Source organism: Phalangium opilio, unplaced genomic scaffold (assembly GCF_054372755.1).
Source record: "Phalangium opilio isolate 3A_F unplaced genomic scaffold, DU_Popi_V2 ptg000039l_2, whole genome shotgun sequence".
In the NCBI taxonomy this organism is placed as follows: domain Eukaryota; kingdom Metazoa; phylum Arthropoda; class Arachnida; order Opiliones; family Phalangiidae; genus Phalangium; species Phalangium opilio.
The window spans coordinates 142,935-280,291 of record NW_028324163.1 but is presented as its reverse complement, the minus strand read 5'-3'; the positions used below and the strand labels follow the sequence as shown (position 1 = coordinate 280,291).

At 40.4% G+C, this 137,357-nt stretch overlaps 3 protein-coding genes, 2 long non-coding RNA genes and 82 other non-coding genes across 88 annotated transcripts; 2 read left to right on the top strand and 85 right to left on the bottom strand.

The window, feature by feature from the left end:
- Positions 1–42,603: 42,603 nt before the first annotated feature.
- LOC149680167 (uncharacterized) lies at positions 42,604–43,527 on the bottom strand. The gene is made up of 3 exons (XR_016365606.1): positions 43,419–43,527; positions 43,245–43,358; positions 42,604–42,901 (listed from the first exon to the last, which is right to left on the bottom strand). It is a non-coding gene; the product is annotated as an uncharacterized LOC149680167 (long non-coding RNA).
- A 12,202-nt stretch (positions 43,528–55,729) lies between these two features.
- TRNAV-CAC (transfer RNA valine (anticodon CAC)) lies at positions 55,730–55,802 on the bottom strand. The gene has a single exon. It is a non-coding gene; the product is annotated as a tRNA-Val (tRNA).
- A 203-nt stretch (positions 55,803–56,005) lies between these two features.
- TRNAV-AAC (transfer RNA valine (anticodon AAC)) lies at positions 56,006–56,078 on the bottom strand. Its single transcript has one exon. It is a non-coding gene; the product is annotated as a tRNA-Val (tRNA).
- Positions 56,079–57,107: 1,029 nt separating this feature from the next.
- On the bottom strand, positions 57,108–57,180 carry TRNAV-CAC (transfer RNA valine (anticodon CAC)). Its single transcript has one exon. It is a non-coding gene; the product is annotated as a tRNA-Val (tRNA).
- A 203-nt stretch (positions 57,181–57,383) lies between these two features.
- TRNAV-UAC (transfer RNA valine (anticodon UAC)) lies at positions 57,384–57,456 on the bottom strand. Its single transcript has one exon. It is a non-coding gene; the product is annotated as a tRNA-Val (tRNA).
- A 1,307-nt stretch (positions 57,457–58,763) lies between these two features.
- On the bottom strand, positions 58,764–58,836 carry TRNAV-UAC (transfer RNA valine (anticodon UAC)). Its single transcript has one exon. It is a non-coding gene; the product is annotated as a tRNA-Val (tRNA).
- Positions 58,837–59,177: 341 nt separating this feature from the next.
- On the bottom strand, positions 59,178–59,250 carry TRNAV-UAC (transfer RNA valine (anticodon UAC)). The gene has a single exon. It is a non-coding gene; the product is annotated as a tRNA-Val (tRNA).
- A 65-nt stretch (positions 59,251–59,315) lies between these two features.
- TRNAV-UAC (transfer RNA valine (anticodon UAC)) lies at positions 59,316–59,388 on the bottom strand. The gene has a single exon. It is a non-coding gene; the product is annotated as a tRNA-Val (tRNA).
- A 202-nt stretch (positions 59,389–59,590) lies between these two features.
- Positions 59,591–59,663, bottom strand: TRNAV-UAC (transfer RNA valine (anticodon UAC)). The gene has a single exon. It is a non-coding gene; the product is annotated as a tRNA-Val (tRNA).
- A 1,029-nt stretch (positions 59,664–60,692) lies between these two features.
- TRNAV-UAC (transfer RNA valine (anticodon UAC)) lies at positions 60,693–60,765 on the bottom strand. Its single transcript has one exon. It is a non-coding gene; the product is annotated as a tRNA-Val (tRNA).
- Positions 60,766–61,104: 339 nt separating this feature from the next.
- TRNAV-UAC (transfer RNA valine (anticodon UAC)) lies at positions 61,105–61,177 on the bottom strand. Its single transcript has one exon. It is a non-coding gene; the product is annotated as a tRNA-Val (tRNA).
- A 203-nt stretch (positions 61,178–61,380) lies between these two features.
- TRNAA-UGC (transfer RNA alanine (anticodon UGC)) lies at positions 61,381–61,453 on the bottom strand. The gene has a single exon. It is a non-coding gene; the product is annotated as a tRNA-Ala (tRNA).
- Positions 61,454–61,517: 64 nt separating this feature from the next.
- Positions 61,518–61,590, bottom strand: TRNAV-UAC (transfer RNA valine (anticodon UAC)). Its single transcript has one exon. It is a non-coding gene; the product is annotated as a tRNA-Val (tRNA).
- A 341-nt stretch (positions 61,591–61,931) lies between these two features.
- On the bottom strand, positions 61,932–62,004 carry TRNAV-UAC (transfer RNA valine (anticodon UAC)). Its single transcript has one exon. It is a non-coding gene; the product is annotated as a tRNA-Val (tRNA).
- Positions 62,005–62,895: 891 nt separating this feature from the next.
- TRNAV-AAC (transfer RNA valine (anticodon AAC)) lies at positions 62,896–62,968 on the bottom strand. The gene has a single exon. It is a non-coding gene; the product is annotated as a tRNA-Val (tRNA).
- A 341-nt stretch (positions 62,969–63,309) lies between these two features.
- TRNAV-UAC (transfer RNA valine (anticodon UAC)) lies at positions 63,310–63,382 on the bottom strand. The gene has a single exon. It is a non-coding gene; the product is annotated as a tRNA-Val (tRNA).
- Positions 63,383–65,241: 1,859 nt separating this feature from the next.
- TRNAA-AGC (transfer RNA alanine (anticodon AGC)) lies at positions 65,242–65,314 on the bottom strand. The gene has a single exon. It is a non-coding gene; the product is annotated as a tRNA-Ala (tRNA).
- A 479-nt stretch (positions 65,315–65,793) lies between these two features.
- Positions 65,794–65,866, bottom strand: TRNAV-UAC (transfer RNA valine (anticodon UAC)). The gene has a single exon. It is a non-coding gene; the product is annotated as a tRNA-Val (tRNA).
- Positions 65,867–66,207: 341 nt separating this feature from the next.
- On the bottom strand, positions 66,208–66,280 carry TRNAV-UAC (transfer RNA valine (anticodon UAC)). Its single transcript has one exon. It is a non-coding gene; the product is annotated as a tRNA-Val (tRNA).
- A 65-nt stretch (positions 66,281–66,345) lies between these two features.
- Positions 66,346–66,418, bottom strand: TRNAV-UAC (transfer RNA valine (anticodon UAC)). Its single transcript has one exon. It is a non-coding gene; the product is annotated as a tRNA-Val (tRNA).
- Positions 66,419–66,759: 341 nt separating this feature from the next.
- TRNAV-UAC (transfer RNA valine (anticodon UAC)) lies at positions 66,760–66,832 on the bottom strand. The gene has a single exon. It is a non-coding gene; the product is annotated as a tRNA-Val (tRNA).
- Positions 66,833–67,452: 620 nt separating this feature from the next.
- Positions 67,453–67,525, bottom strand: TRNAV-UAC (transfer RNA valine (anticodon UAC)). Its single transcript has one exon. It is a non-coding gene; the product is annotated as a tRNA-Val (tRNA).
- A 203-nt stretch (positions 67,526–67,728) lies between these two features.
- TRNAV-AAC (transfer RNA valine (anticodon AAC)) lies at positions 67,729–67,801 on the bottom strand. Its single transcript has one exon. It is a non-coding gene; the product is annotated as a tRNA-Val (tRNA).
- Positions 67,802–68,004: 203 nt separating this feature from the next.
- On the bottom strand, positions 68,005–68,077 carry TRNAV-UAC (transfer RNA valine (anticodon UAC)). Its single transcript has one exon. It is a non-coding gene; the product is annotated as a tRNA-Val (tRNA).
- Positions 68,078–68,142: 65 nt separating this feature from the next.
- Positions 68,143–68,215, bottom strand: TRNAD-AUC (transfer RNA aspartic acid (anticodon AUC)). The gene has a single exon. It is a non-coding gene; the product is annotated as a tRNA-Asp (tRNA).
- Positions 68,216–68,554: 339 nt separating this feature from the next.
- TRNAV-UAC (transfer RNA valine (anticodon UAC)) lies at positions 68,555–68,627 on the bottom strand. The gene has a single exon. It is a non-coding gene; the product is annotated as a tRNA-Val (tRNA).
- A 341-nt stretch (positions 68,628–68,968) lies between these two features.
- TRNAV-AAC (transfer RNA valine (anticodon AAC)) lies at positions 68,969–69,041 on the bottom strand. The gene has a single exon. It is a non-coding gene; the product is annotated as a tRNA-Val (tRNA).
- A 341-nt stretch (positions 69,042–69,382) lies between these two features.
- On the bottom strand, positions 69,383–69,455 carry TRNAV-UAC (transfer RNA valine (anticodon UAC)). Its single transcript has one exon. It is a non-coding gene; the product is annotated as a tRNA-Val (tRNA).
- A 755-nt stretch (positions 69,456–70,210) lies between these two features.
- Positions 70,211–70,283, bottom strand: TRNAV-AAC (transfer RNA valine (anticodon AAC)). Its single transcript has one exon. It is a non-coding gene; the product is annotated as a tRNA-Val (tRNA).
- Positions 70,284–70,348: 65 nt separating this feature from the next.
- On the bottom strand, positions 70,349–70,421 carry TRNAV-UAC (transfer RNA valine (anticodon UAC)). Its single transcript has one exon. It is a non-coding gene; the product is annotated as a tRNA-Val (tRNA).
- Positions 70,422–70,486: 65 nt separating this feature from the next.
- Positions 70,487–70,559, bottom strand: TRNAV-AAC (transfer RNA valine (anticodon AAC)). The gene has a single exon. It is a non-coding gene; the product is annotated as a tRNA-Val (tRNA).
- A 1,306-nt stretch (positions 70,560–71,865) lies between these two features.
- TRNAV-AAC (transfer RNA valine (anticodon AAC)) lies at positions 71,866–71,938 on the bottom strand. The gene has a single exon. It is a non-coding gene; the product is annotated as a tRNA-Val (tRNA).
- A 203-nt stretch (positions 71,939–72,141) lies between these two features.
- On the bottom strand, positions 72,142–72,214 carry TRNAV-UAC (transfer RNA valine (anticodon UAC)). The gene has a single exon. It is a non-coding gene; the product is annotated as a tRNA-Val (tRNA).
- Positions 72,215–72,279: 65 nt separating this feature from the next.
- Positions 72,280–72,352, bottom strand: TRNAD-AUC (transfer RNA aspartic acid (anticodon AUC)). The gene has a single exon. It is a non-coding gene; the product is annotated as a tRNA-Asp (tRNA).
- A 615-nt stretch (positions 72,353–72,967) lies between these two features.
- On the bottom strand, positions 72,968–73,040 carry TRNAV-UAC (transfer RNA valine (anticodon UAC)). The gene has a single exon. It is a non-coding gene; the product is annotated as a tRNA-Val (tRNA).
- Positions 73,041–73,243: 203 nt separating this feature from the next.
- Positions 73,244–73,316, bottom strand: TRNAV-UAC (transfer RNA valine (anticodon UAC)). Its single transcript has one exon. It is a non-coding gene; the product is annotated as a tRNA-Val (tRNA).
- Positions 73,317–73,519: 203 nt separating this feature from the next.
- TRNAV-AAC (transfer RNA valine (anticodon AAC)) lies at positions 73,520–73,592 on the bottom strand. Its single transcript has one exon. It is a non-coding gene; the product is annotated as a tRNA-Val (tRNA).
- A 65-nt stretch (positions 73,593–73,657) lies between these two features.
- TRNAV-UAC (transfer RNA valine (anticodon UAC)) lies at positions 73,658–73,730 on the bottom strand. Its single transcript has one exon. It is a non-coding gene; the product is annotated as a tRNA-Val (tRNA).
- A 5,899-nt stretch (positions 73,731–79,629) lies between these two features.
- Positions 79,630–79,702, bottom strand: TRNAV-UAC (transfer RNA valine (anticodon UAC)). The gene has a single exon. It is a non-coding gene; the product is annotated as a tRNA-Val (tRNA).
- Positions 79,703–80,043: 341 nt separating this feature from the next.
- Positions 80,044–80,116, bottom strand: TRNAV-UAC (transfer RNA valine (anticodon UAC)). The gene has a single exon. It is a non-coding gene; the product is annotated as a tRNA-Val (tRNA).
- Positions 80,117–80,872: 756 nt separating this feature from the next.
- Positions 80,873–80,945, bottom strand: TRNAA-AGC (transfer RNA alanine (anticodon AGC)). The gene has a single exon. It is a non-coding gene; the product is annotated as a tRNA-Ala (tRNA).
- Positions 80,946–81,010: 65 nt separating this feature from the next.
- TRNAV-UAC (transfer RNA valine (anticodon UAC)) lies at positions 81,011–81,083 on the bottom strand. The gene has a single exon. It is a non-coding gene; the product is annotated as a tRNA-Val (tRNA).
- Positions 81,084–81,286: 203 nt separating this feature from the next.
- TRNAA-AGC (transfer RNA alanine (anticodon AGC)) lies at positions 81,287–81,359 on the bottom strand. Its single transcript has one exon. It is a non-coding gene; the product is annotated as a tRNA-Ala (tRNA).
- A 618-nt stretch (positions 81,360–81,977) lies between these two features.
- TRNAV-UAC (transfer RNA valine (anticodon UAC)) lies at positions 81,978–82,050 on the bottom strand. Its single transcript has one exon. It is a non-coding gene; the product is annotated as a tRNA-Val (tRNA).
- A 65-nt stretch (positions 82,051–82,115) lies between these two features.
- Positions 82,116–82,188, bottom strand: TRNAA-AGC (transfer RNA alanine (anticodon AGC)). The gene has a single exon. It is a non-coding gene; the product is annotated as a tRNA-Ala (tRNA).
- A 1,307-nt stretch (positions 82,189–83,495) lies between these two features.
- TRNAA-AGC (transfer RNA alanine (anticodon AGC)) lies at positions 83,496–83,568 on the bottom strand. The gene has a single exon. It is a non-coding gene; the product is annotated as a tRNA-Ala (tRNA).
- A 200-nt stretch (positions 83,569–83,768) lies between these two features.
- On the bottom strand, positions 83,769–83,841 carry TRNAV-AAC (transfer RNA valine (anticodon AAC)). Its single transcript has one exon. It is a non-coding gene; the product is annotated as a tRNA-Val (tRNA).
- A 617-nt stretch (positions 83,842–84,458) lies between these two features.
- TRNAA-AGC (transfer RNA alanine (anticodon AGC)) lies at positions 84,459–84,531 on the bottom strand. The gene has a single exon. It is a non-coding gene; the product is annotated as a tRNA-Ala (tRNA).
- Positions 84,532–84,731: 200 nt separating this feature from the next.
- On the bottom strand, positions 84,732–84,804 carry TRNAV-AAC (transfer RNA valine (anticodon AAC)). Its single transcript has one exon. It is a non-coding gene; the product is annotated as a tRNA-Val (tRNA).
- Positions 84,805–85,421: 617 nt separating this feature from the next.
- On the bottom strand, positions 85,422–85,494 carry TRNAA-AGC (transfer RNA alanine (anticodon AGC)). Its single transcript has one exon. It is a non-coding gene; the product is annotated as a tRNA-Ala (tRNA).
- Positions 85,495–86,111: 617 nt separating this feature from the next.
- On the bottom strand, positions 86,112–86,184 carry TRNAA-AGC (transfer RNA alanine (anticodon AGC)). The gene has a single exon. It is a non-coding gene; the product is annotated as a tRNA-Ala (tRNA).
- A 341-nt stretch (positions 86,185–86,525) lies between these two features.
- TRNAA-AGC (transfer RNA alanine (anticodon AGC)) lies at positions 86,526–86,598 on the bottom strand. The gene has a single exon. It is a non-coding gene; the product is annotated as a tRNA-Ala (tRNA).
- A 341-nt stretch (positions 86,599–86,939) lies between these two features.
- On the bottom strand, positions 86,940–87,012 carry TRNAA-AGC (transfer RNA alanine (anticodon AGC)). Its single transcript has one exon. It is a non-coding gene; the product is annotated as a tRNA-Ala (tRNA).
- Positions 87,013–88,183: 1,171 nt separating this feature from the next.
- Positions 88,184–88,256, bottom strand: TRNAA-AGC (transfer RNA alanine (anticodon AGC)). The gene has a single exon. It is a non-coding gene; the product is annotated as a tRNA-Ala (tRNA).
- Positions 88,257–88,459: 203 nt separating this feature from the next.
- Positions 88,460–88,532, bottom strand: TRNAV-AAC (transfer RNA valine (anticodon AAC)). Its single transcript has one exon. It is a non-coding gene; the product is annotated as a tRNA-Val (tRNA).
- Positions 88,533–89,563: 1,031 nt separating this feature from the next.
- On the bottom strand, positions 89,564–89,636 carry TRNAA-AGC (transfer RNA alanine (anticodon AGC)). The gene has a single exon. It is a non-coding gene; the product is annotated as a tRNA-Ala (tRNA).
- Positions 89,637–89,977: 341 nt separating this feature from the next.
- TRNAA-AGC (transfer RNA alanine (anticodon AGC)) lies at positions 89,978–90,050 on the bottom strand. Its single transcript has one exon. It is a non-coding gene; the product is annotated as a tRNA-Ala (tRNA).
- Positions 90,051–91,222: 1,172 nt separating this feature from the next.
- TRNAA-AGC (transfer RNA alanine (anticodon AGC)) lies at positions 91,223–91,295 on the bottom strand. Its single transcript has one exon. It is a non-coding gene; the product is annotated as a tRNA-Ala (tRNA).
- Positions 91,296–91,498: 203 nt separating this feature from the next.
- TRNAA-AGC (transfer RNA alanine (anticodon AGC)) lies at positions 91,499–91,571 on the bottom strand. The gene has a single exon. It is a non-coding gene; the product is annotated as a tRNA-Ala (tRNA).
- Positions 91,572–93,019: 1,448 nt separating this feature from the next.
- Positions 93,020–93,092, bottom strand: TRNAA-AGC (transfer RNA alanine (anticodon AGC)). Its single transcript has one exon. It is a non-coding gene; the product is annotated as a tRNA-Ala (tRNA).
- Positions 93,093–93,709: 617 nt separating this feature from the next.
- Positions 93,710–93,782, bottom strand: TRNAA-AGC (transfer RNA alanine (anticodon AGC)). The gene has a single exon. It is a non-coding gene; the product is annotated as a tRNA-Ala (tRNA).
- A 200-nt stretch (positions 93,783–93,982) lies between these two features.
- Positions 93,983–94,055, bottom strand: TRNAV-AAC (transfer RNA valine (anticodon AAC)). The gene has a single exon. It is a non-coding gene; the product is annotated as a tRNA-Val (tRNA).
- A 1,031-nt stretch (positions 94,056–95,086) lies between these two features.
- On the bottom strand, positions 95,087–95,159 carry TRNAA-AGC (transfer RNA alanine (anticodon AGC)). Its single transcript has one exon. It is a non-coding gene; the product is annotated as a tRNA-Ala (tRNA).
- Positions 95,160–95,362: 203 nt separating this feature from the next.
- Positions 95,363–95,435, bottom strand: TRNAA-AGC (transfer RNA alanine (anticodon AGC)). The gene has a single exon. It is a non-coding gene; the product is annotated as a tRNA-Ala (tRNA).
- A 343-nt stretch (positions 95,436–95,778) lies between these two features.
- On the bottom strand, positions 95,779–95,851 carry TRNAA-AGC (transfer RNA alanine (anticodon AGC)). The gene has a single exon. It is a non-coding gene; the product is annotated as a tRNA-Ala (tRNA).
- A 203-nt stretch (positions 95,852–96,054) lies between these two features.
- TRNAA-AGC (transfer RNA alanine (anticodon AGC)) lies at positions 96,055–96,127 on the bottom strand. Its single transcript has one exon. It is a non-coding gene; the product is annotated as a tRNA-Ala (tRNA).
- Positions 96,128–96,330: 203 nt separating this feature from the next.
- TRNAA-AGC (transfer RNA alanine (anticodon AGC)) lies at positions 96,331–96,403 on the bottom strand. Its single transcript has one exon. It is a non-coding gene; the product is annotated as a tRNA-Ala (tRNA).
- Positions 96,404–97,020: 617 nt separating this feature from the next.
- On the bottom strand, positions 97,021–97,093 carry TRNAA-AGC (transfer RNA alanine (anticodon AGC)). Its single transcript has one exon. It is a non-coding gene; the product is annotated as a tRNA-Ala (tRNA).
- Positions 97,094–97,293: 200 nt separating this feature from the next.
- TRNAV-AAC (transfer RNA valine (anticodon AAC)) lies at positions 97,294–97,366 on the bottom strand. The gene has a single exon. It is a non-coding gene; the product is annotated as a tRNA-Val (tRNA).
- Positions 97,367–98,397: 1,031 nt separating this feature from the next.
- TRNAA-AGC (transfer RNA alanine (anticodon AGC)) lies at positions 98,398–98,470 on the bottom strand. The gene has a single exon. It is a non-coding gene; the product is annotated as a tRNA-Ala (tRNA).
- Positions 98,471–98,673: 203 nt separating this feature from the next.
- TRNAA-AGC (transfer RNA alanine (anticodon AGC)) lies at positions 98,674–98,746 on the bottom strand. The gene has a single exon. It is a non-coding gene; the product is annotated as a tRNA-Ala (tRNA).
- A 758-nt stretch (positions 98,747–99,504) lies between these two features.
- TRNAA-AGC (transfer RNA alanine (anticodon AGC)) lies at positions 99,505–99,577 on the bottom strand. The gene has a single exon. It is a non-coding gene; the product is annotated as a tRNA-Ala (tRNA).
- Positions 99,578–99,780: 203 nt separating this feature from the next.
- Positions 99,781–99,853, bottom strand: TRNAA-AGC (transfer RNA alanine (anticodon AGC)). The gene has a single exon. It is a non-coding gene; the product is annotated as a tRNA-Ala (tRNA).
- Positions 99,854–100,471: 618 nt separating this feature from the next.
- TRNAA-AGC (transfer RNA alanine (anticodon AGC)) lies at positions 100,472–100,544 on the bottom strand. The gene has a single exon. It is a non-coding gene; the product is annotated as a tRNA-Ala (tRNA).
- Positions 100,545–101,023: 479 nt separating this feature from the next.
- TRNAA-AGC (transfer RNA alanine (anticodon AGC)) lies at positions 101,024–101,096 on the bottom strand. The gene has a single exon. It is a non-coding gene; the product is annotated as a tRNA-Ala (tRNA).
- A 200-nt stretch (positions 101,097–101,296) lies between these two features.
- TRNAV-UAC (transfer RNA valine (anticodon UAC)) lies at positions 101,297–101,369 on the bottom strand. The gene has a single exon. It is a non-coding gene; the product is annotated as a tRNA-Val (tRNA).
- Positions 101,370–103,067: 1,698 nt separating this feature from the next.
- Positions 103,068–107,283, bottom strand: LOC149680091 (uncharacterized). The gene is made up of 3 exons (XR_016365605.1): positions 107,147–107,283; positions 107,002–107,078; positions 103,068–103,159 (listed from the first exon to the last, which is right to left on the bottom strand). It is a non-coding gene; the product is annotated as an uncharacterized LOC149680091 (long non-coding RNA).
- A 2,591-nt stretch (positions 107,284–109,874) lies between these two features.
- Positions 109,875–109,947, bottom strand: TRNAA-AGC (transfer RNA alanine (anticodon AGC)). Its single transcript has one exon. It is a non-coding gene; the product is annotated as a tRNA-Ala (tRNA).
- A 341-nt stretch (positions 109,948–110,288) lies between these two features.
- Positions 110,289–110,361, bottom strand: TRNAV-AAC (transfer RNA valine (anticodon AAC)). The gene has a single exon. It is a non-coding gene; the product is annotated as a tRNA-Val (tRNA).
- Positions 110,362–110,426: 65 nt separating this feature from the next.
- On the bottom strand, positions 110,427–110,499 carry TRNAV-UAC (transfer RNA valine (anticodon UAC)). Its single transcript has one exon. It is a non-coding gene; the product is annotated as a tRNA-Val (tRNA).
- Positions 110,500–110,564: 65 nt separating this feature from the next.
- Positions 110,565–110,637, bottom strand: TRNAA-AGC (transfer RNA alanine (anticodon AGC)). Its single transcript has one exon. It is a non-coding gene; the product is annotated as a tRNA-Ala (tRNA).
- Positions 110,638–110,840: 203 nt separating this feature from the next.
- TRNAV-UAC (transfer RNA valine (anticodon UAC)) lies at positions 110,841–110,913 on the bottom strand. The gene has a single exon. It is a non-coding gene; the product is annotated as a tRNA-Val (tRNA).
- A 203-nt stretch (positions 110,914–111,116) lies between these two features.
- On the bottom strand, positions 111,117–111,189 carry TRNAV-UAC (transfer RNA valine (anticodon UAC)). Its single transcript has one exon. It is a non-coding gene; the product is annotated as a tRNA-Val (tRNA).
- Positions 111,190–111,530: 341 nt separating this feature from the next.
- On the bottom strand, positions 111,531–111,603 carry TRNAV-UAC (transfer RNA valine (anticodon UAC)). Its single transcript has one exon. It is a non-coding gene; the product is annotated as a tRNA-Val (tRNA).
- Positions 111,604–118,057: 6,454 nt separating this feature from the next.
- Positions 118,058–118,724, bottom strand: LOC149680083 (uncharacterized). The gene is made up of 3 exons (XM_089834575.1): positions 118,489–118,724; positions 118,289–118,421; positions 118,058–118,218 (listed from the first exon to the last, which is right to left on the bottom strand). Exons 1-3 carry the CDS (start codon positions 118,699–118,701, stop codon positions 118,058–118,060), a joined length of 507 nt encoding a protein of 168 aa, XP_089690701.1. The 5' UTR covers positions 118,702–118,724.
- Positions 118,725–128,704: 9,980 nt separating this feature from the next.
- Positions 128,705–129,915, top strand: LOC149680082 (uncharacterized). Of its 2 annotated transcripts, none has more exons than XM_089834641.1 (5): positions 128,705–128,840; positions 128,943–129,041; positions 129,117–129,168; positions 129,248–129,489; positions 129,571–129,915. In XM_089834641.1, the coding sequence occupies exons 4-5, from the start codon at positions 129,337–129,339 to the stop codon at positions 129,886–129,888; spliced, it is 471 nt and encodes a 156-aa protein (XP_089690767.1). In that variant the 5' UTR covers positions 128,705–128,840; positions 128,943–129,041; positions 129,117–129,168; positions 129,248–129,336; the 3' UTR covers positions 129,889–129,915. The 2 variants fall into 2 exon arrangements, with proteins under 2 accessions (XP_089690767.1, XP_089690768.1); XM_089834642.1 differs by having other exon boundaries at positions 128,729–128,840; positions 128,949–129,041.
- Positions 129,916–130,182: 267 nt separating this feature from the next.
- LOC149680081 (uncharacterized) lies at positions 130,183–130,721 on the top strand (the record flags this gene model as incomplete). The annotated part of the gene is made up of 2 exons (XM_089834574.1): positions 130,183–130,408; positions 130,621–130,721. Coding segments are annotated over 2 exons (327 nt in total), but the record flags the coding sequence as incomplete, so codon positions are not given.
- Between the last annotated feature and the right edge of the window lie 6,636 nt (positions 130,722–137,357).

The window sequence follows — 137,357 nt, the reverse complement described above, 5'->3', positions numbered from 1 at the left end:
ACATTTTTATTAGTTTTCGGGCAGCTATTTTTAAAAATGGCGGAAAATCGCAACCCCAAAAGCCATAAAGCCCATCTGTAGGATATAGGGAACCCGTATACTAAATAGTATTAGTCAGGGCCGTCTTAAGACGTCATGGGGCCCTGGGCTAATTATTTCAGGAACATAAAATTTAAAATATTATTCAGTTGTAAAAGACTCGAGACAGCATAATATATTAATAAGATAATTTTATGTCGTCAAAAATATACAAATTCAAGGAAAATCGTCACCATTAAAACATTTTCTTTCTAGCCTTTTTTTCTGCGAAAGCTTTAATGACATCACTAAAATCAATACGATCTAGGATGTTTGATTCTATACTCATTAGTGATAAACTGTTTAATCTTGATTGCAACATGTTATTCCTGAGCTCGTTCTTTATCAACTTTAATTTAGAAAATGACCTTTCACCTTTACAGTTTGTTACCATCATTGAAAGAAAGATTCTGAGAGAAATTTCTATGTTTGGAAACGTGGATTCTAATTTATCACTCTTGAGTTTCAAATAAATATCAGATAGAGATTGTTCAACGTCAGAAGACATGTAATGCTTGAACTGTTGACATTCCGAAATAAGTTCTTCTTTCATAAGATCATCGCTATAAAATGAACTAAGTTTTTCACAATAATCCAAAATATCTTTATTTTCTAGACGATTTAGTCGTTGTAAGAAAGAAAATTTTTCATTAACATCTGCATAAACTTCACTTCGGGTTTTCAGGCTAGAAATTAATGAATCCACAATTGGCAAATACGTTTCGATTTTGAACTTTTGGCTTCCCTGAAGTTGTGTGTCGGGAGCTGCACCATCGAAGTACGTGATGCGACGACTTTTTTGCTTTATTCTTTTATTGCTATCCGCATAGTCTGTATCGGGTATTTTGTTTCTGGCTTTGCATTCATATTCTTCAAATTGATTTCTTAACTCTTGAATGTACAAAGTAAGTGATTGCAAAATGTTTACAGCCACAGACAAATTTACGTCTTCTTTCTGAAGTACTTTGCTTGTTTTGTCAACATGACTTAGTATGTCATTCCATAGAATGGTTAAAAACACGGTTTCAAGTTTTTTCATTTTATTGCTGAGACCTTGAGCTTCGTGAACAGTGTTCCTGGTTTGATTGATATCTTGAGATAAAGTGTCAAGAGCTGATTGGATTTGAAAATAGCTGTTGTTTAGCGCTTTTGTACAATCAGCATGAGCTGACCAACGGGTGTCTGAAAGTCGCTTTACAATACTCTGATTGGGACCTATAGCACCAACTAGTACATGCCAACGATAAGTGGACGCAGAAAAAAATGAGTATAGTCGTTGCACGAAGTCGAAATATGCTACTACTTGCAAATTGCTCTCTACAGCCTTTACGCCCACTAAGTTTAAAGAATGACCAGCACAAGGAATATATGTTGCAGTTTTGTTGATTTCTCTGATCCGCGTCTGCAAGCCAGAATACTGTCCGGACATGTTTGATGCATTGTCATAAGATTGTCCTCGACAATCTGACAGAGAAATATCTTTTTCCTTTAAAAAATTTATTACTACTGTAGACAAATATTCTGAACCATGACCATGAATTGGAACAAATTGCAAAAAGCGCTCTACCGGAGAATCTTCTTTAACGTATCTTACAGTAAATGTCAATTGGTTAGTATGAGTCACATCTGGAGTAGAATCTACACTCAAAGAGTAATATTTTGCTCGTTTTAATTCAATAATTATCTGAGATTGAACTTCGTCGCCCATAAGAGTAATAAATTCCTCGCATATGTTTGCCGAAAGGTACGAGGGTACGCCCTTTCCAGCGTTTCCGTATTTGGTTAAATGCTCTTTTAGAAAAGGATCAAAGTCACTTAATAATTCTAAAATTCCCAAATAATTTCCATTTTCCATAGATCCTAATGTCTGATTACTCCCACGAAATGACAAGCCTCTTGAAGCAATAAACTTAACCAAGGAAACAACTCGTTTCAGTAATTCTTGCCAGTAACGTTTTTCATCGTTAAATTGTTTGCTCAGTGAAGAATCAATTCTTCCTAAATCTCTCTGTCGATCACAAAATGCTAACATGCATTTTCGATGCTCAAGACCATTTTCATGTTCAGAAATACGAGCGTTTCCGTGTTTCCAGTCTTCAAAACCTGATCCAGAGAATTGTAAATTTGCATTTGAAAATAATTTACAAGCAAAACAGTATAAAGAACCATTGGATGTTGAATACAGTAGCCATTCACCATTGTGCAATTTCCTCTTGAAAAATGACTTTGAAAGGTACCTTGCTTGATTTTTGTAAACGCGCTTAGATTCACTGAAGTCACTGTCATAATTCTGGCATTTTGAAGGACCTTGATTTACCCAATAATTCTGAACTTCTTTCGTTATTGGTCCCCACAGTGCAGGGTCAGTTGATGTTATAACAGACGATTTCGCTAATTCTGCCGTTTTATCATGGAATCCTGGTTGATTAACAATGAATGTCAGCTCACCAGCAGCTTCGTGGATTTCAGATTCTCTTTGACTACCACTTCCTTCTGGCAAATGAGGATCCCATTCCGTTGATGTTGTCTCCGGTTTTGTTGAAAAAAACGCAGTTAATTTCGTTAATTTGGAAGTTTTTTCTACCTCTTCAAGCGCCTTTTTTCTCTTAGCAGCTCCACTTTCATATTTGCGACTCATATTGTTTGCTCGTCTAAAACCCACTAACCCCTGCGATGATTGAGGATATTTTCGAAAGTATAGGCCTAAAACATCCATGCGCGGTCAAACTAAAATGGACTCGTTTAAGAGAGCAAAGTCCAAAAGTTTATAACCCCAGTTTGCCCTATCACGCCCACCTACATCGCTGCATGGCGTTCGAGGAACAATGCGTCGCGTTATCCGTCAGCGTAGGAATGGAGTTGAAACGGTGAACAAGGAAAATCGTTCAGTGTGGTTTATTGAAAATTCAAAATGAGGGTATAAATGATTGAATTTGGTAATAAGATTGTAATTGATGTATGTTGTACATTTTTTATGTAAAAATATTTTTACGAATCAGGGCAAATCGATCGCTCAAATATTCATGTTTTGAAGAAATATATTCATTAATTTCTATAATAAAATATTTTTAACTGCCTGCTAGAGGGGATGTGAGTATTCAGGACTAACAGTCTAACAAAGCAGAATCTTTGACTGAAGGAATCGGTTCCCACGAGAATAAAACTATAAAAACTTGTAAGAACCGATATTGCACAGTTAAACGAGTTAGGGGATTATATTGCATCCACGTACAGTGCTTGAGAGTGAAAAATAAAGCCGGAAAAATAGAGGCAAGATTATTAGCAAAATAAAAATCAAGAAAATTACCAGGATACGAGGTTTAGATACCAAGAAAAGACTGATTGAGAAAAGTAAAGTGAAAACACAGTTTCGATTGAAAGACATTGAGTTGATTGGAATTAGTAAACAGTTTGACTTCGGCTAAAGCAATACTGAGTGACTTGTTACTAATTAGAACGAACGGGGACTATGGTTTTGATTTTTCAGACGGTCGGAACATTTAGCTCTACTTTTTCTCTGTGCGCATGTTGTAGCCAAGGTACCTAGTGAAGGCTAGAAACCACTTTTGAAATGGAGGTTCACGGAGATTCTAGCTAGAAACTTTGTTCACAACTTAATTTTTCCTCGAAGTATGGCGGTGATAGTTCTGTAATGCCTACTTGCCTACTACTTGAACAAGAAATTTGGGGCCCCTACTTCAAGCGGGGCCCTGGGCTATAGCCCAAATAGCCCATGCCTTAAGACGGCCCTGAATGAAGGGTTTCAACCAATTTGTTTGATGCCTAAATTAGCCATGTGCGAAAAATTCAACTTTGAAATGCTGCGATTAAGCGGCGAGAAAGTTGAAAGCATTCCTTGTCAGGATAGACTCGCAGACTGTGACAAAAAAATGAATAAAAACATTCTCGGGAGGCTGCAAAGGCTAGAAAACGAACCGTCCAAAACGGGCGGTTTGGAGAGCAAGTTACTTTGCGTTGGCTGCCGAATAATGGTCAGAAGGAATATCAGTTTTGAAAAAGGCGTTGTAAATGGTACGATGGGTTTCGTAACTGGATTCAAGAAGGATGAACAGGGAAACGTTACTGGTATTTTTCTCAGAGTAGATCGCGAACCGAATAACGACGACGCTAACTCTGACTTTTTAGTTGAGAAAATTTGCGTAAAATTTTTGCTCATGGCAAACATTTACGTTAAGCGCTCGCAGTTTCCCGTCATCCTGGCGTACGCTATTACGATACACAAAAGCCAAGGCATGAGTTTAAAATGCGCCATTATGGATTTTGGTCCGAATTTATTCGGAACCGGCATGGCGTACGTCGCTTTATCAAGAGTGACGTCTTTAGCCGGACTCCATCTATTACAGTTCGATCCGACTAAAATTAAGGCGGATGGACGAGCCATTATGGAGTATAACAGGCTTCGCAAAAAATATAGGCCAGATCTGCCTCTATTGAAAATAACGGAGTCAAAACAAAGCCAAGGTAGAAAAAGAAGTGCACCTACTCTATCTAAAAGCCTTTTAGAAGGCGAGGAAGAGAGATGTGACGATACGTCGCAGGAAATGCCAAAGAAGAAAAGGAAGGACCAGCAGAGTTTGGATAGTTTTCCCGTGAAAGGTTTAAATAACGATGATCAAGTAACATGCTATTCAAATAGCGTTTTGCAACTACTGTTATTAGTGCCCGAATTAAGAGAATTGGTCAAATCTTACAACGGATCATTCGTAGAAAAACCAGTTTTACGCTGCCTTCATAACACAATAAACGACATCGAGAGTTCTCAAGGAAGTTTTGGCCGTAAAGGCTTGGAACTGAGAATAGCTGTTGGTAATCACTTTTCGCTAAATGAGCAACAAGACGCCAGTGAATTTTTGATGGTTCTCTTGACGACACTAAGCCAAGAAATGGAAGCCGATTACTCTAAGGCTCTAAAAGATCTTTTTTGGTCAAAGTCTCGAAACGTTACCAAATGCCCCAAATGTCAAGTTGAACAAAATTCGGAAAACATTGTTCAGAGCAACATTTTCAATCTTCCACTAGAAAACCGAGATAAAATTGATTGGAAATCTTTAGAAAAAAGGATGAGATTAACAGAAATGCGATGCGTATTTTGTGATAATCCTACAATACAAGAGCGTGATGTATTGATATCCAGTGGAAAGTACGTATTTCTGTGTCTTCTACGTGGCGATTACAAAGATGGTCGACCAATTAAGATTTCGACTAAAATATCAAGTTTCGAAAATCAAAAAGTCACAATGAACAAGATGCTTTTTAAAACTAAAGGGGTGATTATTCATAAAGGTGAATCGTTAGCCGAGGGACATTATGTGAACTTTGTGAGAAAAGACAACGGCTGGTACGAGGTCAGCGATACTATGATTAGAAAAAGAGAGAGATTCGTCAGTAACTTGACTGACGTCACTGTTCTGCTTTTGGAAAGAGTATAGACATTTTAAAGGGAATGTTAAGCGCCCGGATTCCTAAAAAAATGAACCCGTAGTAAACCCTAAAATTAATGTTATGTATCAGATGGTTTCACGTCCTGCCAGAGATGTACCAATAGTTTCATATTACCTTAAGTGTAATTCATGACTAGGTAAAATTATTGGCTCTCGAGAAAGTTTAAGGTTTACGTTGGTTCAAGGTTCATTTCGGAGTTGTCTTGGCAATAGCTGTGAAAAGGGAGCGGAGAGAGCGTTGTTGGGCCAGTGTTATACAGAAGAAAAAACTATATAGGATAAAAATGTTACTTTTTTAAAAAAGATTATCGTTCGCCTCGAAATTAAAACGTAATTTTTTTTTTCAAGTTTTGTAGTACATCATCTAAATCTGAGTGTACTTTGGATTCACAGTTCTGTGTGTGAAGCGTGTACCCATTTATTTTCAATCTTTTGCAGGTACAAAGAGTTCTTTGTGAACCACTCTATAAGTAAATTTATTGAAGTAAGGATTAAGGGTTATTATTTATGTTAGGGCATCGAGGGGTTATTCACTCTCATTTTCTGTACTTCTTTTAATGGGCATATACGGGTATTTCTGTTAAAGGATGCTCATAGTGGGGATACTCACGTTTTCCGTTCGTGTCACACTATTATAATTATAACAGAAGTTATATACGTGGGGTGGCGTAGCGGTTAGCGCTTTCGCCTCGCAGCAAGAGGATCCCGGGTTCGATCCCGGACTGTGGCACCGGGTGAAAATCTGGGAACAAATCCTTCTGCGTAGAGTTTGCAAGTTCTCTCCTAGCTTGTTAAAAGGAGTTTTCCTCCGCGGTCTAACCCGGTTTCTCCTTCCATCAAAACTTGCAGAGGTTAACGGTAATAGTTAGTATAGGGCGCTGTAGGTTAGCTGTGGCATAGGGGCTAGCCACCACCCCTCTATGCAATGTAAAGGGACCCACCTGTAAACAAGCCACAGGCCTAGTGTGGAAATCCCTTCATAGACAAAGCTTAGATTATTATTGTTGATTAAAAAATGAAGTAATCATTTTAAAACAGTTAAGGTAACGCATCAAGGGCTATTCAATCAAATTTCCTGTACGCCTGTCAAGTACGGTACGATGCGGCTACTATTACGAGCCCAACCCTTGGGTCGCCTTGTTCTTTCTATATCTATTTTGTAGCTGAGCAATTATTTAAAATATTTCAAATTATGACGAACACCCTGAATAAAGCCTATCAAGGAATCATACAATGCAACTCCAGTGTTTAATGACGGTCAGTAACAAAACGAATTCAAAATGATGTTTACTTCTCCGAGGATTGCGACTTCTGAAAATACATTTCGATTGAATTTTTATGTTTCTTTTAGTCTTTATCTTTCTTTCTTTATAAATTGCCATAGTGTTTTTGGGTAACGGGTTTTTCAACATTAGGCTGCCGTTACATCTCACCTGGCTTTTCCATGGTGTCAGTGACGTTATGTTTTGGTAGAGAAAGAGGGGGAAATATATTTTTGGGTTTTTCATTTTCTCAATTTTTGAAAACTAGCTGATTGCGGGCCCCTCAGATATCCGGGCCCTAGGCAATTGCCTAACTTGCCTAGTGGTTAATCCGGCCCTGCCCCCACCCCAGACAAACCAACAGGACGCGCGACCGTACGAGGCTAAGATAGAAAGTTCTAAAGTGACTGAGAGATTTTAATTTACGGCAAATTTTGAGAGAAACAGCGAGTGTACGGCGGCAAAGACGAAACGTTTTATTTATGTGATTTTGAAAAAGTAAATGAGAGTCAAATAAGGTTCCCAGGTCCCTGGTGCCCGTGGCAGAAACAATGGTCTGCTCCCCAAGAATTGTGCACCGTACGAGTGGTGCGCCTAGTATAGGTCACGTGAACTTATTTGGATGGATTTATTGGAATATTATTTTTATTGCACCAATTGGATACGGAGTCAATGTCGTCTTGCAAAAGGGAACGATCGTCATCTGAAGTGATGATTTTGCCAAGTTTGTTATCATCAGCGAATTGAAGAAGATTAGAATGTTTAATATGAAACTGAAGGTCAAATAAGTAAATATTTAAAAGTAAGGGTCCGAGAGAAGACCCTGGAGGAACCCCGCAGTTTACTAGGTATTCTACAGATGTCACCGTTTCGTTGCATTAGAGAACACTGACCCTATCCTTTAAGTAATCGAAAAACCATTCCAATAGTTGCCATTGATGCCCAATGAACAAAGTTTGTCGCGCTTAAAACCGTGGGGTACGCGATCAAAAGCTTTAGCCAAGTCTAAGTAAATTACATTGACTTGACCGCGATTCTCAACCTCCGGAGCCACATAATTCATGAAGGCAGCATGGTTGGTATCCACACCTTTACCTGGCGAGAACCCATGCTGGCAATCGTTAATGAAGAACCCAAACCATTTCTGCAAGTGCTCGTGCATCGTCATGTAAAAAACCTTAGCAAAGACACACAAGAGAGAGATTGGACGGCAGTTGCCCGGCTCACAGGCCGCTCCAGACTTAAAGATAGGTGCGACCAGGGCCCCCTTCCAATAACTCGGAAAGGTACGGCTGTTTATAGACAAGTTGTAAATGTGCTCCATGATCGGTAGAAAGATATCCCCGCAACCTTTCACAATGAAGGCAGGGACACGATCCACCCCAGTTGAAAACTTATTTGGAAGTTTCATAATGGCGCGATAGATATCACTTAACGATAAAATCTGAGTTGTATAAGGGTTAGCAGCTATCCCGGATTCGCCAATATGGTAAGTTTCCCCTGGGTTAGTGTTGTCTAAGGAAACGCGTGAAAAATGCTCAGCGAAGCTTTCAGCCAGGCGCTGCGGGTCAGATATTAGTTTATTGTTAAGTTTCAACGCAATGGATCGGGAATCCTCGCGAAGGTTCCCTTTAACAAAACTCCAGAACTTCTTAGGATGCGAAGACGCTTCTTGACACACAGCGCCCGCATGGGCAATCTTATCACGCGAGAGTAGCCTGGTGACCACCGCGCGAAAAAAAACTGAAAATATAGTAAAAGTTTAACCCTCATAAAATTCACTTAAAAATTGATATAATATACCATCCATGTATACATAATGATGTTAAAAACTATAATAAACATTGCATACACACAAAAGAGCCCGTTCATAAATTACGTCAAACTTCTCCAGGAATTTTCGACCCCCTTTGCTACACTTACGATTGGTTTTATACCCCACCTTGGAATTTATAGATAATTTATGAATGACCCCTAAATCATATTAAAGGGATTGGAACCCTCTAACAATAAACGGATACTGAAATGTGTTTTCTCACGAATGCAAACCCTTTTAATCACTCTAAAAATTTACTTTTGTTTATTCAAAAATACGCTTTATTTGCCTTTTGTTCTGGTCTAATGTTAGTGCAAATAAATAATAATAGGCCGAAAACTACAGAAGCTAAAAGTTTGAATTTTTTCGGTACAAGTTGGTACAATTGCGAAAATTTCAAGAATATTACGAAATATTTATTGAAACACAAAAAAGATTCATTAAAATTATGAGAAAATGAAATAATTTGGTGGATTTTTTTTTTGGGAAATTTTATAACTAGCCATCCGTTTCCCGAAGTTGATGACGCAATCTCTCCATATTTCTTTCACTGTCCGTTAATTGTTTTTTAAATTTTTCAATCTCTTTTTGGTTTTTACGGGTTTATATTTTAGGCCAACCATCTCAGTTTCAACAATAGATAAGCGACCTTTTGGTTTAAGTACCGTTACTTTAACAGAATCATCCTATAATATATAAGTTTGGGTTTAAAAAACCTTTAAATGATTTAGAAATAAAATAAGTACTTTTTCCGAGGGAATTTCCTCCATTTCATTTAGTCGTTCTTCCAATTGGGCTTTTTCATTGAGTAGAATTGCTCGAACTCTTTGATTCTCTTGAACTAAAGAATTGTTCCATTTCCGTAATTGGTCATTTTCTCTCAAGGCATCGTTTCTTTCGTTTGTAAGCTTTGAAATGACCTCATTTGACGAGGATGAGGCATCATTGCACTGAGAAAAAATAAATTAAAACGTACGTCTTTATCTCCATCAATTACTTTTAAATACTTTTACTTTGCGTAATTGACTTTCGAGTAATGTAACTCTATCTTTAAGAATAGAGTTCTCGTCCTCCAGAATTTGACATTTACGTCCAAGTTGGTCATTTTCCTTCGATAACTGCAATAGAGCCCCTTCATTTCGCAGTTTAACTACTTCCCCGTCAAATTTTTGGAGTAATTCGTTCTCTCGCGAAAATGAATTTAAATATCCATCTTGCGGTTGCGTTTCACTTTCAGCCTCAAGAAAACGGGGACTGATTGGTAAAACATGCAAGGCCGGAGCTGCCGAAATTGCACCTTGAGCGGCTCTAACATCTAACAGACAATTATGAAAATAAACACTCAATAGTTTTCCCAAAATACTTAGCCAAGGTTTGTTGCATCGTTTGCAACAATTGATTACGTAAAAACCGCAAGACTTTTTGATCAACTGGTAAAGTTTGCAAGACATTCACGACGTCTTCGCATAACTGAGCTTGCAAATGCAAAGTGCATTCGTCGAGAAGAGGGTTTTGCAAGCAGGGAGCTAGGTTTAACATGATTTGCTTGACTTGCTGATCTAGCGATTAAGAGGAACTGCTGTCTTCCTGAGATGATTCGAAAGCGGCACCGTCAGTATTAATAGCGTTACTATTAGCCGAGCAAACAAAATGGCGGCTGTATTTCTTTTGTATCGCGCCTGTTGATGACGTGTTTTTTGGCCATGACGTACTGGATGATGAAGAATCATCAACTGGAGGCTAAATGAGCGAAAAAGCGATTAAAAATCGACGTAAAAGCGATTAAAAATCGACGTAAAAGCGATTAAAAATCGACGTAAAAGTGATTAAAAATCGACGTAAAAGCGATTAAAAATCGACGTAAAAGCGGGTGAGAGAATTTGGCAACTTAAATTGCCAAACGAAAAATAAAAATCGGCGCCGCGCACAGGCCTTGATTAACGTAGGCAACGGTTGAACTCATCGTTGGGAGACGAATGAGGCATTGCTTGCATTCTGAACTCTGATAAGAGAGGATACAACGAATAATTGATGGATGTGTTAGCATCCGTAACACTACAGAAATCTTCGAACGTGTTCGTGAATCTTTCAAACGACGCGCGCAAGTTTGCTTAAACGTTGCTGGTGCCCATTTTGATCAATTTTTGTAGAACAATGTAATTGGGTTTCATTCGAATTATTGTAAAAGTAATGGGGTTCGATTCGAATTATTGTAAAAGTAATGGGGCTCATTAAAATTATTGTAAATGTGATGGAACTCATTCGAATTATTGTAAATGTAATGGGGTTCATTCGAATTATTGTAAATGTAATGGGGTTCATTCGAATTATTGTAAATGAAATGGGTTCAATTCGAATTATTGTAAATGTAATGGGTTCGATTCGATTTATTGTAAAATTTAAGGGGTTCATTCGAATTATTGTAAAACTTAAGGGGTTCATTCGAATTATTGTAAAACTTAAGGGGTTCATTCGAATTATTGTAAAGCTTATGGGGTTCATTCGAATTATTGTAAAAGTAATGTGTCTAATTGAAATAATGAATAAAAGATTGGTCAGTTACCAGTACAACTGAACAGACAAGTAACCGATATCTGAGCTACTTTCGGTACCTTTAATTACAATCATTAATAAAAACAAAGGGATTAACGCTTTTGCCCGTTTAACACGTTCACGGTCTTCCACTAGGTTTGAACTTATTTCGATCATTGCCTTATGCTCAATAATCGAAAACAATTGGGTCAAAACCACAATACTAGTGCTATAATTCGGCTAAATCACCTTGTTTTTCGACCTACTTTTGAGAGGCCATAACGTCGCAACGGAGCGCTTTACCCCAAAACATCATAGGACCTTTCGGACTACTTTTGACCCAAGGAACATGCCTGCTAATTTGTGCCAGACTTTCCAGAAACACCCTGCATATTGCCTTGAATTATTAAGTGTGGCATGATATAAGTAATTAACATCAACTATCTGGCCGGTGTATCTACCACAGAAGTGAGAAAAATATCCTAGAATCATGGAGGACAGTTTAATGGAGCAGTAACTTATTCCCACTTCATTTGTGTGAACATTTTCTACTATTTTCAAGAATGTACCGTCTGTAAGCAGTTCCCAGAATAGCAACCGCGATTTCCCAAATACAGCTGCGCTGTTTAAAACTGCTGTTTTAGAAAAAGGGGCTGCTGTTTTGGGAATTACCAGTTTTTAATTTTACACGGAATTTTAATTGCAGTAAAATTTAAGAAAGGGCCCAAGCGCCTGTCCCTGTGCCGGCCGCGTCCACGATACGGAGAAAGCGTAGATGATTTCGAGAGAGAGAAACGAATGATTTTTAGTTGTACGATTTATTTTAATAATACCTTAGGGAGATCAATTATATGGGGGCCACGTGAGCCGTGTAAAATTAGTATCAAGACCCAGCCAATCTTTTTAACTTAAGTTTTGAACAATACCTAACCCGTCATCTTACTTTACCTATTACGTACCTAATATTAGTAGGGTTTGAGTTACAATACCTTAACTGACCCTCTTACTACTGTGGTTTAGATAACCAAACCCAACTTAAGCTATTATAAGCAATTTCGATACAAGTAATAAAGTTTAACCAGACTGAAGTTCAAATAAACAAACCTACTCTATTATAAATGACTATCGTTTTTCACGTCTCCTTTTTAGTGCACTTTTGGGTACTTATGGAATAGGAGATAATGCCGTATATGGTACTGTAAAGGCAACATTTTGGGAATTATATCTTCTCTCCATATAACTCTTTTCTCTAACCAAGAGCCACAAAATATTTATAATATTGAGCTCTCATAAAAGCCGGAATAGCACAATAGTGTTTTGTAGGAGAATAGCATACCGCTTAACGATTGCTTTTCTCCCCACTCTCCTCTCAACTCACCTTCGGTTTTTAGTCCGTTGAAGTGTCTGGGAGTTGTGTATCGGAGTTATACCCGCTTATCTACTAAACGTAAATTTAAACGTAAAAGTATAAGTTCGAAATTTTTAGTTTTGAAGATGAACAAATTCAGGTTCGACCAGTAAAATGTAAGTAATCATTATAAAATTCACTATTGCTAGAAGCTTATTCACTATTAGTAGGAGCTTTGTATCTCAAATCTCTATTGGTAGGCGCTTGGTACTTTAATTCGCTATCGATAGGCACTTGGTAACTTTATTCATTAGTGGTAGAAGCTTGGTAACTTAATTTTCTATTAGCATGCGCTTGGTAACATAATTCATTATTGGTAGTCGGTTGGTAACTTTATTTACTATTGGTAGGCGGTTGGTAACATTATTTACTATTGGTAGGAGCTTAGTACCTAAAGTTACTATTCGTAGCGGCTTGGTAACTAAATTCACTATTGCTAAGTGCTTGGTAACTTAATTCACTATTGCTAAGCGCTTGGTAACTTAATTCACTATTGCTAAGCGCTTGGTAACTTAATTCACTATTGCTAAGCGCTTGGTAACTTAATTCACTATTGCTAAGCGCTTGGTAACTTAATTCACTATTGGTAGAAGCATGGTAACATTCACTATTGGTAGACGCTTAGTAACCTTATTGACTATCGGTAGGCGCTTGGTAACAGTTCAATACTGGTAGAAGTTTGGTAACTTAATTTGCTATTGGTAGGCGCTTGGAAACTCAATTCAGTATTGGTAGGCGCTTGGTAACTTAATTCACTATTGGTGGGCGCTTGGTAACTTAATTCACTATTGGCGGGCGCTTGGTTACTTAATTCACTATTGGTGGGCGCTTGGTAACTTAATTCACTGTTTGAAGGTGCTTGGTAACTTAATTCACTGTTGGTAGGCAGTTGGTAACTTAATTCACTGTTGGTAGGCAGTTGGTAACTTAGTTCACGACCGGTAGGCGGAACTGGGAAATATAGTCTCGCTGATTTGGTCCCGGGACTAATTGGTCTCACCGACTTGTTCTTGTCACCATTTGGTTTCGTGATTTTTTGGTCTCGGTACTATTTGGGGTCGTGATTTTACGGTCTCGGAAATATTAGGTCTCCTGATTATTTTGGGTACCTAATTAGTAGCCACCTTTTCCAAAACAATGGTCCCAACAATTCGTTGCCACCTTTTCCAAAACATTGGTCCCAACAATTCGTTGCCACCTTTTCCAAAACATTGGTCCCAATAATACGTTTCCACCTTTTCCAAAACAATAATCCCAAAAATTAGATGCCACTTTTTCCAAAACAATGGTCCCAAAAATTCGATGCCACCTTTTCCAAAACATTGTTCCAAATAATTCGTTGCTACAATTTTCAAAATATGGTCCTATTAATTAGCTGCCTCCTTTTTCAAAATATTTCTATTATTGTTAATAAATTGTTCGTGCTAAGAGATGGGCTTTTGAAACTCATTATATAAATTATTTTCTTACCTATAGTTAAGTTTGGTTTGGTTTGGTAGTGTTAGGTTAGGTTAGTTTTCGTTGTGTTGTGTCAGGTTAGGTTGGGTTTAGTTTGATTCGGTTTGGTTTGGTTTGGTGTGGTTGGTTTAGGTTTGGTTTGGTTGGCTTGGGTAAGGTTTGGTTTGGATGGGTGGGTTAAATTTGGCTGGGTTAAATAAGTGCTGAACGTATGATAATTTTTTAAAACGAGATTTTCGTGTCCAGAGACTAATTTGTCTCAACACCCAATTGTTCCAGGAACAATTTGTCCCAACACCCAATTGTTCCGGGACCAATTTGTCCCAAGACCCAATTTTACCGGGACCAATTTTTCTCGAGACCAAAGTGTCCCGACTCCCGAGTCCCAATTGTATCGAGACCAATTTGTCCCTAGACTAAATCGGCGAGACCAATTTGTCCCTAGACTAAATCAACGAGACCTAATTGTCGCGGACCGATTGGTATGCGGTTAGTAACTTAGTTCACTATTGGTAGGCACTTGGTAAGGATATTCACTATTGTTGGGCGATCGGTAACTCAATTTACTATTGTTGGGCGCTCGGTAACTCAATTCACTATTGGTAGGCGCTTGGTAACTTACGTCTCTGTTGGTAGAAGCTTGGTAGCCTTATTTACTATAGGTAAATTCACTATTGGTAGGCAGTAGGTAACTTAGTTAACTTTCGGTAGAAGCTTGATAACCTTATTCACAATTGGTGGGCGCTTGGTAACTGAATTCACTACTGGCGGGCGCTTGTAAACTTAAACTAATTCTCGCGCTTGGTAACTTAATTCTCTGTTGGTAGGCGTAGGAGGTTGGCAACCTAATATAATATTGGATGGCGGTTGGTAAATAAATCTACTATTTGAAAGCAGTTAATAATATATTAATAGAAATGGTCCTTTGATAACAAAGCCTTGAAAATTTAAAGACAAATGGTCCAAAATGCTAGGTACATATATTAAAATGTCAGCTTTAAAGCCATTATTTTAAAAAAAAGTTTTCTTCTCCTTTTAACCCAAAATTGTTTTATCAAGTATCCTACCCCACAGTTAAAAATTCGGAAGTATCCAACCCTATTGATACAAATAAAGAAGTAGTCGAATCCACAAACAAAGAAGTATCCGACCCCAATGATACAAATAAAGAAGTGGTCAAACCCAGAAATTTAGAAGTAGTCGAATTGAGAAGTATCCGACCCCAAGGATACAGAAGTATTCGACCCCAAAAATATAAATATAGTATCCGAGCCCTGAAATATCCACGAACGGAACCCACAAATGCAGAGGTATAGCACGCACAAATCTAGATCCCCTTGGTTGTCAACCAGCACGAATATTGGAGAAAATAGCTTTGAACGTGCTACCGTTTTAAACTGGTACGGAACAGGATAAACCGGCCGGCTCGCGAGCTTAGTTACAAAAATTGTGCTACCCATTTGGTGTTTCTTATCTCCACCAATAGCGTTCCGTTGTATTTTTACATGAAATAAACAGTGGGGAAATTTGCTTTCTCTCACCTCTAATCGTGAGCATATAACTATTTCTTCACATTTTACCGAGAGGGTTTTACTCAACCCCTACATTACTAAAGATGGGACAGCATTTCTAGTCGTTCTCAAGTATTACGTTGGTTGTAGCAATATTTGTTAAATATATAATAACCGAGCCAGCTTGGCTCGAGTCGAGCCGGACCGCCTATTTTTCCACTCGAGCCGGCTCGTGAAAAGTCCCAAAGAGCCCATATTGGACAAATATCGAGCCCACATTGGTGTAATATCTAACTGATCTTAAACAAATAGCCAACCCATACTTGACTTATATCTAAAAGATATTATACAAATATCAACCAATATTGGACTCATATCAAGCTAATATTGTGAAAAATATTTTTTAGTGTTTCCAAAATACAGTTTAGTTCAAGAACTTAAGCTCCAAGGTATCGCCTTGAAGAGATGACCCAAATTGGGAAAAACTACAATGAAACACTGAACTAAATTAAGACAGTGGGGTTGAGTTCGATTTACACAGTCTAAAGATACAATAGATATCAACTATCGTGCATTAACTATAATATATAAAATTAATAATATATTCGCAATATTAATACTCTACTAGAGTCAATACTAATGTCTAAAATAAGTAGATAAATGTAAAAATTAGTATCACGTAATAAAAAACCTTATTTAGAAAATATACTTCGCCTTAACATAGGAAACCTCACTTCTGCCAACACTAGTGAGAACATATGGCCTACTTCCTAAATGCTAATAACACGGAAAACGCGCGCGCCGGGGGGGGGGAGAGAGAGAGGGAGAGAGAGAGAGAGATTAAAATCGAATTTCAGGAGAGACCGGCGCGGGTTTCTATATGACAGCTTTTCATGTTTTCATTCCTGCTCTTTGGCTTCGAAGGACGTTTCAAACAGAGATAGATCGATCAAATTATACCAATGCTAAAATATTTAACAAATTAGTGAAACCAAAATAAAAAATGACGACAGAAAAATAATTAAAGAATAGTGTCTTAAAAGACACAAGGTTAGTTCCCATAAGTACGCAAGGTTAGATCCCATAAATACACAAGGTTAGTTCCCTGAAATACACAAGTTTAGTGTCTACAGAGACACGCAAGTTTAGTGTCTAAAGAGACACGCAAGTTCAGTGTCTTGAGAGACGCAAGTTTAGTGTCTTGAGAAACGCAAGTTTAGTGTCTTGAGAGACGCAAGTTTAGTGTCTAGAGAGACGCAAGTTTAGAGAGACACGAAAGTAGTTACACAGAGTTAGAGATTTAAGAGACTCAAGGTTAGTGTCTAGACAGTCACAAGTGAAGTGTCTAGAGAGACACAAGGTTTGTGTCCAGAGAGACACAGAATTAGTGTCCAGAAACACACAATGCTAGTGAGTGGAGAGACTCAAGATTTGTGTCTAGAGAGACAAAAGTGAGGTTTCTAGAGAGACACAAGTTTAGTGTCTAGAGAAACACAAGGTTTGTGTCTAGAGAAACACAAGGTTAGTGTCCAAAGAGTCACATTTTTAGCGTTCTGATAGACATAAAAGTGGTGTCCTGAGAGACAGAAGGTTACTGTCCTGAAATACGCAAGATTAGTGTCCAAAGTTAAACAAGGCTTATGATTTCAGAGAATCAAGGTTAGTGTCCAGACTCCACAACTTTAGAGTCTAGAGAAAAACAAGGTTAGTGTCCAGACTCCACAACGTTAGAGTCTAGAGAAAAACAAGGTAAGTGTCTAAAGAGACACAAAATTAGTGTCTAAAGTGACACAAAATTAGTGTCTAGAATAAAACAAGGTTATTGTCTAAAGATACACAAAATTAGTGTCTAGAGAGACACAAGTTTAGTGTATAGAGAGACACAAGTTTAGTTTATAAACTCTAAAGAGACACTAAACACAAGTTCAGTGTCTAAAGAGACAGAAGTTAGGTTGTCTAGAGAGACACAAATTTAGTGTCTAGAGCGACACAAAATTAGTGTACAAAGAGACAGAAGGTTAGTGTCCAGAAATACGCAACGTTAGAGTCCAGAAATACGCAACGTTAGAGTCCAGAAATACGCAACGTTAGAGTCCAGAAATACGCAAGGTTAGTGTCCAAAGTTACACAAGGCTAGTGATTTGAGAGAAACAAGGTTTGAGTCTAGAGAGACACAAGTTTATTGTCTAGAGAGACACAAGTTACGTGTCTAGAGAGACGCAAGTTTAGTGTCTAGAGAAACACAAGAGTGTCCAGAGAGACACAAGGTTAGTGTCTGGAGAGACAAAAGTTTAGTTTCCAGAGACTGAAAATAAGCGTTCTGATAGACACAAAAGTAGTGTCCAGAGAGTAGAAAAAGTAGTGTCCGGAGAGACAGAAGGTTAGTGTCCAGAATTACCCAGTGTAGTGTCCAGAGAGATACAAGGTTAGGGAAATGTGTTAAAAGTAAATTCTCTTTCATTTCCCACTAAAGCCAATGAAATTTACCTTCCTTTATAAACTCTCCTCGCCGAAAAGAGATCTCGTTACCAAAAGAAAGAGATGATGGTTTGGACTCATATTAAAGCCAAGTCTATTAATTACAACTAACAGTCAATAGGTTTGTAAAGCTGTCTTGGACTCTACCGGGAAGAGATCAAAAACTCTGCTCGTTGCTTTCACTATTTGGATCAATATGCCCAATGTCTACAAGAATAAGGACTTTCGGTATACTATTGCATGTATGTATTGACGATGCGATATCGGCATCAGATGACAATTTTTCAGATCACGAGTGAATAATCGTGTTTTGATTGTTTAAAGGATCACCCCTTAAAATAAACACTGTAAGACTATTATGCTAATTTCACTAAAGTGTTGTAAAGCACTCCAGTCATTACTTTAAAACGGTGAACCAGACAGATAAATTTCACAGAACATTTTAGACTCAAAATCATACATTTCTAGTACATCCCCCTTAATTTGTGCCAGATTTTTCAAAAACACCTTGTATGCTTTTTTTCAAACACCTTTTGTTTTGATATCACTTTTCGTTCGACTAAGCAATTTTTGTTCAACTTTGATTTTTTTAGCGTACAAAACTGAACACAAGGATTTTGTTCATTCAAGAACACAAACGTACCATTTTATGCGCGAATTTTGTTCATTCAAGAACACAAACGTACCATTTTATGCACGAATCTAAGGCTCATTAACGAGCATAAGTGAAAAACCAAAATCGCTATATTTTTTAAGTCTGACTAATTGTTAATTCTGGGTCCGTTTCGACCGTTTGCGGGGTATATCGTGAACTCACGATGGCGTCTTCGAGAACCACCTCTTCTTAGATATTTTGTAGAAAATTCATCCACCTGGTGATCGGCTACGTCTTTGTCTAAGAGTTTTTAGTGAGATGGACCAGGTGTGGGGAAACTGGAAAATCCCGATGAATACGGGAATGCTGTAGTAGTCCAGAATTTAAAAGACCAGTATTTGAAGAAATTTAACATTGATGAAATACAATGAAAAAGTTTTTTTCGCATAATAAATCCAGAATTATCGCGAGTGGTCATTTAGCTCGCCTCGTTTGATAGGTTAGATATCATCCTCTCTAGCATCGCAATTCCCCATCCCAGGATGGCCACCTCAACGCTTTTAGAAAAAGAAAAATAGTTTCTGCAAAATTGAGTTTAAAACACGCTTCAAGTCCTTTTGAAAGTCCTTGGACTTCATCGGTTGAAGTTCCTATATCTCGCTTACCTTTCTTACAATTGTGGCCCTCAAATGCATTTTAATTATTTCGCACCGATTGTGATACTAACAGCCCAACTTTTGAAGTTTCAGCGAAATTCTCCTTTGAGCCTTCGATTTGATCATTTCAATATTTTAAGATTGAGTTTCTTAAAAAGAAATGTTTTACATTGTTCACATGATTTTTGGACATTGGCTTGGACACGATGTTTTTTTTTTACGTATTTTTTGGGCATTGGCTTAGACAAAAAATCTTTTAATTTTTTATTTGATATTTGGATATTATCTTCGAGACAATTTTTTTATTTTTTATCGACTGAATAGTTAAATTTAGCTCTTAAATTCAAAACATTATCATTGTAACGAGAAAAAGTCAGAAGCCTACTACGGGCTTAATGGCGCCCCCCCCCCCCAGAATCCCTTAAGCAGCGCTACTTTTCAAAAACACAATATCCATCATGTATTTTTTTTTTGGCTTCTTGAAGTTTTTGAGCGGCAAAATGAATCGGAAAGCTAGGCTACAGTTGCATTTTCTCCTTAAGTATCAAAATCACTTTTCTTTTGTTTACAAAATCTTAGTTAAGTCCCTTATATTACTAAAATCGTAAGGAAATGAGAATATACATTTTCTGTAATGAAGCACATTTCTAATCAAGATACCTTAAAAAGTTATTATTTCTCAATATCTTGGTTAAAAGCAAGCACATTTGTTGAATATATAAGCATAGAAATGGTTTGAAAAATATTTCATAAACATCAAGGATTATTAAAATATGCATTTCTAATCAAGATAGTCAAAAATATACCTAAAAAGATCTTTATTTCTCTCTATTGGTAAAAGGCAAGCTCATTTGTTGAATATATATGCGTAGTAATGGTTTGAATATCATTAGAAAAATATGAAGGAATATTAAAATATGCATTTCTAATCAAGATCGTCAAAAATATACTCAAAAAGATCATTATTTCTCTCTCTTGGTAAAAGGCAAGCTCATTTGTTGAATATATATATGCGTAGTAATGGTTTAATAATATTAATAAAATATGGAGGAATATTAAAATATGCATTTCTAATCAAGATCGTCAAAAATATACTCAAAAAGATCATTATTTCTCTCTCTCGGTAAAAACCAAGCTCATTTGTGGGATATATATGCATAGTAATGGTTTGAGTAGTATTACTAAAATATGAAGGAAGATGAAAAGTTTCATTTCTAAACAACATAGTGAAAATTATTCTCAAAAAGATCAATATTTCTCTCTTCCGGGGTAAGCACCTAGTTTATTTGTTCAATATATATGTTTAAAAGTGGTTCGGAAACGAATCTCTCAGTTATACTGCACATTTTATGTAAACGCGCGGAATCCGTGGGTAACCATTTCGTCATTACACTGTTAGAAAAAAAGGTGTTTCATGGGTGTTCGGAAATACCTCGAGGTGTTTATATACTCTTTTTAGAGTGTTTTTTAACTGAGATGGTGTTTTCGCCTTAAAAAGGAGCTAGTTGACTCTTTTAAGGTATTTTTTAAGGAAATGGTGTTTCACTGGTACGTATAAACACTTTTAGATGTTAATTGACCCTTATCAATTTTTTTAAAAACGGAAATAGTGTTTTTAATATAAATCTGTTTGAATGGTGCGAATAAACACCTTTGGGCTTGACTTAACACTCTTTAGCTGATATGGTGTTTTTTTTTAAGTGAAAGGTTTTTGATATGACCTTAGAGGGAAATCACCTATAAATTCTACCTGCATAGTTAAGCATTCTAAAAATATCCCAAAGATTTTAAAAATTGCTTTGCAATACCTTATACCAAATATTTGAAGGAATTCATACTTATTATGATTTTTCAATCATTGGAAAATAGTTCTCGAAGAGTTCAATATGCTGGAATTTCTTGGAATTAGAGTAATTCATAAAAAATACTTTAATTTCCCCTTGGCACAGGTTTTTATCTCTCCGAGTGACGATGACGTCACGGAGAGGTATTACACTGGACGTATCTGTGTGTCTGAGATGAAACAGAACTTTATAGCTACACAACTACTAAAAGAATCGTAATGCCGAAAAATATTTAAAATATTTCCATTTAATATTCTGCAAAAAGAAAATATTATCGTTTTGTAAGAGATCTTTTCATCCTACTCGCTCTATATTAACTTTGATATGCGTGTAGCGTTTCGATTCAGATGCAATCTTCATTACTCGTTCTATATAAACTCTCACTTTTTTCATTCCAAAGAAAGAAGTTGATCTTAAATAATTAAATAAATATAAGTGATATTAATTATTTTAATAGTCAGTATTTTAAGTTAATTAAAGTGATATTAATTATTTTAATAGTCAGTATTTTACGTTAATTATAGTTAAGTCGGTTTAAGAAACTTAATTCCTAAAATAATTTTAAACATAGCTATCTTTAACGTTATACTTCTAGGGAACACCTATATCAGAACTTTTATAAATTAAGGGTATAAAAGGTGATTGATTCACACTAAGAGGTAAGAAAGTGCGCAATTGCGTGAACCTTTGGTGGAAGCTCTGCCATTGGGAGGCTAGACGTTTCTCGTAACCCTAGTCGCGTGTGGCGTATGTGGTGTACACGAAAGACTATTGCATGGTATTGATGTTAGAAGCCATTAAATACCGTTTGAGATTGGGTGAAACAATTGGTGGTTAGACAGTAGATGAAGGTGTAACGGATAGTTAATTATTGACGTTAAATAATTTGGATATAGCAACGAAGTAACATTTTTCGAATTTCTGTATACTGCGAACGCGGTCCGGAAATTGGGAACACGTTTGCTTCGATTTGCCAACTGCGAACACGGTGCCAGACAGACACACAAACACGTCCAGTGCAATACCTCTCCGTGACGTCATCTTCACTCGGAGAGGTAAAAATTCTACTTCATTACGCAATCTCCACACTTGTTTTTCTAATGGTATATACGAAATACACATTTATCTGTACTTATTGGCTTCTGACAACACCATCTGTGTATACCACATACACGCAAATCTGAAACATTAGCTTCTACTCCATTATCATCGTTGGGATTAAGACGTACGCGCGAACGGCTTAAGTTACGAGAAACGACCAGCCTCCCAATGGCAGGGCTTCGACCAAATTAAGGTTCACGCAATAGCGCTTATTCCTATCATTTGTGAATCAATCGCCTTATATACCCTAAATTTCCAAAAATTGTGGAAACGGTTTACGCTAGAAGTCAAACGTCAACAATAGCTATGTTTAAAATCATTTTATGAATAACGTTCTTAAAACCACTTAACTAGAATTAAGCTGAAATACTGACGATTAAAAAAAATAATATCATTTATATTTATTTAAATATTTAAGATAATTTTCTTTCTTCAGAACAACACAAGTCAAAGTTTATATAGAACGAGTAATGAAGATTGCATCTGAGTCGAAACACTACACGCATCTCATAGTTAATATAAAGCGAGTAGGGTGAGAAGATTTCTTACAAAGCGAGTAGGGTGAAAAGATTTCTTACAAAACTATAACATTTTCTTATTGTAGAATATTTAATGAAAATTTGTTAAGTATGTTTCGGCATTACGATTCTTTATGTTGTTTTGTAGCTATAAAGCTCTGTTTCATTTCAATATTCCAAGAAGATATTTTATATTAATATATCAAATTTGGTGTTTACTTTTTAACTCAGCTTTACTACATTAATATACAGTGTAAACATGAAATTAAACTTTCCTAGTACACTGAATGTTACTTTTAAATATTTTGGTAAGCGTTGTTCGGATTGGTTCCTTGAATTCGTGTGTCTTTGAGGAGGTCTTGACGGTTCACAGTGAGCCGAAAATTAAATACACATTTGAATCAGGTCCTTAAATAGAACTATTGAGGATATACAGTAAAGGTTAAACGTAACCATTTCACACGCATACCAATTCTTACACAGTTGAATAAGGCTTACAGCAGAAAAAACGTTTACCCTTAATCCACTGATCCAGCAGATTTTGAGCGACAAATCTATCTTAACTCATGTGTTTTGAAAAAATAAATTTCAAAAACACCTTTTACAGAGTCTATAGACACCTTTCTGGTATAATTATAAACCTCTTTTAAGGGTTTGTTTTAAACCTAACAGGAATTAAAAAGCACCAACGTCATTGGAATTTAAAAACACCAAATTAGTCTCAAAACGACCTTTTTTAAGGGTTTATAAACAATTTTTCTGGTATTAATATACACCTCTATTCAAAGCGATTAAAACACCTAACAGGATTTAAAAAGCACCTTCTGAGAAGGTATTATTTCGCACCGTTTTGAAAGATGCGTATTGACATCCTCTCGAATGGTGCTTTTAAACACCAATAGAGGTGCTCCTGGGGATGCATTAGGAAACACCTCTAAAGGTTTCAAACAGTTCCATTTTTTTAACAGTGTATGGATCTCCAATACGTCTTAGACCGTACGCCTGTCTCATGTATATCGTTTCGTATATTGGTAAAACCCAAAAGGGTATGTCAATGCTCCTAAGAGAAGCTATCAAAGACGCAAAAAATAAAGGCAGTGGTATAAAAGAGAGATTAAAGGTTATTGCTAATAAATTTATCCACTGTGAAGAAATTAGCGCTCAAGAATGCTGCTACATCTTACTTTTCATATCAATTTGTCGAAGCAGTCGTGCTCATATTTACATCAATACTTCACCCCCGGAAGAAAGGGTGCACATTCTGAAAAGGCCATCGGAATTGGAATTATTGCCTGATGATAGTACTGACGTTTTTTCTGATGGCATCATCGAGCACTACATTGCGAGACCTGATGACTTGGAAAATCTCAGTCTAGCCGCTTTCGCCTCGTGGTATGAGTTTTCCCGAACCAAACGCCATAGAAGAACCCAAAATTTGAACGAAGATGAAGATGAAGGAAATGACATGATTTCAGTTGAAACGTCTCTTGAACTGAAAGATTCTTCAGGATACGTCAGGAAAAGGATACAGGCCAAAGTAATCTGATTCAAAAAGTACAGTATGGTGAAAGATCTCAAAAACTACTGTCGAGTGGAAATTATGTTATTTTTACCTTGGCGTTGTGAGGAAACCGAATTGCTAGAAGCTAACGTAGAAGAAATTTACGAATCCCATAAGCAGGAAATATCTGAAGCTAGAAGGGAATTTATAAGTGAAGTTGATGACTTGGATCTGGACCAAATGATTCAAGAAGTAAGAGAAAACCAACACTCAAATGACGTTCAAAATATTCAACCTATGATTAAACATCAAAACGAGCGTGATAGAAGTTTCACATTGGATGACCCGGAATTTTTTGTCAGCTCTCTTCAAGACGCCGTTTGTGACGTAACTTCTGATATTCAACAGTCAAGCGCTGCCGACTTCACTCCAACAATTACTCTTGTCAACAATGAAGAATATTACAGCATGCTTCGAAATTTTAACTCGAAGCAGCGAGAGATTTTCTACTACGTACTTAATCATTTCAAAACATCTCAAGAACCTCTGAGGATTCTGATAACAGGCGGTGCTGGTGTTGGGAAAAGTCTCTTGATTCAAGCCATTTTTGAAGCCGTATCCAGGCATGAAAAGAATAAACCCGGTGCCGATCCATCACGATTATCAGTTCTAAGAACGGCATTCACCGGGAAAGCGGCTTTTAATATTGATGGTGTCACTCTTCACTCTGCCTTTAACTTGCCAACAAATCAATTTTCTGGCAAGATGAATCCTTTGGACAACGACACTTTGAACAGAAAAAGATGTTCACTTTTAGGCCTGAAACTTCTGATAATAGATGAAATATCTATGTGTGGAGCCGAAATCTTCAATTAAATTAATGTAAGAGCCCAATAAATCTTCGGATCTCCAAAGCATTTTGGTGGTATTTCAGTTGTTCTCGTGGGAGACTTCAACCAGTTACCCCCTGTTTGGGATAATTATACATTTATGCCCTTAAAAGAAAAGAACAACCCCTATGCGGCCCTAATTGGACGTCCACTGTGGGAGGAATCTAAGTTGTATGAGCTTGACGAAATTATGAGACGGAAAGATGACAAAATATTCGCTATGGCTTTAAATCGAATGTCCATGGGAGAGATGACACCCGCCGACGTTGACTTGTTTCGAAGCCTGGAAACATCTATTTCATGGCCTCTACCTCTGGAAGCCCTTCATTTGTTTGCAACAAATGATGAAGTAAATGCGTTCAATGAATCAAAGTTATGTTCACGGAATGCTGAAAAGATATGCTCGGTCACATTTGACTCGGCTACGGGTGACGCTAGCCATGAAATCAAAACAAGAATTCTTGAAGCCGTAAAAACCTTGAGACCCCAAGAAACCAGCGGTTTACCAAGAGAATTAACCCTAATGGTTGGTATCAGGTACATGATCACCAATAATTTGAACACCGCCGATGGTCTAGTAAATGGTGCAACTGGAAGGTTAAGAATAATACAGTATGGTCAAAATCAAAAAGGTGAACAAGTCCCCGTTCGAGTTTGGATTGAATTTAATGATAACAAGACTGGAAAAGAGACTAGAGCCCAGTCTCAAGGATTAATGATAGCCAATAATATTAATGAATTGCGGACGCCTGTTGAGAAGGTTGTCAGAAATTTCACTGGACGTTCAGGACAAAAAACATCTACGTTTCAAGAAAGCAGTATCCTCTAGTAATTGCCGAAGCTATTACTGTACACAAGAGCCAAGGAGACACCTATTCCGAAGTAGTTGTTCATCTTAATCAAAAGCGAAAGATGAAAAGGTCTCAGTTATACGTCGCTTGTAGTAGAGCCAAAACTTCAAACGGTTTGTTCATCGTGGGAAAGTTCACGGCTCCTAGCCCAGTGGTTAATAGTAAAGACTCTGTTGCCTTAGAGATGAAGCGACTTCGAAAAGATTGCCCGTTGATGCTACTTATTTTGGATCAAAAAATGTCTATTTATGTGCATAACGTACAGTCTTTATGTTGGAGAAAGCGACTCCTATCTACTCGGAACATATTAACTCTGTAATTTAATTAAGGCGATATGTTTTTTAACCGGTTAATATCTAAATACTGTTTTTTAGTAACTACTATAAATAGCAATGTTATGTTTTAATTTCTATCAGTCTCACTTCACTCACTCACTCGTGTAATAAACAGTTTGTTAAGTTTATTTGGTCTCTCTTCCTTATGGATTATTTCTTTAATATAAGTTAGCTACAAGGCTATGAAAATCTATCAGGTTATGGGCTCAGCCACGGATAAATACTTATGTTAAGGAAAGTCGGGTACCAGTTAGTATAGTAGTATAACTAGACTTAGTGTTCGGTCAACACGTACAAGATGGCTTCAAGCGACTTTAAATCTCTTGTCACGAAGTTGAACAATACTAACTATCAACTATGGAAATTCAAAATGAAGATGGTACTGACCAGAGACAATCTATGGGAAGTCGTAGAGAAACCGAAGCCTACGTCAGAACCTCCTGCTGACTGGGATAAGAAAGACAAGCAAGCCCAAGCTGCTATAGCGCTGTCTGTGGAAGACGATCAACTAATTCATATCGTTCACGAGAAGACTGCCCGTTCCATGTGGAAAACACTTCAGAAGTTACATGAGCAAGCGAACATCACTAGCAAATTATTCCTGCTACGGAAGATGCATCAAATGCGCTTCAAGGACGATGACCAAAGTATGCAAGACCACATAGGGTCCATGTTGGAGATCGTCGAGAAGTTACGGGGAATCGGAGAAAATTTGCCTGATACACACGTCGCTGCCATGCTACTCTGCAGTCTACCGGAATCTTACAATGTCTTGGTCACAGCCCTCGAAGTGAGACCGGAAGCAGATCTGACACTAGACTTTGTGAAAGCGAAAGTACTGGACGAATTCAATCGACGTCAAGAGACTAGAGCAGCTTCATCTAGGAATGACACAGCGTTGCAGACTTCAAGTCAAAGCAAAGGTCGAAGATTCAATCATCAACGGCGTCGTCCAAGCAGAGGAGTCTGTTATCATTGTAACAAACCAGGGCACTATATGAAGGACTGCCGAAGCTACAAAGATAAGCTGGATCGAGAACATGCTGCATCCCGAAGTGAGCGAAGTAAAGCAGCGGTAGAAAGGAGAACGAGCGGGGAGTATACAGCCTTCAAGGCTTCGAATGGCTCACAAGCGAACTCATGGTATGTGGATTCAGGGGCTACCAGTCACATGTCCAGCGATCGGAAGAATTTCAAATTCATAACGCCGAAATCAGAGAAGATTCATCTCGCCGACGACTCAATCATAATGGCGGAAGGGATTGGCAATGGTATGATTGACTGCCTCGCTCCAAACGGAGAAGTACATAGTATAGCCGTGAAGAACATCCTTTATGTTCCAAAACTAGGAGGCAGCTTACTTTCTGTACACCGTTTGACGCAGACAGGACACACTGTCATTTTTGAAGGCGACGAATGCAGAATCATGGAAGGTCAAAACGTTGCAGCTTTCGCCAAGATGGATGGATTCCTTTATCGACTTCAAACCAAGCAAATAGCAAAAGTTGCCAGCAACTCGCATACAGCCGATTGCATTCACCTCTGGCATAGACGGCTAGGGCATCGGGATATAGATGCTGTGAAGTCTCTTTCATCGAAGAATCTTGCCGATGGTATCAAGCTCTCCGAATGTCAACGGAAGCTTATTTGCGAATGTTGCCTAAAGGGAAAGATGACAGCTAAACCATTCCCAACATCTACATCGAAGACCAAGGAGCCTATGGAACTAATCCATACGGACGTATGCGGGCCAATGCCGACAGTGACACCTGGCGGTAATCGATACATACTAACATTCATCGATGACTACTCAAGATTTACACAGCTCTATCTGATGAAGACCAAGAACTCCGTTCTAACTGCATTCAAGGATTTCATTGCATCCGTAAGGACCAAATTCGGAAGATACCCGAAAGCTCTTCGATCAGACAATGGTGGAGAATATATCAGCCATGAAATTGAAGATTATCTCAAGGAACTTGGCATCGAACACCAGTTGACCGTACCGTATAATCCACAACAGAACGGAGTTGCGGAACGCAAGAATCGATCTTTGACGGAAATGGCCAAATGCATGCTGTTAGACGCACAACTCGAGAACCGTTACTGGGGTGAAGCTGTCACGACCGCCGCCTATCTTCAAAATCGTCTGCCAACAAGAGCCATTGACGTAACACCTTATGAGCTTTGGAGTGGTTCAAAGCCACGTATTGGACACATCCGTGTATTCGGAAGTAAAGCCTATTCGTACATTCCCAAGGAGAAACGAGTAAAATTCGGAGACAAAGCTTTTAAAGGAGTCCTGGTCGGATATGGCTTAGCAACGAAAGGCTATCGTATTCTCAATCCTGAGACTGCCAAAGTTCACTTCAGCCGTTCTGTCACTTTCGACGAAGGAACAGGAGACTACACCTTTGAAGAAAGCATCATATCAGAGCCAGAAGGGGAAAAGGAGACTAATTCAGCTGACTCCTTGATCACGTCACATCCGAAAAAGGAACAATCAGAATCATCATCTGATGGAGAACAAGAATCTGAAGAAATACCATCAGTTCCTATTCTTCCAAGACGATCGGAAAGGGATAATAAGGGCATTCCACCAAAGAGATTGACGTACAAGGCAACGGTTCAATATCCTCGCGAACCAAGCTCATGGGAGGAACTCGCCGACTTAAATCCGAGAGAAAGGAAGAACTGGACAGATGCTGCTAAAGAAGAAATATCATCTTTGCATGAAAAAGGCACCTGGGAGTTAACAGACCTACCACCAAATCGAAAGGCCATTGGTTGTCGTTGGGTTTTCAAAGCCAAACATGATCAAAATGGATCACTCAGCAAATATAAAGCCCGATTAGTCGCCAAAGGCTATTCTCAGAAGTTTGGCGAAGATTTTGACGAGACGTTTGCACCTGTCGTGAAGTACGAGACCGTACGACTTCTACTCAGTATCGCCGCAGCCAAGAACTTACCGGTTGTTGATCTTTGACCCGATCGTGAACTATATTACTAGCCTAGGTGGCGTGACGGCATTTTTTATGACTGGTTCAAAGGTTACCTTAACGCTTATCTGTTATAATAATTATCAGTTGTTTTTTTGCTTCGCTTCTTGCTAGTCGGTTTAATTTTCGTGAGCTGTTAACAACCCCAAATTGTATAATATATTTTGATGCCTAATTAAATTAACTTTAAGTTTTCTATAAACGAGTTTCTTTTACACGATGTTCACCCTAACCCTAATTAATCTAACATTGTGGTAGCAGAGCGTGGTTGGCGTGTCAGGGCCAGACAGGTTAAGTGAACTTTGGTGGAACAAAGACTTGTAACAAATATGGCGGACAGTGGCAACGCGTTTTCGGTAGGACAAGTCGCTAAATTAGAAGGAACAAATTATCGGAATTGGCGATTCGAAATCGAAATGATTTTACGGGAACGCAATTTATGGAATATAATAACGGGAGATGAAGTGGAACCGAATTCAGAGGCACCAGATACTGTACAACAGCGCTTCCAGAGTAAGGCTTCAAAAGCATATTCTATCCTAGCTATGACGCTAGGGCAAGACTACCGGAGCCTATTGGATGGCATTAATTCGCCTAAAGAAGCATGGGACAAAATTAAGAATACATTTGAACCGAAGTCACGAGCCAGGATCGGGGTCTTAAGGAAGGAGTTTTATTCACTCGAGTACAAGCCTGAAGAACCCATGTCAGCATTCATTGGCCGTGTAAAGACTGTACGGAGGCAGCTGTTAGAGGCAGGGGAAAACATTCCAGATAAGGATCTCTGTTATTTGTTAATTGGATCGCTCCCGTCGTCTTATGATTCACTGGTGCAAACGTTGTACCATTTGGATGATGCGGATTTTCTGTCCTCAAATGTGATAGCGAAACTAGAGGCGGAGTATGGGCGTCAAACGCTGAAGGAAAAGCAACTAGGATCAGCCGATGCTTTTGCAGCGCAAGTGAAGAAAGGGGAGAAGACAGCACGAAGTAATAAACCTTCCGACCAACAAGGTAAACCGGCATTCCGTGGAAAATGTTACAATTGCGGACTTGCGGGACTCCGAAGCTCCGAATGCAGGACAGACAGAAAAGGGAAAAGCCAGCGACCGAAAGCAAAGAATACGGGAAAGGATGGACGGGAAGGGGCGTTTTACGCATCGGTATGTTGCAACAGTACAACTAGCCACACCTGGCTGCTAGATTCCGCGTCTACGCATCATATGTGCAACGAACGTTCCTGGTTTTCCACATTCACGAAGCAACAAAAACAAATCTCTCTTGGTGAGGGGCAATCAACGGCCGAGGGTGTTGGCGATGTATGGATAAAAACAATGGTCGGCAATAGCGCTAACAAGTTCCAGTTGAAGAATGTTCTTTACACACCTAAGATGCACAAGAACTTGATCGCAGCCCATTTAATCGACGAAGCTGGTTATAAAGTAGAGATCTGTAATCAAAGATGCACGGTATATTTTCCAAACGGACCCATAGCATTGGAAGCGCCACTCCAGAAGGGTCTATATGGGTTGGATGTGGAAATCATTCAGCAGGAAGACAAGGTGGGGGCCCATTACGTTGGTCACACTGCTAATGACGTGTTGACACTCTGGCATCAGCGACTGGGCCATATCAATGAAGCAGATTTGAAGTACATGGGAAAGCATGACATGCTACATGGGTTGAAGCTAAATAACGGACAACTAGACACGTGTTTTGCTTGTAAAACGAGTAAAAGCGTTTTGCGACCTTTTACACGTCAAGGATCGGTGGGCAGCCAAGAAGCGCTAGAATTGATCCATTCGGATGTCTGGGGTCCTGCTCCCGTCACTTCGCTAGGGGGAGCGAAGTATTATGTGTCCTTCGTCGACGATTATACGAGACACACTACAGTCTACATCCTCAAAACGAAGGACGAAGTTCTGCGCTGCTTTGAAGACTATAAAATGACAACAGAAAACGAGACAGGAAAGCGAATTAAAGCCATCCGTACCGACAATGGTATGGAGTTTTGTTCAAGAAGGTTTGAACAAGTATGCCAAGCAGCCGGAATTAAACACCAACGTACGAACGTATATTCACCACAAATGAACGGGGTAGCGGAAAGGCTCAACCGAACTCTAGTGGATATGGCACGTACATTAATGATTGAAGCCAAGCTCCCGCTATTCCTATGGGCCGAGTTGGTACTGACAGCGGCGTATATCAAAAATCGACTAAGACACAGCCATTTGGACAATGCAGTGCCCATGGAACTGTGGAGAAATATCAAGCCAAGCGGAAGACATATGAAACGAATAGGTTGCCTTGCGTTCATGCATATTCATAAACGTCAAAGGAAGCATAAATTCAATCAGCGCTCAAAACCGGGCATTCTCCTGGGATATGCACGTCGCACCAAAGGATACCGCATATGGCTACCTGACGAAAACATAGTTAAGGAAACCAAACACGTCACTTTCGACGAAAAGCGTATGGGAATAGAAGCCATGAAAAGCGCCCAAAAGCCTGAGGAAAAAGTTCATTTTTTATGGCCAGCGGAACACGAAAGCGACAATGAAGACAGGATACAGGACGAAAGTGACAATGAAGACACGATACAGGACGAAAGCGTCAACGAAGACAGGATACAGGACGAAAGAGACAGGGAAAAGGATGTTCAATCAGAGCCTATAGCAAAGCGATTGAGGTCGAAACCAGAAATCCAACGATACCGCGCAGACAAGAATGTACCTCATGATCCATCTCTGTATGTATCTGGAAGCAATACCAAACAGAGAAATGATGCCGAGGACGAGGACGAATATTTTGAGACTCATTACACGGAGGTACAAGTTCCTACATCCTATGAAGAAGCGGTATCGTCACCAGAAAAAGAAACCTGGTTAACAGCTATGGCGGAAGAAGTACACACACTCAACGAAAGAAATGTCATGAAGACCATCCCAACACCTCAAAATGCAAAGCTTATTGGATGCCGATGGGTCTACGCCATCAAGGAGAAGGAAGGCCAAACGCCACGGTATCGAGCACGCTTGGTAGCGCAAGGATACAACCAGGTGCCAGGTGTCGATTATGAAGAATCTTTTTCACCGGTGGTCAATTTCACATGGATCAGACTCTTTTTGGCACTATTCGTCGTTAACATGGGCTGGCTTCATTGTCACCTTGATGTTAAAAATGCATACTTGTATGGACAGCTAAACGAAAACGTCTACATGAAACAAATCCCTGGATTTGCGACCGAGGACGCCAACACACACTGCTTAAAATTATCAAAGGCATTATATGGCCTACCCCAGAGTGGCCGCCAGTGGTATTTAGAGTTGGATCAAATGTTTCAAGAGCATGGATTTTCGAAACTATCAGGAACAAATTGTATTTACCTACTACAGAAGAAAGCCATCGTTCTGGTTTATGTTGACGACTTAGTAGTTTTAGCCCAATCTGAAGAGGCAAAACAAGACGTAATCAACATCTTAGCTGCAGTGTACACTATTAAAGTCCTGGGCCCAATAAACTACTTGCTCGGGGTTGAAGTGCAGGAAATTCCCGGAGGATTAAAACTACATCAGAAACACTACGTCGACTCATTCACGAAACGTTTCAATATTAGTTGTGAAGGACCAGTCAGCCTACCGTTAAACCCCAACGTCACCTTAAGCAGGAATGATTGTCCCATACATGCGGAAGATATCGATCAAATGAAAGACATCCCGTATCAAGCGTTAGTGGGGTCTATTCTCTACTTGGCACATAGAACGCGACCGGACATCCTCTACACCATAATAGCACTATCTCAATTCAACGCTAACCCTGGAATGAATCATTGGAAACAATTATGTCAATTGGCACGCTACATTATTTCGACGTCGGATTTCGGATTACATTACCGAGAGGAGAAAGATGCTAATCTGCGATTTTACTCCGACAGCGACTATGCGTCAAATCGAGACACAAGAAAATCAACGTGCGGCTATATCAGTTTCTTGGGTTCCTCCCCTATTTCTTGGAGATCCTTCCGTCAAAAATCTATTTGTCTGTCCACTATGGAAGCTGAGTATGTAGCGCTAACAGAAACAACTAAAGAACTGCTCTGGATGACGCCGGTACTGACAGAACTGCAGAACATTTTTGGAATCCATCTTCCAACGCCCGTCATCTATTGTGATAACCAAGCAGCCATTTACTTCACCAAAAACCCTGTCGAAAACCATCGGACGAAACACATCGATGTCAGATACCACTTTATCCGTGACATCCTCTCCAAAGAGACATTCATTCTGCGCTATGTTTCATCGAAAGAAAACATAGCAGATATATTCACGAAGGCGTTACCCAAACCTAATTTTGAGAAGTTCGTGCTAATGTTAAAGTTAACTGCTTAAAAATGTCACAATTAATATTTATTAATGTATATTAACAGAAATATGTTGAACGAAATGTAATATAGTTAGGGGGAGTTTTGTTGATCTTTGACCCGATCGTGAACTATATTACTAGCCTAGGTGGCGTGACGGCATTTTTTATGACTGGTTCAAAGGTTACCTTAACGCTTATCTGTTATAATAATTATCAGTTGTTTTTTTGCTTCGCTTCTTGCTAGTCGGTTTAATTTTCGTGAGCTGTTAACAACCCCAAATTGTATAATATATTTTGATGCCTAATTAAATTAACTTTAAGTTTTCTATAAACGAGTTTCTTTTACACGATGTTCACCCTAACCCTAATTAATCTAACACCGGTCAAACACTATGACGTCAAAACCGCATTCCTGCATGGAGACATAGTCCAGGACCTGTATATGGAACAGCCTCCGGGTTTCATCCAACCTGGAAATGAAGAGAAGGTCTGCAGACTCAAGCGCAGCTTATACGGATTGAAGCAATCTGCAAGGGCCTGGAACGCCAAAGCCAATCAAATTCTACTTGATGAAGGATTCAATCGTAGCAAAGCCGATCCAGGACTTTACTCGAAATTGGAACAAGACGGTACCTGGACGTATATACGTAGATGATCTGTTGGTGTTGAACGAGAATGAAGCCACCATCAACAATCTGTACGAGAAACTAAATAAGCACTTCGAGCTAAAGGACCTAGGAAACGCCTCGTATTACCTCGGTATCCAGATTGAGCGAGGAACTGACGGAAGCATTACAATCCATCAAGGAACTAAAATAGCGTTCATGCTCGAAGACTTCGGCATGCAAGATGCGAAGATATCCAAAACACCTATGGATCCCTCTTATCCAAAATTGTCTGGAGACGAAGATATTCTACCTAACAACAACCGATATCGAGAAGCAATTGGAATACTTCTACACATCGCTACCGTTTCACGACCAGACATTGCAGTTAGCATCAGCTACCTATGCCGAAGAGTCTCAAAGCCGAGAGAAAGAGATTGGACGGCCGTCAGACGAGTAATGCGTTATCTCAAAGGAACACAAGAGGTCCGACTTCATTTCCCAGCTTTGAAGGAAACACCAGAACTTGTCGGCTACGTCGATGCAGATTGGGCCGGTGATCATCAAGACCGGAAATCAACGAGCGGATACCTATTCCAATTCGGACACGGAACCATCGCATGGTCAAGTCGGAAACAATCAACTGTCGCGCTCTCATCGACAGAAGCCGAATACGTCGCAGCAGCTCATGCCGCCCAAGACGTCATTTGGCTACGACAGCTTCTCGAAGATGTTGGATTCCCGGCTACCACGCCAACCTACCTATTTGAGGACAATCAAGGATGCATCAAGATGAGTCTTTCCGAACGCATCAGCGCTAGGACGAAACACATTGACGTCCGATATCACTTCCTCAAGGATATGAGAGAAAACAACATCATCGATATCAACTATTGTCCAACCGAGGAAATGACTGCCGACATGTTAACCAAGCCTTTAACAAAAGAAAAACTAAAGCACTTGATGTCCAAAGCCGGATTATCCGATACTCGTCGAGAAGGGGTGTTGGAGAAAGCGACTCCTATCTACTCGGAACATATTAACTCTGTAATTTAATTAAGGCGATATGTTTTTTAACCGGTTAATATCTAAATACTGTTTTTTTAGTAACTACTATAAATAGCAATGTTATGTTTTAATTTCTATCAGTCTCACTTCACTCACTCACTCGTGTAATAAACAGTTTGTTAAGTTTATTTGGTCTCTCTTCCTTATGGATTATTTCTTTAATATAAGTTAGCTACAAGGCTATGAAAATCTATCACTTTAAACTGTCATTTACAAGATGTAACCTCGGTTCTCAAGATGATGGAATCGGATATGATATTTCTTGTGGAAACCTGGGCCAAAGAAACTGACAATTTTAAAATTCCTGGATTTTCGGAGCTAAATGGTAATGCCTTCCTCGTCAGTCTCGACGAAAACCATATGGAGTATCAGCTTATATCAAAGAAACTGCTGTAACTCACACCAGAATTCGTATGTACACTTCCGAACCAACAACAACCTCTCATATTGAATGCTTGTGGCTGGATGGATCGTTAAATGATTTACGCCTTTCTGTACTAGCAGTTTACTCTTCCCCAGCTTGCAGCATTCGCGACATAATATATGGTATTGGGAAATGCGTGGCGGAATATTATGATGAAGATGTTCCCAGCGTCATTGTTGGTGACTTCAACATTAACCTTCTTGAGACATCATCTCTTGAAACCAAGAAGCTAATCGATTTCTTCTCTGATAATGGGTTTCAACTTTTACAAGGTCTTAGCTTGAAGCAATCAACTGATGGTGGTACTCAACTGGATTTAGCATTTGGCGATGAGAAATTTTCCACCATTTTCAGCGCTAGTTATCGAGAATGTTACTATTCTTATCATAAAGGAATATGTTTACATTTTAAATAACCTAGAATCTAAGACATCATCTGACTTCTCAAACCAATTTTTCAAATTTTCCATGATCAGCATTGTTCCGGATGAAACTAGAAGATCAACAGTTGTCTGGATGAAACTACAGGTAAATGGTAGGCTTGGGAACCTAATTAAAGAAACCCATATTAGGCTTGGGATCCTAAGTTAAAGAAACCCATTTTAGGCTTGGGATCCTAGTTAAAGAAACCCAAATTAGGCTTGGCGCCCTAGAGAAAGATGCTCTCACTCGCAATAAAACATGATCTAATGTTAAAATCATATTTTTTTAAGTAATTAACAGAATTCCAGATGAATCTACAAGTGCAACTTGAAACTTCAAGATCTGCAGTAACAAGATGAAACTTCAAGATCTACATTAACAAGATGAAACTTCAACTACAAGGTCAATGGTGGGCTTGGGAACCTAGAGTAAGAAACCCAAATAAGGCTTGGGATCCTCTAGAAAGACACCCATATTAGGTTTAGGATCCTAAAAAATTAAGCCCACATATATGCTACAAGATGAATGGTAGCCCAAATCGAAGTACTTGATCTACAATGTCCAGATTGAGCTACCTACAACTGTCAAGATCAACAGTGGGCTTGGGATCCCAGAAAAAGATACCCCTATTAGGCTTGGGAACCTAGAGTAAGAGACCCATATAAGGCTTGGGAACCTAGAGTAAGAGACCCATATAAGGCTTGGGATCCATGAGAAAGACACCCATATTAGGTTTAGGATCCTACCGGAGCCTCCGAAATGACTTAGGCCCATGTGTGTGGCGAAGCGAGAATATTTTTTTAACTAATTTAGTTCGCCGTGTTTTCCCGCTTGGGGGCGCTGACACGACCGTAAAATAAACAAAGTTCAACCCCGTGACCCTGTCGACTGCTTAAGTATTTGGGCCAAGGTCGCGGATTATAAGTATACGTTTTTATTACTCTTACTGAATTATTTTAATTGAAATAATTTAAAATCTAATTTTATTTAAAGAATCATGGTTTCATACAATCTATTCTAACCAAATGATTCAATAAAAAGTGAAGAGACCCAAAAACATTACGTTAATTTTAGGATGAAACTTTTCTCTATTATAAAATTTTATGAGTGACCCCTAAAATATCAACGATAATTTAAGGAAGACCCCTGTCACAACGGTAATGTGAGCGCCATCTCGTACACATATATGGTGAAAATATTTTCCTTAACAAACTGGATATTTCCCCACATAAATTTTGACATGCATGGGCCTAGTTCATTTCGGAGGCTCCGATCCTACAAAATGAAGTGCACATACATGCTAAAAGTTGAACGGTACTATGGTAGCCCAAATAGAACTACTTGATCTACAATGTCCAGATTGAGCTACCTACAACTGTCAAGATCAACAGTGGGCTTGAGAACCCAGAAAAAGAAACCCCTATTAGGCTTGGGATCCTTGAGAGAGACACCCATATAAGGCTTGGGATCCTTGGCAAAGACACCCATATAAGGTTTGAGATCCTTGAGAAAGACACCCATTTACGTTTCAGATAATAGGAAAAAGAGGCCCCCCATTATAAGCTGCAACAACAACATTAATCCAGATAAAACTAAGAAATCAGCACTGTTCGAGATTGAAGTAAGTAAAACTACCAGGTCAAAAATACATTATAATTGTAATAGAGCCAACAATGCAAATTCATTTTTTTTTCAATAAGGGAATCAAGGCCCCCCCAACGAGGGAACCATTTCCAAACTGTACAACTACTAATTTTTCAATTTAATTTCTATTAGTAAGAAAGTAATCTAACAATTTTGATAAAGAAACTTACTAATGTATGATTCTTACTCATTAGACAGGCTATTTGTTTTCTCTGGTATCAAATTTCAGACAATGGTTGTATATTGGTATTATAGTACAAACATTGGATAATTTTAGCCATCAGTCATATATTATGCTACAAATGTTACTTTTGCATTAAGGAAAAAGTCAAGAATTTGTTCATTGGACAGAAATTTGTTACTAATTTCATTAAACTGTAAACCAAAATCATACTAGATTGATCTTCTCATAATCGGAATATTATTTTATATTTAAATTAACAAAACCGTTAAGTAAAAATAGCCGGCAAGAATAATTTTAGTACCCAAACACTACTATTATCCCACAAATATTAGGTTTGCAACAAAAATATCAACAAAATTGTTCCAATTCATAGGACAGAAGTTTGCTATTTACTTGTTTCATTAATCTATAACCCAAAATTATGCTAGATTATTTTTGTTCATAATTGGAATGATATTTGATATTTAAAAGAAAAAAAAAACCGGTTAAGTATATAGGCCGGGGTCTCCTTACAATAAATTTAGCTAGCCCAGGCAATACGTTAATATGGCCGGGGCCATCTTGTTTCCTCTTGAATTTTATCCTCCTTCTTTCTCTTGTTAGCCTTTAGCTTTGATTTTTCATTTTGATGGTCATTTGCAATTTCGTTTTTTATTTTTCTGGAGGTTTCGGTTGTAGGTGTTGCTTTTCTTTGTTCTATTGTGATCGAGCAACTGGGTTCTCCCAAACCTTCTTCTTTAAAAATATGTACTTGTTAGCGTTTCTCTAAATAATAGTAAGTAAATCACCAACCTTCGAAATTTCTTCCAGGAGTAGCTGGAATCGAAGAATCCTCACTTTCACTTTCTACAAGAATAAATATAATTAAAAGAATATAAAGATTAGAGAGTATAAGTATCCTCTAAACGCGTTCGTGTAGGTACATTCCACAGGGCATTAGACCTATGAACAGTCAAAGTTACACTTGCCATCACCTAAAGGCCTACATGTATCATTAAACATTGCATTGGTCCAATGCATTTTCGAATGTCTAACTAACCCGAATCAATAAAAAGTCCTTCATTTACAGCAATTCTTTTTAAGGTTCGGCAAACATTTTCGTCGCCGAAATAAACTTTCATTCTGCCCAAAATGTCCAATACTTTCGGAAAATCAGAAGGAGTCATGGACTCTTTCACGAGAGCCCCCAACCTCTCGTTCTCTATTTCTTGAGCAACTTTTTGCTTGAAACGTTTGATTTTATTTATATTTGATTCCATTTTTTCCTCAATCATTTTAACTTCCATCAAATATTTCCTTTTATTTGCTTCTAAAAAAGCGTTTTCATTTTCCAATGCGTCTATTATGCTTGGAAGTTGGGAACAAGGGACGTCTAAATTTATCTCTGGCAATTTCGAGATTCCTCTTATTTGCATAAAATTATTATTAACGAGATGAGATTTACCTGCGTTCGCCATGGCGCTGTGGCTGACAATTGAACCTGAAAGATCAGTCTCAAATGATGGTTTCTTCTCAGAGTTTCAACATTCGTAAAAAACCTTATAGAATAAGGTCCATCTTTCAGCTTAAAATTCCACCGCCTTTGCGAACCCTGAAATTCATAAAGCATCTAACCTTGGACGCCAAAACGCGGTTCCAAATGAGTTGAATCTCCGCAATTTGGGAACATTTTTAAATAATTTGAAGGCAGACATAAGGGCTTGGTCCATAATGGCTCTTTTTTGCAAGTGTTTTCGAAACACCGAACCACGCTTTCGGGTAAATGGTCGTGAAGATTAAAACCGACTCCCTTGATCCCTTCTATAATTTTAGTGTAGTTAGCTATATATATCCTTGTTGCATTATTTTTTTAAAAAAAACTTTAAATACTTACAAAGAAGCTTGACAATTAGGGCTACGATAGTGTAGACAAATGATTTCCGTTGTAGTTCTTGTTCTTCGTTTAAGTAAAAGAGGATGGAAAAGTTCTTTGAGAAGTCGGAAATGGTTTTAAACCGCAACTTCCTTTGATAAATCATACATTAAATACTTTAAATTTCATAAAATACGACAATAAATAGCACTCACTGATTTTCACTCAAAAAGTCTTTTTGTGAGGAAATGGTTCTCTGGAAAATGTCTTTCCAAAAAATGCAATTTCTGTCTATTTTGCAATATTCCTTATTAATCTTATCTCTACTTAGGAATAACATTATGGAGCATTCGTTGCTTCCTTTAAACTTCTCCCCAAAAACATATACTAAACCGTCAGTTTATTCTGAAGCGGTAAAATACTTGCTGACGGGTAAAGGCTTCTTGTAGTTATCATCCAAAATGCCCTTTACGGCCTCGATTGTTAAAAATGACATCTTGACCGACGTGTGGAGCCAAATTGTAGAATGAGCTAATAACAGAATTGTCAATCCTTTATAAACAATTCATAGTTTATCCGATACTGGGCGTGTCTACATCTAAGCCAATCGCACAACGTGTTACATAACCCGAGAATTATACATAATATCCTATGTCGACTCTGCTTCCAATAGGATAACTCCTCCCTATCATTTCCCCCTTTTGAAATTACTTTTGCGACCATATTTCTCGCCCCTTTGTTCCCGACCCCTATTTATTTAAATCTTAATTATCAAGTTTTTGGTGAAAAATTAAATTGATAGTAACTGAGTACTTACTCAAGTAACTAGGCTACTTTCTCTGATACTTCAGTAACTAGGTTATTTTCTCGGTTGCTATGTCAAGTGGTTACTTTCTCGATTACTTAGGTAAGTTACTTAAGTAACTAGGTTGCTTTCTCGATTACTTAGGTAAGTTACCTAAGTAACTAGGTTGCTTTCTCGATTACTTAGGTAAGTTACTTAAGTAACTAGGTTGCTTTCTCGGCTACTTAAGTAACTAGGTTACTTTCTCGGTTACTTAAGCAACTAGGTTGCGTTCTGGGTTACTCTCCGCGAACTCCGGGCGAAAGGTAAATTGAAAGTAATTGGGTTACTTAAGTAACCGAGAAAGTAAGCTAGTTTTTCTCGGTTAATCTCCGCGAACTCTTGGCGAAAAGTAACTAATAGTTAGTGAAAAACTTAAGCACTTACTATTTCTGGTAAAGTATGAGCAAAAAAGATTAATATCAGTCCAAACGATTTAGGAATTAACTTTCTTCACGAAACAGTTAAAGACACTTAGTCTCACAGACTAATAAGTTCAAATGGATAAGGCACTGATCGCGTTCTTTTGTGATTATGAACGCACTATCGCGATTCGCGACGAAAGGAGATTGTTTACACGTATATTACTACGCTTTAAAATTGACCTTGTTATCTACCTTGAACAAGCTTTGCCTCTTTGCCGCAACGAGGCAATTCAAAGTGCTTAACTTACGAGTACAATTAAATGCAATGATTGAACATACAATTATTATCCCCATCCTTTTAAAATACACCGAAAGAAAATATCACCCGGATACAATTCTCTCCCGTTCACTGCCCCTTGAATGACCTACGGAATTTTTATACTGACAAGGCGCTACTCCTTCACGTCTACTAGTACGAGTAGGAGTACAACTTGGAAAGTCAAAGCGTAATAGCCTCACCGTATATGTATATCGTACGTTGTAGCTAAACATTTTACAGATTATAATGGTTATTTTAAAACTAAAACTCACCACATTCATTTTAATGAAATCTGTTGAAGTATACGACCCCAAATATACAAGTTCAGAAAAATGGGACCCCAAACATACAAGTTCATAAGTATTCGACCCCAAAATATCAAATGCACAAGTATCCGACCCCAATGACACAAATTAATAAACCTAAATTCAAATGTAGAAGTATCCCACTCCATAGGTATCCAGTATGTATGTTTAAGTGGTAGAGTAGGTTCGAATCCTGGGTGTTTTGTAAAAATTTAAATTAAAATCAAATGTGCTTCAGATATACTTGGATTTTAGGATTCATAGAGTTCGTTTTTATCTTAAATCTAAGGATAACGATAGCGAAAACTCTGCCTTTACTACTACGGCTTGGGTCAAATTAACTAAGAGCCTCATCTTAAGGTATGATGTGGGTAAAAATCGTATCTTTCTCTGTAGCCATTCTAGCGTCGCCGATATATAGTAAAAATAATCCATACAGCTAAAAGGAATCATTATGTAAGTAGTATAGGGCTACACTTCGTACCTCCGTAGGTGTAGAATGTAGGTGTAGAGTGTAGGTGTAGAATGTCAAGGTCACAGTGTCAATGCCCTCTCGCCACGCCCCCTTGGGAAACTCGCGCGCGCCCCCTCGCGGGAAAACTTGCGCGCCTCCTGGCGGGAAAACTTGCGCGCCCCCTCGCGGGAAAACTCGCGGGCCCCCGCGCGCCCCCTGGCGGCTGCGCCCCCTGGCGGGAAAACATTGCGCGGGTATCTGGCAGTCCTGTCTACAACTGTATCTGTGACGTCATTGGCGGGAAAACACCTGTCAGTCTCTTCTACAACTGTATTTGTGACGTCATTGATAAGAGACGAGAATTTATTAAAGGTACATGGCCAAGGCTTAAATCTTCTACAATTGTATCTGTGACGTCATTGATATAGTAGATGAGGATGAATTGATAAAGGTTGAACTTATAGCTTTAAGCGTACATTGACAAGGTTAAATAGAAAATCTTTCATTGAGAAAGTGTAATTATGGAAAATAAGTTAAGCCGAGTGTATTATAACAGTGAAAGTCCTCTCAGTTACGGTAGCGTTAAGAAATTGAAACAAGGAGTGAAAAATGTTTCGAAGAAACAAATTAAGACATGGCTTCAGTCTCAACCAACATATACCATTCACAAAGCAAGGAGGATATACTTTCCAAGAAATCGTACTTACGTTACAACAGCCAATGAAGTATTTCAGTGCGACTTGATCGATCTACGAAATCTTAAGAAATATAATAAAGGGTTTCAATATATTCTAACTATTATTGATATCCTCTCAAAATATGCTTGGAGTCTTCCTTTGAAAAATAAAACTAGTAAAGAGGTTTTGAAAGCTTTGCGGAGAGTTATTAAAGAAAGAAAACCGTTACGAATTAATGTTGATCAAGGTAGCGAATTTTTATCAAAATTGTTTAAAGATTATTTAAGAAAAGAGGGGATAAGTCTTTATACTAGTGTAGGTGCGATTAAATGCGGAGTAATTGAAAGTTTTAATAGAACTTTAAAGGATAAAATCTTCAAGTTATTAACTAGAACGAAGAAACTAAATTACATTGATGCCTTACCCAAAATAATGAAAGCCTACAATTCAACTGTACATTCAAGTACTGGTTTCGCTCCTGTTGATGTCAATATGCAAAATGAGCATTTAGTGTGGAAACGTCTGTATGGTAAACAATCTAGTGCAAAACCACCAATGTTAAAGACCGGTGATCTTGTTAGGCTATCAAAAAGCAAACCTTTGTTCGAAAAGGGTTACAAAGGGTACTGGACCAAGGAAATATTTATCATTTCAAAAATTCTGTACAGAAACCCCGTTTGTTATATTGTGAAGGACTTTGATGATGAAGAAATAAGGGGAGCTTTTTACGAATGTGAACTTCAAAAAGTTATCTTGTAAAATATATAGAATAGTAATTGAAAAATAAAAAACATTTAAAGTTAACGAGTCATGTCGAACGATTCATTTTACGTAACTCTCGTGAGTACGGTTTCTATGAACGTGTTTCCGGGAAACACGCAATCTCATTTTAAAGTTCAATTACCAGCTCCATTGCATTTGAATGGAAACTGGCATGTGGGTTTAGCCGAAGCATTTTTACCTAAAGCTTGGGATAATGTGTCTGCAGACTATCTATATTTTAGGGCTGGAGTCTACGATTATACGGATAAAATTTGGGATCAATCAAAGGTGCAATTTACCGGCGGAACTTTACGCGGAGATGGTTACGACGCGTACAAAAATTTATTAAAAACTATGAACAATGCTATACCACCGGAAATACGATCTTCGGTATACATGTTTGTAACATATAGTGACGATAATGAAAAAGCTTTTTGCGCCCTGAGGGCTAAAAATGGGTATGAAATTCAAATACCTGAGGAGATGGGTAAAATCCTAGGCCTGAGTTCCATGAAATGGATAAAAGAAAGATTTACGTTTCCCGGAGAACTCGTTAAAAGAAAGAAAGAGGACCCTCTCGTCCTAGATAGTTCCAATAATTTTTTCTATATCAGGAAGAGAAAAGGTCATAAAAATGCTCGAGAGCTGATATTACAAATTCAACCGGGGCAATATACAAGCATTGAAAACGTCATCGAAGCTATGACCAATGAAATTCCTACGGAACATAGATCTAAGATTATTATCTACTGTTCACGAAAGAAAAGTCGGGTCTTGGAACATTGTTAAGGTTTCACGAGGATCAAATGGACTCTCCTCTTAGAAATTCAACTAGTAAGAGTATAGCGGATATTGAAAAGGGAACTGCAAGTTTACATATTTATACAAATTTAATACTGCCTCAAGTAATTGGTGATGTCTATGCTCCGTTACTAAGGGTTGTACCTATAGTCAATGATAAATCAACAACGTTAGCCGTCCATCGGTTTCAAAACATTGACTATTACCCCTTAAGATGTCAGTCATTTGAAATGATAGAAATAGACATGAGAACTGATTATGGCGAGAATATTATGTTTAAGTTAAACAAATCAGTCATAAAACTTCATTTCATACTCAAACATGACACGAAGTAACATATACCTAAATTACTACTTGAACCAAACCGGAAGTGGTCTTACGGGAAGTGGTCTTAGTCACTTCCGGGGACCAGTATTTCAGAGAGGAAATGGTCTTGGAAGCATTTTTAAAAGCTTAATAAGATTTATAACACCTGTTTTTAAGCCCGTTGGAAAAGCATTAGGAAGAGAAGCCCTAAGAACTGGGTCCAAAATAGCTGGTGATTACATTGCGGGTAGAAACCTAAAAGAGTCTCTGAAATCTAATTTGAGTGAAGCTGGAGCAAATTTATTACAAAAAGCGAGTCAACACTTGTCACAACCGCAAACTGGTTCGGGTCGCCGTAGAAAGCTGAAGACTAGAAATCGAAGCATAAAGAAAAAACGAACCAAGACTGACTTTTTGGACTAAAAAAACAATAAACATGGTTGAGGGTATGATGTCAGAACTGGATTTATTCGCGGTACCACCGGCGAATTACAATGTAGAAAATAGTGACTACGTAATTTACAAACCTTTGGCATCAATTTCGGATCAAGGCCCTATTGAGTTCTTTGTTCCAGGATCTAATGATCTCTATACGGACTTGGCTAAAACATTGCTACAAGTTAGAGTAAAATTACTCAAAGATGATGGTTCTGCTTTAACTGCTCTAGAAACGGACGTGGGTCCTGTAAATTTGTTACACGCCGCTCTGTTTAATCAAGTAGATGTGTTTTTCGGAGATACTCAAGTTAATACTTCGACAAACGCTTATCCGTATTTGGCATTCTTTGAAACGCATCTAAATTACGGTGACAGTGCAAAAATTTCCTATCTGTCTGCAAAAATGTACTACAAAGATAATCCAGTAGACGCCGCAAAATGTTTTTAGCTGCGAATAAAAATGATAACAATGGTATGTTGAAAAGGAAAAATCGCGTAGCCCTCTCAAACCCCGTTGATATGATCGGTGATTTACATCTTGATGTGTGTCGAATGGACAAGTTTCTTTTAAATAACGTAGATGTTAGGTTTCGATTCATAAAGTCAGTAAACGAATTTACTATTATCTCAACAATAGCAAATCAAAAATTTAAATTTAAAATATTAGACGTAACTTTACTAATTAAAAAGGTTAAGGTAAATGCGGAAATAATGTTAGCTCACGCTATGGTTCATGAAAAACATAACGTTATTTACCCTATTAACCGGACCGTGTTAAAATACTTTTCTATTAGCAGTGGCTTAACGGATATTACACGCGAAAATGTATTTATGAATAAAATGCCAGCAAGGGTAATTATTGGTTTAGTTTGAACGGCAGCCTTTAACGGTGATCTGAGTTTAAATGGTTTCGAATTTGCTCATTTCAATTTAAACTACTTGGCCTTAACAATAGGGAACCAAACATTTCCCAACCCTCCGTTTACGCCAAACTATAACGTTAACGAGTATTCACGAGAGTATCTTTCAAATTATACGGCTTTGGACTTGTTTAAAAGAAATAAAGGAAACTGTGTTTCTTACGAAGAATATAAAGAAGGTAACGTTCTCTACGGATTTGATTTAACCCCGGAAGAACAAGCTAGTGCTGACCATCTATCACGGAATAAACAAGGAAACTTGAGAATATCAATGAAATTTAAGTCTCCGTTGATTCATAATGAAACGGCTGTTGTTTACGCGGAATTTGAATCGGAAATAATAATGTCAAAAGATCGTACCGTGATTTGCAATCCCTCCGGAGAATGAACACCGTAGAAATAAACGAATTTTTAAAGTGTGAATCCGTCACAAAACCATTTTTTATCGGTGTTTTTGCCTTTGACCAAAAACCATTACCACCCAGACAGAAAAAATATGGTTTTTGTTTGATTACGGAACCAAAATCCAGCCGAGGCGTTCACTGGTTAGCAATCTACGTAGATAATGGAATAGGTACCTTTTTTGATTCTTACGGAAATGATCCTTTTTACTACAATCTTGTAGACCTTAACCTTTACGCTAGTAAATGGTATTTTAACCACGTACCTATACAATATCCTTTGTCCGAAACGTGTGGACTACATTGTATTATCTATTTATTTAACATGTGTAAAGGCTATACCCTAGATATGATTATTCACGACTTATATAATCCTCATGATTTAATGTATAACGAAGCAATGGTACTTTTGTTTATGTGTAATAATTTACTTAATCATAAAAACATGTATTGTAATCAATAAACTTTATGCGTATAAATCGATCCATTTATTTTCCGTCTTTCGTTTTTTGTTTTATCGTCTTACAGTTATGTTTGATTCTTCTTCTTTTGGTTTGGATTTTGTCTTAGTTTTCTTTCTTAGTTCAAGTGGAGAGTACAATTTTTTCAGTTCTTGATATTCGTGAATTACTTGGGCCATACTGTTTTTCCTATTCTTTTTAAGCCTTTCAGGATTTGGTAATACAGTAGGTATTGTAGCAGTAAATGTAAATGCCGGAGCTGCTGCTGCTGTTGCTGCTGGAACTGACAATGGTTGTACAATAGAGGGTTGACTTAATTTTACGGTCGGTGGTTCAACGAATTTCTTAACGTTTAGAAACTTTTGTAGTGTTGTCAAATATTCTCTCAATTTTGTTTCGGATGTTCCTGGTTTTTCAAGAATTTCACTCATTTCTTTGTCTAAATCAGATAATTCTCTGTCTACGGCCGACACAACTGTCGAAGCCGGAACTAGTATCATTTTTTTCATTGTGCAGCGTTAATCGCCGAAATTACACTAGGTACCAATATTCCTAGTAGTAAAGGCCAGAATCCTCCTGTTTGATTCGTCATCAAACGACGTTTCTTTTTAATGACAAAGATTTCAGAGCTAATCTTCTTATAACCCTTCTATGACTCCTAAGTTTTGCCTTTTGTGCCTTGGTGATTGGCAAGCCTCCAGTTGTAATATTATGACAAATATTGCAAATAGCTCTTATCTGAGCATTGCTACTATTTTTAAGAATTTTTTTTCTTTGTTTACTATGTTTTAAAACGTGTAAGAAGGGATAGTGTGGACGAAGTGATCGGGGTACCATCGTTATGGTAAATAATTTATTTTGGCAAGTTCGCGTTAATGTAATCCTCGACAAAAACTATCATAGGACCATCAGAAGGAAGGACATTGCTCTTTAAACGTAGTTTATCATCTTGGTCCTGTTAACAATCAATTAATATATAACTATGCGGTTTCTCCGTAGCCATTTCATAGGATTTAGCTAAAAAATGTTTCTTTTTGGGAAACGTTTGCCGTCCTAGGTATTCAACAGCGGACGAATCTCTTGGAGCATTATAGATAATTATATAAGAACAATTAAGACTTATTGTCCTGGCCTCTTTCCCTTAGCGAAGAGGTTCTGAGTAATTAAAATCAACGAGGTATTGAGATGATGAGACCCCTTGACAAACCAATCAGAAATTTGACTACTACTATTACACTCGGATGATAGAACGTCGAAAATCAACAGATTATTTTTAGTCCTATCGAAGAAATCTTCGTCATTAGGCAGTAAACCTTTTAAAAAATCGATATTTCCAATTTTTCTTTTTAATTCGTCAACTTTTGGTTGATACATATAATAACAATAAACTATACGATCTGGAGGTGGCTCAATCATTAATCGACTATTTTCCAACAATCTAAATACAAATGTCGATTTTCCCGACATAGTTGGTCCGGAGCAAACCATTTGATACGGATGAATAAATTTTAATCAGCATGCCATAATTTATAATAAGTGAATAAAACCTTTTTTTAGAAAAACGCTAATATATACATACGAGCAAGTTTGGTGCAAAGAGCGTACAGACGACCGCATGGACCATTATCCCGCGAATTACGTTGAAAAAGTTAAGAAGTAATTGTCAAAAATTGCAATTAATTGAAAAACAGCAGCGCGTGTGTGCATCTCGGGACTAGAGTACGTTACTTGAAATAAACCTCAGAAACAGATGAAATCGTTTCTTCGGTCCCTGCCCCTTCATTTTATTAAAAAATAAAAGGAACGAAAAAAGAAATATCAAAAACAAATAAATAACAACAATAGCTCTTCATTTAAAAAAACAAACTCTTAATGAAACATCTCTTAGGGTTGAGTTCGGGTAAGGTATAGGGTTTGAGGTTGGATACGGTTAGGGTTTGGGTTACGGGTGGGGTTTGAGTTCGAGTTACGGGTTGGGATTTGAGGTTAGATTAGGAGTATAGTTTGTGGTTCAGTGTTTCAAAAGGGTTAATATTTCCCCGCGAATTACGTTGAAGAAGTTAAGAAGTAATGGTCAAAAATTGCGATTAATTGAAAAACAGCAGCGCGTCTGTGCATCTAGGGACTAGAGTAAGTTACTTGAAATAAACCTCAGAAACAGATGAAATCGTTTCTTCAGTCCCTGCCCCCTCATTTTATTAAAAATAAAAGGAACGAAAAAAGAAATATCAAAGACAAATAAATAACAACAATAGCTCTTCATTTTAAAAAACAAACTCTTAATGAAATATCTCTTGTCAATTAATTGTAAAGAAAAACAGAAAATAAATGTTACCATTAAACTTTTTTATTATTAATCTTAATTTTCTTAACCGATCAATTAAGTTATTAGGACATTATTTCTGTAGTTTTCATAATAACGCTGAACTGCCTATCTGAACGAGGTTGAATTCAGGGTTCGTACAAACCTGGGAAACTGGGAAAACTAAGGCAAATAAATAATTGACAAAAAACTTAGGGAAATTTAGAATTTATGGTAAAATTCAGTTGGAGCGGCGCCTGTACGTAATTAACTGTTAGAGCGCGTCTTCTATTGTAGGTCTTGGAACAGTGTTACGGTTAATGTCTTCCCCCATAAAACCGTGTTCGAAGGGATAATTATTTGACGGACTATGCCAATCAGTAGTTTGTTCGCAATCGTCAGCATCTTTTAATGAGAATAATGGTTGTAAAATGCAGTTGGAACAGCAACCTTTGTTATACAGTGTGGAAAAGATCAGAGTGCCCAAATTTTTCGGACATTTTATGAAAAAAAAACGCGAGATCAATGAGGAAATTAATTGTAGTACATTTTCCAGACTCATGGAAATTTAATTAAAGAATTCTCTGGCATCCACTAAACAAATCGTTCATGTAGTTTCAAATTATCACAAAAATGAGAATTTGTAAGAAATCAATACAATAATATTAATGAAAAATTAGATTTTGTAAGATATCATAAATTTTGCAAGATTAATCCTGTGACAAACAGGAAATTAATGCCCTTTAGCGCAAATGTTCGATGTCTCTACCATCTTGATGTAGACATTCTTCAAGCCTACTGGCCCTTGATTCGCGGGCGTGGCGAAGCATTCCTGGGGTGATGTTGGCAATGGCGATTCTTATTCTGGCTTTAAGGTCGTCGGGTGAATCTGTTTCAGTTGCGTATACCTTTCCGTTGAGGAAGAAATCTAACGGAGTTAGGTCAGGAGACCTTGGAGGCCAGGGCGTTGGTCCACCCCTACCAATCCATCGGTTAGGAAACTCCTTATTCAGCCACTCTCTTACGGGTACGGCGAAGTGCGGTGGCTCCATCCTGTTGAAACCACGTATCCCTCACTACTGCCAAGGGTAAATTATTAATGGCATCAGTAAATTCTTGACGCCAAAACTTCAATTAACGTTGCCCGGTGATGTTCTCGTCAAAAAAGAATGGCCCAATGATTCTGTCGCCAATGATGCCAACCCACACATTGGTTTTCAAACGCACCTGATAATAATGCTCCCGAAGCCAGTGAGGATTTTGCTGCGACCAATAGTCAAGGTTATGTCGGTTGACTGTTCCATCTTGATAGAATGTAGCTTCGTCAGAGAACATAACCTTGCTAAGGAAACCTGGCATTTGTTCATCGAGGAACCGCATTTGCATACAAAAGTCCTGACGCCTAAGATAGTCATCTCCTGTTAACGCTTGGTGTAGGTGATTTTGATAAGGATGGAATCGGTTAAAGAATTCTCTGGCATCCACTAAACAAATCGTTCATGTAGATTCAAATAATCACAAAAATGCGAAATTTTAATAAATCAATACAATAATGTTAATGAAAAATTTGCTTTTTATCATAAATGTTGCAAGATTAATCCTGCAACAAACAGGAAATTAATGTCCTTCTAACGACAACAAAAAACACCTACTGCCATGAAAGGCAGAACTATTGCGGCTGTTAACAAGGGTCAATGTGCATTAAGGGTTATTTTTTAGGTTTGTGGCCTCTAGGCCGTAAATACGAGGTTATCTTACGGTAGTTTACTTCGGAAGTGTGCCCCACCTACGAATTAAATTAGCTGGGTTCTTCGTTATGATGGTGCGTTTTACTAATCGCGAAAAGTTCGATATGATTTACGTTATGGGTGAATGCCGAGGAAATTCTCGCCTGACAGTTATTTTGTACAGCGAACGCTTTCCGAACCGAAGGCCACCTGCTCGAAGGACTTTTGGTAAGCTAGAAGCTAACCTACTAGCAGAAGGTAGCTTTACGGTTCAAAAAACGTCAACGTAGGGTTGACCGGATAGTTGGAAACAAAGCCCGAGAGATGGACATTGTGGCAAGGTTCGAAGTCGACCCTCACACCAGCAGTAGAGCGGTACGAGACGAGTGTGGCATTAGCCATCGTACATATCTGTCCATTTTGCATCGGAACCGATTCATCCTTATCGAAATCACCTACACCAAGCGATAACAGGGGATGACTATCTTAGGCGTCAGGACTTTTGTATGCCAATGCGGTTCCTCGATGAAGAAATTCCAGGTTTCCTTAGCAAGGTTATGTTCTCTGACGAAGCTACATTCCATCAAGATGGAACAGTCAACAGACAAAACTTTCACTATTGGTCGCAGCAAAATCCTCACTGGTTTCGGGAGCATTATTATCAGGTGCGTTGGAAAACCAATGTGTGGGTTGGCATCATTGTCGACAGAATCATTGGCCCATTCATTTTTGACGAGAACATCACCGGGCAACGTTAATTGAAGTTTTTGCGTCAAGAATTTACTGATGCCATTAATAATTTACCCTTGGCAGTAGTGAGGGATATGTGGTTTCAACAGGATGGCGCCACCGCACTTCGCCGTACCCGTAAGAGAGTGGCTGAATAACGAGTTCCCTAACCGATGGATTGGTAGGGGTGGACCAACGCCCTGGCCTCCAAGGTCTCCTGACCTAACTCCGTTAGATTTCTTCCTCAAGGGAAAGGTATACGCAACTGAACCAGATTCACCCGACGACCTTCTAGCCAGAATAAAAATCGCCATTGCCAACATCACCCCAGGAATGCTTCGCCACGCCCGCGAATCAATGGCCAGTAGGCTTGAAGAATGTCTACATCAAGATGGTAGAGACATCGAACATTTGCGCTAAAGGGCATTAATTTCCTGTTTGTTACAGGATTAATCTTGCAAAATTTATGATATCTTACAAAAACTAATTTTTCATTAACATTATTGTATTGAGTTCATACAAATTCTCATTTTTGTGATAATTTGAAACTACATGGACGATTTGTTTAGTGGATGCCAGAGAATTCTTTAATTAAATTTCCATGAGTCTGGAAAATGTGCTACAATTAATTTCCTCATTGAACTCGAGTTTTTTTTGTTATAAAATGTCCGAAAAATGTGGGCACTCTGATCTTTTCCACACTGTAGTTCCAGATATAATAGAGTAGCGCGTCTTTACTATTAACCTGATAGTGATCAGTTAACTGTTCATATTTAGCGTTTAAACAATCGTTTAAACTATGATGAAAATAGCAAGCGGGACATATTCGTCTATAATTTTGTGGGCAACCACAATAGCAAATTTTTACGTAATATTGGTAATGTAAATGATTTTGTTCATTTGTTAAGATAAATGGTGGCGTTTCTATCCGATTGCGATGCACTAGTTCAAATTCTTCGAATGTTAAGGGACTGAATTCGTCGAACACTATTTCTCTCTCTATAGACGATTTTGATATACTTATATCCAAATCTTCGAAAGTTCCAGGTGGTCGATGTTCATAGAAGGAGGAAGGCGACCCTCAGAATGACAATGGGAAAGTAGTTCAACAAATTCTTCCTTAATATGTGGCAACACGAATCGCCAGAACTCATTCGTGAAGCCGTCAGTACCCGGGCTTTTGCCGGCGGGAGCGCAATTTAAGACCATTGAAATGTCCGCCCACCGTATCGGGGCATCACAAGCCTGCGCGTCGGCCGCGCAAAGTCTGTTAGTAACGAAAGACGCGTAATAGTCAATTAAAGCCCGGTCAGTAGGACGTCGACGAGACATCGCCGCGATGTGTTCAAAATAGCGCTGCCGAACGGCCCCCGGATCCGTGAGGAGCTGCGCGTCAGGCGCGAAGACACACTTGATCGACTTAGAAGACTGCCGATGACGTTCCAGGCGGAGAAAAAAGGACGTAGGACGCTCACCGGCCGTGCGCCATTGCTGGTTAGCCCGAAATACTGCCCCTTGCAGCACCCCCCTGTCGAAGTCGTTTAAGGCCTCCTTCGCCGCAAGAAAGTCCGCGAGACCAACCGAGGAATCAGAGGCGGCTAGCTGAGTCTTGGACAAGGCTTCGCGTAAGCGAGTTCGGTCGGCGCGATCACGCGAGGCTTGAACCTTCCCGTACAACATGGCATGTTCGCGTAGGGACTGCTTTAAAGCTTCGTACCATGCAAATTTGTCCGGCGATTCGCCAAAGCGTTGCCGACTCCGGCGAAGAATTCGTAAAACTGCCTGGCGGTAGGCGTCGAACTGCAAGAGACGCGCATTAAATGACCACGTACCGGGGCCCATCTTAACGCCGTCCAAGACGAGACGGAGTTCAAGGGCGCGATGATCCGAAAGGGGACACGGTAAGATCTGACAGATCGTAACATTTTGACGGTCCTCCCCGGCAAGGAGAACATAGTCGATGCGCGATTAAATAAAAGAGCCATACACGGGACCGGACCAGGTCCAGTCAAAGTTGTCCGCATGTGTTGCGCGCCAAACGTCAATGAGGTGAGTATCGCGTAGAAAGCGGAATAAGGCAGTCGAGCCCAAACGCGAAGAGGAGCCAGGCAATGGTCGGCGATCGAGACCCGGCTGCGCGACGTCGTTAAAGTCCCCGACGACGAGGGGACGCGAACACCTCGAGACCACCCCACGCAAACGGTCATAAAAGGGCAAGCGATCGGGCGCGACATTCGGAAGATACACGTTCACGATATCCAGAGGTTCGCCGTCAATGGACAAAGACGCCAAAATAAACCGGCCCTCTCCACTACGGAGGACGCGGGATGGCAAAACGTCAAGACCCGCCCGTATGCAAATAGCAACACCGCGAAAACCGGAAACAGGCTCATTATCAAAATAAATGGGACCGCGCTAAAGAGACCGAAAAACCGCGACATGGGAGCCCGACCAGTGAATCTCTTGGAAACACAAAACGTCGAAACCTTTGCTCCATTCAACCAATTCTTTCATCTTCACCAGAGCCCGCAAACCGCGGACGTTAAGAGAAACTATTTTTATCATTGAAGGGCGAGAGCAGCGTAGGGGTCACCTGGTCAGCTATACGTGGAGAAGGAGTCCGACCAAGCAAGGTGAGGTCTGACTTAGGCCTTTTCAGCCCCTTCGTACCACCAACAACACGCCAGTTGCCCTGGCCATCTTCGGGCCAAATGGAAGGTTCACCCTCACTACTAGAAACTGGACGATTCGGGGCCGCAACCAGTACATCAGAGTCTCCAGGCGCTGCAAATGTTGGCCCGCCCTCCGGGATAACTTCGGCAGAAGAAGCACCAACTGGCAAGTCTTCAGAAGGTGCAGCAGGAGGCAGACGTCGAGGTATGTCAACATTGGGGCAAACCCGGGCGCTATGCCCCTGGGCGTCACACCGGCGGCAAACAAAGAGAGGACAGTCCTTGTAGAGGTGAGAGTTAGACAGACACTTATTACAAACTTTGCCCTGTCGATCATGCCGAACGCGGTAGGAGCTTTCGAGCACCATGACGTCGACCAAACGCACACTATAAGGTAAGCTAGATACACCCTCTAGTAGCGAGACCTTCACCGATCGTTGCCCGTAATACTTGCCATTTATACGCTCCCAAACCACCTCAATTTTTAACTCGCAATTATAACTCAACAACTTTGCCTTCAAAACGTCATCCGACACAAACTCCGGGAGATCAAAAAATGTAGCAATGATCTCGCGACTCCCAACCTTACGCACCACGCAATCTTCCGCCTCTAGCCCAAGACCTAATTCCGCGCAATTATCCGCATCTTCCACATAGACAAAAGTTACGAAAAATCCGCCTTTCGTACTCACCACCGACGAATAAAAATCCGAACCAAAAGACAAGGACAAAGCTTCTTCAATCTTCGCAACAACGCGCTCCTGACATTCCACAAAAACCGAACGTTTTAAAACTTCCATCGTGTTAGTAGATTAGTTGAAAAAATAACGGGACTCTGCCCGAGGTAGAGCCCAAAACGCGAGAAACCAGACACAAAATATACAGCAAAAAAGTAACTCACGCAAAGATACAGATAAAGAAGCCCAAAAGGCCGAAAAAAAACTCGCGAGCAAGAGGAGAAGCCGAGGACGGAGCAAGAGAAAATCACGACCGCACTCGACGAAAACCAAAACGAGACTTCGGACGTGATAACCACTACACCATAGATACTTGGTTGTTCTGAGTCTTCGAAGACATCTAGCTTATTATTATGTCCAATCACGATGGTCAAGACATGTATCTTTCAGGGCTCGAACCTGAGACCTTCCGCGTGTAAAGCGGACGTGATAACCACTACACCATAGACACTTGGTTGTTCTGAGTTTTTGAAGAGATGTACCTTATTATTAAGTCTAATCACAATGGTCAAAACATGAATCTACCAGGCCTCGAACCTGGGACCTTCCGCGTGTAAAGCGCACGCGATAACCACTACACCATAGATACGTGTTAATAAATTGTTTCGAAGAGATCTACCTTATTATTATGTCTAATCACGATGGTCAAAACATGTATCTACCAGGGCTCGAACCTGAGACCTTCCGCGTGTGAAACGGACGTGATAACCACTACACCATAGATACGTGTTAATATAAAGTTTTCGAATAGATGTACCTTATTATTATGTCTAATCACGATGGTCAAAACATGTCTCTATCAGGGCTCGAACCTGAGACCTACCGCGTGTAATGCGGATGTGATAACCACTACACCATAGATACGTGTTAACATAAAGTTTTCGAAGAGTTGTTTCTTATTATTATGTCTAATCACGATAGTCAAAACATGTATCTACCAGGGCTCGAACCTGGGACCTTCCGCGTGTTAGGCGGACGTAATAACCACTACACCATAGATACTTTGTCATACAGAGTTTTCGAAGAGATGTACCTTATTATTATGTCTAATCACGATGGTCAAAACATGTATCTACCAGGGCTCGAACCTCGGACCTTCCGCGTGTAAGGCGGACGTGATGACCGATACACCATAGATACTTGGTTGTTCTGAGTTTTCGAATAGATCTACCTTATTATTATGTCTAATCACGATAGTCAAAACATGGATCAACCAGGGCTCGAACCTGGGAACTTCCGCATGTAACGCGCACGCGATAACCACTACACCATAGATACGTGTTAATAAAAAGTTTTCGAATAGATCTACCGTATTATTATGTCTAATCACGATGGTCAAAACATGCATCTATCAGGGCTAGAACCTGAGACCTACCGCGTGTAAAGCGGATGTGATAACCACTACACCATAGATACGTGTTAACGCAAAGTTTTCGAAGAGATCTACCTTATTATTATGTCTAATCACGATAGTCAAAACATGTATCTACCAGGGCTCGAACCTGGGACCTTCCGCGTGTTACGCGGACGTTATAACCACTACACCATAGATACTTTGTCACACAGAGTTTTCGAAGAGATGTACCTTATTATTATGTCTAATCACGATGGTCAAGACATGTATCTTTCAGTGCTCGAACCTGAGACCTTCCGCGTGTAAAGCGGACGTGATAACCACTACACCATAGATACTTGGTTGTTCTGAGTTTTTGAAGAGATCTACCTTATTATTATGTCTAATCACGATAGTCAAAACATATATCTACCAGGGCTCGAACCTGGTACCTTCCGCGTGTAAAGCCGACGTATTAACCACTACACCATAGATACTTGGTTGTTATGAGTTTTCGAAGTGATCTAAATTATTATTGTCTAATCACGATGGTCAAAACATGTATCTATCAGGGCTCAAACCCGAGACCTTCCGCGTGTAAAGCGGACGTGATAACCACTACACCATAGATACGTGTTAATATAAAGTTTTCGAAGAGATGTACCTTATTATTATGTCTAATCACGATGGTCAAAACATGTATCTATCAGGGCTCGAACCTGAGACCTTCCGCGTGTGAAACGGTCGTGATAACCACTACACCATAGATACGTGTTAATATAAAGTTTTCGAATAGATGTACCTTATTATTATGTCTAATCACGATGGTCAAAACATGTATCTATCAGGGCTCGAACCTGAGACCTACCGCGTGTAATGCGGATGTGATAACCACTACACCATAGATACGTGTTAACATAAAGTTTTCGAAGAGTTGTTTCTTATTATTATGTCTAATCACGATAGTCAAAACATGGATCAACCAGGGCTCGAACCTGGGACCTTCCGCGTGTAAGGCGGACGTGATAACCACTACACCATAGATACTTGGTTGTTCTGAGTTTTCGAATAGATCTACCTTATTATTATGTCTAATCACGATAGTCAAAACATGGATCAACCAGGGCTCGAACCTGGGAACTTCCGCATGTAAAGCGCACGCGATAACCACTACACCATAGATACGTGTTAATGAAAAATTTTCGAATAGATCTACCTTATTATTATGTCTAATCACGATGGTCAAAACATGCATCTATCAGGGCTAGAACCTGAGACCTACCGCGTGTAAAGCGGATGTGATAACCACTACACCATAGATACGTGTTAACACAAAGTTTTCGAAGAGATCTACCTTATTATTATGTCTAATCACGATAGTCAAAACATGTATCTACCAGGGCTCGAACCTGGGACCTTCCGCGTGTTACGCGGACGTTATAACCACTACACCATAGATACTTTGTCACACAGAGTTTTCGAAGAGATGTACCTTATTATTATGTCTAATCACGATGGTCAAGACATGTATCTTTCAGTGCTCGAACCTGAGAACTTCCGCGTGTAAAGCGGACGTGATAACCACTACACCATAGATACTTGGTTGTTCTGAGTTTTTGAAGAGATCTACCTTATTATTATGTCTAATCACGATAGTCAAAACATGTATCTACCAGGGCTCGAACCTGGGACCTTCCGCGTGTTACGCGGACGTTATAACCACTACACCATAGATACCTTGTCACACAGAGTTTTCGAAGAGATGTACCTTATTATTATGTCTAATCACGATGGTCAAGACATGTATCTTTCAGGGCTCAAACCCGAGACCTTCCGCGTGTAAAGCGGACGTGATAACCACTACACCATAGATTTTTAGTTATTCTGAGTTTTGGAAGAGATCTACCTTATTGTTATGTCTAATCACGATGGTCAAAACATGTATCTACCAGGGCTCGAACCTGGGACCTTCCGCGTGTAAGGCGGACGTGATAACCACAACACCATACATACGTGTTAACACAAAGTTTTCGAAGAGATCTACCTTATTATTATGTCTAATCACGATAGTCAAAACATGTATCTACCAGGGCTCGAACCTGGGACCTTCCGCGTGTTAGGCGGACGTAATAACCAGTACACCATAGATACTTGGTTGTTACGAGTTTTCGAAGAGATCTACCTTATTATTATGTCTAATCATGATGGTCAAAACATGAATCTACCAGGCCTCGAACCTGGGACCTTCCGCGTGTAAAGCGCACGCGATAACCACTACACTATAGATACGTGTTAATGTAAAGTTTTCGAAGAGATGTACCTTATTATTATGTCTAATCACGATGGTCAAATCATGTATCTATCAGGGCTCGAACCTGAGACCTTCCGCGTGTAAAACGGACGTGATAACCACTACACCATAGATACTTAGTTATTCCGAGTTTTGGAAGAGATCTACCTTATTATTATGTCTAATCACGATGGTCAAAACATGTATCTATCAGGGCTCGAACCTGAGACCTACCGCGTGTAAAGCGGATGTGATAACCACTACACCATAGATACGTTTTAACATAAAGTTTTCGAAGAGTTGTAGCTTATTATTATGTCTAATCACGATAGTCAAAACATGTATCTACACGGGCTCGAACCTGGGACCTTCCGCGTGTTAGGCGGACGTAATAACCACTACACCATAGATACTTTGTCATACAGAGTTTTCGAAGAGATGTACCTTATTATTATGTCTAATCACGATGGTCAAAACATGTATCTACCAGGGCTCGAACCTGGGACCTTCCGCGTGTAAGGCGGACGTGATAACCACTACACCATAGTTACTTGGTTGTTCTGAGTTTTCGAAGAGATCTACCTTATTATTATGTCTAATCACGATGGTCTAAACATGTATCTACCAGGGCTCGAACCTGGGACCTTCCGCGTGTAAGGCGGACGTGATAACCACTACACCATAGATACTTGGTTGTTATGAGTTTTCGAAGAGACCTAAATTATTATTTTGTCTAATCACGATGGTCAAAACATGTATCTATCAGGGCTCAAACCTGAGACCTTCCGCGTGTAAAGCGGACGTGATAACCACTACACCATAGATATGTGTTAATTAAAGTTTTCGAAGAGATGTACCTTATTATTATGTCTAATCACGATAGTCAAAACATGAATCTACCAGGGCTCGAACCTGGGACCTTCCGCGTGTAAGGCGGACGTGATAACCACTACACCATAGATACTTGATTGTTCTGAGTTTTCGAAGAGATCTACCTTATTATTATGTCTAATCACGATGGTCAAAACATGAATCTACCAGGCCTCGAACCTGAGACCTACCGCGTGTAAAGCGGATGTGATAACCACTACACCATAGATACGTGTTAACACAAAGTTTTCGAAGAGATGTACCTTATTATTATGTCTAATCACGATGGTCAAAACATGAATCTACCAGGCGTCGAACCTGGGACCTTCCGCATGCAAAGCGCACGCGATAACCACTACACCATAGATACGTGTTAATAAAAAGTTTTCGAATAGATCTACCTTATTATTATGTCTAATCACGATGGTCAAAACATGCATCTATCAGGGCTAGAACCTGAGACCTACCGCGTGTAAAGCGGATGTGATAACCACTACACCATAGATACGTGTTAACACAAAGTTTTCGAAGAGATCTACCTTATTATTATGTCTAATCACGATAGTCAAAACATGTATCTACCAGGGCTCGAACCTGGGACCTTCCGCGTGTTACGCGGACGTTATAACCACTACACCATAGATACTTTGTCACACAGAGTTTTCGAAGAGATGTACCTTATTATTATGTCTAATCACGATGGTCAAGACATGTATCTTTCAGTGCTCGAACCTGAGACCTTCCGCGTGTAAAGCGGACGTGATAACCACTACACCATAGATACTTGGATGATCTGAGTTTTTGAAGAGATCTACCTTATTATTATGTCTAATCACGAAGGTCAAAACATAAATCTACCAGGGCTCGAACCTGGTACCTTCCGCGTGTAAAGCCGACGTTTTAACCACTACACCATAGATACTTGGTTGTTATGAGTTTTCGAAGAGATCTAAATTATTATTGTCTAATCACGATGGTCAAAACATGTATCTATCAGGGCTCAAACCCGAGACCTTCCGCGTGTAAAGCGGACGTGATAACCACTACACCATAGATTTTTAGTTATTCTGAGTTTTGGAAGAGATCTACCTTATTGTTTTGTCTAATCACGATGGTCAAAACATGTATCTACCAGGGCTCGAACCTGGGACCTTCCGCGTGTAAGGCGGACGTGATAACCACTACACCATAGATACTTGGTTGTTCTGAGTTTTCGAAGAGATCTACCTTATTATTATGTCTAATCACGATGGTCTAAACATGTACCTACCAGGGCTCAAACCTGAGACCTTCCGCGTGTAAAGCGGACGTGATAACCACTACACCATAGATATGTGTTAATTAAAGTTTTCGAAGAGATGTACCTTATTATTATGTCTAATCACGATGGTCAAAACATGTACCTATCAGGGCTCGAACCTGAGACCTTCCGCGTGTAAAGCGGACGTGATAACCACTACACCATAGATATGTGTTAATTAAAGTTTTCGAAGAGATGTACCTTATTATTATGTCTAATCACGATAGTCAAAACATGAATCTACCAGGGCTCGAACCTGGGACCTTCCGCGTGTAAGGCGGACGTGATAACCACTACACCATAGATACTTGATTGTTCTGAGTTTTCGAAGAGATCTACCTTATTATTATGTCTAATCACGATGGTCAAAACATGAATCTACCAGGCCTCGAACCTGAGACCTACCGCGTGTAAAGCGGATGTGAATACCACTACACCATAGATACGTGTTAACACAAAGTTTTCGAAGAGATGTACCTTATTATTATGTCTAATCACGATGGTCAAAACATGAATCTACCAGGCGTCGAACCTGGGACCTTCCGCATGCAAAGCGGACGTGATAACCACTACACCATAGATATGTGTTAATTAAAGTTTTCGAAGAGATGTACCTTATTATTATGTCTAATCACGATGGTCAAAACATGTACCTATCAGGGCTCGAACCTGAGACCTTCCGCGTGTAAAACGGACGTGATTACCACTACACCATAGATACGTGTTAATATAAAGTTTTCGAAGAGATCTACCTTATTATTATGTCTAATCACGATAGTCAAAACATGTATCTACCAGGGCTCGAACCTGGGACCTTCCGCGTGTTAGGCGGACGTAATAACCACTACACTATAGCTACTTGTTAATATAAAGTTTTCGAAGAGATATACCTTATTATTATGTCTAATCACGATGGTCAAAACATGTATCTACCAGGCCTCGAACCTGGGACCTTCCGTGTGTAAGGCGGACGTGATAACCACTACACCATAGATACTTGGTTGTTATGAGTTTTCGAAGAGATCTACCTTATTATTATGTCTAATCACGATGGTCAAAAAATGTATCTATCAGGGCTCGAACCTGAGACCTTCCGCGTGTAAAACGGACGTGATTACCACTACACCATAGATACGTGTTAATATAAAGTTTTCAAGAGGTGTACCTTATTATTATGTCTAATCACGATGATCAAAACATGTATCTACCAGGGCTCGGGCCTGGGACCTTCCGCGTGTAAAACGGACGTGATTACCACTACACCATAGATACGTGTTAATATAAAGTTTTCGAAGAGATGTAGCTTATTATTATGTCTAATCACGATGGTCAAAACATGTATCTATCATGGCTCGAACCTGGGACCTTCCGCGTGTAAAGCGGACGCGATAACCACTACACCATAGATACGTGTTAATAAAAAGTTTTCGAAGAGATCTACCTTATTATAATGTCTAATTACGATGGTCAAAACATGTATCTATCAGGGCTTGAACCTGAGACCTACCGCGTGTAAAGCGGATGTGATAACCACTAAACCATAGATACGTGTTAACATAAAGTTTTCGAAGAGTTGTAGCTTATTATTAAGTCTAATCACGATGATCAAAACATGAATCTACCAGGGCTCGAACCTGGGACCTTCCGCGTGTTAGGCGGACGTAGTAACCACTACACCATAGATACTTGGTTGTTATGAGTTTTCGAAGAGACCTAAATTATTATTTTGTCTAATCACGATGGTCAAAACATGTATCTATCAGGGCTCAAACCTGAGACCTTCCGCGTGTAAAGCGGACGTGATAACCACTACACCATAGATATGTGTTAATTAAAGTTTTCGAAGAGATGTACCTTATTATTATGTCTAATCACGATAGTCAAAACATGAATCTACCAGGGCTCGAACCTGGGACCTTGCGCGTGTTAGGCGGACGTAGTAACCACTACACCATAGATACTTGGTTGTTATGAGTTTTCGAAGAGACCTAAATTATTATTTTGTCTAATCACGATGGACAAAACATGTATCTACCAGGGCTTGAACCTGGGACCTTCCGCGTGTTAGCCGGACGTTATAACCACTAAACCATAGATACTTTGTCATACAGAGTTTTCGAAGAGATGTACCTTATTATTATGTCTAGTCACGATGGTCAAAACATGTATCTACCAGGTCTCGAACCTGAGACCTTCCGCGTGTTAGGCGGACGTTATAACCACTACACCATAGATACTTTGTCATACAGAGTTTTCGAAGAGATGTACCTTATTATCATGTCTAATCACGATGGTCAAAGCATGTATCTACCACTGCTCGAACCTGGGACCTTCCGCGTGTAAGGCGGACGTGATAACCACTACACCGTAGATACTTGGTTGTTCTGAGTTTTCGAAGAGATCTACCTTATTATTATGTCTAATCACGATAATCAAAACATGTATCTACCAGGGCTCGAACCTGGGACCTTCCGCGTGTAAAACGGACGTGATAACCACTACACCATAGATACTTTGTCACACAGAGTTTTCGAAGAGATGTACCTTATTATTATGTCTAATCACGATGGTCAAGACATGTATCTTTCAGTGCTCGAACCTGAGAACTTCCGCGTGTAAAGCGGACGTGATAACCACTACACCATAGATACTTGGTTGTTCTGAGTTTTTGAAGAGATCTACCTTATTATTATGTCTAATCACGATAGTCAAAACATGTATCTACCAGGGCTCGAACCTGGGACCTTCCGCGTGTTACGCGGACGTTATAACCACTACACCATAGATACCTTGTCACACAGAGTTTTCGAAGAGATGTACCTTATTATTATGTCTAATCACGATGGTCAAAACATGTATCTACCAGGCCTCGAACCTGGGACCTTCCGTGTGTAAAGCGCACGCGATAACCACTACACAATAGATACGTGTTAATAAAAAGTTTTCGAAGAGATCTACCTTATTATTATGTCTAGTCACGATGGTCAAAACATGTATCTACCAGGGCTCGGGCCTGGGAACTTCCGCGTGTAAAGCGCACGCGATAACCACTACACCATAGATACGTGTTAATAAAAAGTTTTCGAAGAGATCTACCTTATTATTATGTCTAGTCACGATGGTTAAAACATGTATCTACCAGGTCTCGAACCTGAGACCTTCCGCGTGTTAGGCGGACGTTATAACCACTAAATCATAGATACTTTGTCATACAGAGTTTTCGAAGAGATGTACCTTATTATTATGTCTAATCACGATGGTCAAAACATGTATCTACTACTGCTCGAACCTGGGACCTTCCGCGTGTAAGGCGGACGTGATAACCACTACACCATAGATACGTGTTAATAAAAAGTTTTCGAAGAGATCTACCTTATTATAATGTCTAATTACGATGGTCAAAACATGTACCTACCAAGGCTAGAACCTAAGACCTACCGCGTGTAAATCGGATGTGATAACCACTTCACCATAGATACGTGTTAACATAAAGTTTTCGAAGAGATCTACCTTATTATTATGTCTAATCACGATAGTCAAAACATGTATCTACCAGGGCTCGAACCTGGGACCTTCCGCGTGTTAGGCGGATTTAATAACCACTACACTATAGCTACTTGTTAATATAAAGTTTTCGAAGAGATATACCTTATTATTATGTCTAATCACGATGGTCAAAACATGTATCTACCAGGCCTCGAACCTGGGACCTTCCGTGTGTAAGGCGGACGTGATAACCACTACACCATAGATACTTGGTTGTTATGAGTTTTCAAAGAGATCTAAATTATTATTTTGTCTAATCACGATGGTCAAAACATGTAACTATCAGGGCTCAAACCTGAGACCTTCCGCGTGTAAAGCGGACGCGATAACCACTACACCATAGATACGTGGACATCCTGAGTTTTCCAAGAGATCGAGCTTATTATTATGCCCAATCACGATGGTCAAAACATGTATCTATCAGGGCTCAAACCTGAGACCTTCCGCGTGTAAAGCGGACGTGATAACCACTATACCATAGATACGTGGACATCCTGAGTTTTCCAAGAGATCGAGCTTATTATTATGCCCAATCACGATGGTAAAAACATGTATCTATCAGGGCTCAAACCTGAGACCTTCCGCGTGTAAAGCGGAAAAGATAACCACTACACCATAGATAAGTGTTAATATACAGTTTTCGAAGAGATCTACCTTATTATTATGTCTAATCACGATGGGCAAAACGTAGATTTATCAGGGCTCGAACCAGAGACCTTCCGCGTGTAAAGCGGACGTGATAACCACTACACCATAGATACGTGGACATCCTGAGTTTTCCAAGAGATCGAGCTTATTATTATGCCCATTAACGATGGTCAAAACATGTATCTACCAGGGCTCGAACCTCGGACCATCCGCGTGCTAGTCGGACGTGATAACCACTACACCATAGATACTTCGTTGTTCTGAGTTTTCCAAGAGATCGAGCTTATTATTATGCCCAATCACGATGGTCAAAACATGTATCTATCAGGGCTCAAACCTAGGACCTTCCGCGTGTAAAGCGGACGTGATAACCACTACACCATAGATATGTGTTAACATAAAGTTTTCGAAGAGATATACCTTATTATTATGTCTAATCACGATGGTCAAAACATGTCTCTTCCAGGCCTCAAACCTTGGACCTTCCGCGTGTAAGGCGGACGTGATAACCACTACACCATAGATACTTCGTTGTTCTGAGTTTTCGAAGAGATGTACCTTATTATAATGTCAAATTACGATGGTCAAAACATGTATCCATCAGGGCTCGAACCTGAGACCTACCGCGTGTAAAGCGGATGTGATAACCACTACACCATAGACACGTGTTAACATAAAGTTTTCGAAGCCAGCTACCTTATTATTATGTCTAATCACGATAGTCAAAACATGTATCTACCAGGGCTCGAACCTGGGACCTTCCGCTTGTAAGGCGGACGTGATAACCACTACACCATAGATACGTGGACATCCTGAGTTTTCCAAGAGATCGAGCTTATTATTATGCCCAATCACGATGGTAAAAACATGTATCTATCAGGGCTCAAACCTGAGACCTTCCGCGTGTAAAGCGGAAAAGATAACCACTACACCATAGATAAGTGTTAATATACAGTTTTCGAAGAGATCTACCTTATTATTATGTCTAATCACGATGGGCAAAACGTAGATTTATCAGGGCTCGAACCTAAGACCTTCCGCGTGTAAAGCGGACGTGTTAACCACTACACCATAGATAAGTGTTAATATACAGTTTTCGAAGAGATCTAGCTTATTATTATGTCCAATCACGATGGTCTAAACATGTATCTATCAGGGCTCGAACCTGAGACCTTCCGCGTGTAAAGCGGACGTGATAACCACTACACCATAGATACGTGGACATCCTGAGTTTTTCAAGAGATCGAGCTTATTATTATGCCCATTAACGATGGTCAAAACATGTATCTACCAGGGCTCGAACCTGGGACCTTCCGCTTGTAAGGCGGACGTGATAACCACTACACCATAGATACGTGGACCTCCTGAGTTTTCCAAGAGATCGAGCTTATTATTATGCCCAATCACGATGGTAAAAACATGTATCTATCAGGGCTCAAACCTGAGACCTTCCGCGTGTAAAGCGGAAAAGATAACCACTACACCATAGATAAGTGTTAATATACAGTTTTCGAAGAGATCTACCTTATTATTATGTCTAATCACGATGGGCAAAACGTAGATTTATCAGGGCTCGAACCTAAGACCTTCCGCGTGTAAAGCGGACGTGTTAACCACTACACCATAGATAAGTGTTAATATACAGTTTTCGAAGAGATCTAGCTTATTATTATGTCCAATCACGATGGTCTAAACATGTATCTATCAGGGCTCGAACCTGAGACCTTCCGCGTGTAAAGCGGACGTGATAACCACTACACCATAGATACGTGGACATCCTGAGTTTTTCAAGAGATCGAGCTTATTATTATGCCCAATCACGATGGTCAAAACATGTATCTACCAGGGCTCGAACCTCGGACCATCCGCGTGCTAGTCGGACGTGATAACCAATACACCATAGATACTTGGTTGTTGTTTTAAGTTTTCGAAGAGATCTACCTTATTATTATGTCTAATCACGATGGTCAAAACATGTATCTACCAGAGCTCGAACCTGGGACAATCCGCGTGTTAGTCGGACGTGATAACCACTACACCATAGATACTTGGTTGTTCTGAGTTTTCCAAGAGATCGAGCTTATTATTATGCCCAATCACGATGGTCAAAACATGTATCTATCAGGGCTCAAACCTAGGACCTTCCGCGTGTAAAGCGGACGTGATAACCACTACACCATAGATATGTGTTAACATAAAGTTTTCGAAGAGATGTACCTTATTATTATGTCTAATCACGATGGTCAAAACATGTCTCTTCCAGGCCTCAAACCTTGAACCTTCCGCGTGTAAGGCGGACAAGATAACCACTACACCATAGATACTTCGTTGTTCTGAGTTTTCGAAGAGATCTACCTTATTATTATGTCTAATCACGATAGTCAAAACATGTATCTACCAGGGCTCGAACCTGGGACCTTCCGCGTGTAAGACGGACGTGATAACCACTACACCATAGATACTTGGTTATCCTGAGTTTTCCAAGAGATCGAGCTTATAATTATGTCCAATCACGATGGTCAAAACATGTATCCATCAGGGCTCGAACCTGAGACCTACCGCGTGTAAAGCGGATGTGATAACTACTACACCATAGATACGTGTTAACATAAAGTTTTCGAAGCGATCTACCTTATTATTATGTCTAATCACGATAGTCAAAACATGTATCTACCAGGGCTCGAACCTGGGACCTTCCGCGTGTTACGCGGACGTTATAACCACTAAACCATAGATACTTTGTCATACAGAGTTTTCGAAGAGATGAACCTTATTATCATGTCTAATCACGATGGTCAAAACATATATCTACCACTGCTCGAACCTGGGACCTTCCGCGTGTAAGGCGGACGTGATAACCACTACACCATAGATACTTGGTTGTTCTGAGTTTTCGAAGAGATCTACCTTATTATTATGTCTAATCACGACAGTCAAAACATGTATCTACCAGGGCTCGAACCTGGGACCTTCCGCGTGTAAGGCGGACGTGATAACCACTACACCATAGATACTTGTCTGTTCTGAGTTTTCGAAGAGATCTATCTTATTATTGTGTCTAATCACGATAGTCAAAACATGTATCTACCAGGGCTCGAACCTGGGACCTTCCGCGTGATAGGCGGACGTGATTAGCACTACACCATAGATACGTGTTAATAAAAAGTTTTCGAAGAGATCTACCTTATTATAATGTCTAATTACGATGGTCAAAACATGTATCTATCAAGGCTAGAACCTGAGACCTACCGCGTGTAAATCGGATGTGATAACCACTTCACCATATACGTGTTAACATAAAGTTTTCGAAGAGATCTACCTTATTATTATGTCTAATCACGATGGTCAAAACATTTAATTATCTGGGCTCGAACCTGAGACCTTCCGCGAGTTAAGCGGACGTGATAACCACTACAACATAGATACTTGGTTGTGCTGAGTTTTCAAAGAGATCTACCTTATTATTATGTCTAATCACGATAGTCAAAACATGTATCTACCAGGGCTCGAACCTGGGACCTTCCGCGTGTAAGGCGGACGTGATAACCACTACACCAAAGATACTTGGCTGTTCTGAGTTTTCGAAGAGATCTACCTTATTATTATGTCTAATCACGATAGTCAAAACATGTATCTACCAGGCCTCGAACCTGGGACCTTCCGCGTGTAAGGCGGACGTGATAACCACTAAACCATAGATACTTTGTCACACAGAGTTTTCGAAGAGATGTACCTTATTATAATGTCAAATTACGATGGTCAAAACATGTATCCAACAGGGCTCGAACCTGAGACCTACCGCGTGTAAAGCGGATGTGATAACCACTACACCATAGATACGTGTTAACATAAAGTTTTCGAAGCGATCTACCTTATTATTATGTCTAATCACGATAGTCAAAACATGTATCTACCAGGGCTCGAACCTGGGACCTTCCGCGTGTTACGCGGACGTTATAACCACTAAACCATAGATACTTTGTCATACAGAGTTTTCGAAGAGATGTACCTTATTATCTTGTCTAATCACGATGGTCAAAACATATATCTACCACTGCTCGAACCTGGGACCTTCCGCGTGTAAGGCGGACGTGATAACCACTACACCATAGATACTTCTCTGTTCTGAGTTTTCGAAGAGATCTACCTTATTATTATGTCTAATCACGATAGTCAAAACATGTATCTACCAGGGCTCGAACCTGGGACCTTCCGCGTGTTAGGCGGACGCAATAACCACTACACTATAGCTACGTGTTAATATAAAGTTTTCGGAGGGATATACCTTATTATTATGTCTAATCACGATGGTCAAAACATGTATCTACCAGGCCTCGAACCTGGGACCTTCCGCGTGTAAGGCGGACGTGATAACCACTACACCATAGATACTTGGTTGTTATGAGTTTTCGAAGAGATCTAAATTATTATTTTGTCTAATCACGATGGTCAAAACATGTATCTATCAGGGCTCGAACCTGAGACCTACCGCGTGTAAAACGGACGTGATAACCACTACACCATAGATACGTGTTTTTATAAAGTTTTCGAAGAGATGTAGCTTAATAATATGTCTAATCACGATGATCAAAACATGTACCTCCCAGGGCTCGAACCTGGGACCTTCCGCGTGTAAAGCGGACGTGATAACCACTACACCATAGATAAGTGTTAATATAAAGTTTTCGAAGAGATGCACCTTATTATTATGTCTAATCACGATGGTCAAAACATGTATCTACCAGGGCCCGAACCTGGGACCTTCCGCTTGTAAGGCGGACGTTATAACCACTACACCATAGATACTTGGTTGTTCTGAGTTTTCGAAGAGATCTACCTTATTATTATGTCTAATCACGATAGTCAAAACATGTATCTACCAGGGCTCGAACCTGGGACCTTCCGCGTGTTACGCGGACGTTATAACCACTACACCATAGATAATTTGTCACACAGAGTTTTAGAAGAGATTTACCTTATTATTATGTCTAATCACGATGGTCAAATCAAGAATCTACCAGGCCTCGAACCTGGGACCTTCCGCGTGTAAAGCGCACGCGATAACCACTACACAATAGATACGTGTTAATAAAAAGTTTTCGAAGAGATCTACCTTATTATTATGTCTAGTCACGATGGTCAAAACATGTATCTACCAGGTCTCGAACCTGAGACCTTCCGCGTGTTAGGCGGACGTTATAACCACTAAACCATAGATACTTTGTCATACAGAGTTTTCGAAGAGATCTACCTTATTATTATGTCTAATCACGACAGTCAAAACATGTATCTACCAGGGCTCGAACCTGGGACCTTCCGCGTGTAAGGTGGACGTGATAACCACTATACCATAGATACTTCGTTGTTCTGAGTTTTCGAAGAGATCTACCTTATTATTATGTCTAATCACGATAGTCAAAACATGTATCTACCAGGGCTCGAACCTGGGACCTTCCGCGTGTTAGTCGGACGTGATAACCACTACACCATAGATACTTGGTTATCCTGAGTTTTCCAAGAGATCGAGCTTATAATTATGTCCAATCACGATGGTCAAAACATGTATCTACCAGGGCTCGAACCTGCGACCTTCCGCGTGTTAGTCGGACGTGATAACCACTAAACCATAGATACTTTGTCACACAGAGTTTTCGAAGAGATGTACCTTATTATAATGTCAAATTACGATGGTCAAAACATTTATCCATCAGGGCTCGAACCTGAGACCTACCGCGTGTAAAGCGGATGTGATAACCACTACACCATAGATACGTGTTAACATAAAGTTTTCGAAGAGATCTACCTTATTATTATGTCTAATCACGATAGTCAAAACATGTATCTACCAGGGCTTGAACCTGGGACCTTCCGCGTGTAAGGCGGACTGATAACCACTAAACCATAGATACTTTGTCATACAGAGTTTTCGAAGAGATCTACCTTATTATTATGTCTAATCACGATGCTCAAAACATGTATCTACCAGAGCTCGAACCTGGGACAATCCGCGTGTTAGTCGGACGTGATAACCACTACACCATAGATACTTGGTTGTTCTGAGTTTTCCAAGAGATCGAGCTTATTATTATGCCCAATCACGATGGTCAAAACATGTATCTACCAGGGCTCGAACCTGCGACCTTCCGCGTGTAAGGCGGACGTGATAACCACTAAACCATAGATACTTTGTCACACAGAGTTTTCGAAGAGATGTACCTTATTATAATGTCAAATTACGATGGTCAAAACATTTATCCATCAGGGCTCGAACCTGAGACCTACCGCGTGTAAAGCGGATGTGATAACCACTACACCATAGATACGTGTTAACATAAAGTTTTCGAAGCGATCTACCTTATTATTATGTCTAATCACGATAGTCAAAACATGTATCTACCAGGGCTCGAACCTGGGACCTTCCGCGTGTTAGGCGGACGCAATAACCACTACACTATAGCTACGTGTTAATATAAAGTTTTCGAAGAGATATACCTTATTATTATGTCTAATCACGATGGTCAAAACATGTATCTACCAGGCCTCGAACCTGCGACCTTCCGCGTGTAAGGCGGACGTGATAACCACTAAACCATAGATACTTTGTCACACAGAGTTTTCGTAGAGATGTACTTTATTATAATGTCAAATTACGATGGTCAAAACATGTATCCATCAGGGCTCGAACCTGAGACCTACCGCGTGTAAAGCGGATGTGATAACCACTACACCATAGATACGTGTTAACATAAAGTTTTCGAAGCGATCTACCTTATTATTATGTCTAATCACGATAGTCAAAACATGTATCTACCAGGGCTCGAACCTGGGACCTTCCGCGTGTTACGCGGACGTTATAACCACTAAACCATAGATACTTTGTCATACAGAGTTTTCGAAGAGATGTACCTTATTATCATGTCTAATCACGATGGTCAAAACATATATCTACCACTGCTCGAACCTGGGACCTTCCGCGTGTAAGGCGGACGTGATAACCACTACACCATAGATACTTGGTTGTTCTGAGTTTTCGAAGAGATCTACCTTATTATTATGTCTAATCACGACAGTCAAAACATGTATCTACCAGGGCTCGAACCTGGGACCTTCCGCGTGTAAGGCGGACGTGATAAACACTACACCATAGATACTTGTCTGTTCTGAGTTTTCGAGGAGATCTATCTTATTATTTTGTCTAATCACGATAGTCAAAACATGTATCTACCAGGGCTCGAACCTGGGACCTTCCGCGTGATAGGCGGACGTGATTACCACTACACCATAGATACGTGTTAATAAAAAGTTTTCGAAGAGATCTACCTTATTATAATGTCTAATTACGATGGTCAAAACATGTATCTATCAAGGCTAGAACCTGAGACCTACCGCGTGTAAATCGGATGTGATAACCACTTCACCATATACGTGTTAACATAAAGTTTTCGAAGAGATCTACCTTATTATTATGTCTAATCACGATGGTCAAAACATTTATTTATCTGGGCTCGAACCTGAGACCTTCCGCGAGTTAAGCGGACGTGATAACCACTACACCATAGATACTTGGTTGTGCTGAGTTTTCGAAGAGATCTACCTTATTATTATGTCTAATCACGATGGTCAAAACATGTATCTATCAAGGCTCGGACCTGAGACCTTCCGCGTGTAAAGCGGACGTGATAACCACTACACCAAAGATACTTGGCTGTTCTGAGTTTTCGAAGAGATCTACCTTATTATTATGTCTAATCACGATAGTCAAAATATGTATCTACCAGGGCTCGAACCTGGGACCTTCCGCGTGTTAGGCGGACGCAATAACCACTACACTATAGCTACGTGTTAATATAAAGTTTTCGAAGGGATATACCTTATTATTATGTCTAATCACGATGGTCAAAACATGTATCTACCAGGCCTCGAACCTGGGACCTTCCGCGTGTAAGGCGGACGTGATAACCACTACACCATAGATACTTGGTTGTTATGAGTTTTCGAAGAGATCTAAATTATTATTTTGTCTAATCACGATGGTCAAAACATGTATCTATCAGGGCTCGAACCTGAGACCTACCGCGTGTAAAACGGACGTGATAACCACTACACCATAGATACGTGTTTATATAAAGTTTTCGAAGAGATGTAGCTTAATATTATGTCTAATCACGATGATCAAAAAATGTACCTACCAGGGCTCGAACCTGGGACCTTCCGCGTGTAAAGCGGACGTGATAACCACTACACCATAGATAAGTGTTAATATAAAGTTTTCGAAGAGATGCACCTTATTATTATGTCTAATCACGATAGTCAAAACATGTATCTACCAGGGCCCGAACCTGGGACCTTCCGCTTGTAAGGCGGACGTTATAACCACTACACCATAGATACTTGGTTGTGCTGAGTTTTCGAAGAGATCTACCTTATTATTATGTCTAATCACGATAGTCAAAACATGTATCTACCAGGGCTCGAACCTGGGACCTTCCGCGTGTTAGGCGGACGTGATAACCACTACACCATAGATACTTGGTTGTTCTGAGTTTTCGAAGAGATCTACCTTATTATTATGTCTAATCACGACAGTCAAAACATGTATCTACCAGGGCTCGAACCTGGGACCTTCCGCGTGTAAGGCGGACGTGATAACCACTACACCATAGATACTTGTCTGTTCTGAGTTTTCGAAGAGATCTATCTTATTATTGTGTCTAATCACGATAGTCAAAACATGTATCTACCAGGGCTCGAACCTGGGACCTTCCGCGTGATAGGCGGACGTTTTTTTTTTTTTTTTTTTTTATTAAAAGCATCGAAAACATTACAATGGAATATGTAAGTGGTTATAACGGTTAAATTGAATTAAAAGAATGATTAAGTTACAGCATTAATTCCTGGAGTTAACTATGCAATATTAAAACAACATCTGCAACCTTGTTACGGTAATAGCTAAGTTAGAAAACTTGTTACGATGCAATAATAATGCAATATATTTGTGGGCAAAGGAACGTGCCCTGGCAAGCAAAACTGGAACACTGAAAGGCAGGACGATACCAAGGCCCGCTTTTACAACCAATTGACAACGATATTTTCATAGTACATACTTAACAATACTAATTAACAACAAGGCAGCCTGCCAAAATAAGAGAGGTTTATCGTTCGAAGACGCGTAACAATGAAAAATTACTAAGTTATATCTGGTACAATCAAATTTAAACTCAGGATCAAAAGTATACACACAAAATGCATTAAAAATTGACTCCCAAAGGGATCGGGACTTTGGACAGGTAAGGAACAAATGGTCAACAGTCTCATCCGCGCCGTGGCAAAAGACGCACGTAGCGTCTGGAACGAGCCCCGCGTGAACAATCCGCGATTTCACCGGTAAGCCTTGCTGGAGGATCTTCAAGTTACAAGTCGATAGCACCGGACCCAGATGGCTGTTCGTGAGGTCCTTGAATTTTACCCGTGGCCGCGGATCGTGTAAAAAAAGATTCCACCTTTGCTCGCCAGAAGATTCGAAGGTTGGGGGCAGGAGTGCGCGGTACAATGAACCAACGGATTCAACCGAGAGCGGACGCGTCGTGCCATCACCCGAGATGAACCGTACCTTAACGCATTGCGGGTCCAGAGGTGTCGCCGGACGCAGGAAGAGGCGTACCCACTCGGGAGGCAAACTGGTCTTTATCGCGTCATATAAGCGGTGCAACCGAGGTGGCGGAACCTCCGTGTAGGGATCAGTCAGATAACATTGCTCCGAAAGAGCAGCAGGTGGTAAGAAGCCCGGTATGACACCATAGTGGATATCGCGAAGGGTGCGGAACCCAGCGCGAGCCAGTACTACACGCTCGAGGCCAAAAGTAGGAGGCAGCGGTATGCGAGAATTAAAGAAGAGGGGTTCTTCAAGAGGGTTGGTGACCGGTGCGACGTTCAAGGTCCGGTTTTGCAAAAACGACCACCAACTGCGCAATATTTCGCCATAACGAGGCGGCGTGGCAGCGAGGCACCTTTGTCGAAATGGTAAGCGAAAGGCGTGGTACCAAGGAATAAGCCCACCTCCATATTCCTTGAGCAGTAAGATATGAATGGCCCGATCGTAATGGGGCAACTCGTCCAATAGAAGACCATATGCCTCATGCAGGCGGAAGGCTTGACATTTGAGAGCAACATCCACCAGGCCAAAGCCCCCCTCTGACCTGGGACGGGTAAGAGTAACGTAGTCAATAGCGTGGTAAGTTGAGCCCCAAATAAACTCCACAAATAGTTTCTTCAATTCGGATAGGAAGGACGCAGGGCAAGGAAGAACCCTCGCCAAATGCCAAAGTTTTGAAGCGACAAGACAGTTGAGGATAAGTATCTTGCCTATAACGGTCAACTGGCGGCGTTTCCAGGCACGAAGGATCGATATAAACCCGGGGAGTTTATCATTCCAATTCAGGGAATTCGACAAGGTCACATCGTGGGTTAAATGAACTCCTAGAAACTTACGGGGGTAAGATGACACAGTCACTCCGGAAATGGTGGTCGCAGCGTTAGTAGCCCAGGAGCCAATCCATTGGCCTGAACTCTTGTCAAGGTTTATTTTTGCACCGGAAGCCAGGCCATACTCCTCATAACGCCGAACGACGTGCGATATGGCGGTCGTAGATGACAATAGCAAAGTGTTATCGTCAACGTGTTGAAACAACACTGGGCTAGCAGTATTTTTAATCCGGATGCGGTCAATACTGGGGCACTGATCGAGAGCTAAGCAAAGGGGTTCCGTGGAAAAAGCGTACAGCAACGGGCTCAGCGGGCAGCCTTGACGAACGGATCGACCCAGTCTGAAGAAGTCGGTGAGAAAGCCATTAACTTTGATAGTGGTACTGCTACTGGTGAGAAAAATCTCCATCCATTTCAGAAACACGGGGCCAAAACCAGTCCACACAATCGAACGCTTTTGTCAGGTCCATCTTCAATAGTATACCGGGCTGGTCTTTCAGATGTAAGTAAGACATCACATCGCTCACGTACCGAGTCGTCGTGGACACGTCACGCCCACGAATAGCGCCCGTTTGACAAGGGGAAATGACGGACGGCGCGATCAACGAGAGTCGAGAGGCAAACACCTTTGCAATGAGCTTGCGATCCGTATTTAATAGCGTAATCGGCCTCCAATTACGAAGAAGCGACGGGTCCCCCTCCTTCGGCAATAAAACCACCATACCCTGCGTCATGGACCGGGGTAGCCGACCCGTGGTATGGATTTCCATCAAAAGGCGCAAGAATTCGTCCTTAATCAGTGGTAAGACGAACCGCCAAAAACGGACGGTAAGCCCATCCGTGCCAGGGCTACGACCAACGGCCATCGCGCGTAAGGCGGCGGTAAGGTCGGTCCACGTAACAGGACCGTCACACAGATCCCTGTCGTCAGGTGTCAACCGGTCCTTGACGAAGGACGTAAAGTGATCCGTAACGGAATCATCGCTCGGAGTTCGTCGGTAGAGATCACTAAAATAGCGGAAGACTTCGCCCCGCACTCGGAGGCTATCGTCGAGGGTGGTACCGTCATCCAACTGAAGACGTTTCAGGCTCCGCCTGGATTGGCGGTGCCGTTCCAGACTAAGAAAGTACCCGGAAGGTTGTTCCCCCAAATCCTGCCACGCCAAATTTGAACGGATGACCGCACCCTGCAACTCACGTAAGTCATAGTCCCGTAAAGCCGTCTGAACGTCAAACAATTCCTTCTCGAGATGATCCGCGGGAGTCTGTATTAACTGGTCCGAGAGAGACGCGAACCGAGAGGCCAACGTCGCGCGTGTCTGCCGCTGATCTCTGGCACGCGATTTACCATAAAAAATCGCATAGTCACGTAGTCGAGTCTTTAAATTTTCATACCAAAGGAAAATGTCATCGCGACATTCCGGCGTAGACCGACTACGAGCGATGACGTGCTGTACGGCCGTTGCGAAAACGGCTTCGTCAAGTAAGGAGTCATTAAAAGACCAAGTCCCCGGACCGCGAATGACGCCCTCGAAATCCATGTGAGTGATGACCATGGCATGATCGGAAATAGGACAAGGTCGGATAAGGGAATGACGGACATTATGGGAGTCAAAATTACGAACAAAAATGTAGTCAATGCGAGAACGAATAAATTTACCAAATACAAAACCCGAGCGCGTAAATTCACAATTATTAGTATGTTTAAGTCGGTAAGTGTCAATCAAATTTAGGCTATCCTTAAAAACTTGAACGTTAGTAGGCCGAAAACCAGAGGACCCCACCCCCGAGGGCGAACGATCCAGGTGGCGACTACAAATATCATTTAGATCCCCCGCAAACACGACTCTACCGTCCGGGAAAGAATTTCTGATATCGCCAAAAAACTGAACCCGATCACCCTCGGCGTTGGGGGCGTAAACATTAAAAAAATACGTTCTTACATCAAAAAACTCGGTAGTAACCAATAAAGCCCGACCGGAAATTATTTGAGTAACATTCAAGACCCGTATAGACAATTTTTTAGTAAACAAGATAGCAACTCCCCGAAAGCCACTCACTAGATCATGAGAAAAAAACAATTGACCAAAAAATAACAATTTAAAGGCAGCGACATGCGACGCATCCCAATGCGTTTCTTGTAAAAAAACAATGTCCATGTCCTTAATGAATTCGACTAATAAAGCCATCTTACCCACGTCTCGTAAACCATGAACATTTAAAGTAGCTATTTTGACAACCATGCAACCTACTTTGTCTGTGAAGGGTCCGGCGGTTTATTTGGAGTAAACCCACGAGCGTTGGCCAGATTCGGATTCGGTTTCCTCAGGAACTGGGGACGTTTCTGCGACAAGTCAGAGGTGGAACCAAGAGAATGTTTAGTTCCCCGATTGCCGCCCCCCTCTGACTCAAATGGGTTAACTTCCGCATCGGGGTCACCGTCGACGAGCATAGCCTCACTAGAACTGAGATTCTGGCCATGATGGCCAGAAATGGTAACGGTGACATTAGGAATCTCCGCATCAGCAACTCCATCGGACATTGGAGCAGGGGGAAAGCCTGCCCCATCACGGACAGGAGAGACTTCGGACGGGAGCACGACATCACGTTCAGAACCGATAGCTACCTGACCCAACTTCTCTGGGCAGTCACGGGCAAGATGACCGTGTGTCTCACACCGACGACAAACATTACGCGGACAACTTTTGTAAATGTGACCTTCAGCGAGACACCCGTTACAAACCCGATTTTGCGCCTCATGGCGAACGCGATAAAAGGTTTCGCGCCCGAGAACATCCGCGATTTTCAAACCGTACGGAAGTGATGAAACCCCCTTGGGCAAAACCACGCGTACGCAACGCTCACCAAGATACAATCCATCAAATTTACGCCAAACGACCTCCCCTTTGATTTCGCAACCAAGGGAGACCAATTTCGCAACCACGGCATCATCGGACACGAATTCAGGCAAACCATGTATTTTAATAATTACCGATTTCGAGACGACTGATTCAGCAGGACACAGGACGTCCATGATTTCCACCCCAGCTTTGACACACTCTTCAGCATCTTCCTCCGACAAAAACGTAATAAAGTAACCTCCAGTACCAGGTACCACAGACGAAATGGCATCAAGACCAAATGATTTTTTAACGGCAGCAACAACAACAGCAGTGGTTTGCACCATACAAACAACGAAGACGCTTCGTCGAAGCGCCTCCATGATGGAGGACTCCCCGAAGGAAACCCTCTAGACCAAGGCTTCGCGGGCGAAAGCCGAAGTCCGTACAATCAAAAACAGTCAACAAAGTACGCCGCAAAAAAACCGACTAACAAGGCGGAGAAAGGACCGCCGAAAAAGGAAACCGTAAAACGCAAGAAAGACGGAAAGCGAAAAGAAACAACCGCACTCCGCGAAAGCAAGCAACGATCCTATAGGCGGACGTGATTACCACTACACCATAGATACGTGTTAATAAAAAGTTTTCGAAGAGATCTACCTTATTATAATGTCTAATTACGATGGTCAAAACATGTATCTATCAAGGCTAGAACCTGAGACCTACCGCGTGTAAATCGGATGTGATAACCACTTCACCATATATGTGTTAACATAAAGTTTTCGAAGAGATCTACCTTATTATTATGTCTAACCACGATAGTCCAAATATGTATCTACCAGGGCTCGAACCTGGGACCTTCCGCGTGTTAGGCGGACGTTATGACCGCTACACCATAGACACTTGGTTGTTAAGGGTTTTCGAAGAGATCTACCTTATTATTATGTCTAATCACGATGGTCAAAACATGTATCTATCAGGGCTCGAACCTGAGACCTACCGCGTGTAAAGCGGATGTGATAACCACTAAACCATAGATACGTGTTAACATAAAGTTTTCGAAGAGTTGTAGCTTATTATTAAGTCTAATCACGATGAACAAAACATGTATCTATCAGGGCTCGAACCTGAGACCTACCGCGTGTAAAGCGGATGTGATAACCACTACACCATAGATACGTGTTAACATAAAGTTTTCGAAGAGATGTAGCTTAATATTATGTCTAATCACGATGATCAAAACATGTACCTACCAGGGCTCGAACCTGGGACCTTCCGCGTGTAAAGCGGACGTGATAACCACTACACCATAGATAAGTGTTAATATAAAGTTTTCGAAGAGATGCACCTTATTATTATGTCTAATCACGATGGTCAAAACATGTATCTACCAGGGCCCGAACCTGGGACCTTCCGCTTGTAAGGCGGACGTTATAACCACTACACCATAGATACTTGGTTGTTCTGAGTTTTCGAAGAGATCTACCTTATTATTATGTCTAATCACGATAGTCAAAACATGTATCTACCAGGGCTCGAACCTGGGACCTTCCGCGTGTTACGCGGACGTGATAACCACTATACCATAGATACGTGGACATCCTGAGTTTTCCAAGAGATCGAGCTTATTATTATGACTAATCACGATAGGCAAAACATGTATCTACCAGGGCTCGAACCTGGGACCTTCCGCGTGTAAGGCGGACGTGATAACCACTACACCATAGATACTTGTCTGTGCTGAGTTTTCGAAGAGATCTATCTTATTATTGTGTCTAATCACGATAGCACAAAACATGTCTCTACCAGTTCTCGAACCTGGGACCTTCCGCGTGTTAGGCGGACGTGATTACCACAACACCATAGATACGTGTTAATAAAAAGTTTTCGAAGAGATCTACCTTATTATAATGTCTAATTACGATGGTCAAAACATGTATCTACCAAGGCTAGAACCTGAGACCTACCGCGTTTAAATCGGATGTGATAACCACTTCACCATAGATACGTGTTAACATAAAGTTTTCGAAGAGATCTACCTTATTATTATGTCTAATCACTATAGTCAAAACATGTATCTACCAGGGCTCGAACCTGGGACCTTCCGCGTGTTAGGCGGATTTAATAACCACTACACTATAGCTACTTGTTAATATAAAGTTTTCGAAGAGATATACCTTATTATTATGTCTAATCACGATGGTCAAAACATGTATCTACCAGGCCTCAAACCTGGGACCTTCCGTGTGTAAGGCGGACGTGATAACCACTACACCATAGATACCTGGTTATCCTAAGTTTTCCAAGAGATCGAGCTTATTATTATGTCCAATCACGATGGTCAAAACAAGTATCTACCAGCGCTCGAACCTGGCACCTTCCGCGTGTTAGGCGGACTTTATAACCACTAAACCATAGATACTTTGTCATACAGAGTTTTCGAAGAGTGGTACCTTATTATTATGTCTAATCACGATGATCACAACATGTATCTACCAGGGCTCGAACCTGGGACCTTCCACGTGCTAGGCGGACGTGATAACCACTACACCATAGACACTTGGTTGTTCTGAGCTTTCGAAGAGATCTACCTTATTATTATGTCTAATCACTATGGTCAAAACATGTATCTATCAGGGTTCGAACCTGAGACCTTCCGCGTGTAAAGCGGACGTGATAACCACTACACCATAGATACTTGGTTGTTCTGAGTTTTCGAAGAGATCTATCTTATTATTATGTCTAATCACGATGGTCAAAACATGTGTCTATCAGGGCTCGAACCTGGATACTTCCGCGTGTGAAGCGGACGTGATAACCGCTACACCACAGATACGTGTTAATATATAGTTTTCGAAGAGATGTACCTTATTATTATGTCTAATCACGATGGTCAAAACATGTATCTACCAGGGCTCGAACTTAGGACCTTCCGCGTGCTAGGCGGACGTGATAACCACTACGCCATAGATACTTGGTTGTGCTGAGTTTTCGAAGAGATCTACCTTATTATTATGTCTAATCACGGTGGTCAAAACATGTATTTATCTGGGCTCGAACCTGAGACCTTCCGCGAGTAAACCGGACGTGACAACCAACTACACCATAGATACTTGGCTATTCTGAGTTTTCGAAGAGATCTACCTTATTATTATGTCTAATCACGATGGTCAAAACATGTATCTATCAAGGCTCGAACCTGAGACCTTCCTCGTGTAAAGCGGATGTGATAGCCACTACACCATAGATACGTGTTAACATAAAGTTTTCGAAGAGATGTAGCTTATTATTATGTCTAATCACGATGATCAAAACATGTTTCTACCAGCGCTCGAACCTGTGACCTTCCGCGCGTTAGGCGGACGTTATAACCACTTAACCATAGTTACTTTGTCATACAGAGTTTTCGAAGAGATGTACCTTATTATTATGTCTAATCACGATGGTCAAAACATGTATCTACCAGGGCTCGAAGCTGGGACCTTCCCCGTGCTAGGCGGACGTGATAACCACCACACCATAGATCCTTGGCTGTTCTGAGTTTTCGAAGAGATCTATCTTATTAATATGTCTTATCACGATGGTCGGAACATGTATCTATCAGGGCTCGAACCTGAGACCTTCCGCGTGTAAAGCGGACGTGATTACCACTACACCATAGATACTTGATTATCCGAAGTTTTCCAAGAGATCGAGCTTATTATTATGTCCAATCACGATGGTCAAAACATGTATCTACCAGGGCTCGAACCTGGGACCTTCCCCGTGCTAGGCGGACGTGATAACCACCACACCATAGATCCTTGGTTGTGCTGAGTTTTCGAAGAGATCTACCTTATTATTATGTCTAATCACGATGGTCAAAACATTTATCTATCAAGGCTCGAACCTGAGACCTTCCGCGTGTAAAGCGGACGTGATAACCACTACACCATAGATACCTGGTTATCCTAGGTTTTCCAAGAGATCGAGCTTATTATTATGTCCAATCACGATGGTCAAAACATGTATCTACCAGTGTTCAAACCTGGGACCTTCCGCGTTTAAAGCGGACGTGATGACCACTACACCATAGATACTTGCTTTTTCTGATCTTTCGAAGAGATCTACCTTATTATTATGTCTAATCACGGTGGTCAAAACATGTATTTATCTGGACTAGAACCTGAGACCTTCCGCCAGTAAAGCGCACGTGATAACCACTACACCATAGATACTTGGCTATTCTGAGTTTTCGAAGAGATGTACCTTATTATTATGTCTAATCACCATGGTCAAAACATGTATCTATCAGGGCTCGAACCTGACACCTTCCGCGTGTAAAGCGGACGTGATAATCACTACAACATAGATACTTTGTTATACAGAGTTTTCGAAAAGAAGTACCTTATTATTATGTCCAATCACGATGGTCAAAACATGTATCTACCAGGGCTCGAACCTGAGACCTACCGCGTGTAATGCGGACGTGATAACCACTACACCATAGATACTTAGTTGTGCTGAGTTTTCGAAGAGATCTACCTTATTATTATGTCTAATCACGATGGTCAAAACATTTATTTATCTGGGCTCGAACCTGAGACCTTCCGCGAGTTAAGCGGACGTGATAAGCACTACACCATAGATACTTGGTTGTGCTGAGTTTTCGAAGAGATCTACTTTATTATTATGTCTAATCACGATGGTCAAAACATGTATCTATCAGGGCTCGAACCTGAGACCTTCCGCGTGTTAGTCGGACGTGATAACCACTACACCATAGATACTTGGTTGTTCTAAGTTTTCGAAGAGATCTACCTTATTATTATGTCTAATCAAGATGGTCAAAACATGTATCTATCAAGGCTCGAACCTGAGACCTTCCGCGTGTAAAGCGGACGTGATAACCACTACACCATAGATACCTGGTTATCCTGAGTTTTCCAAGAGATCGAGCTTATTATTATGTCCAATCACGATGGTCAAAACATGTTTCTATCAGGGTTCGAACCTGGGACCTTCCGCGTTTAAAGCGGACATGATAACCACTACACCATAGATAATTTGTCATACAGAGTTTTTGAAAAGGTGTACCTTATTATTATGTCCAATCACGATGGTCAAAACATGTATCTACCAGGGCTCGAAGCTGGGACCTTCCGCGTGCTAGGCGGACGTGATAACCACTACACCATAGATACTTTTTGTGCTGAGTTTTCGAAGAGATCTACCTTATTATTATGTCTAATCACGATGGTCAAAACATGTATCTATCAGGGCTCGAACCTGAGACCTTCCGCGTGTAAAGCGGATGTGATAGCCACTACACCATAGATACGTGTTAACATAATTTTCGAACAGATGTAGCTTATTTTTATGTCTAATCACGATGATCAAAACATGTATCTACCAGGGCTCGAACCTGGGACCTTCCGCGTGTTAGGCGGACGTGATAACCACTACACCATAGATACTTGACTATTCTGAGTTTTCGAAGAGATCGACTTTATTAATATGTCTAATCACGATGGTCAAAACATGTATCTATCAGAGCTCGAACCTGAGACCTTCCGCGAGTAAAGAGGACGTGATAACCACTACACCATAGAAACTTGGCTGGTGTGAGTTTTCGAAGAGATCTACCTTATTGTTAAGTCTAATCACGATGATCAAAACATGTATCTATCAGGGCACGAACCTGAGACCTTCCGCGTGTTAGTCGGACGTGATAACCACTACACCATAGATACTTGGTTGTTCTAAGTTTTCGAAGAGATCTACCTTATTATTATGTCTAATCAAGATGGTCAAAACATGTATCTATCAGGGCTCGAACCTGAGACCTTCCGCGTGTAAAGCGGACGTGATAACCACTACACCATAGATTCCTGGTTATCCTGAGTTTTCCAAGAGATCGAGCTTATTATTATGTCCAATCACGATGGTCAAAACACGTTTCTACCAGGGTTCGAACCTGGGACCTTCCGCGTTTAAAGCGGACATGATAACCACTACACCATAGATACTTTGTCATACAGAGTTTTTGAAAAGGTGTACCTTATTATTATGTCCAATCACGATGGTCAAAACTTGTATCTACCAGGGCTCGAAGCTGGGACCTTCCGCGTGCTAGGCGGACGTGATAACCACTACACCATAGATACTTCTTGTGCTGAGTTTTCGAAGAGATCTACCTTATTATTATGTCTAATCACGATGGTCAAAACATGTATCTATCAGGGCTCGAACCTGAGACCTTCCGCGTGTAAAGCGGATGTGATAGCCACTACACCATAGATACGTGTTAACATAGTTTTCGAACAGATGTAGCTTATTTTTATGTATAATCACGATGATCAAAACATGTATCTACCAGGGCTCGAACCTGGGACCTTCCGCGTGTTAGGCGGACGTGATAACCACTACACCATAGATACTTGACTATTCTGAGTTTTCGAAGAGATCTATCTTATTAATATGTCTAATCACGATGGTCAAAACATGTATCTATCAGAGCTCGAACCTGAGACCTTCCGCGAGTAAAGCGGACGTGATAACCACTACACCATAGATACTTGGCTGGTGTGAGTTTTCGAAGAGATCTACCTTATTATTATGTCTAATCACGATGATCAAAACATGTATCTATCAGGGCACGAACCTGAGACCTTCCGCGTGTAAAGCGGACCTGATAACCACTACACCATAAATACTTGGCTGTTATGAGTTTTCGAAGAGATCTACCTTATCATTATGTCTAATCACGATGATCAAAACATGTACCTATCAGGGCTTTAACCTGATACCTTCCGCGTGTAAAGCGGACGTTATAACCATTACACCATAGATACTTTGTCATACAGAGTTTTCGAAAAGATGTACCTTATTATTATGTCTAATCACGATGGTCAAAACATGTATCTACCAGGGCTCGAACCTGGGACCACCCGCGAGTTAGTCGGACGTGATAACCTCTACACCATAGATACTTGGTTGTACTAAGTTTTCGAAGAGATGTACCTTATTATTATGTCTAATCACGATGATCATAACATGTATCTACCAGGGCTCGAACCTGGGGCCTTCCACGTGCTAGGCGGACGTGATAACCACCACACCATAGACACTTGGTTGTTCTGAGCTTTCGAAGAGATCTACCTTATTATTATGTCTAATCACTATGGTCAAAACATGTATCTATCAGGGCTCGAACCTGAGACCTTCCGCGAGTAAAGCGGACGTGATAACCACTACACCATAGATACTTGGCTGGTGTGAGTTTTCGAAGAGATCTACCTTATTATTATGTCTAATCACGATGATCAAAACATGTATCTATCAGGGCACGAACCTGAGACCTTCCGCGTGTAAAGCGGACCTGATAACCACTACACCATAAATACTTGGCTGTTATGAGTTTTCGAAGAGATCTACCTTATCATTATGTCTAATCACGATGATCAAAACATGTACCTATCAGGGCTTTAACCTGATACCTTCCGCGTGTAAAGCGGACGTTATAACCATTACACCATAGATACTTTGTCATACAGAGTTTTCGAAGAGATCTACCTTGTTATTATGTCTAATCACGATGATCAAAACATGTATCTACCAGCGCTTGAACCTGGGACCTTCCGCGTGTTAGGCGGACTTTATAACCACTAAACCATAGATACTTTGTCATACAGAGTTTTCGAAGAGATGTACCTTATTATTATGTCTAATCACGATGATCATAACATGTATCTACCAGGGCTCGAACCTGGGGCCTTCCACGTGCTAGGCGGACGTGATAACCACCACACCATAGACACTTGGTTGTTCTGAGCTTTCGAAGAGATCTACCTTATTATTATGTCTAATCACTATGGTCAAAACATGTATCTATCAGGGCTCGAACCTGAGACCTTCCGCGAGTAAAGCGGACGTGATAACCACTACACCATAGATACTTGGTTGTTCTGAGTTTTCGAAGAGATCTATCTTATTATTATGTCTAATCACGATGGTCAAAACATGTGTCTATCAGGGCTCGAACCTGGATACTTCCGCGTGTGAAGCGGACGTGATAACCGCTACACCACAGATACGTGTTAATACATAGTTTTCGAAGAGATGTACCTTATTATTATGTCTAATCACGATGGTCAAAACATGTATCTACCAGGGCTCGAACTTAGGACCATCCGCGTGCTAGGCGGACGTGATAACCACTACGCCATAGATACTTGGTTGTTCTGAGTTTTCGAAGAGATCTACCTTATTATTATGTCTAATCACGGTGGTCGGACCATGTATCTATCAGGGCTCGAACCTGAGACCTTCCGCGAGTAAAGCGGACGTGATAACCACTACACCATAGATACTTGGTTGTTCTGAGTTTTCGAAGAGATCTATCTTATTATTATGTCTAATCACGATGGTCAAAACATGTGTCTATCAGGGCTCGAACCTGGATACTTCCGCGTGTGAAGCGGACGTGATAACCGCTACACCACAGATACGTGTTAATACATAGTTTTCGAAGAGATGTACCTTATTATTATGTCTAATCACGATGGTCAAAACATGTATCTACCAGGGCTCGAACTTAGGACCATCCGCGTGCTAGGCGGACGTGATAACCACTACGCCATAGATACTTGGTTGTTCTGAGTTTTCGAAGAGATCTACCTTATTATTATGTCTAATCACGGTGGTCAAAACATGTATTTATCTGGGCTCGAACCTGAGACCTTCCGCGAGTAAAACGGACGTGACAACCAACTACACCATAGATACTTGGCTATTCTGAGTTTTCGAAGAGATCTACCTTATTATTATGTCTAATCACGATGGTCAAAACATGTATCTATCAAGGCTCGAACCTGAGACCTTCCTCGTGTAAAGCGGACGTGATAACCACTACACCATAGATACTTGGCTGTTCTGAGTTTTCGAAGAGATCTATCTTATTATTATGTCTAATCACGATGGTCGGACCATGTATCTATCAGGGCTCGAACCTGAGACCTTCAGCGTGTAAAGCGGACGTGATAACCACTACACCATAGATACTTGATTATCCGAAGTTTTCCAAGAGATCGAGCTTATTATTATGTCCAATCACGATGGTCAAAACATGTATCTACCAGGGCTCGAACCTGGGACCTTCCCCGTGCTAGGCGGACGTGATAACCACCACACACTATATATCCTTGGTTGTGCTGAGTTTTCGAAGAGATCTACCTTATTATTATGTCTAATCACGATGGTCAAAACATGTATCTATCAAGGCTCAACCTGAGACCTTCCGCGTGTAAAGCGGTAGTGATAACCACTACACCATAGATACCTGGTTATCCTAAGTTTTCCAAGAGATCGAGCTTATTATTATGTCCAATCACGATGGTCAAAACATGTATCTACCAGTGTTCAAACCTGGGACCTTCCGCGTTTGAAGCGGACGTGATGACCACTACACTATAGATACTTGCTTTTTCTGATCTTTCGAAGAGATCTACCTTATTATTATGTCTAATCACGGTGGTCAAAACATGTATTTATCTGGACTAGAACCTGAGACCTTCCGCCAGTTAAGCGCACGTGATAACCACTACACCATAGATACTTGGCTATTCTGAGTTTTCGAAGAGATGTACCTTATTATTATGTCTAATCACCATGGTCAAAACATGTATCTATCAGGGCTGGAACCTGACACCTTCCGCGTGTAAAGCGGACGTGATAACCACTACAACATAGATACTTTGTTATACAGAGTTTTCGAAAAGAAGTACCTTATTATTATGTCCAATCACGATGGTCAAAACATGTATCTACCAGGGCTCGAAGCTGGGACCTTCCGCGTGCTAGGCGGACGTGATAACCACTACACCATAGATACTTAGTAGTGCTGAGTTTTCGAAGAGATCTACCTTATTATTATGTCTAATCACGATGGTCAAAACATTTATTTATCTGGGCTCGAACCTGAGACCTTCCGCGAGTAAAGCGGACGTGATAAGCACTACACCATAGATACTTGGTTGTGCTGAGTTTTCGAAGAGATCTACCTTATTATTATGTCTAATCACGATGATCAAAACATGTATCTACCAGGGCTCGAACCTGGGACCTTCCGCGTGTTAGGCGGACGTGATAACCACTACACCATAGATACTTGACTATTCTGAGTTTTCGAAGAGATCTATCTTATTAATATGTCTAATCACGATGGTCAAAACATGTATCTATCAGAGCTCGAACCTGAGACCTTCCGCGAGTAAAGCGGACGTGATAACCACTACACCATAGATACTTGGCTGGTGTGAGTTTTCGAAGAGATCTACCTTATTATTATGTCTAATCACGATGATCAAAACATGTATCTATCAGGGCACGAACCTGAGACCTTCCGCGTGTAAAGCGGACCTGATAACCACTACACCATAGATACTTGGCTGTAATGAGTTTTCGAAGAGATCTACCTTATCATTATGTCTAATCACGATGATCAAAACATGTACCTATCAGGGCTTTAACCTGATACCTTCCGCGTGTAAAGCGGACGTTATAACCATTACACCATAGATACTTTGTCATACAGAGTTTTCGAAAAGATGTACCTTATTATTATGTCTAATCACGATGGTCAAAACATGTATCTACCAGGGCTCGAACCTGGGACCACCCGCGAGTTAGTCGGACGTGATAACCTCTACACCATAGATACTTGGTTGTACTAAGTTTTCGAAGAGATCTACCTTATTATTATGTCTAATCAAGATGGTCAAAACATGTATCTATCAGGGCTCGAACCTGAGACCTTCCGCGTGTAAAGCGGACGTGATAACCACTACACCATAGATAAGTGTTGGTTTACAGTTTTCGAAGAGATCTACTTAATTATTATGTCTAATCACGATGGTGAAAACATAGATTTATCAGGGCTCGAACCTGAGACCTTCCGCGTGTAAAGCGGACGTGATGACCACTACACCATAGATACTTGCTTTTTCTGATCTTTCGAAGAGATCTACCTTGTTATTATGTCTAATCACGATGATCAAAACATGTATCTACCAGCGCTTGAACCTGGGACCTTCCGCGTGTTAGGCGGACTTTATAACCACTAAACCATAGATACTTTGTCATACAGAGTTTTCGAAGAGATGTACCTTATTATTATGTCTAATCACGATGATCACAACATGTATCTACCAGGGCTCGAACCTGGGGCCTTCCACGTGCTAGGCGGACGTGATAACCACCACACCATAGACACTTGGTTGTTCTGAGCTTTCGAAGAGATCTACCTTATTATTATGTCTAATCACTATGGTCAAAACATGTATCTATCAGGGCTCGAACCTGAGACCTTCCGCGAGTAAAGCGGACGTGATAACCACTACACCATAGATACTTGGTTGTTCTGAGTTTTCGAAGAGATCTATCTTATTATTATGTCTAATCACGATGGTCAAAACATGTGTCTATCAGGGCTCGAACCTGGATACTTCCGCGTGTGAAGCGGACGTGATAATCGCTACACCACAGATACGTGTTAATACATAGTTTTCGAAGAGATGTACCTTATTATTATGTCTAATCACGATGGTCAAAACATGTATCTACCAGGGCTCGAACTTAGGACCATCCGCGTGCTAGGCGGACGTGATAACCACTACGCCATAGATACTTGGTTGTTCTGAGTTTTCGAAGAGATCTACCTTATTATTATGTCTAATCACGGTGGTCAAAACATGTATTTATCTGGGCTCGAACCTGAGACCTTCCGCGAGTAAAACGGACGTGACAACCAACTACACCATAGATACTTGGCTATTCTGAGTTTTCGAAGAGATCTACCTTATTATTATGTCTAATCACGATGGTCAAAACATGTATCTATCAAGGCTCGAACCTGAGACCTTCCTCGTGTAAAGCGGACGTGATAACCACTACACCATAGATACTTGGCTGTTCTGAGTTTTCGAAGAGATCTATCTTATTATTATGTCTAATCACGATGGTCGGACCATGTATCTATCAGGGCTCGAACCTGAGACCTTCAGCGTGTAAAGCGGACGTGATAACCACTACACCATAGATACTTGATTATCCGAAGTTTTCCAAGAGATCGAGCTTATTATTATGTCCAATCACGATGGTCAAAACATGTATCTACCAGGGCTCGAACCTGGGACCTTCCCCGTGCTAGGCGGACGTGATAACCACCACACACTATATATCCTTGGTTGTGCTGAGTTTTCGAAGAGATCTACCTTATTATTATGTCTAATCACGATGGTCAAAACATGTATCTATCAAGGCTCGAACCTGAGACCTTCCGCGTGTAAAGCGGTAGTGATAACCACTACACCATAGATACCTGGTTATCCTAAGTTTTCCAAGAGATCGAGCTTATTATTATGTCCAATCACGATGGTCAAAACATGTATCTACCAGTGTTCAAACCTGGGACCTTCCGCGTTTGAAGCGGACGTGATGACCACTACACTATAGATACTTGCTTTTTCTGATCTTTCGAAGAGATCTACCTTATTATTATGTCTAATCACGGTGGTCAAAACATGTATTTATCTGGACTAGAACCTGAGACCTTCCGCCAGTTAAGCGCACGTGATAACCACTACACCATAGATACTTGGCTATTCTGAGTTTTCGAAGAGATGTACCTTATTATTATGTCTAATCACCATGGTCAAAACATGTATCTATCAGGGCTGGAACCTGACACCTTCCGCGTGTAAAGCGGACGTGATAACCACTACAACATAGATACTTTGTTATACAGAGTTTTCGAAAAGAAGTACCTTATTATTATGTCCAATCACGATGGTCAAAACATGTATCTACCAGGGCTCGAAGCTGGGACCTTCCGCGTGCTAGGCGGACGTGATAACCACTACACCATAGATACTTAGTAGTGCTGAGTTTTCGAAGAGATCTACCTTATTATTATGTCTAATCACGATGGTCAAAACATTTATTTATCTGGGCTCGAACCTGAGACCTTCCGCGAGTAAAGCGGACGTGATAAGCACTACACCATAGATACTTGGTTGTGCTGAGTTTTCGAAGAGATCTACCTTATTATTATGTCTAATCACGATGATCACAACATGTATCTACCAGGGCTCGAACCTGGGGCCTTCCACGTGCTAGGCGGATGTGATAACCACTACACCATAGACACTTGGTTGTTCTGAGCTTTCGAAGAGATCTACCTTATTATTATGTCTAATCACTATGGTCAAAACATGTATCTATCAGGGCTCGAACCTGAGACCTTCCGCGAGTAAAGCGGACGTGATAACCACTACACCATAGATACTTGGTTGTTCTGAGTTTTCGAAGAGATCTATCTTATTATTATGTCTAATCACGATGGTCAAAACATGTGTCTATCAGGGCTCGAATCTGGATACTTCCGCGTGTGAAGCGGACGTGATAACCGCTACACCACAGATACGTGTTAATACATAGTTTTCGAAGAGATGTACCTTATTATTATGTCTAATCACGATGGTCAAAACATGTGTTTATCTGGGCTCGAACCTGAGACCTTCCGCGAGTAAAACGGACGTGACAACCAACTACACCATAGATACTTGGCTATTCTGAGTTTTCGAAGAGATCTACCTTATTATTATGTCTAATCACGATGGTCAAAACATGTATCTATCAAGGCTCGAACCTGAGACCTTCCTCGTGTAAAGCGGACGTGATAACCACTACACCATAGATACTTGGCTGTTCTGAGTTTTCGAAGAGATCTATCTTATTATTATGTCTAATCACGATGGTCGGAACATGTATCTATCAGGGCTCGAACCTGAGACCTTCAGCGTGTAAAGCGGACGTGATAACCACTACACCATAGATACTTGATTATCCGAAGTTTTCCAAGAGATCGAGCTTATTATTATGTCCAATCACGATGGTCAAAACATGTATCTACCAGGGCTCGAACCTGGGACCTTCCCCGTGCTAGGCGGACGTGATAACCACCACACACTATATATCCTTGGTTGTGCTGAGTTTTCGAAGAGATCTACCTTATTATTATGTCTAATCACGATGGTCAAAACATGTATCTATCAAGGCTCGAACCTGAGACCTTCCGCGTGTAAAGCGGACGTGATAACCACTACACCATAGATACCTGGTTATCCTAAGTTTTCCAAGAGATCGAGCTTATTATTATGTAAAATCACGATGGTCAAAACATGTATCTACCAGTGTTCAAACCTGGGACCTTCCGCGTTTGAAGCGGACGTGATGACCACTACACTATAGATACTTGCTTTTTCTGATCTTTCGAAGAGATCTACCTTATTATTATGTCTAATCACGGTGGTCAAAAAATGTATTTATCTGGACTAGAACCTGAGACCTTCCGCCAGTTAAGCGCACGTGATAACCACTACACCATAGATACTTGGCTATTCTGAGTTTTCGAAGAGATGTACCTTATTATTATGTCTAATCACCATGGTCAAAACATGTATCTATCAGGGCTGGAACCTGACACCTTCCGCGTGTAAAGCGGACGTGATAACCACTACAACATAGATACTTTGTTATACAGAGTTTTCGAAAATAAGTACCTTATTATTATGTCCAATCACGATGGTCAAAACATGTATCTACCAGGGCTCGAAGCTGGGACCTTCCGCGTGCTAGGCGGACGTGATAACCACTACACCATAGATACTTAGTAGTGCTGAGTTTTCGAAGAGATCTACCTTATTATTATGTCTAATCACGATGGTCAAAACATTTATTTATCTGGGCTCGAACCTGAGACCTTCCGCGAGTAAAGCGGACGTGATAAGCACTACACCATAGATACTTGGTTGTGCTGAGTTTTCGAAGAGATCTACTTTATTATTATGTCTAATCACGATGGTCAAAACATGTATCTATCAGGGCTCGAACCTGAGACCTTCCGCGTGTTAGTCGGACGTGATAACCACTACACCATAGAGACTTGGTTGTTCTAAGTTTTCGAAGAGATCTACCTTATTATTATGTCTAATCAAGATGGTCAAAACATGTATCTATCAGGGCTCGACCCTGAGACCTTCCGCGTGTAAAGCGGACGTGATAACCACTACACCATAGATTCCTGGTTATCCTGAGTTTTCCAAGAGATCGAGCTTATTATTATGTCCAATCACGATGGTCAAAACACGTTTCTACCAGGGTTCGAACCTGGGACCTTCCGCGTTTAAAGCGGACATGATAACCACTACACCATAGATACTTTGTCATACAGAGTTTTTGAAAAGGTGTACCTTATTATTATGTCCAATCACGATGGTCAAAACTTGTATCTACCAGGGCTCGAAGCTGGGACCTTCCGCGTGCTAGGCGGACGTGATAACCACTACACCATAGATACTTCTTGTGCTGAGTTTTCGAAGAGATCTACCTTATTATTATGTCTAATCACGATGGTCAAAACATGTATCTATCAGGGCTCGAACCTGAGACCTTCCGCGTGTAAAGCGGATGTGATAGCCACTACACCATAGATACGTGTTAACATAGTTTTCGAACAGATGTAGCTTATTTTTATGTATAATCACGATGATCAAAACATGTATCTACCAGGGCTCGAACCTGGGACCTTCCGCGTGTTAGGCGGACGTGATAACCACTACACCATAGATACTTGACTATTCTGAGTTTTCGAAGAGATCTATCTTATTAATATGTCTAATCACGATGGTCAAAACATGTATCTATCAGAGCTCGAACCTGAGACCTTCCGCGAGTAAAGCGGACGTGATAACCACTACACCATAGATACTTGGCTGGTGTGAGTTTTCGAAGAGATCTACCTTATTATTATGTCTAATCACGATGATCAAAACATGTATCTATCAGGGCACGAATCTGAGACCTTCCGCGTGTAAAGCGGACCTGATAACCACTACACCATAGATACTTGGCTGTTATGAGTTTTCGAAGAGATCTACCTTATCATTATGTCTAATCACGATGATCAAAACATGTACCTATCAGGGCTTTAACCTGATACCTTCCGCGTGTAAAGCGGACGTTATAACCATTACACCATAGATACTTTGTCATACAGAGTTTTCGAAAAGATGTACCTTATTATTATGTCTAATCACGATGGTCAAAACATGTATCTACCAGGGCTCGAACCTGGGACCACCCGCGAGTTAGTCGGACGTGATAACCTCTACACCATAGATACTTGGTTGTACTAAGTTTTCGAAGAGATCTACCTTATTATTATGTCTAATCAAGATGGTCAAAACATGTATCTATCAGGGCTCGAACCTGAGACCTTCCGCGTGTAAAGCTGACGTGATAACCACTACACCATAGATAAGTGTTGGTTTACAGTTTTCGAAGAGATCTACTTAATTATTATGTCTAATCACGATGGTGAAAACATAGATTTATCAGGGCTCGAACCTGAGACCTTCCGCGTGTAAAGCGGACGTGATGACCACTACACCATAGATACTTGCTTTTTCTGATCTTTCGAAGAGATCTACCTTGTTATTATGTCTAATCACGATGATCAAAACATGTATCTACCAGCGCTTGAACCTGGGACCTTCCGCGTGTTAGGCGGACTTTATAACCACTAAACCATAGATACTTTGTCATACAGAGTTTTCGAAGAGATGTACCTTATTATTATGTCTAATCACGATGATCACAACATGTATCTACCAGGGCTCGAACCTGGGGCCTTCCACGTGCTAGGCGGACGTGATAACCACCACACCATAGACACTTGGTTGTTCTGAGCTTTCGAAGAGATCTACCTTATTATTATGTCTAATCACTATGGTCAAAACATGTATCTATCAGGGCTCGAACCTGAGACCTTCCGCGAGTAAAGCGGACGTGATAACCACTACACCATAGATACTTGGTTGTTCTGAGTTTTCGAAGAGATCTATCTTATTATTATGTCTAATCACGATGGTCAAAACATGTATCTACCAGGGCTCGAACTTAGGACCATCCGCGTGCTAGGCGGACGTGATAACCACTACGCCATAGATACTTGGTTGTTCTGAGTTTTCGAAGAGATCTACCTTATTATTATGTCTAATCACGGTGGTCAAAACATGTATTTATCTGGGCTCGAACCTGAGACCTTCCGCGAGTAAAACGGACGTGATAACCACCACACACTATATATCCTTGGTTGTGCTGAGTTTTCGAAGAGATCTACCTTATTATTATGTCTAATCACGATGGTCAAAACATGTATCTATCAAGGCTCGAACCAGAGACCTTCCGCGTGTAAAGCGGACGTGATAACCACTACACCATAGATACCTGGTTATCCTAAGTTTTCCAAGAGATCGAGCTTATTATTATGTCCAATCACGATGGTCAAAACATGTATCTACCAGGGCTCGAAGCTGGGACCTTCCGCGTGCTAGGCGGACGTGATAACCACTACACCATAGATACTTAGTAGTGCTGAGTTTTCGAAGAGATCTACCTTATTATTATGTCTAATCACGATGGTCAAAACATTTATTTATCTGGGCTCGAACCTGAGACCTTCCGCGAGTAAAGCGGACGTGATAAGCACTACACCATACATACTTGGTTGTGCTGAGTTTTCGAAGAGATCTACCTTATTATTATGTCTAATCACGATGATCACAACATGTATCTACCAGGGCTCGAACCTGGGGCCTTCCACGTGCTAGGCGGACGTGATAACCACTACACCATAGACACTTGGTTGTTCTGAGTTTTCGAAGAGATGTACCTTATTATTATGTCTAATCACCATGGTCAAAACATGTATCTATCAGGGCTGGAACCTGACACCTTCCGCGTGTAAAGCGGACGTGATAACCACTACAACATAGATACTTTGTTATACAGAGTTTTCGAAAATAAGTACCTTATTATTATGTCCAATCACGATGGTCAAAACATGTATCTACCAGGGCTCGAAGCTGGGACCTTCCGCGTGCTAGGCGGACGTGATAACCACTACACCATAGATACTTAGTAGTGCTGAGTTTTCGAAGAGATCTACCTTATTATTATGTCTAATCACGATGGTCAAAACATTTATTTATCTGGGCTCGAACCTGAGACCTTCCGCGAGTAAAGCGGACGTGATAAGCACTACACCATAGATACTTGGTTGTGCTGAGTTTTCGAAGAGATCTACTTTATTATTATGTCTAATCACGATGGTCAAAACATGTATCTATCAGGGCTCGAACCTGAGACCTTCCGCGTGTTAGTCGGACGTGATAACCACTACACCATAGAGACTTGGTTGTTCTAAGTTTTCGAAGAGATCTACCTTATTATTATGTCTAATCAAGATGGTCAAAACATGTATCTATCAGGGCTCGACCCTGAGACCTTCCGCGTGTAAAGCGGACGTGATAACCACTACACCATAGATTCCTGGTTATCCTGAGTTTTCCAAGAGATCGAGCTTATTATTATGTCCAATCACGATGGTCAAAACACGTTTCTACCAGGGTTCGAACCTGGGACCTTCCGCGTTTAAAGCGGACATGATAACCACTACACCATAGATACTTTGTCATACAGAGTTTTTGAAAAGGTGTACCTTATTATTATGTCCAATCACGATGGTCAAAACTTGTATCTACCAGGGCTCGAAGCTGGGACCTTCCGCGTGCTAGGCGGACGTGATAACCACTACACCATAGATACTTCTTGTGCTGAGTTTTCGAAGAGATCTACCTTATTATTATGTCTAATCACGATGGTCAAAACATGTATCTATCAGGGCTCGAACCTGAGACCTTCCGCGTGTAAAGCGGATGTGATAGCCACTACACCATAGATACGTGTTAACATAGTTTTCGAACAGATGTAGCTTATTTTTATGTATAATCACGATGATCAAAACATGTATCTACCAGGGCTCGAACCTGGGACCTTCCGCGTGTTAGGCGGACGTGATAACCACTACACCATAGATACTTGACTATTCTGAGTTTTCGAAGAGATCTATCTTATTAATATGTCTAATCACGATGGTCAAAACATGTATCTATCAGAGCTCGAACCTGAGACCTTCCGCGAGTAAAGCGGACGTGATAACCACTACACCATAGATACTTGGCTGGTGTGAGTTTTCGAAGAGATCTACCTTATTATTATGTCTAATCACGATGATCAAAACATGTATCTATCAGGGCACGAATCTGAGACCTTCCGCGTGTAAAGCGGACCTGATAACCACTACACCATAGATACTTGGCTGTTATGAGTTTTCGAAGAGATCTACCTTATCATTATGTCTAATCACGATGATCAAAACATGTACCTATCAGGGCTTTAACCTGATACCTTCCGCGTGTAAAGCGGACGTTATAACCATTACACCATAGATACTTTGTCATACAGAGTTTTCGAAAAGATGTACCTTATTATTATGTCTAATCACGATGGTCAAAACATGTATCTACCAGGGCTCGAACCTGGGACCACCCGCGAGTTAGTCGGACGTGATAACCTCTACACCATAGATACTTGGTTGTACTAAGTTTTCGAAGAGATCTACCTTATTATTATGTCTAATCAAGATGGTCAAAACATGTATCTATCAGGGCTCGAACCTGAGACCTTCCGCGTGTAAAGCTGACGTGATAACCACTACACCATAGATAAGTGTTGGTTTACAGTTTTCGAAGAGATCTACTTAATTATTATGTCTAATCACGATGGTGAAAACATAGATTTATCAGGGCTCGAACCTGAGACCTTCCGCGTGTAAAGCGGACGTGATGACCACTACACCATAGATACTTGCTTTTTCTGATCTTTCGAAGAGATCTACCTTGTTATTATGTCTAATCACGATGATCAAAACATGTATCTACCAGCGCTTGAACCTGGGACCTTCCGCGTGTTAGGCGGACTTTATAACCACTAAACCATAGATACTTTGTCATACAGAGTTTTCGAAGAGATGTACCTTATTATTATGTCTAATCACGATGATCACAACATGTATCTACCAGGGCTCGAACCTGGGGCCTTCCACGTGCTAGGCGGACGTGATAACCACCACACCATAGACACTTGGTTGTTCTGAGCTTTCGAAGAGATCTACCTTATTATTATGTCTAATCACTATGGTCAAAACATGTATCTATCAGGGCTCGAACCTGAGACCTTCCGCGAGTAAAGCGGACGTGATAACCACTACACCATAGATACTTGGTTGTTCTGAGTTTTCGAAGAGATCTATCTTATTATTATGTCTAATCACGATGGTCAAAACATGTATCTACCAGGGCTCGAACTTAGGACCATCCGCGTGCTAGGCGGACGTGATAACCACTACGCCATAGATACTTGGTTGTTCTGAGTTTTCGAAGAGATCTACCTTATTATTATGTCTAATCACGGTGGTCAAAACATGTATTTATCTGGGCTCGAACCTGAGACCTTCCGCGAGTAAAACGGACGTGACAACCAACTACACCATAGATACTTGGCTATTCTGAGTTTTCGAAGAGATCTACCTTATTATTATGTCTAATCACGATGGTCAAAACATGTATCTATCAAGGCTCGAACCTGAGACCTTCCTCGTGTAAAGCGGACGTGATAACCACTACACCATAGATACTTGGCTGTTCTGAGTTTTCGAAGAGATCTATCTTATTATTATGTCTAATCACGATGGTCGGACCATGTATCTATCAGGGCTCGAACCTGAGACCTTCAGCGTGTAAAGCGGACGTGATAACCACTACACCATAGATACTTGATTATCCGAAGTTTTCCAAGAGATCGAGCTTATTATTATGTCCAATCACGATGGTCAAAACATGTATCTACCAGGGCTCGAACCTGGGACCTTCCCCGTGCTAGGCGGACGTGATAACCACCACACACTATATATCCTTGGTTGTGCTGAGTTTTCGAAGAGATCTACCTTATTATTATGTCTAATCACGATGGTCAAAACATGTATCTATCAAGGCTCGAACCAGAGACCTTCCGCGTGTAAAGCGGACGTGATAACCACTACACCATAGATACCTGGTTATCCTAAGTTTTCCAAGAGATCGAGCTTATTATTATGTCCAATCACGATGGTCAAAACATGTATCTACCAGGGCTCGAAGCTGGGACCTTCCGCGTGCTAGGCGGACGTGATAACCACTACACCATAGATACTTAGTAGTGCTGAGTTTTCGAAGAGATCTACCTTATTATTATGTCTAATCACGATGGTCAAAACATTTATTTATCTGGGCTCGAACCTGAGACCTTCCGCGAGTAAAGCGGACGTGATAAGCACTACACCATACATACTTGGTTGTGCTGAGTTTTCGAAGAGATCTACCTTATTATTATGTCTAATCACGATGATCACAACATGTATCTACCAGGGCTCGAACCTGGGGCCTTCCACGTGCTAGGCGGACGTGATAACCACTACACCATAGACACTTGGTTGTTCTGAGCTTTCGAAGAGATCTACCTTATTATTATGTCTAATCACTATGGTCAAAACATGTATCTATCAGGGCTCGAACCTGAGACCTTCCGCGAGTAAAGCGGACGTGATAACCACTACACCATAGATACTTGGTTGTTCTGAGTTTTCGAAGAGATCTATCTTATTATTATGTCTAATCACGATGGTCAAAACATGTGTCTATCAGGGCTCGAACCTGGATACTTCCGCGTGTGAAGCGGACGTGATAACCGCTACACCACAGATACGTGTTAATACATAGTTTTCGAAGAGATGTACCTTATTATTATGTCTAATCACGATGGTCAAAACATGTATTTATCTGGGCTCGAACCTGAGACCTTCCGCGAGTAAAACGGACGTGACAACCAACTACACCATAGATACTTGGCTATTCTGAGTTTTCGAAGAGATCTACCTTATTATTATGTCTAATCACGATGGTCAAAACATGTATCTATCAACGCTCGAACCTGAGACCTTCCTCGTGTAAAGCGGACGTGATAACCACTACACCATAGATACTTGGCTGTTCTGAGTTTTCGAAGAGATCTATCTTATTATTATGTCTAATCACGATGGTCGGAACATGTATCTATCAGGGCTCGAACCTGAGACCTTCAGCGTGCTAGGCGGACGTGATAACCACTACACCATAGATACTTAGTAGTGCTGAGTTTTCGAAGAGATCTACCTTATTATTATGTCTAATCACGATGGTCAAAACATTTATTTATCTGGGCTCGAACCTGAGACCTTCCGCGAGTAAAGCGGACGTGATAAGCACTACACCATAGATACTTGGTTGTGCTGAGTTTTCGAAGAGATCTACTTTATTATTATGTCTAATCACGATGGTCAAAACATGTATCTATCAGGGCTCGAACCTGAGACCTTCCGCGTGTAAAGCGGACGTGATAACCACTACACCATAGAGACTTGGTTGTTCTAAGTTTTCGAAGAGATCTACCTTATTATTATGTCTAATCAAGATGGTCAAAACATGTATCTATCAGGGCTCGAACCTGAGACCTTCCGCGTGTAAAGCGGAGGTGATAACCACTACACCATAGATACTTTGTCATACAGAGTTTTTGAAAAGATGTACCTTATTATTATGTCCAATCACGATGGTCAAAACATGTATCTACCAGGGCTCGAAGCTGGGACCTTCCGCGTGCTAGGCGGACGTGATAACCACTACACCATAGATACTTTTTGTGCTGAGTTTTCGAAGAGATCTACCTTATTATTATGTCTAATCACGATGGTCAAAACATGTATCTATCAGGGCTCGAACCTGAGACCTTCCGCGTGTAAAGCTGATGTGATAGCCACTACACCATAGATACGTGTTAACATAGTTTTCGAACAGATGTAGCTTATTTTTATGTCTAATCACGATGATCAAAACATGTATCTACCAGGGCTCGAACCTGGGACCTTCCGGGTGTAAGGCGGACGTGATAACCACTACACCATAGATACTTGGCTATTCTGAGTTTTCGAAGAGATCTACCTTATTATTATGTCTAATCACGATGGTCAAAACATGTATCTATCAGAGCTCGAACCTGAGACCTTCCGCGAGTAAAGCGGACGTGATAACCACTACACCATAGATACTTGGCTGGTGTGAGTTTTCGAAGAGATCTACCTTATTATTATGTCTAATCACGATGATCATAACATGTATCTATCAGGGCACGAACCTGAGACCTTCCGCGTGTAAAGCGGACGTGATAACCACTACACCATAGATACTTGGCTGTTATGAGTTTTCGAAGAGATCTACCTTATCATTATGTCTAATCACGATGATCAAAACATGTACCTATCAGGGCTCGAACCTGATACCTTCCGGGTGTAAAGCGGACGTGATAACCATTACACCATAGATACTTTGTCATACAGAGTTTTCGAAAAGATGTACCTTATTATTATGTCTAATCACGATGGTCAAAACATTTATCTACCAGGGCTCGAACCTGGGACCACCCGCGAGTTCAAATGACAATTAAATTTAATCGACATAGACATACATAGGTGATTCGTGAGGTAGAACTCGCGATCTTAATCGTAAATTTTCGGAGTTTCTTGTTTTAAATCAATTAACAAATAGCTATAGGGTTCTCTAGTGGCTAGTCTGTACGCTTCCGTAATACGCTGTGGGTTATCTGGACTTATTTGTTGCGCTAAATATCTAATAGAGGCGACATCTCGAGGATTTTTCATTATTATAAAATAGGAAGAGTTTTGAGAAATTATCCGCGATTGGCTACCCTTGGGAAACAGTTGTTGAGTAATAATAATGACCCTATACCCTAAATGATGCGACGTCACGCACACTAAATCGGCAATATGAGTTTGCTTAAATAATTGGCTAGCTAGGTCGTCTAATATCAAGTAGGAGTCGCGATTCATTTCCCAAAAGTCCGGATCCGCCGTTGGCAAGCCTTGAATAAATTGAATTCCCGGAATCAATTGTTTCAATTTTTCGTAGTTTGGTTGCCAGGCGGCGTAGCAATAAATAACCTTTTTATGCGGTGGGTCAAACATAAGCTGATGATTTTGCAATAAGTTACTTAAAAGAAAACTCTTCCCCGCTTGCGTTGGCCCCACGATTAGAAATTGAGCGGGTGTTTGGAACTTTAAAGAATGCGAGACTGACTCGGTTGGATTCATTTTAAATAATAAACATTTTATTATTGTTCACAGGTTATTTAAAAAAACATAGATATTTAAAAAAACATTAATAATCAAAAAATTAAAACACTATAAACCCAAAAACCCCAAAAAAACCCTTACATATTTAAACAGCATTAAAAAACAATATAAACAAAAAAATCCTTTTACCCAAAAAAAATCCCTATTAATTAATTGTTTTTAAAAATTTTTTTTCAAATTCCGTTATCCTTTGGCGAAAGCGTTGGTCGTTGATGAGGTCAAAGTTCACGCGAGACTCGAAGGGTAGTTGGTACACACGCACTACAGTAGAAAACACGACGGATTTATGCGCACGCGCACTTTTTCGTTTCCCGACCGCTCGTTGTTGGTGGCTGGGCATGTTTGGATTAGAGGCTCGCAAACATCCTCGCCCTCGCTGGTCGGGAAGTCGGGAAACTCCTGACGCAGTGGTTTGTTGTTGCACGGTTTTTTGGAAACCATCGGACACGATGGACTGTGCTTCCGATGTTCCCTCGATGGATGGTCCGTGCAACGCCACTGGTACAAGGCGATGCCGCAAAAGGCGCAGCGCGTCGTCTGTGTTTCTACATCTGCAAGATAGAAACCGTCTTTGGCCAGGGCTTCGATAGGAACGCAAGATTCCCACAAGCCCTCAAAAGTATGTCTTCGCCTAGCCTCGTAATTCATGCGAAAGAGATGTTGAAGAGGGTGTTGCCTCTTTGAAACCGTAGGGTCGACTGGTTGTCAAATCGGCGTTCAACAATCTCTTATTCGAGGTTTGGCGAAATCTTTTGGTGATTTTAACGGCCTCTAGCTGCAGCTTGTATTTGTCCCGTTTAAAATTAAAAGGGACATTGACTGTAACTTCCTTTTCCGGATTCATCGCCACACTTTCAAAGGTTTCAAAGTCAAGTTTTTCAAGATGTTCTCGATTTAACGTCAACCCTTTAATTTTCTTGACTTCTTTTCCTTTGCTAGTGCGAAACGAGTAACATTTGGCACCGGTACTACAAAAGGAAGTTATATAATCACCGCCGAGTTCGTCCGCCCAGCAACCAATATGATTGCCAGTTGGAATGTCAAACTTTCCCGGTAGATGGCGGTAGATTATCGAGTCGGTGTCACAATACAAGGCTGCGCGGTCCAATTGAAGCAACATCTTGTTCAATTCGAGTCGCCCGTAGCAAGAAACGAAGCTCCCCACAATGGCCGACCCCAGTTTGTAGTCCGAAACGTAATCGCTTTTGGCTTTGTACGATACGAGAGCGATCGACTACGTAACTGGCCGTAAGTCGACTAATTCCAGAGTGTAATCGCTCGCGTATCGTATCAATTCGTAATAATTGTTGATAAAGATGCTGCGAATCTTTCCCGTATTTAACGCCATGCGACCCCAAAGAGAATTTAAATTAATTTTAGCGATATTACGCAGGGAAGGATTTGATTGAATATCCGCCACTGTCAGAGAAAGCTTTTCATTCTTGTTTATATCAGCGATATACGCCTCTTTTTGCAGAGGCGTTTGCGCGTGAGCTGGAAATCCGGAATTCTTCACTTTCAAGGCGATAAAATCAATCATGTACTGGGCGAAGAAATATTCCGTTTTTGGATAATGGTAAACCTCGAATATATCGAGGAGTTTATAACCATGCTCCATAGCGGCATAGACTTCAACCGTTGGCCAGACTGATTCGAAAGCCCGTTCATTGACAGTGTGATCGCAGACTTTCGCTCGCAATTCTAGACACGTGCGACAGAGGGCGTAGGCTAATTTACCACCGCTGCGAAAGGGAATTAAGGGGATGTGGAGATCTTGAGGGGCCAGCAGACGACAACTCATAACGCCAAAATACCACCCTGGCGATTTGTCAAAATCTCTGTTATAGATTATGGGGTGACCGCTAGGGTATGGACAATCGCGACAAACTTTCGGGTACAAAGAAATTATATCCTTGTAGAAAATTTTCTCCTCACCCTGCACGTGGCAGTTAAGAACAAAATTTTCCGTTCGTCCCCCATAGAGAGCGCTACGGGCTGATATTTGAGGTCGAAAAGTTAAACTTTTGCAGAAAGCCTTTGCTTCGGCGTTTTCTTTTAAAAGCTTAGCAAATTGACACTCAAAAATCGAGGTATATTCATACCCGACCATCTTCTCTTTAATAAACAACTCTCTATCTAGCGTCCGCTCGTACAGAAATCTGTTGCTGGCTTTAAGTTGGGTATTGTAGGCATTGAGTTTTTGGCATGGACAACCGTGAAAGTAGCAACCGTGGAAATCGTAGATTTTGGGCCGAGTTTCACTGTAACCGTCGACTAAGTAGCGACCCACCCGATATTCACCCCCATAGCTTAAAGCCGTTCGCAATTTTATATTTTCCGTTTTCTCCACCCAAGCGAGATATTTTAAGCTAATCTGACTGTGATTAAATTTCGCGTTATAGCCGTTAGAAGGAACAATACCCATGCTGTAAGGTTTATAGTAATTGTTAAGATAAATAGTGGTTAAAGCACCCGCCAAAGTAATATTTTTTAAGCAAAAAGGGTCTAATTTTGTTAGATCTACGTAAATTTTTCTAAAAGCTTCGACGCCTTGTCTTAGGACTTTGACGTCTTGAATGCAATATTTAATAAGCTCCTCTTTGATGTTGTAAATAGATCCTTCCATTGACGCGTACCAAGTTTGAAAATCTCGATAATCATTGGCTTTCATTTGAGCTACGTTAAAGTACGAAGCTTCAGGGATGACGCCAATGTAATTAAGATTTTCTTCGGTATGAAAATCAAATGGAAAGAATCCTTTCGCTACATCGCCGAGGCTAAACATGCTGGTGAAATTACGCAGAGGTTGACTAATGTAATTAAAGCTATCGAGGAATCTAATTTGCGGTCCCTCAAGATGAATCATTAAAATTTTACTGCCATCAAAAATAACGGCAGGGGTGACGTGTCTATGGACTAAAGCGTCAAGAATTAAGAAGTTATCAAAAGCTTTCGCGTAATGAGCTACGACTTGAGTGTTAGTAAAGCGCGGTTGGTACGTTTTACGTTTCTGTCCAGTCAAAACTACCTGCTCGACGCTAAATAAATAATTTAAAAATTGCTCGACGCAATTGGCGCCATAAAAAATTTTGGTTTCAAAGCCAGCTTCAGTCTCTACGTCGCAAACTAGTAAAATGGGGACGTGGATATTATTTCTAAGAATAGTCTCAATGTCGTAATAAATAAACCGCGAGGCTTTCATTTTGGTTTCCAAAGGCATAACAAAATGTTCACCTGGCGGATGAACTATTTTACACTGAGAGCATTCGGGATTGCAGTCGTGCTCCTCACCCATCAGTCGCCCACATTCTAAACATCGTTTTTGACTCGCGCAGGTGCCATTAAGTAAATGAGTTTCGTAGCAAGGGCCCGGGAAAAAGTAGCGGTGGCATTCGTCGCAACGTTTTAAAACATCCTCGTTGGTTAAATGAAAAGCTTCTCCTTGACACCAAAAACATATATAGGGCTTTGTATCCTCGGGGCATTTATGCTCTTTTAACAATTCACGTTTGTAAAAAGATTTTAAGCATAAATCGCAAGAGGTACAACCACCCATCATGCCGTGCCAAGTTTTCGCGGGGTGGATATGGTCGCCAATTTTAAGGAGATAGATAAATTTAGGAGCTTGGGGGCCTTTGAAAAATATGGTAAAATTATTCGCAGCATCAACTATTACAAGCCTATAATGGGGAGCTAAATAATTTTGAAATTTTTGAATATCTTCTAGAGTAACGGAACCCTCGGGGACTCCGGCTTTCCTGTGCAAGATTTTCGCAATATTACCCACGAGGGTGCTATTGCGTTTCAGTTTGTCAAAATTGTTCTTGTTAAAGGGCGGACCTTGCTTATTTTGTTGGTAAAAATTGCGATCGGCCATCTCTTTACCCAGAACTAAACTTCGAGCAAAACAAAGGTTATCATTATTCTCCATAAAAATAAATTGGTTATTTTGTTTAACAAAATAATCCAAATTAACCAAAGTTCTATTTTTTATGGACTTATAATAAGTCCCTATATTCGCATCGAGGTTTAGAAAAATTATGTCAAACTGAAAATCTTCGCCATTAAAGACAAAGTCCCGACTAGATTGCGTTACTCTATAGATGGTGCGCATAATTCGCTTACTGGTGAATTTGTCAATTTTTATAAATTTAATATTAACGGGGGTCGTCAATCCGGGGGAGCTTAAAACAAATCGAACTCGATTATACCCGGGGTTCTCGGTTACTAATTTACGTATAACTTCGTCGAGAATTTTTCGAAAAATTCGAAAAAAATCTCGCGTTGGAATGTCTTCCAAATTTTTAAAAGCTATACGCAAATCGATTTGTTTGCAATGCCACTTGCAACTCGTTTTGTCAATCTGCCGCTCAATTGTGTAGAAACGGTTTACCTGTGCGTGTTCCTCTCCCTCACTACCCTCCGAGTCACTCCCGCTGCTGCCGCTGCTCGAACTCATTTTTTGAATCTCTATCAGAAATAAAAATAAATTGGAACAAAATTTTGGTTTGTAAATTTATTGTTAATAAGATACTTACTTTGCTGGGCGGCTGCTGCGTGGCCTGAGCGTCACCCTTTATGTCCTCCACCAACCGGTGGAAGGCGTTGAGGAGTTTGACGGCGTCCTTGTCTTTGCCGTCAACGACTCGCTTCAGTCGTTTGTGGGAGCACTCCCAAAGCTTTTCGGCTTGGGAGTCCTTTATGTCTTTAAATTTGTAGACACTTATGTCTACAAAATAGTCCCCTTTTCGCGGGGGGACTTTTGTCTCGAAGTACTGGCCGTCGCTCCTCAGCCGGTACGACCATTCAATTCCGTGAATGCCAACGACGTGTTTTTGTAGTACGTCTTGGACGAACGTCTCGTCGTCCGAGTCGATTAACACCTCGACAGGGTCGGGCTTCAAAAATTGATTTATGGTGCGCTTACCGCTGCTGGTTCCGGCTCGATCCCCAGGAGAAGACGGTGGAGAGTCAAACATAGACTGTGATTCTTGAAGATATTTGCTACTCATGGCTGGATTGATTGTGTAAACCCTATGCCCATGCTCGAGCTTTTATACCCAAAATCTCAGGGCCATTTTTTTTTTAAAATACAGGCCCAGACATGGGTTTTTATAACACAACCTTATTCTATTCGTATTAAGAGTTTTAAAAAATATAATTATGTCTGATACGCTATTTTTTAATTTAACCTAAAATACATTTTTCATTGTGGAGTTGATACTAAAGATTAAAGAGGACATTAATATATCTATCTATATAAAAAATAACCTCTTTAGTTTAATATTAATATACATTTATTTAGATTTAAATCATGTTAAAAAACAATTTCTGTCCCTCCCAAAGTAATTAGTTTTAACCTTCACTAATAAATTGTTTTTCTTATATAAAACTTTCTCGTGAGAATTATTCAAATTTAATTATTCGAAACACGCCTAAACAAGCTTTTGCATACGAATAATATTTGTCCCCTTAGGCATCTATCAAAGTAACTTCTTTTTAACCTTCGCTAAAGGGTTTTTTTTATATAACATGATCTCGTTTGAATTATTTAAAACACGCCTAGACAACTTTTTTGCATACGAAAAAAACTTAGACCTCGGAGAGATTTTGTAATTTTATGCCTATATATCTAATTAACTTTTTGCTATTTATTGAATTTTAAGAATCTTGAAAGTATTGGCTAGACACTATTAGATTTGACCTCGCTAATTTTGTATATAAGCCCCAAGTTTCAAAATGAAAGTTATCAGTTGTTTAACTTCTGTTGCTGAAACACCAGTTTCAAAAACTTTAAGATGTCTTTTTCTACCGCTCCTCGTTTGCCCTGCCTGCCTGTGATGAAAATCCATCCGGCAGCGCTTACTCCCCGTCGTGCCACCCCCCAGTCGGCCGGACTGGACTTATATTGTCCAGTGGATACCGTAATCGACCCTCACGGTATCAAAATTGTGTCGACTGGGTTAGGCGTGATGCTGCCCGAGAACAGCTACGGCCGCATTGTTGGCCGTAGCAGCTTAACGGCCCAAGGGCTGTTTGTTGCCGAGGGGACGATAGGTATGTTTATTAGTTATTTTATAGTGCGTAAAAGTATAATAATTCTTAACAATAATAGACGCCGACTATCGGGGACCCCTAAAAGTCGTCATCGTCAACGTCGGGGACACCGCCTACACTATCCAACGGGGCAATAGAGTTGCCCAGTTGATAGTGACCCCGGTTATATTGCTAAGACCGGTGGAAACGGCGGTAAATATTTTCAAGTTTTTTAATTTAGAATTCAACTTGTAACATGTTTTTATGTTATCTCTAGAGTTTGACCCCTACGTTACGCGGCAATGGGGGGTTTGGGTCGACCGGCGTCTAGTAATTTTTTATTGGTGGTGGGTTTTTTTTTGTAAATATTTTAGTTTTATATATTTTTGTTATTTTGTTTTAATGTTATTAAAATCTTTATTTGCATATTTGTATATTCTTTCCAGACTTATAATTATAGGCTTATTTTTTAGCTCCGCCTTAATTAACCTATCCAATGAAATTTATCTCTTTACTTACACCCCGCCTAATAAACCAAGTAGGAACCAATCAACAATATCGCTTGCCTTGCTATTATATTACATATATATCACGTACTAGCTATTTAAATATCATTTGCTTTTGTAACCCGCCCAATATGCTATGCCTCATTTTCTTTTTTGTTTACGGGTTAATAGTCAACATTTTGTTAACTCTTTACGAAATCGAGCGGCGAAGCAGAAAACAGCTGGAAAATAAACCCAAACGGCCCTCCGCCGATTGCACTTCCGAGTCAAATAACGATACGGGGTCAATGTTAAAAATGACCTCGTTAAAACATGTTTGTTTATCCTTGCTGGTTGTTGATTATTTTGTACTATATATTTTGTATTTATTTATTACGCATATCTGTACATCTTATAAAAAGTAAATATTTGATGTTTTAAAATGTGTTTTTATTAACTTTAGGCTTACAGAAAGCTGGAGTGGTTAAATGGTAGCACCCAAGGTTAGCAAGCCAGGGATGACGTCAAGGTTGAATATAGGTTTAGTTTTGGTTTAAGTTAAGAAGATGATGTCATGGGGGGGGGGGTTGAAACTAACAGGCAGGAGCTCGGGCTAGTCCAGACTTGTCTGAAAAGTTTGGTTTGAGTTTGGTGGATGAGGGTCTGGCCGCCATCTTGGGGTGGCGGATATCTCGGATCTCTGCGCAACTAGGTAGTCCCTACTACTATCACGATGGTCACAACATGCATCTACCAGGGCTCGAACCTGGGACCTTCCGCGTGCTAGGCGGACGTGATGACCACTACACCATAAATACTTGCTTTTTTTGATCTTTCGAAGAGATCTACCTTATTATTATGTCTAATCACGATGGTCAAAACATGTATTTATCAGGGCTCGAACCTGAGACCCTCCGCGTGTAAAGCGGACGTGATAACCACTACACCATAGATACTTGCTTTTTCTGAGTTTTCGAAGAGATCTACCTTATTATTATGTCTAATCACGGTGGTCAAAACATGTATTTATCTGGGCTCGAACCTGAGACCTTCCGCGAGTAAAGCGGACGTGATAACCACTACACCATAGATACGTGTTAACGTAAAGTTTTCGAAGAGATGTAGCTTATTATTATGTCTAATCACGATGATCAAAACATGTATCTACCAGCGCTCGAACCTGGGACCTTCCGCGTGTTAGGCGGACGTTATAACCACTAAACCATAGATACTTGGTTGTTCTGAGTTTTCGAAGATATCTACCTTATTATTATGTCTAATCACGATGGTCGAAACATGTATCTATCAGGGCTCGAACCTGAGACCTTCCGCGTGTAAAGCGGACGTGATAACCACTACACCATAGATACTTGGTTATCCTGAGTTTTCCAAGAGATCGAGCTTAATAATATGTCCAATCACGATGGTCAAAACATGTATCTACCAGGGCTCGAACCTGGGACCTTCCGCGTGCTAGGCGGACGCGATGACCACTACACCATAGATACTTGCTTTTTCTGATCTTTCGAAGAGATCTACCTTATTATTATGTCTAATCACGATGGTCAAAACATGTATTTATCAGGGCTCGAACCTGAGACCTTCCGCGTGTAAAGCGGACGTGATAGCCACTACACCATAGATACTTGGCTATTCTGAGTTTTCGAAGAGATCTACCTTATTATTATGTCTAATCACGATGGTCAAAACATGTATCTATCAGGGCTCGAACCTGAGACCTTCCGCGTGTAAAGCGGACGTGATAACCACTACACCATAGATACTTGGTTGTTCTGAGTTTTTGAAGAGATCTATCTTATTATAATGTCTAATCACGATGGTCAAAACATGTGTCTATCAGGGCTCGAACCTGGATACTTCCGCGTGTGAAGCGAACGTGATAACCGCTACACCACAGATACGTGTTGATATATAGTTTTCGAAGAGATATACCTTATTATTATGTCTAATCACGATGGTCAAAACATGTATCTATCAGGGCTCGAACCTGAGACCTCCCGCGTGTAAAGCGGACGTGATAACCACTACACCATAGATACTTGGTTGTTCTGAGTTTTTGAAGAGATCTATCTTATTATTATGTCTAATCACGATGGTCAAAACATGTGTCTATCAGGGCTCGAACCTGGATACTTCCGCGTGTGAAGCGGACGTGATAACCGCTACACCACAGATACGTGTTTATATATAGTTTTCGAAGAGATATACCTTATTATTATGTCTAATCACGATGGTCAAAACATGTGTCTATCAGGGCTCGAACCTGGATACTTCCGCGTGTGAAGCGAACGTGATAACCGCTACACCACAGATACGTGTTGATATATAGTTTTCGAAGAGATATACCTTATTATTATGTCTAATCACGATGGTCAAAACATGTATCTATCAGGGCTCGAACCTGAGACCTCCCGCGTGTAAAGCGGACGTGATAACCACTACACCATAGATACTTGGTTGTTCTGAGTTTTTGAAGAGATCTATCTTATTATTATGTCTAATCACGATGGTCAAAACATGTGTCTATCAGGGCTCGAACCTGGATACTTCCGCGTGTGAAGCGGACGTGATAACCGCTACACCACAGATACGTGTTTATATATAGTTTTCGAAGAGATATACCTTATTATTATGTCTAATCACGATGGTCAAAACATGTATCTATCAGGGCTCAAACTTGGGACCTTCCGCGTGCTAGGCGGACGTGATAACCACTACGCCATAGATACTTGGTTGTGCTGAGTTTTCGAAGAGATCTACCTTATTATTATGTCTAATCACGATGGTCAAAACACGTATTTATCTGGGCTCGAACCTGAGACCTTCCGCGTGTAAAGCGGACGTGATAGCCACTACACCATAGATACTTGGCTATTCTGAGTTTTCGAAGAGATCTACCTTATTATTATGTCTAATCACGATGGTCAAAACATGTATCTATCAGGGCTCGAACCTGAGACCTTCCGCGTTTACATGTACGGTATCCCCTCTTACAAAAGCGCGCCTAGAGGGTGGGATAAACAGTCTACTACCCTCTCTACCGACACTATTCTATAGAGGACAGGATTTTTTCTGTGGATTAATCGCGGAAATGATCGTACTGAGTTTAAGCATTAAGAGAGATTAAAAGGTGTAATTCATAAACGTCGAACGCAACGCTATTTAGTACAGGTAAAGGCAGGGCGTCGTGCGCAAAAAGCACCTGTACTAAATTGCGTTTCGTCCAACGTTTATGAATTACACCATAAGAAAACGACTAAAATACTCGAACGCATTGTTTAGTATTTCATTGGTCTTATCTACTGTAAAAGCTACAACACGTTTTTGTACGTATTGACCGAGAAACTTGTACGAAAACTTGTAGTTCCCTAGGCGTTTCACTGCTTTCGCACTTCAAATTCGTTAAGTTTGTAATAATTAAAATATTAAAATTTAAAAGAACGGATGATTTTTCTCACGCCGTATTTCAAAGATCTTACGTTTAGGGCGCTCAACGTTTATGTAAACGCTTTTCGGCCAATTTCTTAAACTTTCTATTAAAATAACATCAATCTTCACTTTGGACCATAAATAATAATAATAATAAAAAAAAAACTTTTTGGCTGGCAGTCAACTTTGGAACAATATGGTTATTACCAGGGGCTGGAATGCATACTTATACTTGGAATCTTTAAGAGGACATTTTCTGGGTCTTAGTGCTTGAATTAAAGGGAGGATGTGTAGAAACCGTCACTATTGACGTCATGGTATTTCAAACCGAGTGGCTCGTGATATTGATTGAGGAAGAACACATAATTGAGAGTTAAAATAAAGAAGAGTATTAAAATGGGCTATTACTCAGCAGTGCATTTTCTCCTAGTCATTTAGTTCAGGCTAAAGTCGCGATTTAGTCATTGAAAGCGATGCACATGGTCTGTGTTTTGTTCTGAGGTAACAGTCCCTTTCAGAATCCGCTGTAACTATCTCTTCAAATAAATAATAAAAAGTGCGACAGCGAAACGTCTTCGTTTTTGGTCGGAATATTTATTCATATGAGATTCAACTATGTTCCCAACTTCCCTCAATTCCGATATGGCGTCAAACCCTACAAGCTCTTACTTCGGTTTGGCAGCCATAATGGTGAGCTTCAGGTTTCCCCCTGCATTCGACAAACCTGTATGGCCGAGCATATCACTCGAATCTGTAGGGCTTTACATCTTTTCGATCAGCTTCTGAAACTGCGTAATTTTTTGACGTTATATAGGCCGAAATAAAGACAGCTTTAGAAGCAACAAAAAGTCTCGTCTTCGAGCACATGAAAGTGCTCGAAGAGCGTCGTCGGGAAAATGTATACGCATTCTTTCCTAAGACCAAAGAATTGATGGGAAATTGCGAACTGGCAAGAAACTCTAATCTGTTCGGTCCGCAGCTATTGGCTGAACATGAAAAGGCCATAAAAAGCCTTGAAGCTATTGAAAAAATAGAAGGAACAGAAGAAGTAAGTTCGTCTCGAAATCTATAATCGCATTTAATTCATTTTGAAGGGAGAATGAAATGGTCAGACAAGCATTATTATTTCGGATGACAAAAGGGGGATAATCTCACGCAAAAAAACTAACTCCTTGCAATTAGTGGAATATAATTTTTAAATTAACTATTTGAACAGACTGTTCATATGGGACAAAAACGGTTGGCCGGACCCAATAGAAGCCGCGGCCGTGGTTTTCAGCCGGACCCATATTGGAGGGGTTACTACGGCCAATGGCGAAGACCCTATGGAAGAAGGGGCCGTCCTTACTAAAAATGTTTATTTCTTTCTTTTTTTTCTTAAAAAAAATTCTTAAATCCTTAAAAAAATATTAAATATACCTATGTAAAATTTAATCTAAAAAAATATATGTAACCTTAAAAAAATTAAATATATGTCAGCTCAAAAAATTTGGTCAAGAGGATCATTTAAATCATAAGTGAATCATATTACAGCTCCCTATAAGTACTGGACGTAGGTTATGCTTTTGCAAACAGCGTTTTCTTCCAAGACATCCAATCCCGCCATCTGTAGCTCAGTTTTACAAGTATAGTTTTCCCATTAACCCGGATCTTGAGTAAGGTTAGCCTACGGAAGTTCCGGTTGATGATAGTGGCTGTCAGACCGCCGTCAGTGTCGTATAATTAGTGTGAAGCTTATTATCGCGTTATAATTTTGATTTAGAATGGCTTATGTTAGGATCAATGTAACTAATTGCAATGCTTGCATGCCCACATTAAAGAGACATCTGAACACGATCTATTCACGGACGGACCGTCCGTGATCCATGTGATATTAAAAGCACTTAACAGTAAGCAACTAAAAAAACGTTTTGTAAAACTGAAAAATATTGACCAGCATCTTTCGCAAACGGAAAAAGTTAAAGCATTGAAAAAATTTGTCACACTTAAAAAAGGAAAACAAATTTCCATGTCGACGCACATAACCTTTAATTAGTAATAAATAGGTCCAACTATCCCCGCTAAAAACCTTTAAATCGGGTGAAGCTTAGCTCAGTGCTGTACTAGGGATACATTAAAAATATTCTAGCATGATGAAGGCTATTTTGATAATTTGAATTCATATTAATTTCCTTTTCAACACAAGCGTTTAAAAAATACCTATAGACCGCCAATTATTTTTTAAAATCAGAAAAATAAAGTAGCGAAGTCATTTAAGTATAATTAACTTTGGTAATTAATGATTAAACGTATGTAAAGGCATTTGCATTAGACGATGATGAAACTTAATAGGTATTAAGCGAATTCTCTACTGAATTGATGTTTAAATTGGAATATTAGTACGCCGAGAATGATTAAAGGTAATTGTAAAATTATTTTAATGGTCATTGTTGTCAATTTATGTGCTACGTGGTTCGGTACAACAGGCAAATCGATTTGGTATTTGAAAACAATATACTTAATTTGTTTGTTACTTTTAAATAGGATTTTTCTGGAAAATGCCAAAAGTACCCATACACTAATTTACCGCCTGGTTTTGGACAGCCATTTTTCTATTGATTTGTTTCACGGCGATAGGGATGGGGTTGCCATCTAGGCTCTAGAGTAGGCAACTGACGTGATTTTTGTAAATTGCCGAAAGTGTCCATACACTAAATTACCGCCTGGTTTTGGACAGCCATTTTTCTATTGATTTGTTTCACGGCGATGGGGATGAGGTTGCCATCTAGGCTCTAGAGTAGGCAACTGACGTGATTTTTGTAAATTGCCGAAAGGGTCCATACACTAAATTACCGCCTGGTTTTGGCATGGAGGAAAAAGGGGAGGAGTCGAAATCAGTGCTTATATTTCTGGAGAACCGTGATGCCTATAACTACGGGGGGGGGGGTGTTAAGAAAGAGGGTCGAACCGGGTCTTTTTTGAGACGGCGTCACCGTTGTCATGACGACGTTGTTATACACATAATTTGGCGCCCTCTCTCTCCAAAAAAATGTTCTACACGCGTCCGATATTTTTGAAATTATATTTCCACGTGGGGGCACGTTTTACTGTGATAGGGAAATCATGTTTCACCCGTTCTTCATTCTCGCGTACGTACGTAATAACGGTAAACATTCAATTGAAATATAAATTATAATGGACCACACGTACTGCAAAATGAATTGTAAAAAGCCAACTAAGGCACAACAGAGGCAGATTGATAAAGGTACGTTTACAATAGCCAATGTAAGTTCGAATAATTAATGGCATTTTTTATTCAGGAATTGCTTTTAACAACTCGTTTGTAAAGAAAAACTTAAATGTCATTCTATCTAAAGCATCTGCTTCTCTGCATAAGGTTACTCGTATTGGTAGGACAGTTCCTTTTATTGTGAGTATGTTTAAATATAAGTTGATATAAGACGACAAACTGACCCCCCTTAAGCAGAGTTCGTACAAAATGTTTGGATTGAAATTTGAAATTCCATGACTTTTCCAGATTTTCCCTGATCATATTTCACAAAGAGTGTCACTATTCTCACCCCCCGGGTAGAAATAGGCGGAAGCCTATTCCTACCCTAGGTGAAAATAGCGTAGAGGCTATATCCACCCTACCACGTGACTAAGAATTGAGGGAAGGAAATCGGTAGGGTGAAAATAGCTTGGGCGCTATTTTCACCGCCCGGTGAAGTCTACCCCGGGTGAACATAGCGTCAAGGCTATATCCACCCTACCGCGTGACTAAGAATTGAGGTAAGGACCTCGGTAGGGTGAAAATAGCTTGGGCGCTATTTTCACCGCCCGGTGAAGTCTACTCCTGGTGAACATAGCGTAGATTTTATTTCCACCCTACCATGTGACTAAGAATTGAGGTAAGGGCCGCGGGAGGGTGAAAATAGCGCCTAAGCTATTTTCACCGCCCGGTGAAGTCTACCCCTTCACACATAAAGTTATGGGATGTTTCACTGTTCTGTGGGCAGAGAGTTGAAAACACTTTTTTTTGATGCCAATAGAGTAATGACCCAGTGTATATCAACATCATATCATCTATATCTTTGCTCATTGTTATACCAGGGTCCAGTGGGAGAGATACACAAATAGGTCAGAAAATCTCTGGGTCAGGGGCCCAGGGTTGTTTAAAACACTGCTTAGCGACCAAAATCAATTACTATATGCACCCGGGGGGTGAGAATAACGTACGAGCTATTTTCACCCGGGGGGGGGGTGAGAATAACGTACGAGCTATTTTCACCCGGGGGGGGGTGAGAATAGCGTATAAGCTATTTTCACCCGGGGGGGGTGAGAATAGCGCGCAGGCTATTTCCACCCGGGGGTGAGAATAGACACTCTCTTTCACAAATTTCCCTGACCATTTTAGGCCTGTTTGTAACATAACCTAAGGTATGTCAGGTTGCCGTCTTTTAAAAGATATATCTATCCCACTAATCAATCGGTTATTACTTATGCCTACCAAGAATGCACTCAAAGAAATAGAGGAAAGAGGAATTGAAACTCTGTCAGAGGAAGCATTCGATTACTTATCTATTTTCGCCGACAGCAATACTGGTGTCCTAGATAAAGGAAGATTTAGTTTTAACCGACACGAATTAATGACCAACGTGGATTTTCAACAACAGCTAAAAGTGTCATTCATGGATATTGAACCATTCAAGATGCTATCAAAAGAAGACCAAGCTCATATAGTTGTTATTTTCTCAAATCGATTATTTAACGAAATTAACCAGATTTACTTGGATAAAGAAGCTGGTGACGCTCAACCCACTCTTATTCCAATCAAGGATTTCATCAAATTAAGTGCTGCAGAAGTACACAAGAAAGATTTAAAAACCTTACACCATATTGCTGGCTACGTTCTAGATCAACTAATTGGACTTTACGAGTGTCCTGTATTCTGGAAAAACTGTTTGGTTAGAAAGAGTGAAGCGACTGAAGAATATCACAAATGGAGTATTGGATGGATACAGGCGGTCTTTTATACTTGGGAAAACCAGCTTTTGAAATGTTTAGAGCTATTTGCTGTAAGCTTTCCCCTTTAGTTGAACCTAGTGAACCATTTAAAGATAATTCAAATAGGAACATTAAAATACTTAGCATATTAGAAAAAGATCCATTTATTTCAGAAATGTGGGAAAGGTAGTGGGGAGCTAACGAAAACTCTAAGAACGCTAAATCAAAATGCTTTAGCATATTAATAAATTGCCACCTAAAGGGATTGACAAGGAAAGTGAAAAATATATTTCAAGCTCTCAAAAGAGACTGTTTGAACAGTAGCGGAATACGAAAAGAATTAAAAGTAATCACACAAAAAAAACATTTAGTTAAGGCCTAATGGCTCATCGCGAAATTCATCACGGGGGATTTTTCTTCTTGCGGCTCTTTTTTTCTTAGTGGTGGAACAATTTCCAGTTGACACTTTTGTTAATAACGTTTTCATGAGTTTCAGTCTTTTTGTGCTTTTACGGTGGGATTTTCACCCGCACCACAAGCAGCTCTCTGTCTGCTGAAATAGTTTTCAATTAAATCTTGGTTTAGATTAGCTGTTAGGACAAATGGTGCTCCTTTCAGAAGAAGAAACTTGACTATAGCAATAGTAGACAAAACTAAATAAAACCAATTCTGTATTTATTAGATATGTTCAATGGAACTAAATAAACTAGTCAATTTACAAACCGGTTATCCGTAGTCCTTCCATCGTTTCCCTACTAAGTAACATTTTAGACTTGTCAAAATCTTTCTCAACGTCCAACTGTTCGACTTCTTCTTCCCAAACATCCAGGTAACCAAGAAATTCGTCTTCGAGCCACTAAGGTTAGACATTTCAAGCTTAAGTAACTGAATACCTGGATATACCTTGAATTTGATGTCCTTACCTTAAAACGCCAATCATCTACACTTATATATGGTGCCAAACTTGGTTTCTTTTTGAAAATGTAGTTGGAAAGATTGGATACATTCAGCATGTCGAAAAAAGAGTCGAACAATTGAATGAACTTGACTGTCTCAGAGGCCTCATCGCCAACTAGTTCTTTCATGGCATTGGCGACACTACTACTCAATACTTGCGTGGCCAACCTTACCCTCATGCAGCTAAATGCATTTGGGTGAACGTGGTTATAAGTTAGTTTGGGGGCAAGCCTCAACATCGAGGAAGTCTTTTTCGTAGGTGTCGACGACATGTTTCCAAAGAATAAATTTTCCATTTCTTTTCAACAAACGAATTGGCCTATATACACCGTCCTTATGCTTTTTCATCTTTCCACTGTTGGCAAAGGCGTTTTTGGCTGTTTTAATAACATGGCAAACATCCAAAACAAAATATAGTGGTTCTCCATTGTTAAAGGGATTCATACAATAATATCCAACTTTGCTGTTATTTATCTTTTGCTGAACGTCTGTGCATATCTTGAATAATTTCTGGTTTGACGATGCCTTGTCACAAACTAATGACAGAATCCTAAACCCAGCAGCTTGAAGATTTTCTATAGCTTCCCAAACTGTTGAATATAAATCATCTGCAGTCAAATTACCACAAGGAAAATAAGCGTATGCAAATTTGAATTTGGTTGTCAGTCCTCGAACCATCATTTGAAGTACGTGAGACGCTAAGGATATTTGCGCGGTGGTTTCTTCTGTGAGCCCTTCTATTCTTCTTTCTGCTTCTGTAACTTTATTCCGGAAGGTGTTTAGGTTTGTTGCTCCAATTAATTCGCCAGTATGACTTTTGAAAACCAGATCTTGTTTGACTTGGATTTCATCAATTACCAGAGAGAAATATTTTTGGTGTTCTTCTAATTGTTCTATGTCAATTTTGTTTCTCATTTCCAATAACGTCGCGTCATTGAAGCCACTTTTAGTGCGTAGGTCAACGGAGTAGTTAAACAGTGTTCTCTTTGATGGAAGTGTGAAGGCTTGTCTCATACTTTCATACGCGGAAGGAGACTTTGCTTTGATGTAAAGGCACCACTGTATGATGGCAGGATGATATTGCTTTGGACGAGAGTTTTTAGACATAATTAATTTTAATTGTTCTCGCATCAATAGTTTTTGGAATACAGATTTGCTCTCGATTGGATTTTTAAGGATGATGTCTTCAAACTCCTTGCTTTCTTCTGCTGACATACATATTCCCTCATTTTTAAAACTTTTCTTGACTTTACGTTCCAAAACTTTTCTTCGATTGCTTAAAGCCATATATTTTTTGTTGATACAATTCACTTTCTCTTTAACTTGACCATTTGTCATGTACCGGAGATTTGTGTTACGTTTCAAATGGTGATCTGGATTATCTCTTCTTTTTCTATTTTGTAGAACCTTTTTTCTTCCTTGACAAGGAAGGCAAAGAGAAGCTTGTGTAATCAAAATCAGATGATCACAATTATCAGACCGGAGACAGTCACTAAATGCACAAACGCTTGCGGATGTTACATATTTGCTCTTGAAATGATCGTACAATATGCCTTGAATCCCTGGGCAACTTCTCCAATTAGCAAGATAGTTAAAAACGTTTAGCAAATCCTCAAAACACGAAATTTGAAGATTAATGTTTCTTTCAGAAGACGTAAACAAAGCATGAGTTCCTTCGATGACTTTGTTACAGAAGAAAATGCATGCTTGTAATGCTGGTGATAATTCTACCTTGAGTAATTTGCTATCCAAACTCCTCCTAAATATTAACTTCCTGATAACTTGAGGTGAATGTTCCATCGATTCATGAGATATCTCCAGGCACCAATTAAAAGAATCTAAATTGTTAGCTTGATAATATAAGAAATCTTTTGCAATATTTGTAAGGCATGCGTCAGGTGACATGACGATTGGAGATACATTTATAACTTGCTTATCAGAATCATTTGTAATTAATTCTGATATGTCCTCAAAGTTATCAAAATCATGAGAATGGACTGTTAAGTTTTCGCCTTGTGTCTGGACCTTTTCATTTTCACAATAATTGTACTGATCTGGCTTGATTGTTTCTGATAAACACTTATCAGGAGAACCTTTTAAAATGTCCATTTGTTCCAATACATCTGAACTACGTTCTGAGTCTAACATACGACACTCATCATCCATGAATGGAGTTTCACTAAATATTTCTATTTCTTTACCAGCAACAGCAGTTTCTAAATGGCAATGACCGCCCAAAGATCGCGAACCCTATATGAAGTTAAACATTAATTAGCATTCACAGTTTAAGGAAAATCATATTAAAAAATACCTTAACTTCTTGGATCGGGTCAGGGAATTGTTCCGTTGGGCCGTTACCACCTATAAAATGTTTACCACAGACATAATGGTGTGACTTCACGTCTAACGCCTTGAATTCGCTCCGATTAATAGCATTAAGCCACCTTAAACATTTTTCTATGCTAGAAGTTGGCTTTGGAATTGGATAGAAGTTTATACTTAAATTCTTTTTCGACTTTTCATTGTTTTTACATGTACGATACACGCAGTATTTCTTTCCCATTTTAATATTTTCGTTGACTAAATCCGACTAATCTTATGTAATTGAATTCTGTTGTAACTTGTCAAGTTGTCACACAGGTCGAGCAGACGAAATCGTTCCGACTTCGGGATGGCCCTACCAGCGTTATATTTTAGCTTTTACGTCATGATCAGCCGAAAAGACCCGGTTTGTTTCCCCTTTTTTGTCAGCCCCCCCACTCACGTAGGCATCGCGGCTGGCCGTTAAAAGGTTTTTACAATTCCACTCCCTAACGCCTTTCTCTATGGTTTTGGACAGCCATTTTTCTATTGATTTGTTTCACGGCGATGGGGATGGGGTTGCCATCTAGGCTCTAGAGTAGGCAGCTGACGTGATTTTTGTAAATTGCCGAAAGGGTCCATACATTAATTTACCGCCTGGTTTTAGACAGCCATGTTGTTGTAGCGGGTTATTTGAATGAGATAAATCGTAACGAAGTCATTTAAGTATAATTAACTTTGGTAATTAATGATTAAAGGTATGTAAAGGCACTTGCATTAGACGATGATGAAACTTAATCGGTATTAAGCGAATTCTCTACTGAATTGATGTTTAAATTGGAATATTAATACGCCGAGAATGATTAAAGTTAATTGTAAAATTATTTTAATGGTCATTGTTGTCAATTTATGTTTTACGTCTTTCGGTACAACAGGCAAAACGATTTGGTATTTGAAAACAATTTACTTAATTAGTTAGTTATATAGGGTTTTTCTGGAAATTGCCGAAATTTAATTTTTTGGGCGTTAAATGGTTGAATAGAACCAATAGAAGCTTTATTTAGTGTTTTTTCTTTCTTTCTTTTGGAAAATGCCAAAAGTTAAGAGACAATTTTACCGCTAAGTTTTCGCGCTGTTATTTTATGAGAGTAAACGTTCGAATTTACGTTGATTAGTATTATTTAGACGTGGTTAAATGGCATTGCGTTAGACAATGGAGGGGTTTAGTGGATTTTAAGTATAGTTTTTGCACTTAAGTGATGTTTAAATGTCCGAAAATTTTGAAAGAGCATTATAAGATTAATTTAAACTTGTTTAAGTCGTTAATTAGCTTTAATTTTGTTTTGTTTCGAAAAATGCCGAACATAAACACACTACTGTATCGCCACTATTTCGCAGGCTTTTTTTTGAGAGAAAACGTTTTAATTACTTTGATTTGTAATATTTAAACGTATTTAAATGGTCTTGCGTTATTATATTCAAATGAAGTCGTTATTTAGCTTTAATCATGGTTTTTTTGGATTTTGCCGCCTAGTCTTTTGATTTGCCGAATTACTACTCTATTTTACCGCCTAAGTCGAAAGCCAAGTCAATCTAGCCAAAGGGTGTTTTCTAACAGACGACGCATAGTAGGAAAAGTACTATTTTACCTTCGGCAATTTTCGGCAGATTCCAAGTTGGCGGTAATTTAGGGATTGCCTACTAAAAGACCCATCTGCGATTCAGGAGAGCTTAACTGTGATACCAAAAGACCCATCTGGGATACAGGAGAGTTTAACTGTGATACCTAAAAACTTAACTGCAATAGAAGACCCGTCTGTGATACAGGACGACTTAAAAGTGATACAAAGTAACTTAGATGTGATACACAAAAACCACACTACAACACCACAGAACCAAACTAAAGATGCATCAACTCAAGCTTCTCCTCCTGTAAAAAAAGTATCTTACCAAGTATCGACCCGCAAATTACAAAGACTGAATCATAAATATAAACAAGGGTCCCAAGAGGACCATTACAATTTTGCGCCACATCTCGTATGGCGACATCTTGTATATTTTAGCGAAATCAACACCTGGCATTTACCAAAATATATTTCAAATTACTATTTAAAATATTATTTTTTCATATTATTTAAAATAAATAATTTATATAATTTAAAATAATATTTTGTAAATGAATTAAATAGCTTAAAATAAATATAAATGTTTAACCAAAATTTCAATGTAGACTCGAACGCTCGAGTCTTGGTTTTAAAACAATCCACGAGGAAAAAACGGTCGAGCGTTTTACCACTGGGCTACGACTAGCTCTGCGATTTCCCTTCTGTTTGCGTAATGTATACATAATGCTACCGTTGCTGCTTGCATACAAAACAAAACCTTCTACTTAAAAGAGGAAAATAACTCTATACAACTGAAAAAGAGCCATAACTACTTTTATCAAATTCAAGGGCAAATGTTAGTAACTGAGCGACTTTGGTGCGATTTTTTTCTCTTTCTTGGAAAGAATAAAGACCAGCAAGTTTGCATTAGAGTAAATAAAGACGAAGAATTTTCAAAAGCTTGCTTCAAAGGCTATGCTACTTTTTTTTGTACCTGAACTCATGTTAAGCAGGGTTAAATCGAATCGACCTCTCTACGGAGAAAACAAATTTAAACCTTTCCCCAAGAATGGAAACTTTGACGCTTTTAGCGAAATAAACTATATTATCAAGTAAACATGAAAAACTAGTTCCTCTAAGAATGCTTACAATGGCCTTTGAGGGAAGAAAGCTCCTTCCAAATTTTTTATCTTGGTCTTTTTTGTTGATGATATGACATAAATTTGTTTCTAAAACAAGCATTTATAATTTTGATAGTTTTGCAAGCTGTGATAACATATTTTTTGGTATGTCATTGTTAATCAACAAAGTCATGTGATTGAACAAGCATTTATTATTTATTTTGATAGTCTTGCAAGCTGTGATAACATATTTTTTGGTATCTCATTTTTAATCAACAAAGTCATGTGATTACATCAAAACATTCTAATTTTGATCTTAAAGTCATTAAAAATGTGAAAACTCGTGTTTATAACATACTTTGAGTGACATAATTCAAGTTAATTACTGGTTAAATAACGGGGTTCAGTGTTTTTAAAAGCAACTAAATGTGTTTTTTAAAAAACTAAATGTGTTTTTTAAAAAACTAAATGTGTTTTTTAAAAAACTAAATGTGTTTTTTAAAAGAACTAAATCAACATGTTTTTTAAAAAAACTAAATCAACGTGTTTTTTAAAAAAACTAAATCAATGTGTATTTTAGTTTCCTTTAAAATGCTTTTCATCATTCATCTTCAATAAGCGATAGATCAGTTCCCCTAATAAGTGCTGGGAAAAAATTTGTTAGGAATGAACAAATTTTGATAATATTTTCAGCCTCGTCAGCCATTGAGAGTGGTATCGGACCATCAAATATATGGAAGGTTTTAATGCGTCTTATAGCCCTCTGTACGTGGACCCTAACTTTAGCTATACTTCTAGTTTTTAAAACTTCATCCACTGACATTTGTGGGTTTTTACTCGCAAAAAACTTTGGAGGAATGAGTAGTCCTACTCCTTCTGGCATAATATCTTGTATTTCGAACCCCTTGTCAACCATAACATCGTCACCCGGATCCATAAGCTCTAAAACTTTACAATCTTGCACTATAAACTTGTCTGATGTGCCCCCACCGTAAAGCTTTGAAACAAAGGTGATCATCCCTGCGGGCGAGATTCCTATCAGACATTTTAAAGTGTTATAGTTTTTTTATGAAGAAAACGTAGCCCTTTGCGCTAATATTGATGAAGGTCTTTCCACTCTAAACTCTGTGCAGTCAAGAATAATCCGGGTGTTTGGGAAATAATGAAATGAAGGCGGAGTCGTCTCGCGGGTCTTAGCTTGAGTAGGAAATGGGCACAAACCCTTTAGCTCGAAGTTTAACAAGTGGATCCATGTTGTTATTGTCACTGATATTGTAGCTTCTGACAGGCCAAAAATCCTCGAAAGTTCTTTCACGGGCAACCCAACTCTCAAACGTAAAAGAACTAAGAAAAGTTCATCTTCAAGGGAAAGCTTTCTTTTTGATCCTGGTTTATATTTAAGGTCGTACTGCTGTTTGGTTTTCTTCCCTCGCCAGTATTGCATTCCAATAGCGTTATCTTCAACATATTTCACTAACCCACCAAATGTTTCGAAATTAGGCAAACCAGTGTAGAAAGTACAATTTTCCGGATGATCTTTGATTATAGAAACATTTAGAAGCCTTCCTTTGTACTTTAGAGCTTTACTCTTCCATTTCTCTACTCCTTGTGTAAGAATTTCAATTTTGTTCTCTTTGCGTTTTACTTGATTTTTCAACGAAGCTATCTCCTGTTTCAAGTCTTCCACAGTTTGATTATACTTTTCAATACTAAATCCCGGATTTTCATTTTCTACGCTTAGAATTCCAGAGTTATTATCTGTATCGTTGCTTACATTGAAAGAGTCGGTGCAAGTTATATTTAACACTTTTACAGTAACCGCTAGAAGGTGCAGAGAAAGAGCTACCTTGCTGCTTTCCACTTAAGAGAGTGAAGACTCCAAAAATATAAAGAATCAGGAACTGAGGAGGAAGTCGCTCAAAAGAGAACAGCTTTTGCAAGAGCTCAAAGAACTAAAGGGAGAAGCGATATCCGCCTCAAGTAACTTGCTGAAAAATATCCAGCTTAAAAAAAGCTGAAGAAGCTAATGCCAAGGGCGTTGAGATAAGGAAAGCTGCACACTTCTCCCGACACATTCCAAATGGTATAACAAATGTAAAATGATTCTTATTCTATTTATAAACGAGTATTTGTTTAATAGCTACTTATGAAGAAACAAGCCCAACGGGCACATTCTAAAACGGCACGAGGAGATATGTTTCAACATATTAAGGACAAGGCCTTCAAAGACTTTGAAATAAAAAAGAAGGAACTTGAAATTAGAGAGAGAGAGAGCTTAAGAAAGGGAGCTGAATTTAAAAGAAAAAAGAGAATAACTTGAAAATAAACATAGGTAAGAAAGATACCAGTTGGAGAGAAAGGAGCGAGTGATGATGATTGAAATATTACAAAAAGTGACTGACAATTTATGAATTAATAAACCTTATTTTTCAACACTGTTTTAATGGAAATTAATTAGTTCTTATTCTCACACAAATACATTCCCAAAGAAACTAACCTCATACAAAATAACACTGCAAATAATTTACTAGAAATTAAAATCACCGTTAGAACACGCTTTGGAATATTTAAATCCAATATATCATTGCAATTTACTTTAAATAAATCCCAATCAAACTCACCTTTAGAACATTCCCACAAACATTTATGATACAATTTATTTATTAGAAACTGACTACAATTAAACTCGCCATAAAGAAGTTCTTTGTTATATTTTCATCCAAAATAACAGTGCTATTCATTTATTAGAAACTAATTCCAATTAAACTGACTGCAAGGAAATTGTTCGCAATATTTGCATCCAAATTAACTCTGCAATTTTTTAGAAACTAATCCTCCTTCTTTTTCCTCTCGATCCGAGATTACTTTTAGAGACGCCGCAGAGAGAGATTCTTTTGACTGCTGAGGAGCACAGGAACGCGCTAGTTATTTTTAAAACTCATCTTCCTTTGCCTCTCAATTAAGAAAAATATCGTTCAACCAGAAAAATGAGCCGAAAGTATGACTGTTGTAATTAAGATTTCCAGACTGAATAAACAAACACGCTGAAATCACTAGTCACCACCAGCGCTGAGACCATCGGATCCAGATTCCCAAGAGAAAAGCTGCAAAAACATTATAAAAATTAGCATGACAAAACTCACTATTTAACCCCTGAAACAATGATTACCTATCAAAATAGGCGCATTAGGAAAACAATTACAAGATCAAGAGATGCTCTCATGATGCATTCCAAATATTCCAGGTATTTTAATGCTGATCATACTGTAACATGGCTGCCAGATTCCTGGAGTTTCTACTCCTTGGATCTGGCAGGGTGTTATGCCTCCATGTTACATGCTCTTCCTCCTATCCTAATCTCTGTGATATTTTCTGTTAAGACACTCTCTAGTCAGCTCTAGGAGAGAGCGGTAGTTTTTGTACATAAACTGTCAAGTGTACGGTTTAGTCGGGTTAATCCCTTTTTCGATTAATAAAGTTAGAGAAGACTAGTTTTCTTCTATTTTTGGATTAAAAACGTAAGTTGTCTTTATTCATTTTATGGCCCTCGGGACCTTTCTCTCTTAGTTAAATTATTTGATTGAGGGTTACATAAATGGCGCCCGAACAGGGACTCGACTAGATAAGACTAGGCCTTAAGCCTCGGCCAGTCCCGTAGAAAAAACTGTTTATCATTGTCGGTATATCCGCCACCCACGTGCTGTTAAGCCTTGGCTTCCACGAAGGTAGATGATTAAAAATAATGAAATTAAATTAAATTTTAATTAATCCTAATAAATTTAAATAATAAATTAAAAATGAAACTATCCTTGTAATTAATTTATTGAATTTAGATACCTTACTTATTTATTTTGTATAAACTGAACTTGTTAACTATTTTGATTATTGTAAATTTAAATTAAAATAAATAATGGCTTACTCGGAGAACAATAAGACATGGAGGTCGCCTCGAACATCAGAGGATGAGGAGGATGATCCTACTTTAAATAAAGGGGAGGATAATTCGAAGGACGAACTGTTTGCCTCTGCTGGGGACGATGGCGACACGCTAGCACCGCCAGAAACAGATGATCCATTGGAGAATTTTAACCGGATTCTTCGCCTTGAAGAAGAGAATGACGAATAAGATTCTGATACGAGAAAGAGGACTGCAGCCTCTTTAGTATTGGGATTTTCTCCCTATCAATTATTCCCGCATAAGAGCATTCCTGCCCCTAAGGGAAGTTCAACTCCCTCAAATTTCCTTCCTCAAACTGGGATTAATTCCCTTGTTCCTCCTAAATCAGCGTCCAAAAGTGTTAAGCCTAAAGTTAGTTTTACAAACACCTTACCTAATCCTAGAGTTAAAACAACCGGAACTCAAATGTCTTCGTCTCGAAAAATCCCTCAATTAGGACCAGACACTACCGACGAGGAATTAAGATCCTTTATATTACCCTTACTCCAAACCTTGGCTGATAATTCAACCACACAGGCTAACGCCGTAGCTCAGAATATAGCAATAAATACAGCTATAGCTACTAGTTTGGATAAATTAGTTAGGGATCTACCCTCGTTAATAAATAGAAGTACAATTACTCAGACGGGAAAAGTCCCCCCTGCTAAGTTCCCTGTCGCTCCTGCTCCCCGTAAATGGTGCCCATTTGGATGAAGAGGACGAGCTTCATTGGGAACGGTTTGGACGCATGGGATGGACCCCGAAATTACCACCTAAAATTCTAATTCCAGCGAAGGTTGAAGATGCGAAACACTCTCTTATTTGGAACACGATAATATGCAAACAATGCAGAAAAACTGGACATCATGTCGTGTCAGACTGCCCAGGAGGGCGCAGTAGGGAATGAATTGCCCGTCGAAAAGCACGAAGACTTGCTCGTTTAGAGAAAAAACATTCGACTAATTGAGGAAAAAAAAACAACTTGTGATAAGTAATACGCCACCCCTGCTCAAATGTTCAAGGTTCCTCGGGGTAACCTTTTCCTTTTTTTGTTTTGTTTTTGGTACTACAAAATAGTTCCTAAAGAGGGGGGTGTAGCATGGCTGCCAGATTCCTGGGAGATTCTACTCCTAGGATCTGGCAGGGGATATATGCCTCCATGCTACATGCTCCTCCTCCTTTGTCAAAGCTTCTGCGTTTTTAAGATAAGATTGCATTCAGTCGCTAGTCAGCTCTCGGAACGAGCAGTAGTTGTTTTTTTGTTATTCACTGTCGAGTTGCGGTGTATTTGGGGATATCCCTTTTTCCTTGAGTAATAAAAATATAGAAGATTTTTCTTCTAGTATTGGATTAAAGTAAGTTGTCTTTATTTACTTATTTTTATGGCCCTCGGGAGAATCTCCCTTATTTTAATTAATTACTACCGAGGGTTACAAAATGAACTTATTCAATTGTAGTTTAAGGTTTAATAGAGAGAAATTCGAGGCGTGTCTCGAAATTTAACTCGAGAACTAGGAAATATAATGCTCTAATTAACCCTTACGGCGAGAAGACAGGTGAGGTACTCTTTGTTTGGCACAAATTTCTTTAAATTTTAAGGTTAAAATTATCTCGTTAAATCTTCGTTTAAGGTTTAATCCGCTTAAAAAGGAACGAGTATCTTGAAAAACTATGCTGAAACAAGTACATGGTTAAAGTTAATGGTTAAACTTTGGGCATAATTTTTTGGTGAATTATTTTTTTTGGTTTTTCTACAATACAGCTCCGTGGTAAGATCAAGGTCGGCCGACGTTAGACTTAGAGAAGGCCATAAACGGAAGTGAGATTTCTCACGTAAAAGATACGTTAAAGATGAATAACACCCAAAAAGATAGTGATAAAAGCCCTAGTTGTAAAAAAATTACCTGGGAGCCGAGGATATCCGTAAGTTACCCCGATAGGGTTTATTATTGGAACTGTTTTACCGGCAATGCAGTTTGGGAAATTCCGATTGAATCTGACGCTGTAAGTTATAACTTATAATATTGTTAGCGTTAATTTCTATTTGATTTTGACGCGTATAACGTTGTACGCGGTTTTCCTTAGAAATCAACTTGTTCATCTTCACATTCGAAATCAAGCGGAGCCAGTTCGCATCTTCCGAAACCTCCAGTTGCCGTGACAAAATTCATTGACAGTTCCAAGAAGGCTGAAATTGAGACTTTAGCTCAAGATTCAAAGGCTGAAAGTGCCTCAAATTCTATATCTAAAAATAATCCGGATAAAAATCCTAAAGATTGTAACTCCGACAATGACCCGATTAGTGATATGGAAATTGAATTGAATCCATCGGAAGATGAAGAAGCACTCGCCTCGGACGTTGAAACGGAATTTAATTTTTTTTTGAAATTAAAGAAACTATAAGAAAATGAAACTGGTCTTAACGACGCTATTTGCCGTTATTTAGAGGCAAAATATTTTCATACTGTAACAAAAAATATCTATTTTCTAATATTGGGTGTAAATAAAAATAAATATTTTCAACTTTTCAATCCCGATTCTTTCAATTTCGGCAATGTTTTCTTTTTTCATTTCCCCTTGAAAAATAAAAAAAAAAAAAAAAAAAACAACCCCAGTTCCTGCCTTAACTGGAGACCTTAAAGCAAAGGGCGGCTCCGTTTATGCCCCTTAAAGTTGGCTTTTCTACTACACTCTGAAACCCAACGACTAAAAAAACTTTTGCAAGAGGTCAAGCTCGGAGATCGCCGCCCGTCTCAGCTCCTTCGCGAGATGAAAGACCTTGCTCAATTCTGCGTTCCGGACGACCTCCTTAAATCTCTAAGGCTACAGCGCCTGCCAACGCAGGTACAACAGATCCTATCCGTGACCACCGGGGACTTGGCCACTTTAGGAGCTATGGCCGATAAAATCTCGGAAGTCACATGTTAGTCGCAGGGGATCAACGTAATCGCCCCTTCCTTGCCCACGGATGCTTTCTCCCTCCTACAGGCTCAAATGGACAGACTAGCTACTCTTTTCGACCGCCACCTGCAGATCAACAAAACTAGCCGTTCCCGTTCGAGAGACCGTTCTTCGACGGCGCGCCGCCGCAACGCTCGATCTCGTGAACCTGCCGGTAAAGACACTCCGCAACAGTCCCACTGCTCCTCTACATCCATACAGACTGCTGGTACCACCGGACCTTTGGGGTGGATGCCAAGAAGTGCCAAGGTCCCTGCACCTTTTCGGGAAACTAACCCGGCCGTCGCTCGAGGTTGCGAGTAACGAAGGCCGAACGTTAGCCAGACTCGTAATCGCTGATCGCTCCACAGGACTCCGATTCCTAATCGACACCGGGGCAGACATCTCTGTCGTCCCTCCCTCCTTTCACGACTCGCGCCGCCAACCCGGGAAGCTTCAGCTATTCGCCGCTAACGGTACGGTTATCCACACCTACGGCGAACGCCTTCTGACGCTCGATCTTAACTTACGCCGGACGTTTCCTTTTTTTCGTTCGTTATCGCGGCTGTATCAAAACCGATTATCGGCGAGGACTTTCTCCGAAAATATGGACTTCTCGTCGACGTCAAAAACAAATGTCTGATTGACGGGTTAACGACTCTCACCGCTTCTGCCACAGTATTTTCCGGTCATTCATCCCGGGTCTCCGCTGTTCAGGGTAACTCTCCCGGGGAACAACTCCTTAGCCAGTTTTCAGAGCTGACGTCGCCGGATTCCGCCTCACCACCCAAACACGAGGTTCTCTATTTCATCTAAACTACAGGCCCACCGGTAGTCTCCAAGGCGCGACGCCTGTTCCCTGAGCAACACAAGGACGCGAAACTAGAGTTCGAGTACATGGTTTCCCACGGTATCTGCCGGCCGTCCAAAAGTCCTAGGACCAGCCCCCTCCACATGGTTCCCAAGTGGGATAAGGATTGGCGCCCTTGTGGCGATTATCGCCGCCTTAACGCTTCGACTGTGCCGGATCGGTATCCCGTTCCCCATATCCAGGACGCAACTTCTACACGGTAGGAAGATTTTTTCCGTGATCGACCTTTCAAGGGCCTATCATCAAATCTCTGTTAACCCGGTCAACGTTGCCAAAACCGCGGTCATTACCCCTTTTGGGCTATTCGAATTTAACGCCACGCCTTTCGGTCTCTCCAATGCCGCGCAAACGTTTCAACGCTATATGCACCAGGTGTTGGGAGGACTCGACTTTGCCATGGTGTACATCGACGACATTATCGACGCGTCCGAAACCGACACCGAACACCTCGATCACTTGCGCCAAGTTTTTGAACGCCTCCGTACATACGGGTCAAAACTAAACGCGTCTAAGTGCCACCTCGGTTTACCGGTTGTAAACTTCCTCGGGTACAGTGTCTCCGCGGACGGTCTACGCCCACTGCCAGAGAAAGTCGCCGCGATCGTGGACTTCCCTGAGCTGACCACTATCTTTGAACTGCGACGTTTTCTGTGTACTCTGAATTTTTATCACAGGTTTCTGCCGCGTGCTACTCACAATCAAGCTCTCCTAAACGAGTTCCTTAAAGGTTCTACGAAGAAAGATAAACGCCCTGTTCCCTGGACCGAGGACGCACGTCTGGCCTTTCAACGCTGCAAGCAGGAGCTGGCCAACGCCTCAACTTTAGCGTATCCCCGGCCGTCTGCCCCCTACGCCCTCATGGTCGATGCTTCTGACTTTGCCATGGGTGCCGTACTCCAGCAACACACTCCCGACGGACTTCAGCCCCTTTCCTTTTTCTCCAGGACGTTTTGCACCGCACAGCAAACATACAGCGCGTACGACAGGGAGCTCACAGCCGCCTATGAAGCTGTCAAGCACTTCCGGCACATGTTGGAAGGTAGGCCGTTTGTTTTATTCACTGATCATAAGCCTCTTACGTTCGCCTTCAAGCAACGCTCGGAACAAGCTTCGCCCCGCCAGAGGCGCCAGCTGGACTATTTGGCCCAATTCACCACTGATTTTCGCCACATCCAAGGCGCTGACAACGTTGTCGCTGACACGCTGTCCCGGATCGCCACCATCTCAATGCCGTCAGCCATCGACCACGCGGCGCTCGCCACCGCTCAAGCAATGGATGCCGAGCTCCAAACGTTGATCGCCCAGCCAACCACACACAGCCTGGACTTGAAACGGTTTCCGGTGGAAGGTTCCCCAGACATTTTTCTACTGTGACGTAGCCGGCGGTCTCGCTCGCCCCTAAGTTCCTGTCGACCTAGGAATCGAATGTTGTCTACCCCCTTATTACATCGCAAAAGTTGCAAAATAATGGGTTACAAAAACGTGTTCAGAATTAATTCAATGTTTTATTCGGTTTCATCTATATATAAAAAAGAAATAAAGCAAAATAATTATGTCGGATAAAAAAATTTTAATTTTAACTTTATTATTCACCATTAACCTATTCAAATAGCCCAAAAACATAGTTCATAACCAAATACCAGTAATTACTTTTCCTTAGAGTTTCCGTATGAAAACCAGGCAGTGTCGGCGCTGGATGGATGGACACTGGTTGAGTGGACGCTGGGTGGGTGGCTGGGAGCTCGCTGTTGTATAGCTAATGAATAAAAATATTATTAGTTTCCCCATATTACACTAACCTATCGCAAATAAAATCTATAAAAACAATAGTCGTTACTCTTAACAGCGGACAGTTGGCAGATTGATGGCCAAACTGCCTAAAAGCGTAGCACAGACGTGTGCCAGGCCCGCGATTTCCACAACCTCGCTCTCCCCTCGACGGCCACGCGTTCCTTCAATGAAGTTCATAAACAATTTAACCATTTTTAAATGTTTTCTCCTAATAAGATATTTCCAGAATGATACCAAATATCCCTCGCATTCAGCTTTATACGCTTTATGGGTATGGTGTTAAAAAACGCAGCCCTTTCTGTATCGTTATGTCTTTAACGGTTGATAAGTTTTACCGTGTCTATAATAACTAGTCAAGTTTGTTGTGAGAGTATACTTTAATCATAACTTCCTTGGTGGCTGGCCGGTGACGACCCCACTCGTATTTTACAACATTTAGGAATCCCGAAATAATCAATACTACCGTAGACAGTTACGCCATCTACGTGTGATGGGCTCTTTAGGAGAGCCCGCGAAATTTGAGTAACCTTATCGATACATCTCCTTTTTTTTTAAACTACACACAACACAGAGTTACAATAATAATAATTAAAAGTAAATCTTAATACTTTAAGTCTTAAAGATCCAGTCTTTCGGGGGCTTTCCTGACTCTTTCCGAACGACGCACCGTGACCGGGGTGACTGCTCCTGGCGTAGCGTTTGCCCTCGATGGCGTTGGGGGAGCAAGAGGTCCCAAATGTATGTTGACCGGTTGGTCGTTGTTTTTGACTTGCGGGGATGGTGTATCCGCCGAACCCGAAGGACTTTCTTCACTTTTTACGGAAGGCCTTGAGGCGCTGTCTTCTTCTGTCCGTAGTATCTGATGTCTGTTGCGTCGTACTATCGCGCCATCGTCGAGTTGTAGTTTGTAGGAGCAAGGGGCCACTTTTTTACGACGCAACCTTTACGGTCCCAAGTGGTGGTGTTTTGGCTCTTGATTCTGATTATGTCGCCCTGTTTCAGTGGTCGGAGATGTTTCCCAGTTGACCGTTGAGGGTGTTTGGCCAGCGTAGACGAGGTAGATGTAGGCTGTATGCCTAACATCGGCAACCGCGTACGTAGAGTACGACCCATGAGTAGCTGTGCAGGGGACTTTCCTTGGTCCAAAGGCGCGTTTCGATAACTCAAGAGACCGAGTTCGAAATCTGATCCCGACTCCTGCGCTTTTATTAGCAACCGTTTTGCTATCTGCACTCCGTTTTCCGCTAGCCCGTTTGACCTGGGGTAGTTAGGGCTAGACTTTGTCGACTTAAACCCATACTCTTCAACGAATCGTCGGAACTCCCGAGAATCAAACGGCATATTGTCCGACAACAGCTCTTGTGGAATGCCATGACGGGCGATTATCTTTTTTAGCGCGTTAATCACGACGGAAGCTGTGGCTGAGCTTAGCGCTTCCACTTCTATGTAATTCGAAAACGCATCATGGACAACAAGATAGTCTTTGCCATTGACCTGGAATAGATCTGTTCCAACTCTTTCCCAGGCGGCCTTTGGTACGTCTTGCATCAACAACGGTTCGTGTGGTGGCGTGTATTGTAACTTGTTACAAGCAGCGCATGACTTGCAATGGATTTCTATATCGGCATTCATATTTGGCCAATAAACTGCTTGCCTCGCGCGTCGACGGCATTTCTCAATCCCCAGGTGTCCATCGTGTATGTAGTGTAGTATGGTCGGACGCAAAATCGTGGGTACTACGATGCGATTACCCTTTAGGATTAAGCCGTCGGCCTCTGTGAGCTCGGCCTGGAGGGAACCATAAGTAGCCTCTGTGTTGCCTCCCGCTTTCGAACCCGTAGGCATTAAGACCTTGAGCTCCGTCAATATCGGGTCTTTGGCTGTTTCGCTTCGTAGGCGTTCCATCAGCTCGTTGGTAACTGGTAATTGCTTCACTATATAGCTTACATGAACCTGTGTTGCCTCGTGCCACTCCTGATCAGCAAACGTACACGGCAAAGTGGCTCTGGATAGCGCATCTGCAAGTATCAGTTCTTTACCCGGTGTAAACTCCATCTGGTATTGGTATTTAGCCAATTTTAGAAACAACCTCTGCAAGCGTGGGGGAACTTCAGCTAATGGTCGTTTAGCCATTGCTAACAGAGGTTTATGGTCCGTTTCTATCAGTACTTCTTTGCCATATATATAGTTATGGAACTTCGTGCATCCAAACACGAGACCTAAACTCTCCTTCTCGATCTGGGCATATCGAGTCTCTGCATCTGTTAAGGCCCGCGATGCGTATGCTACTGGCTTCCATTGGGATCCATGCTGCTGCAGAAGAACTGCCCCTAACCCCTGTTGGGATGCATCCGTTGAGACCTTAGTTCTCCTAGCTTAGTCAAAGTACTGGAGGACAGGGTTGTTACGTATTTCGCAAACTCAGTATTACACGGTAAATAAATTAAAAACTTTATTCATTTAGGTCAGGACATGACTATCGTCTCTATCAATTTAAAGAACAAAACTGTACGAGGTAAAATGAAACAAGTGCAACTCAACTACAACTCTGTAACTACTCATCTTATCACAGCTAGTCTTTTGCTTATATACTAAATTTAAGTCTATTTTAAGTATATTTCTATAGATAACACTGACAAAAAATATAATTTTTTGATCTAAGATTTAAGGTTAAAACATTTAATTTATGTAGTCCGCTTTTTTAACTTTGATCCGCAACAAGGGTCGCTCATTAGGATTGTCTGGATCCTCTTCCATTCCCTGTCATGCTCTTCAGCCCATTGAGGCTCTTTATCCTGTTTGAGAAAAGACCGCAAGTGTACGGTGTGTGATGACAAATGTGGCACAAACTTGCCAACAAAATTCACGACGCCCAACGCCCTTTGGACGTCGGGTCTAGTGTGAGGGGTAGGCATTCTGGCTATTGCCTCGACACTTTTTTAACTTTGATCCGCAACATCCTCGCCGCCGATGACTTGTCATCACTAGTTACTGAGAGACCTCTAGGTTGTATATCATTTGAACAGCTCTTCTTAGGACTGTGCCATCTGGTAATCGGATTGAGCAGGATCTTATTAGGTTGTCTCGCCCCGGATATGTCTCTACTATTCTGCCCATGCGCCATGATTGTCTCGGAAGGTTCTGGTCCCCGATCAAAACGACGTCATCTGGTTTAAAAGCTGTCACTTTGGAGACCGTAGAACTTGAGTGTGCCGAGCGTAGTTCCATTAAATAATTGTTGGTCCATCTTTTCCAAAACTGGACGAGTAGAGTCTGTCTGTATTTCAGCCTTCTTGTTATCTGGTCTCTATTTGTGAAAACGGGATGGGCTTGAAAATTTCGGTCTGGTAAGGAGGTAAGACGTCGACCCAACAGGAAATGCGCTGGTGAAAGTGCCTCAGGTTCCCCGGCTTCGGTAAAGATGTGCGTCAATGGTGATTCAGTTATGCGATCTGATGGTAATGGCGCCATGACCTGGACGCCTGGTTTCGCTTGAAATCGCTTGCAGAGACGGCATCTCTCTACAAGTCTCTTGACTAGTTGACGGCCTTTAATTACCCAGTATTCTTCTCTTAGCTGAGTGATCGTGCTGTTTAATCCGCCATGCATCATCTTCCAATGACAATCGATGACTAATAGTTCTGAGAGTCGTTGTTTACTGGATAGTATGCAAGGGTGCTTGCTGCGATAGTCCAAGTTTGAGAATTGAAGTCTGCCGCCCATTCGAACAATTCCCTCATCAAGAAATGGATTGAATGGTGCCACTTTTGATGAGCTGGGTAGAGGACATCCTCTTCTTAGGAGTGATATTTCTACCGAGAATGATTCTTCTTGGGCTTGTTTCACCCATCGTAATTTGGCTCTATGAATTTCATCTGACGTCAGCGGCCCTTTGTCTCTCTCCATCTTCGGACTTCTGGAATTCTTGATGTATCGTAATACCCAGGCTGTGATACGGAATACTCTACTGGCCGAGTGGAATTTTTGAAGGTCGAGCAGTGGTTCGGCAATTCTGATCATGCAGGCAAGTTGAGCAGCTGCACGTTTCTCGTTCAGGATCTCAGCTTGTTGTTCAGCCATCGGAAACTTATTCTTGGGCCAAAGCTCATCCTTCTTCGTCAACCACGTTGGACCGTGCCACCAAATACGATTTTCAACTAGTTCCTGCGCCTTTCAGCCTCTGGATGGTAAGTCTGCGGGATTATCCTTACTAGAGCAATGTGCCCATCGAAGCGGATCAGTCAGGCTCTGGATCTCTGATATGCGGTTC

Coding starts and splice junctions, on each gene's coding strand:
- LOC149680083 (XM_089834575.1), bottom strand. CDS start 118,701: ATGAGGGTAAGGTTGGCCACGCAAGTATTGAGTAGTAGTGTCGCCAAT. Junction 118,422..118,488: donor TAGATGATTGGCGTTTTAAG/GTAAGGACATCA, acceptor GTCTAACCTTAG/TGGCTCGAAGACGAATTTCT. Junction 118,219..118,288: donor GGAAGGACTACGGATAACCG/GTTTGTAAATTG, acceptor GGTTTTATTTAG/TTTTGTCTACTATTGCTATA.
- LOC149680082 (XM_089834641.1), top strand. CDS start 129,337: ATGAATAACACCCAAAAAGATAGTGATAAAAGCCCTAGTTGTAAAAAA. Junction 129,490..129,570: donor TTCCGATTGAATCTGACGCT/GTAAGTTATAAC, acceptor GGTTTTCCTTAG/AAATCAACTTGTTCATCTTC.